The following is a 102,501-nucleotide window of genomic DNA, read 5'->3' as shown; positions in this document are numbered from 1 at the left end:
TTTTTGTTAAATAGAAACCCATAGAAACCAAAGGTCATGAACAGAATAAGATTATAATGTCATAATCTCATTATTTCAATAGTGGTGGTGGAGATGTGAGATTAAAAAGAGGACATAATGGAATCAAGAGCAGACCAAAACCGATATTTGCTACAAAGCAAATGGAAAAGGAGGAAATTAGAGGAGAGACATGCCTGATTTGAACATCAAAACAGTGAAAATAGCATTTCATTTCTATTTTTATTTCAAAACACATCTGAGAAAAAAGAAAAAAATGTAGAGACAAAAAGAGACTTCTGAGTGCTTTTCTTTTCAGAATTTGCCCTAGTGAGAGATGAATGGCAGGGGATTTTATGTCCCAAACAGCGCTTGTAAGTGCTTTTGCTTTTTCAATACCATCTTTAGACTGAGAAAGTGAGGCGAAGGAACAGACAAGGTGCCCTGACACATCACTTCTAAGTGATTTCTGTCCCAAAAGTATTCAAAAGGCTGTTAGAAGTTTTCTTTTTTTCCTTGGGTGTTTATTTTGTTCTGTGACTTGGCAGAAATGAAGTGGGAAGATGAAGGAAAACTCTGGTGAATTTTTTGTTTCCCAAGGTCAGGAGAACAGAAGTCAGATTTTCTCCTCTTTTTTGGGGGGAGGGTAGTGTTCCCCCAGATTTGACAGATATGCAGAAAGGCTTATTTTGAGCAGCTAAGGAAACAGCAGCTTGGAGTTGTTTTCCTTACATTTTGTAACATTAGTAACGGTGAAAAGGAGGCTGGCTCTTCAGCGTAGAACAAAGTGCAGTAGGTTTGTGATTGAAGTAAAAATAATCCAACACTATATGAAGAGAAAAAGCTGACAGCTATTTTGCAGCCTCAGAATGTTAAACGTAGCATCACCCAAAAAGCATGATGCAGAAAGAATATCCTCAGAGAGAGCTGAACTCCCACTGAAAGTAACTGCAAACAAGAACTCTCCACAGCCCTGGAAAACACGTTTCTTTATCTACTTCTTTAAGAAGGGTCATTTGCTTTGTTCTGGCAGGTGGCCTAAACTTCCACTTTATCTAAAGTGCAAAGACTGTAATTATACAATGCAGTAACCCTGTAGAAATGCCTTTTCAAAACAACAAATCATTGCTTCATGTGTCTAGAAAAAAATTACATATACTTACCAGCCTTCTGTTTCAAGTTCAAGCAATGAAATCTTGGCATCCCTATGAAATAACCGCACTGCGTTTATACTCCTGGCTAACTCTCACAAATCTTCAAAAATTAAGTTGCTGTAGGGCTGTTCCAATTTCCAGGTAAAGCTGGAACATTCTTTATCTGCAGCCAGGATTATGAGAAGTTGGTTTTCCCTTTGAGGCAATTGAAGACTTAGTTCTGCGTTTCTGACCATTTTGCAAGAATGCAAAGTCCCCGTGTTTGGACTCTGAATCCTTCTGTATCATAGCTAATGAGTCATCATTGGAGAAACACAGAAAACTTCATGGTGAGAAAAGCAATCAGTCCGTTTTAAGATGGGAATTGTATAAATAAGAAAGTAAAGAAACCTGCACCTGAAGGTGCAGGTGTGCAGAAGTGTTGAGCAGTCCGTGTGGACTGTATTGGAGTCCACTTTAAAAATGCAGCAACCTGAATTTCAGTCTTGACATACTTACAGATATAAACAGACATAAACATGTTTTCCTTTGACACCAAGGTCAAAAGTTGTGTCATTCATTAGATGATGCAGTGAAAAATCTACTTTGAATCATGAACACGTCTGTATAATTTGGAAACGCCCATGAAAATGTGTCATCAAATTTTGTATCAGCAGGTCTGCTCTTTCTGTATATTTCAGCTGTTGCTTTTTGGACAGTTCTGATACTAAACTGTACCCATATCAGAGGCTCAGAACAGCCATAATCTGTTAAAAAAAAACAACTATGAAAACAAACAGATATGCCCATAACCTTCCTAAGAAAACAGTAACAGATGACATCTAAATTAAACTGAAAAATTTAAAATAAAAAAAATCCCTGTGTTCGGAAGATTTTTGTTTAAGAATTCTAAAGATTCTGAGGAAAATAAACTGTCTCAGCATCACAGAGAAGTTTTTCTTGAGTGGACTAGTAATGTGATGGGAAGGGAGAAATGAGAGCTAAAGGTCTGTGACAGAACATCTCTCATGTCATCTGCCAGATTGGGGTGTTTTTTTTCTGTTTTGTTTTCGAATCTTGTTATTGGATGCTGATGGATTAGAGATATGAGATCAGTGCTGTAAGAAAATTGTAGCCTGAGTGGTGTATGGAACTTAAAATACCAAAATTAATGTTTTAATCTGGAATGGAAGGTACCTTGCAAGTCTGTGTGCTAAGTAGTGTGGTTTGTCAGAGTTTGCAATTTTGGATTAGTTATTACCTAAATTTCTTTTCAGATATGGCCTTAGATTTATAAACATTTGTGATGGGGTGAGGCAGTGCTCATGAGATCATGGAGGTATCTCCACAGCTCATCTTGAGATTGAATTGTAAACCCAAAAGTCACTCAACTCTTGCCCTTTGAGATCTATATTCCTTCTGCTTTGAACAAAATGAACAAGGGAATTGACTGCTTACAAAGAGCCAGGAGTTTTCAGCTATTAGTCTCACGTTCGCATCCTGAATGCAAGCAAAGAGCAATTATTTGTGGAATAGTATTAAATACCCAACTGTAGCTCTATTTGCAAGGGTGATAGGAAGGGTAGCTGTCTTTGTTTGGAATGGCATGCTGCAGAAAATTATTGTTATGCTTTTTATGTTTCTTGTTGAGTGGTTCCTGTTCCAAAGCCTGTTGTTAATCCTAGTGGGGTACGAAATTCTAAGTCACATTATCTCATGCATAAAGGCAGACAGTATAAAAGGCAGGAGTCATTAGAGGAAAGGATTTTTCATTGTAGTTTTGAAACTTAATTTCTTTTCACTGTCTTCACTCCTTTCCCTCTGTAAAATATTGATAGGGATTATAATTTCTGACAGTGATGTTGATTGTAGCATGTAAGTAATATCCAGCAGCTGAAACAGATGGTGTAATATTGTGATGGGGCCTATCACATAGTGACAAGGTTGAAAGGTGTAGCTGAAAGAATGTATAATTTGGTAGAAATGAGAATCTTGAGTCTGAAAGCTCCAAAAATTTTTAAAAAGATCAGATCTGAACACAAACTTCACAGCATCGTCCCACTTCTGAATTTCAAGTGGGGGAGGCTAAGCAGCAGTGTGTGATCACAGCAGCATGGATAGAGAGCAGTGTAGCAGCAGTACAAAGCAACAACATGGATTTTAACTGTGCCAGAAGATGGTTGTGTCTCATGTTGTTTCATGGCAGATCCTGTCTTGCCTATTTTGGAGTGCTTTCCATCTCTGTCGTTAGTGATGACTGCCATCAGACACCTGTGGTTTCACCATGACAGCTGATTGATCATACGTGAGAGGCAGAGAAATAGCCTTACTAATCTTTGACCATTGTCCTGAACTAAATGTGTTCTAGACATTACATCTGAGTCTTGCCATGGTTTGTAGAATCATTACTCTTTCTGTAGAAAGCTTTCAGAGCATTTCAAATCTGGGAAAACTTTTAGTGCATATCTATGTTTTGGTTTTATGTTTTCCCACAAATCTTTGTTCCCAAATTGTTTTTCTTCCCCCTAACCACCCAAAGTTCTTCCAGGTAGTGATGGTGCTCAAAATAGCTCTGTGCTGCTTGAGACCAAATCACTTTTAGCAGCAAAACAAAAGACAACACTAACTGCTTTATTTCAACAATAAAATGGGAATTAAATGAATAATTCTGGAAAATAATTGAATTACTGGATGGACAGGAGTCGGGTGTTAATTAGTTAATTTGTGAGGTGTATTGGTTACCTCCATAGTTAATTACATTTTGATTTGAAATGTGACTAAGTGGAAGTAAACAGCAATGTGTTTAATAGTTACTGTATCAGCATAGTCCAAATAGCATTTAATTCACTCCAGAATAAGTGGTTAATGGGTAAAAGAGTGTCCTGGGAACATCAATGCCCAGCAAGACAACAGCCATGCTCCTTACATTTAACTTACATTAACTAATCAACAGGTAAGAAGAAAGCAATGGATTGTATCTGGTCAGCTATCCATGAGCGGCAGCCAGATGCTTTGCCCTTTCCAAATGTACTTTGAATAAGAATGAAACCATGCTACTTGTTTTGTCCATTAGATAGCATTATCTCTGTGGAATGCCAATTCATATCTGCTTGTGCTGTGTGTGGTGCTCACATATGGGATTTTAATAACCTTCATGCTGCGCTATGAATTCATAAACAGGGCTGATGGAGGAAAAGCACAACAGGACTTTATTTTTTCATTATAACTCTTTTGAAAAACAGGGTCTGCAGAATTTTTGCAAGGATTGTGTGACAGAACAGGCTATGTTTTTGCTACTACAGTGAGGTTATTCCAAGGGGAGGGGATAAGTACAGTGTTTACTTGTGATATAATTCTTTCGAATTGATTTTCATCATTCTACATTTCATAGCTGCAATAAGTCTGGTGTATTATAGTTGCAGCTTTGCTGGTCTGATTGTATGGGAGTTTTTCCCATTTTTCTAGAATGCAATGGGCATTTGATTTCTTGCAACATAGTTCTCCTCCTTCCCCTCTGTCAGCCTGTATCTTACAATTACCGTCCTCCAGCTGCAAATCTACAGCTTACTGCTTATTGATCGCTGGCACATGACAGCACTTTTGGCTTCTGTTTTGGAAAAGATTTATCCAATCTGGATTTTTTTTTCTTTTTTTCTTTTTCCTTCTTACCTCTCACCCAATCTCAGAGTTCATTGAGCTACCACTTCTGCATCTCAGCCCTGTTCCATTAGTAGGGGTTGCACCACTGCTAGAAAAGCTGGAAGCAATGACAAAGATATGTAGCTTTTGTCTCCAGGTATGAAGTGATTTGTATCACCTTATATTCATTGCTAACTGGACTTAGAAAGAAGATCCATGAGGAGGACTCAAATAAAATTTAGTCTCTACAAGTATCCATGGAGAAACGAACCTACCTATGCTCTTTGAACAACCCAAGTTAGCAGACCTGAGAGCCAGTTTATTTATGCCAGGAAGGAAACTGCATCATGTTGCCCATCTGTACACTGTGCTCTGCTGGCTGGAGTGTATTTGTTATGATCTTTGATCAATCTGGATTCCAACATTGTTAGCATGACTAATAATGTTTTATTAGGAGCAAGATTTATTACATTTAGGTTCTGTGCAGAATCATGAAATGATATGCAGACCAAGCCTTATCATCCTATTTTCACATTAGGAATATTTCTCTCTCCTGCTACATTTTATATGTAATTGTGTGTGTGAGAGGCAGTAGAAGCAACCAAGTACAGATAACAAAGAAGATAAGTATTTTTGCTAATTATATTTTATTGTTACCCCCTCAATATTGAATAGTTCTCACTATTATAAACATCTTCATTTTCATAGAAATTCACACAGTTTCCACTTGATTCTTTAAGTGGTAGAATTACAGAATTATTGAAAAAGAAAAAGGGGTTGAAAAAGACCTCTGGAGTTCATTATGTCTAACATGGTGACTTACACCAAGTTTAGGTCAGACTTTTGCCTCAGAACGTTTTAGAAAGGGAGATGGAGATTCCACAGTCTTTCTAAGCACCTGCTTCAAAGTTTGTTCTGTATTATGAAGATATATTCCCTAAAAAATGGATCTTGGCTGAAATGCATAGCCCACCTGTATTCCCTCCTCATCTCATCTTCCTTAGTCCTTTTAGCAGTAACACTGTGCACATCTGAGACCACATATATTGGACTAGTTGGACATACAGACTTTTTCCTTTGTATTGCATCTGTAACTCTACACTGATGTGACTCACAGCGAAGAGATGACAAAGCTTTTGCATTTGCTTTGAAAATATTTTCTAATAATGAACTTAATACATCGTTAAACCCTCCACACGTCACTGCTTTTAGTTGTTTGAATATGTGTAAATCTACACATATATAAACACATATTTTTATTTTTTTAAGAAACAAAAGAGACAAGAGAACATAAGACTAACATAACTTAAGAAAAAGGTTGCTGATATATAATGTTCATGGAAATAAAGAGTTGTTATTTCTATGCAAGCAAAGGTTAATTTCCATGCTTTTTGCTCAACACCAGCTGTAATTTGTAAGAGTATTTATTTTGGATGATTATTTTACAATTGCTTGATGATTCCTGCAGGATGGATTTTTTTTTAATTAGCTGTATAATACAGTCCCCAAAACATTCATTGAGGCTGTGAAGTGGACCTTAACATTTCTGGTTCCCAATGTGCCGTTGTGAGCTGCTGGTAGCTTGAGGTATAGCAGAGTCTGTAGCACAGAGCAGCATTGTTCTCTAGAGGCAGAGAAGAGAAGGCACGTCCTGTTTGCTGTAGAAGGTATTTGTCAGTCTTCCCCTTACCATCTAGAATGCAAAGGCCTCAGTTGACTTGTACGCATATATCATCATTCTCATGGTGCCAACAAGCCAAGCTGGTCAGCACATGGATACTATCAGGGGGCACTAACTTTTCCTTGTTATTACTGTCTTCAAGTACCTCCCTAGTCAACACTACTATTTCTTGCTATACTAGTTGGAGCTACAGAGGAGCTGATGAGTGTTGATGTTGACTCTTACATTTGCTTTTCAAGTTGTCAAATAACAAATATTCTGCTGTGGCTACAGTTCTTGCAAGGTTTAGGAATCAGAAGCTTCCTTAAGGTCAACTGATTTTTTAAAAAAGACAACAAACCAAAGCCCAAACTTTGTGCATTCAGAGTTAAGTTGGAATGTAGGATCTGTCTTAACCCATGGGATGCCAGGAAGATAATATGACCTCTGTCTCAGGAATGGACACTGAGACTAAATAAGCCTATCCTGTAGGTAACGTTTGTATGGGTGCCCACATGCAAAGAAGGAAGGCTGTCATCTGGCTTTGTGAGCAATTAGTTTAAATTGGAGGACACTATTTGTCCTTTTCACATGTGGAAGCAGAACCTTATCTCAGAGGCTCCTGCCACTGCCCAGGATAAAGAGTAGTGCTATGTTCTTTGTACTGGCAAGAGTATAATTTTCTAAGTCTTTCATTGTGGTCCTATGCATAAATTTATTCCTCGGGGTAGAGAAATTTTTGTTAATCCATCCACTCTTGTATGGATTCTCACTGCAAGCCAGATTTATCATATAAGAAGTTTCCTTGCTATTTCTCTGTTTAGAAACACAAAGCTTTTACACCTAGAAACTGAGAACCCAAATATATGATTCCAAAATACAGACATTAGGTGATATAATGGCTCCAAGGGTGTCACTGGGAGTTTTTGCTTTTGACTGCAATGGAGGCTATGAACGAGCTGTAGATTTTTCTTGAAGCCAGCACATAGGTGCAAGACAGTGGTATTGAGTAATTTTGTCCTTAAGACGTATGAAGGACTAGAAATTAATTTAAATTTAAATTAGAAAAAACCTTAAAGTTACAGGTAGGAGAGTTATAAAATTTAGGCTATCCATTTTGGTGATAATGTTGTTTAATTCTAGCAGCTATATCATTGGAAGGCCAGACAATATAGTAAAGAAAAGATTGATTGGGTTATTATTTTCATTTGTTAGTTAGCTTTTATCTTGCAATTGCTCATAGCATACTTTATTTCATAACTTGCCACCTCATTTGTGTTCGTGCTGTTCAGCACTTTCAGGCCTTGCTCCTCCAAGCTCCGTGATGAGGCAGAAATCTGCACAAGGCCCTGGTAACTGCAGCATGCTGTTGGATGTCACTGTGTTCAGGGTCCTTTCTTTAGTGAAGTCTTTCAAAGCAAGGGAGCTGGTATGGAATGAGTCATAGCAGAAACTACGCTGCTGAGCTCCATGAGAAGGAGGACCAATAAAGAATGATTTCTGAATTATTTACAAGTCATTTAACCCAGTAGCTCCCAACTGAGAGTGCTTACAAAGTTATTGTGGATAATTTTAGGACATGATACCAACTAGTGCCTGCAATGAAATCTGCACTGATTAAAATCTTGTTAGTGGACATATGCACTGGGTTGTAAAAGCAATCAGAAGAGAATATATGTGCAACAGATTTTCCCATTTGAAACAGATCTTTAGCATCTCAGTTCTTAAATTTGCAGCTATGTTCCTACACTTTCTATTAATGACTTATAAGACTTTAAATAAATAAACTTTAAAATAAGTCATCCTAATTATTTAAGCAGAATCCTCCTGTCCAGTATAAATTTTTGCCCTAATGCAAGATGCTATAGGATTTGAAAGTTCAGATGGCTGAAAAATGGTAATTTAAGTTTACATATTTCTGCAACTAAAATGATTTAAAAATCTTAAAAGCTATTTAAAAGAATTTAATTTTGGGGCAAAAGCTGACAGTCATAGTGCTGTAGAGCAAATACTTCCAATATGCCAATAAGGGGAAAATAAATGAAATCGGCCAGAAGCAAGCATGTATTTTCTTTTAGATAAGGCATCCTGCAATTAAAAACACTGGACTCAGCTTCTTAAGGCTTATTTTGGCAAATGAAAAATGCAACTGCTTTTAATGCTATTGTAATAAACCTTATTGTTATTCCTGGCATGGATTTTTTTTTTTATTTATAAATTTTCTAGGAAAAAATTGGATAATTAGCATTTTAGCTTATCACTTTTCTTCCATTGCATACAAATAACTTGATAGATAGACCACCAGGAGAGACAAAATTAATAATAGGTCTAGACAGCATGGAACTAAAGTAAATTAGAGGTTAGGCTTCTGCTCTGTTAAGAATGGATTTTCATTTACAAAAAAAAAAAGGAATCCAAGCTAGTTTTTCTGACAGTTTTTCTGCTTACTTTGATATAGTTTCCCCAAATAAATTGACCTATTGACCTGAAGTAAGATGTGCACTTCTTATTAGAAGACTCATAATTTATTTGGATATAAATTTTTCAAACGTATTGAGACAGGAGGCCTAGAAGTCAGTCCTGCATCTGTAATTCAGCCAAATAAGTTCCTAGATAATGGCCTATGATTAATGGTGAGTGCTGATAGAAGGAGGTTATTAGAGAAAGCAAATTTGGAACAAATGTGCTATATACATTATATACTTTACTGCCATCTGTGGGTGTTTATAATAAATACAAATTAAAGTTAGTGGTTACAGAGTAATTATGTATCCTTTTCTCACCAATATCTTACATATGTGAACGAGAATTCCTTCGACACAGTCTTATGTTGAGCAAAATCAGCATGAAGAATTCTCAGGTTTTTGCACAGATATTTAGTATTATACACAAAGAAAAAAGCAGCCTATGTGAAGAGAGTCCTTTTGGCCTTCATTGCTTTCAAGGTTGTAATTCTGTAGTCCACTCTAAAGGAAGGATTGCATTTCATATGGATTGTGTGTTCCCTGTGCTCTACTGCCATGCACAGAACTGGATGTACTAGCTGTTGTCCTTTGTACTGCAATTCATTTGCTATTCAGTCCGTTCAGCTAAGAGTATGTTCCCCGCTTTTATGTCTCCTTGTGGTGTAAATGACATTTTATTTCCTTGTTTATTTTGTTTTGTTTGTGGAGCAAATATGTCTGTATAGAGAAGAAACAAATTCATATCTTCCTTATTGCTACGTACAGTTTCCGTGAAAGATATGCAGTATAAATGGAGAATTGCTGAAGGTAAAAGTAAACCTAAAAATTACAGTTCTGATAACTTGCAGGAAGCAAGTATTCTTTGAACATAGTGCTGCAAATACAGCTTTAGAATGGAGTGGCAAAAGTGCCAGAGCTAAACTTGCTGGTTGTATTTGGAGTTGTTTATGAAGTTCACTGGACGGTTCTTGGTTTAAATAATATGTTTCCAGTAATGTTTTCCATGCACAAAATTTGAGAGTCATGAAGTGCTAATGAGAGCAAGTGAGCAACGTGGCAGGTGTTAAGATAAATGACTTATTGGATGCAGCATTCAGCAAACAGCACTCAGCTGGAAGAATTCCCAGCTTCTGAACTATTACAAAGCCACGGCAGTTCAAAGGCTGTGTATTTGCAAATGAGCGATAGATGGAATGTGACAAACAATGTGGTTATTTATGGTCATCAGCTAGACCACTGGAATGAAATTAGGGTTACTCTAGAAGGGTGTAGTTTGTTTTTCCTGGATATTTGAGAAACTGGTCTTTTTTTTTTCTTCTTTTCTTCATAGGATGTTTTTGAGAGTGAATGTTATTTCAGTGCCTGTCTTGTGAAATCACTGCATAGACTGTGCAGGAAGGAGTTTGCTTCCCCTTTACAATTAGGCATTCAATCTTCAGTTGTTTGACAAGAATATTTCCATATGTTCTTGAGTATATTTATAGTTTTGTTGTGATACTTTGTATACCAAAAAAGACTTTGCTGCTCTTTTTCTCGCCTGATTCAGAGATGTTAATTGGGTGGACCTGGGACTGTAGACATGTGTATGTCTACTGATGTCAGGGTTTCTAGTTAACTACAAGCTGTAATACTATGTGCTGGAGTGATTCTCTATGTTTTCATTTGTTTTCTGCCTGGGCAGTTACAGTTTGAGGGAAAAAAGCTATTCTCTCTGCCTAATGCTGAGCTGTTTAGTTGACATGTCTGTTAAAGCTTCCTTTGCAGAAGTTAACAAACATCTTTAGGGGTTTTTGGATCTTCTCTTGTACTAGTTTTCATTCCCAAACGTTGTGGGCTGTCTCAGTGGTAATCAAAACATTATTTTACTTTTTCCCAAATCCTCTATATCCAAACATGTCTCTTTTTCAAAAACTAACTTACATTCTACATTTCCATAGTCTGTTGCAGTTCTCTATATTCTTTTTTTCTCTTCTCTTTTGGTATCGCAGTCCCATTTATTTTCTTCCCTTTTTCAGTGTATTCATTTCTGTTAATAAGAGCACATTTTCACTACCATTGTGCTTGTGGAGAGGAGTTTACCAACCACCTGAGAAGCAAACTAAACTGCGGCTTCTGTTCTCCCAGCCAGCACCTGTGGGACCAGTCCTTACACATCCTTCAGGCAATGCCTTAGGGCAAAACTTTCTTCACCTGCCACTCTCTCAGTGTGCCAAATCCCAGATCTCCTGACCATCAACCTTTGCTGGGTCTGTTCCTTGTACTTGAAACACTGAATTTGGAAGATTCCTTCTGCCGTTAACCCTATGTGCAGAGGCAAAACATATTCTAATGTTCTGGAATTACTCTGCCAAGTCTCTATTTTTCAGCCTTTACTTGACAATTGAGATACTGGGACTCTTTTTTTCTCACATATATTTTATATATTTAAGTGTTTATTTTTTCTATTCTTGGATACAGAAGCTGTACTTGATTCTTGCCTTGTTTCAAAGCTACCTCTATTCTTCCCAATAGCAGCAGCAAAATCAATGACATTCTGATGCTCTGCTATGCATTGAAAAATGTACTAGCTGGCATGGAGTCACCGGGGCTGTCTTCAAAGTGAGAAAGATGACACTGCATCACTTTGCACCATGGTTCATGTTTGAAAGATTTGGGTTTTTTTTTTTTTTTTTCATTCTGTGGGAAAGAAAGCTAAAATGTTTCAAAAATACACTTGCTGAAGGAAAGTTTAGATGGTGCTGGAGACAGCAGATTTCAAGCTCTGCCCCAGGTCTGAGCATCCGTCCCTTTTCTGTCTCTTTACCACTGACATCAGAAATGCACAGAACACCCGTTCAAGAAAAGGACTGATACCAAACCTTTCAGAGAGGTTCAACATGAGCTGCAAGTCAAACAACTGGGTCAATGCATATAGAAAGAATTTCAGTGACATTTAGTTATTCTGTCTCTTACTACCAGATCAGTCTCATTATGTGTTCCCTTCCAATTCATTCAATTTAAATAAAAACTTCCTGCTAGCACTTATGTACATATCAGTGACAGGCATCTAAATAAAATAGACCTGGCACTTCAATCTCAGTCTTGTGAAGAGGCAAATCATATTCTATTTATTTGGAAATGGAATGTGTGTTGACATAGGGCTTATTTCAAAATAATGTCAAAATGTTAAAATCTTTATGAAATCTTTGCATTAAATTTTATGAAGACGGATATTTACTGGGTTGCGATGCCAGGGGCTAAGACCAGAAGTAAGAGCTGAAGATGGGAAAAAATCTCTACCAGGATGGAAAAGGGAACAACCACAAACTTAGGGTAATCAGACCCGTGGATTTTTTTTTAACCATTTTTATTTTTATTGCTTAATTGATAGCTCTTGCTGGGTGGCCGTACAGAAAAAAGATTTTTTTTCTTTAAATGTGTTAAATTTTTACTTAGAGAAACCTGGCGAGTCCTTCCATCAGTCAGAGGTCTGAAGAAAGGGAGTAAGTGTTGCTAAGAGCAGCTTAGTTAATTGTTACTGAAACACAGGAAAATTAAAATACATTTTTGACTGTAAAGTAGAGAAAAGTAATAAAAAACAATGCCAGACGGTTAATGCCTCTCTTGTACCTTTCATTTGAAAAACTTCAGAAGAACATCAAGAAGAATAAAGGCAAAATCTATTCCCCGCTGGCATCATTATAAATGTTGTATCCTCTAAAACTCTAAAGACATCCAAGAAGAGTAGGAGAATAAATGGCATTGAAATAAAGAAAGTCTCTCTGGAGCTTTGTTCAATCGGCTTTGTTAGAATTCACTCAAATAGGATGATTACAAGAAAAGATCTCATTTGTTTCAACATTAAAGGAGCAAATTAATATGTGGCAAGCTGCTAATAATTGCCTCATTATGTAGTGAATGGGCAATGCGTCCAATTTATAAAATTACTATCATATTGTTAAAGTAACAATTGGGAAAGTTTAATCTGAATTTCCCAACTATCTGTATGATTAACTGTGGGATTCGCAGAACGAAGTGGGGTTGGTGTGTTGGAATGAGCTCTGCAGCGCACCACGAGCCTTCAGCTCTAAGAACTCTCAGGAGAAATTGAGCTTTTCATTAGCGTAAATTACATCTGCTTAGGTCCTGAGCTAGACTTGGAAAACTGAATCTGGCAATCTTGGCTAGGAAGGCAGCTTGGCATGGGAATGGCCCATCAAGATGTTGTGTTGTTGGGCTCCAGCGACTTCGGGAAATCAGAAGGGTTGTGCTGAAGTTTTGCAAAGATATTAAGAAGTCCCGGCCTGCGTCATGTTATCTTGGTCTTCAGCAGCCATTCTCTTGGTGGAGACTTATGAAATGATGGTGGAAGGGAGCGTTTCAAATTGGAGAGCAACAGAATTTCCAGATATCGAAATCCTCTGTGGAAAAGCATCATATTTTGTGACTTTCTTCTAGTTACATTTGCTTGTGACCTTTTCTAATTCTGTCTGTTTTTGTTATTTAATGATTTGACCTTTGATTCTGTGAAGCCACTTCAGAGCTAAATGCAAAGATTTAATAACTAGAACTGTTTGATAAGTGACCTTTATTGCACAGCTATTTCTCTCTGCTAGAGAAGCAGCACTGTTTTGCAAGTCCTAACTCACAGTTTTAATTATCTTTTCTATTGTCTGTAAGCTTGCACAGGAAATGGAAAGGTCAGACATTTCATTTTCTTTACTGATTAAAATATAAGTGCTTCTCAACAGTTACAATGTATCACTCAGGGAAAAGATGGAATAATTTGTCAGAATCGTGCCCAGCTGCTCTGCTGAGGAGCTCTGTGTCCTCCTGGTCAGCAACAAAATGAATAATATTCAAGGAGCAAAAAGCAGCTCTTCAAAGATAATAGGTCAGACCCCATGGTGTCTGGAGGTGAAATATCTGTCTAAATGCATAAAAAGAGAAGAAAAGTTCTCTGTTGTTTTTTTTCCCTTTGGCTGATATATCTGCCGTAAAAGTGGATGAAAATCTCGTAAAAGGTAGAAGTAGGCCTTTAATTTGTGGTGGTCTAAAAAGCACAAATAGCAGCAGTACAGGTCTCTGTATTCTTTTGCTGATCTGCTGCTGACCGCTCTCTGCAGATGGGAGGGCCGTCTGCCCTCCCTGCAGCCTATTTTTGCCTTCTCTTATAAGGTTGCAGATGAGTGAGCATTTAATTGCTATCCTGGAGTTGCTGATATGGATACCTATAAACAGTTACTGACAATTGCAGAATAGTTCACCACTAATGCATGTTTTCTCTAATTGTCCAGTTTTTCATGTCTCTGAATTCTGGATTCTTTGTGTAAGAAATGACTCTCTGCGTCTGCTCATCCTTAATGCAAATAAGTCATCAAATTAAATAGAAAAGTGACAGTTTCTCATACAGATTAGGGCTTTAATGAACAACTTCACAACCAAAAATCTATGAAGGGTATAGGGATGTAAGTGTTTGGGGTGATGAGGGACAACAGAAGATTACTCCAGCTCTTCAGGGGTCATCTGGGAGCCATTTAGAGCGTCCCAGTTTGGTAGGAGAAATAGCAGCCACAGCTGCCCTGATAATTCTCTGGTCTGACCCCTCTGGCACCCAAATCCCTGTGTCTGAACAGCTCCTGTAGGAGCCATCTGGCAGAGGAGTTACATTTGAGCATATTCTGAGTCTGTGATGGGACCTCACCACCATAGCCATAGCTGAGGTGTGGTGTCATAGCAAACAGGACGCCGAGCTAAGAGAGGAAAATAAGAAAGCTGTTGTGTATGGATTATAGAAACTGCCCCTCTTATACATGACTGTTATAAACCCCACAAGCAGCAAGGCTGTCTCTATATGGGGGTTCAGCAAATGAATATTGATGTGTGGTTTTGCACATACTGCAGAAAATATGGTCCAAAAAGACACTGAGTTCAGTGGATGGTGCTGAAATCAGTTGAATGTTTGTCATGGGTGTCAGTCAGTCTTTTAACTCTCCACAGGATCTCTGTTAGCAAATGTGCATAATTAGGGCGTCTGAAAATTCTCTACGTTGTAAAAATATCTATTCTGAGATAGGATTGGAAGGGGTTAAGCCTCCACCTCTACTGAAGTAGAGCAGATTATATGTTGACCTAGTGCAGGCATTCAATATTATGAAAGCACTTTACAAATTGGAACAAGATAAATGAATCACAACAAAAGAGCTCGAAAACTGGGGGACACAATTGCAGGAGTGAGTATGCTCAGTTTATTCGAGCAGAACAGTTTCACTCAGTGAATAGAAAATGCTCAATGCATTTCTAACTAGGGTCAAAAAATCAAACAATTCCAAATTTAAGAGAGCAGCTCCTTTTCAATGGAGACAGAAGAATATTCTGAAAAAAAACATCAATGTTGAGACAAACTTAAATGGGACCAGATTCTTGACCAAATTGTTTTTTCCTGTCTGGCAGTTTCATATTCAGTATTTGTTAGCTTGAAAGTTCACCCTGAAAGATATAAATTAATCTACTGGGACTTGAACAATTCACTTCATGTTAGGATGTGAGTTATGCTCATGGATTTGTTTAGGTCACACAGCCATGTCCTCATAATGTATCTTAGAGAGAATTTCTGTAACTAAGCAGTAAACAGAAAGACTGTTGTGTTCAGCTGTATCTCCTGGGATTTCATCCCTGCTGTCAGACAGCCAAGCAGGACAACTCTCTGAAGCTACAACAGCTATAAAAAATACATGGTGTTCTGTAAAGGAAACGCCATCAGTGCTGTTGCATACAGTCATACATCTTTGAGTCTCGAAGACACGATGAAAGAATGTTTTCAGGTACCACTCACATAGAGAGATCAAATCAATCACAGCAGAGAAGTCAAAATGGTGCAGTTGTGATCTATTGCAGAAACTTGATACACAAGTATAATAATTGTCACCCAAACACTTGATATTTTTGCAATTATAATTTGGCTATTATAATTTTGAGATGTTTATCTCTTGTCCTTATATTGTGCACCATTATCAAAGAAATCTGATCTAAGTGACCGGGTCCTAAGATTATTGTGGTCAAATGTAGCCAGGATGTGATCCACATCAGGTAAAATAGCTGTGATTTTGAAGAGAAATAACCACAAGGCTACTCAAAAAAGCATCTAGCTAAACATTCGCAAAACTTAAGAGAAATGAATACTAACAAACATGTAAATGAAGTCAATTGCTCCCAGTCAAAGCTGGGTTAGAAGATCAAGTCTGTGGCCATACAAAAAATTACAAATGGTATGTGACCTGGACTCTATTCTTGAGGTTTTTCTGGATGGATCTAGTTTCCATTTGTTTTAGATTTCTAGTAAAACTTTAATAAAATGCATCTTAAATGTAATGCATCCCTCTGATGCAAAAGAACCAAAGAATATATATACAATTTATATTCAAATGAAATATTGTCTGGGTCCCTATATTTCTTTAAGAGATAACTATTTTTCTTTTCAATTCATATGGGAGAAATAGTACCACAGAATGCACTCAGGAAATACTGTCTTTGACTTCGCTTTGCCCAGAATTAAGTTCCTAAGTCACATGTCACCACTCCATCTGCCTCTCATTTTTCCTGGGTTGTAACAGATCTCTGGAGAGATCACCACATTCCTCTATCTACATCCTCTTTCCAAATGCAGGTTTTTAGTGCTGTCAGATTGGTTGTTAGAAGTACACTTCATGTTTGACTTGTGTCACAAATTTGGGAACTCTTCCTTCAGACACATAACCAGAATCAGTGTATAGTTAAATTTCCAGCATTACTTTTTCTGTTCGTTTTCCCTGTTGCAGACACCTTTCCAAAAAAGGCCTTGATCTAAATTATTTTCTGTTGTTGCTTTCTTTTATCATTTTCTAGGGGAAAGAGTAACAGCCAGAGAGAAAAAGAATGAGTATTTTTCTAGTTGACTTCAGTAGGTGAACAAAGGAAAAGATTACAGGCACTGAAAACGGTTGCTTTTAGAACTGTGTAGCGGTAGGTTTTTCCATCAGCTCTACCTCAAGGGGATTGATTTTCTTGTTTTGTAAAGAGAAGTATTGCTGTCAGTTTTTTGGATTGTTCTTGTCTTTCTGTTAACTGAATTCTCAGTTTTCATGCTCTGTAGAGAAGAACCTGCCATATATTTTTGTTTTCTCTCTTTCAGCCTCTGCAACTGGACTGTGACCTCTGTGCCATCGTTTCCAATTCAGGACAGATGGTAGGCCAGAAGGTGGGAGCTGAGATAGACAAGTCCTCTTGCATATGGAGAATGAACAATGCACCCACAAAGGGCTATGAGGAGGATGTTGGGAAGAGGACAACCATAAGAGTGGTCTCTCACACAAGTGTGCCTCTCCTACTCAAGAATCCTGAGTACTTTTTCAAAGAAACCAACAGCACTCTTTATGTGATCTGGGGACCTTTTCGAAACATGAGGAAGGATGGAAATGGCATTGTATACAACATGCTGAAGAAAGCTGTTGACAGCTACCCAACTGCCAAAATCTATGTGACAACGGAAAAGCGCATGAGTTACTGTGATGCAGTGTTTAAGAAGGAGACAGGAAAAGACCGGTAAGTTATACTTGTGAAGAGCAATTATAATGTTTGACAAAATACATGAGAGAAGACCGTGCTGGATGCCAGCTAGTAAATGAATCCCTAGATATGTTTTTAATGGATTGTTATGTGGTTTTGACTGTTATAAGCACTTGATGAGGCAGCAGCTAGGCCCCATTTACCCCACCTACGCTACCTTCTGTTCTTTCCATTTCTGTTGGCTTGGGTCCCAAAAAATATTGGATGTCGTCCTGAAATGTTTTGAAAGCTGTGTGTTGTTTTCAGCTCAATTTACTATTGATTAAATTGATATTTTATTTGAAGGGGATAATCCTACTCGAACAACATATCCAAGTGCACAACCTCAGGATAACTCTGGATGTTGTATTTTTGTCTCTATTGATATTCTCTCTAGTTTTACTTCAAGCACAAACCACAGGGTTGTGTGTTATTTGTGTTTCTTGGTGAAAATGGATTTGTTTTGGCATTGAAGGGGACCTCTGTGTTTTGGCATTAAGGCAGCCTCTGCTACACACTTAGTAGGAAGGAGTTTCCAGACCACTGTTGTGTCTCGGTATTTATTTTTCAATTTGCACATCATGATTTTGCAGTTGTGAAGGAAAGTAGCTATTCCAACCATGTTATAAAAATACAGATATTAACTAATAGTTTAACCTTATCCAACTTTTGACCTGGCTGTTGCTGTAGAAGTGCTTGTTCTCTCAGTCTCCCTTGATTCTTTTTGTTACTGAAGTGCCAAATCTTGGTTAGACTCAAATGAATTGAAATGTGGGGCTTGTTCAGCATGTGCATATATGGCTGCTGCAATTCTGGAGTTGGAAGGGGCTTCTGTACTCCATAAGTGTCTCAAGGTTGTCATGGCTTTTTGGTTTAAGCTGAAGCTGATGAATTGAAGCTAACAGAAAATGCACAAGATGCATTTCTCAAAAATGTCCTTTAATAATCAAAGCCGTCCAGTTTACCTATTAATCAAGCTAAATATGATCGTGAGATATTATTGCATTTGTAAACTTAAATTTGTTTATATTTATGACTCTTCCATGATAATAGTTGTCAGGTCACAGTGACTTCACAATATCGCATTAAAATCCTTACTGTGAAAGCAGCTCAGTGCAATAGATACCTTAGCATAGGCTATCAAAAAATATCATCATTCAATCTCCAGGTGTCTTAATCTCCAGCCTAATGTGTTCCTCTTCAACAAATTAATACATCACAAAGTTTTATTAGTTCCCTATTAACACAGTACGAATTATCCTTTCCATGTCAAAGACAGATTGAACTTCTGTTCTCTCAGAGCTTACAAACAAAGTTCTTAGGAATCCTGGCATCAGCAGCCCAATGTCTTTCTCCTTTATCTGCCACAACAACTATGATTGCCCTATGAGCAGGGGCAAATTGTAAAGGGACTTCACGATCCACGTGATGTGGTGTATATAACTCACTCCCTTTAGCACTGTGAAGTAAGCCAGTGCTTCTCACAGTGACAATCAGATCACATCCTTGCATCTACTGTATCTTTCTTTTTCAGTTCTGCTTATCCACATCAAATGCAAGTGGTATCATTTAGTGCACTTGTCAGCTAGAAATGAGGGGAATGGTCAACATGTCACCAGCTCTCTACTAGTCAGGGGGCCTCCATTTGGAAATCATTTTCAATTCACAGAACCCTTATGCTCTCTCTAGGGAGGGTGATGAGTCTCTTAGAGGTATATGCCAGTTGTGGAAGCAGTAAAGGCAGAGCACAAGAAATTTGGGAGTGTTGAAAATAGTTTCGCACATTATGCCAGACTGTTACGATGCTGAGACAGAATCAGGTTCCTCAGCCAAATATTCCTTCTATTCCTCAGAGAAACATCAACTCCTGCTTGCAATATTAGTTAGAACAGAGGTCTGCTTCAGCATGTTCCCAGAAAAAAATCTGGAAGGATACCAAGTTCAACTCATATTTTAAAATGTACCAAGTGGATTGTAATCACATCTATTTTTTAGTTTAATCCTAAAATACTGTCCTTATGTACAGTGTATTCTACTAAGCCATAGTAAAATTACAACAGATTGCTAGTCTGTCAAGCCTTTAATGAGCTTTCTATTTCTACTTTTTGGTATATTATCTTTTCAGGTAATCAGAGAGACTTTAGAGTAATTTCATCCTACTGGTGCTCAAGTTTCAAAGGATATTTTGAGAAGAGGCAGACAGATGTGTTCTGCAGTTGTTTCACTACTGCAAAAAAGCTCTGTTCCTACACTCTCACTGGTGTGGGAGCTTCATCACTGAATTCAATGCGTGCAGGTTCAAACCCTACAGCTTTGCTATTGATCCATAGTTTATTATCAGTTCATGGAGGAAATAAGGGTTGTCCCTAAAGAACTTCTAGCAGATAGGTTGGAAGCAATTTTTTTTATTCTTTCTATTACAGTATCCTGAAATATGAGTTATCAATACTGGAGAATTAACCTTGTATGCAGTGTTATGAATCTGGAGGACATACGTTTTTTCTGAGAGTCTTCATTAGCGAAGCATTTGAGTTCAATGCAGTGAATGCTCATCCACTTTGAATAATTGTTGTACATAAATATTATTCATTACCAGACGCTCATGGTTTTTCATTAATGCATTTTACTTGGTGCTTCCCTAGAGGGAGCATAAACCTGGCAGCTTCTTCTTATACTTCACTAATGTTTGGTTATATTACATGTATTGAGTCAAGTGAGACAATTTTAAAAAACATTGGATAATCACTAAATGTGACATCTTTGTATCTCCTTCAATTCAGGTAAGTGGTTCTAAAGACATCTATAACTTTGCTACGTGGTAAGGCAATATGATATAACAACATTTAATTGGTAATAACAGAGAAAACTGTAGTCTTCATTAAAGCAGCAGAGCTAATTCTGGTCTGATAAAGTGCACTGAACAGCCCTAAATAGGTTTTAATTAGCTGGCACCAAAGCTGCACCACCCTTAGGGAGGGTAAAATTAATGAAAACTAGCAGCACATAGATCAGCACTACTGGATGTCATTGCCTTAGGTGAAGGTGATGAGGAAGAAGGGAGAGCCTTTTAAGGATCATTTAGAAAACAGACTGTGTTAAAAGTGACTTTTCAATGCAACGATAAATCTTTGCTAATTTTTCTGAGACACTCAAATGTCATCCAGATTTCAGCCCATATTTGTGTTTATTGTACAGACATCTCAGGTGACCGCTCAGCAGGTGCAGCTCCAGTCCCCCCTTGAGTCTGGCAGTGTGATCAGACACTGCCTGCGGAGGACACTGAGCCCCAGCAGACAGCCACTAATGCACATGCTGATACCACCTGATGCATGGCTTCACTTGATGTCTGAGGTCTTCTTATACATAACTGCCTGAAAGGAACCTGATAGACTTTACTGGGGCGATACATTCTGATCCTCTAAAATTCCTGTAAAGAGACCTTGAGATGATGAAAGCCAGCCCTTTGGGTGTAGGTTTGACTACATGCTGTCTTAACTCTAACAATACCCACTCCATATTGAAACAAACCAGTTCAACATGTGGCTTCCAACTCAAAGGATTTCATGAATTCAACGTCTTGTGATTATTAGCTATACAAGCATGCTCACAGGAGGTAGCTATATTTCAATCAGATTGCTGTTTCTGAAGGATTTCTGTTAATGTCTTGGACAATTCTGAAGAAGTTAAATTGGTTTAGTGCTTCTCCTCCAGTTTTCAGATTCCTCTGTGCCAGATGGTGCGATGTGTCGGGTTGTGACAAAGCTGGTTTATCATCTGAGGCAGAAAGATGGATCATTCTGATCGCTGACTTCTACATAAAGATTCAAAACTTGGAGGTGTGCTCAACCTGCTATTTTACTCAGTTCTGCACATTGTTTTTTTCTAAATTTGGCAATATGTGACATCTATATTAAATCACTGTCATTTAGAGGTACAAATTATATTCATCTGAATTTCAGATTGACACTGTTAGGCAACTTAAGTCATCTCAGCTTCACCTCGGCTAATATGTGGTTTTTGATGTGTCTGACTGATCTACACAAAACTGTAGTCTAGTAAAAATGTCTTGAATAAATGAAATTACATTCTCTGAGATAGGGGAGGTGGGTGCAAATTCTGTTGTTTGGGGAAGTTCTCTCAGAATGGAGGTGGCAAAACTGTCAGTGGCTGGATCACACAAGTTTTGTGCTGTATTTCTTGGCTTGAATAGAATATTGCAGTAATGCTATCATCTCTTTTGCACTAACTTTCATAGTCATACTAGTTTCCTTATCAGAGAAAATAAAAATCCTACCCAGTGTTAGATAATAATTGCAGAATGAAGTTTTTCGTTGGGAAGTTGTGAACACTGACAATTAATTTGGCTCAGAGTTGCTTTTTGGGAGTTGGGCGTACTCTCATCTGCACTTTGTATTAACATGAGCTTTCTAAAAACTGGGAGATGAGTAACTGTTCATTTTGCTTGGAAAGGAAAACAAGCTGAGTTAAAGAACATTTACATGCTTAAATTATAGAACTCTTGGAAGAAAATGATGGAAAAAGGATTCAGACTGACATAGGAAACATAATGTGTAGTAAACATTTAAAGGATAAAAATTCCTGTTTACATTTTGATATAGTCTTTGTCAAGTTGATGTATGCTCTGCTGTTGCGCTGATAAAGCAAAAAATTCTCCATTGCCTGCAAACATTAGAGTGAGCCCCCCAAATTTGTGCTGGACCTCATCACCATTTCTCAAGCACTTGATTACAGATCTTTCTCAAACCACTGCTTGGTACTTCCAGCCTTTCTTTTTGCAAAGGACTTCCTTCAGAAAACATTAATGGATTTGTCTGTCTTAATTCAAAGAGGGCTTAAATAGTTTCATTGTCAACTGAGACTGCTTTATTACCTGAAAAAAAAAGTGAAGATCTAAAGCATGAAACCTTAATGAAATAAATAGATTTTTCATTATAAAACACTTAAAATCTCAACCTCTACTGCTATTTGTGGTCAATTACCAGAGTGCTAACAACCATTTGGGGGCTTACACGTATCTCATTCACTCTACCCTGCTAAAAAAACAGTTGTTCCTGAGTATCCTAGATTTATTCCCTGCAGCCTATTAGTATCCGCATTTATGTTTCTTTATGAAGATTTTCCTAATTAAGATGAACATTTTTCTCTATTAGGCAGATGGAACTCAATCGAAGTCTGTTTTTTATTAACACGGCAGTAAATGTTGTTCAAAGCTCAAGCACTTTTTACAAGAAATGCAGCTCCCACTACACTACAGTAATTGAATAGTAAAATAATGCATTATTAAAAAATTAGCAATATTATCTATTACTTTGTGGAAAACTGTGGCTGCATAAGTATGAATTTAGAGACCAATTGATGCTGTGCTGATTGCTGACTTTAGCCATGGAGGTACTTCTTTTTACATAATGATGTAAGTGAAAACATACATGATTAGGATCTACTTTGTCTTCGTGTGTTTTCACATGTTGTGTGAATTCATCTGAGGTTTATTTGTTTTAATTTATCGAATCTTCTTTGGGTGCCATTGAATGCTTTCTGCTCCTGACCAGCTAGATTTTAAATCTTTATGCAAAGTTTGATATTATCCTAATTACATGCACACATTTTTCATCCCATCCCTTTAATGTTCTGCAGCTTCTACGGCCACGATCACATTGTTTTATCTCTTATGACCTACACTCTGATTGCACATATAGATAAGGTCCCTCCTGGACTTTTCTCACATCCCATGAATCCTTTTGAAGGATGAAGTGACCCAATCAGATGTATGCTGGCAGTCCTAATAGCACTGTGGATCCAACTTTGCTCTTGTTCTGCTGTTTGTGGTGCAAGGAATTTTGTGGTTGTAAAGGGAGAAGAGGAAAAAGTTAAGAGGTGCAGATTTTCAGTGAAGCCTTTGGTGTTCATAAAAGCTTCGCTTGCACTGCAGCATTTTTGATTTTTCAGATCATAGCATTTAGAATAGACCTTGATTTTTATAAAGGAGTTTAAATTTTTAAAGGAACAAAACTAATTAAAATAAAATCAAGAATTTAATCTGTTTTTTAAATTCAACCTTTCTGCTAGTTGAAGTAATTCTCTTTAATAACTGTGATTACCATTGAAGTCTGCTTATTTCTGGTTGTCATTTAACAATGCTTTTCTAAAATGTATTAAATAGATTAGGAAATAAATGCAGTATCACTATGGCTTTAGTGTGTTACCCATTGTTTACTGATTACTGTGGGTTTCCTAATGGAAGTTCCCTAACGCACACTGCTTCGTATTTACAGTGTTCAGCAAAATACCATGTTCTGCAAATGAACTACATGAGAGGTACTGTGAGATTGTGTTAAGGAGTTGCTGCTTGAGTGAGGGTAGCAACTTTCAGAGGCAAGCAATAAAACACTGCAGTAATTTGTTGGTTCATACAGAAAAGACTTTCTGTACGTCTTTCTGCCTGCTAGCTAATAAAGTTTACAAGAACAGACTTTCATAAGAAAAAGCTGTACGAGAATAAAAGTGACTCAAAAGTAATTTCTCAGTGAATCTCAGTGAAAGGGAACATGAGAAGGAGAAAAGATTTTCTTCTCAAAGCTTGGAACAGATAGGCAACACAATAGAAGAAAAACTGGTTAAAAGTGGGAAGTGCTATTGGAATGTTTAACCTTAAATGTATAGAAAGATTAAGAAACAAATATTCCAATGAAAAATTAATGAGTAAGAACTCTGCAAGATCCTATACTTACAGGTGGGAGGAAAATGGGGTGAAAGTGGTAAAATTCAGGGTCTCATTAAGTTCATTTGCTAGTGATCTTTCCTATAGAAAGAAGTGAGGCTGCAGTTTCAGAACAGTGAAGCTGCTGTGTGTGCATTCGGATTTATAATGCACATTTTGGAGGGTAACTTAGGATTCACAGCCACATCAGTGAGCCTGGTGTTGCTATTGGGATATACTACAACCTGCATTTAGGAAACAGTCGCTGGGTACATCCTAATGAAGTTCTGGTAAAACTTGAATTCACTGAGCTTCTAATGATGAGGTAGCTGTGCACAAGAGCTGCGTGTACAATTTTACTAATGTGTTCACATCTTCAGTAGGTGTTGGAAGCTACAGCACAACCTAGGGACCTGTTACAAACCTTGAGGATTGTCCTCAAAGAGTTTATCTGATGTTATGACTGATAATTGGTGTGTAACTTAGTTTGGGTGTTTCCACATCCAAGAAAAGGGTGTGAAAGGAATACTTTTCAATTTTGTTATTCAAAAATTCAGACATTCTGTTTCCAGCACTTCGTTAGCAGCTCTTGCTAGTGGTGGCATTCAGTACAAGTGACATTGAGTGCCAAAGATACCACTCTTCTCAGAACCTGAGCAGCCCATCCCAGGGTTCAATAAACTTGCAAATATAGTAGGATTAAGTGTTTCCAAATGCTCATGTTTATTCTTCACAAGTTTTCTGTTCCAGTACCATCCTGATCCTTGGAGACTTCTTTTTCTTTGTTTTTATTTTAAATAAAAATGTTTTAAAATATTTTATTTTAAAGTATAACCATAAAATCTTTAGGGTTGGAAAAGACCTCTAAGGCTCTATGCCCAGCCTTGGCAGTCTATGCCAGCGCATCACTGCTCTGTAGGAGAAGAAATTGTTCCTGATATCCACGCTGAACCTCTTCTGGCGCAAACTAAGGCCATCATTCCTCTCTGCTATGTTTGTATTGGTTACAGAATGGAAAAATGAACTTCTTAATGCCCGCTTTACATGACTCATTAAAACTTCCAACACACAGGGTTTGCTACAAAAGTTAAAAATTGCTGCAGATGATGTCAGTAGTGTAGAATAAGACGCAGAGAAAGGAAGTGATAGCAGATGAAATCCTAAGGAGCAAACAGCATGCTTTTATCTTAACAAATATTAAGTGTCAGAAATACATGCACTGAGTTCAGTTGCCTCTCCATATGCTGCTTCAGAGTCTTCCTTTAAGTACATTCCTTAGAGACACTGGCACTCTTGTCTCTGAGGAACATCCCAAACCTTTTCCATGACAACATTTCCTAAAATATAGCAGATATCGCTTAAGCTTCAAAATGCCTCTGTGAAGCAAGATCTGCTTTTTACAACCTGATTTACTTGAGAAAGGGACTTTCCTTGGGGAAAGTAGGAGTTATTGTTGTATACAAATTCATGCCATAGGGATTTTTGACTTTTGTATACTTACCTTGAAGGCATTTCAATCTTCTATATTGCTAATTATGAGTTGGAACAGTCTGGAACTGCGCAGGTGGAACTGCATAAGAGAACAACTTTCTGTTGCTCTATAACCTGTTTTCAGCCAAACACAGTAATGTTCCGGCACTTCTTTCCACATGAAATTAGCAGTAATCTCTTGACATTTTGCAATCAGTCAAAATAAGGAGAGAAAATAATCTGAAGAGTATTTGAAAAGCAGTATTTCTATAAGAATCATTTTATTTTCAGTTCTTTCATTTCAAGCATTATGTGTTGTCCTATCAAATATCCATTCCTCTCGGTATCATCTTCACATTTTCGACCACTGCATTTAGAAATGTGACTAGCATTTGTTATGTTAATTGACTTTTTCTTTCATGAAGGGAGAATTGTGTCTTAGTTGGAGCTCTCTTTGTGGGCTGCTATGATTTTGTGTATTTTGATAAAATGTATTTTATATTATTAGTAGAAAAAAGGTAAGGACTACCTCCTCTGGGCTTATCCAATTGTCTTAAATTTCCTTTACCTACTCTCCCAAGAAAGCAGACTATCCAAGGGAGCTGAATCATAGATTCTCCCAGGGAATCTCAGCTGCAGTGGCATCCCAGGGCACTCTTCCTCCTGAAAGTAAAGTGCCCTGCAGAAACAGAAGGCATTTATCTTTGTGTAGGATATCCTCAGTATCCTTGATACTGCTTAGACTAGTTGAAGCATCAGTGGCCTCTTGCCAAGCTATGCTACTTTGCCTGATTAGGAGTAAGGTAATGAACAAATTAATAACTGAGGGCCAGTTCATTGTTTGTCAGTTGGAAAGAGAGTATTTTAGATGATATTTCTAGATGTAGTTTATGGTGTGGTACTTGATATCACCAAGACGATCTTATTCTAGCAACCCTTCAAACTTTTACTTCTGGATCACTTAAAATTTTTCCTCTGTTTTTGAAATAGTAACCACTGCTTTCATAAACATTTGACCAGTTTCAGGGTAGCACTAGCAAGAGCAGCTCTATATATTTCAATTAAACTTTTCCTTATGTACCAGGACTGAGACTGGCATATAATATAAATATTTTCTTCATTATTACTTTACATTTTTCCCTGAGGCTTCATTGATTTCAAAACCAGGATCTTCATTATATTAAAATGGTGGCATTAATACTTCCATCTCTGTGGGTGGATTGTAATAGAAAGTTTCAAAATAATTGCCTGTGAATGTGAAAAGTAAAAATCTATATGGTGTCATATTGCTCATAATGTGACCATTAAAATAACAATTATGTGATAATGAAAAGAGTCACTATGCTTTAGTTTATCTTTACATAATGTTGACAGCTAATGAAAACAGGGAAGATTGTATCTAATTACAGTTAACAATGCCATTGCATTTCCTGTAAATATGACATTTTGCTTGGGTTTGTAGATTTGAATGCTTTTCTGAAGTTTGTGAGTGCATTCTATGTATTTCAAGTATGACTATTTTTAAAACAGCAGCTACATTTACTTTCTCAGAAGGTAGACACAGTTTTCAGAAAGGGTAAAATTTTGAACATTTTTGAAATTTGATTACCTGAGGTAAATGTGTCTTGCAACCCGGCCCTATTGAACAGAAAAAAAAAAAGATTTAGGTCATTCTGATTTGTTGTGTTACAAAAGCGAAGGTACCCTGACCTTCACTAGTCAGTCAGTAGAATAAATTCTCTCTCTAGGTCATGCTTTGACATGGATAGGGAAGCTTCTCATTTTGTATGGTGAGATGCTGAGCCCAGAGTTAAATGTGCTTGGTTCAGGAATGTACACCCATAGCTCGCAGTGATCTTAAGGGCAAGAGCATCGGTTAGAATTAAGCCGTTTTGATTTTTGTACATCTAGAACAGTCTACACTGGTTTTCCAAAATGCAGTGAGGTTGGCCTTTGCATTGTGCAGTACTTGCAATATTTTCTGTATGTAATGACATGGCTGAACGTTACCTTTAAATGCCAAACTCATGAAGGTTGGAATTACATTGGCTCTAACTAATTTCCAAGGTGCTTCAGCTTTTGTTCCTGCTTCTCTTTTTGACCATCTCAGGCACTTCCATTTGGGTTATCTAACTGAAACTGTGGGCTTTCATGCTGCCATTGCATTTCAGTCACAAACTCTTCCTTGTTCATGTTTCTCTTCAGTAGCATACTTGTTTCTATTTGGCACAATTCTTGCTTTCTTTCTCATTCTTTCTTTTTGTCTCTCTCTTTTTCTTTCTTCCTTTCTTTCTCATTACTTTACAGATATTTTCCACATTTTTCCTCTTTGATTTTCTGCCTCATTGTTTGTAACTCTGTCATCTATATAGCTTTCTCCTTTCAGCCTTTTGTCCTTTTATTGTGAAACTTATTGCCTCAAATACACCTCCTGTTTTCTGCACAATCTCTTAAAAGCAACTCACAGCCCTGCAAGGTATCTGATGAGGAACAGCTCTCCCTTATGTGCCCATGCCCTTGCCCTGACTCTTTCATCTGAATACTGGAGTAGAATTCCTGAAAGACTGCTCTGGCATTGCAGATCCCAACTCAATATGTCCAGCACATAAAACAAAAACAAAATATCACAGTGGGATGTAGAAGCTGTGTGATTATTTATTGATGACTGTTGGCTACATGAATTAAAATGGCAGGGAGCTCAGATTTTGATCAGAAACCAAGTGATTTCCTGGACACTTTTTATTTTTAAATACGAACATAACATGAACCCATTGTGCTTCTGCTGTTAAATGCTCTTGTGTGACCTGCTATGTAACAGCGAACATATGTTGTTCACATGAGTACATAACTCAGTATATGCAAGCAGTGGTAGGAGCTTGCTGGTATTTGGCAATTCTTATATGTGTGTATATGTATAAATATATGTACACATTTACTAGATATACACATGTACAGATTTGCAGTGACATGCAGTAGGGATAAATTTTATTTCCTTGAGATTCTAGGCTGTGTGGAGAAACACACAAAGAAGGATTAAAAACACCCAGGAACTACAATAAATGCACTCTCAATCATTTGTTTGACCCAGTGGATATACTGACCCTGACACGTATAAATTGCAGCACTATGCTAATTGCATCCCCCCATCCATGGCACTGTCAGGTGAACTACTGGAGGTGCTTCACATCCGTGTTGAGGCATACCAAACACTCAGCTGTATGATTTCAGTCAGGGATTTGGCATGCGGCTGCCTGACCGTGGCCCTTCTGTGAGCTTCCAGCATGGAAGGTGTTCATCAAAAGGCTTGCTTCACATGTCCCATATTGTTAGCACTGAGCAAGTTTCATTTGGTTTATTTTAGATTTTGTAAGTACTTTTCAACTGTGACAACACAGGGGAGCCCGACTGGCAGTAACTCCTGGGTCTTTATGCACTACAGATATAATTTATTTGCTTTTAGTTTTTGTAACATCACCAACTGCTAAGGGAATTGATGTTTAATATGCTTCTAAATAAGTAAAACGAAAGAATGAATAAATAATGCCTGCTTTATTAGTCCAGGTGTTTTCAGCATTGCTGAATGCGATTTGATGACAGCCGCCAGCACTAGCAGTGCCAAAAAAACAACTGATTCTCTGTGATTATTATCATTATAATAAAATATAATTGAAAGATTACAAAATTGATTCTTTTAAAAATTAATGTTGCGTGAGTGAGCAGGCTCTGTGACATTCGGATTTTTTTTTCAGTGTTATTTAGATGGAAAATGGCTTGTTTTATTTCCTGGCAGTAAATTGCTGATTTTCAAATAGTCATGTTACCGAAAACAATCCCAGAAGGTTACAGGAGACAACAGACCTATGTCATTATGCCTTACCCTCTCCTGATGGGTTCAGAGAAAAGCCAGAAACAAAAGAAAGTGACATTAATTATTGAGAGAGCCTTGGGATAATCTGTTTGGCCAAGTAATTTTGCATGAAACTTACAAGAAAGTATTTGACTGCAAAGAACACAAACTCCTTCCATCAATATGCAATTTTCTGGATCCATTTGTCCAAATGATTATTAACAACAGTTGCTAAATTTGTGATGCTTTAAAATTTCTAAGGGCTGTGAAAGCATTAATTAGTTAAAAGGATGGAAGTTCACAAGAAAAAAAACAACAGAACCAAAAGACCAAAGTCAGTTGTAAGACAGTTTTAAAGTGCAAAGTATTGAAAACAGCAGGAAACCCGAGGACTTGGAATAGCAATCATACAGCATCATCCGCCCCAATCAGGAAAGTGGAAACCACAAATTTATCTTTGATGATTTCCTGTAAATATGCTCTTTGAGGACAGATTGCCCTGCCCACTGTTGTGGAAGAGCTCAGAGTTACATCCCTTCTCACCACAACATATGGATCTCAGCACGCCGTGCTTCTCCTTTTCTGAAGTCATTCTTCAGGTAGAAATGCTTGAGCAAAAATGCAGTAAAATATTGTTGCAAAAATGCTGGTAAGCATCCTTCAAACCTGGCAGGAGCCTTCTAAGACATGCTGGAGCGCTCCCACATCTGAGCAGTTGCATTCCTGTTACTTTCTGGTAGTCAGTACTGCCCTTCAAAGAAAATTGCTAAATGACTCTGCTACATCATTCATTCTTCATTTGCATTAGAAATGGCTTTAAGCAATAATAGGATTATAGCCAAGAAGTGCCAATGCTTTATCATACATTTATTTGACTTAATATATAGAGGTACATATTTGAGACAGCATTTACTCTTCTAGAGCTCATCGTAAAAACCACTTTGAATGGGAGTGTTTAAGGGAATGACGACTCCAATTAATTCCCTTAGAATAGCATGACTGGAATCAGATGCAGTATTTCTCTTTTCATTAGGCATTTCTGCATTGTTATTAGTGTTCTTATAGCATGAGATGAATTAAGTTAGCTAAAGAAATCCTAATGAAAATAGCCTACAATAGGCTGCTATTTCTTTTACTCAGCACAGAGAAGTGTGAGTTTCTATGCTTTGGTTGTGTACCTAGATAGCATTAATAGAAATAGATCCAAACTTTCATTTTGAGAAACGTGGAGAAGCTGTGTGCTGCAGACATCCTTTTACCTGCACAGTGAATTGAATAGTGTTACAGCTTTTTCAGCCAGACATGACCTCCTTCTTCCCCTATCCCCACTGCCACCAAATCCCTGTAAATCCTATCTGGTCTGAAGAGCAGATTTTTATTCTGGTTTTCAACATGTATGTTCCACACTGGAGTCAGGAGGTCGGCCTTCATGTTGTGCTTCTGTTCCCAAATGGGACTGCTGCGTGGGAGGAGTTGGTTTCTCTCTTCAAAGTGGTGAAGACATTTTGATTAATTCTAGAAAATCTGAGTTAGCAGCTAAATTTTGCCATTTATTGGTCATCAGTGTCTACTGGTTATAGTCAGTGAACGTAGCACAGATATAGCACCTCCGAATTGTTTCCTTAGCAATTAAGTATCTTTATATATACATACATACATACATACATATACATATATATTCTACTGAAGCATCTGGAATTTCAGTGGAATGTCAAGCAAATGGAATTGGGAATGCTAATGTGGAACTTTTCATTAATTGAAGAATAAGGGATTTTGTGGTAATATTAGTCTAAATCTCTTGTCCTGTTTTTCCTAAGAATAATGATGGAGTGTGTGAAGAATAATGTGAGTGTGTGTGACTACTGGTGTTAACAGGCATCTTAGTATTGTAAAATGATAGTAGAGGCAGATAAAAGATGGATATACTGGGAACGTACTGAAGGTTGAGAGTTTTCAATGTATTTTACCTGTGTCTAAAAGTGATCTGCTCAAATATCGCCGCAAAGAAATATGCATTTATGTATGAACATATTATATCTTAAGTAGAATGCATTGTTTGTAATGCGTTGGTCTTGGTCTCTCTTCCCACTCATTTCTTTTCAGGCTGTCACAAAGCATGCTTTGAGAGAAATAATTTTGTGACGTGAGCATTCCCTGCCTTCTAAAACTACAGACAGCAATTCATCTTGCACGCAATCAGCCATCCAGTAGTGATGACTTTCTGTCCCTATAAACTGGAGTTAACCTCCTGGTCTGTACCCTTCATTCTGAAAATCTCAGCTTGTGTGTAAATAGCTTGAATAATTTGAGTGCCCTTAAAAGCGTCAGAGTAATGTCATATGCTAGAACCTACTAAAGCTTTTCCAGTTATGTGAGTCTGCATCAGTCCTAGTTCCCCGTAACTGTTCTTTAAGGCTTTGGCTTCTTTTCTGGGCAAAGATCACTGGTCTAAATCAAGTAAACTGAGCATTAACTGCTACGAGGAACCATCAGCATATACCACTTTGTCAAATCTAGATTTGACCTTAAATATGTGGAGTAAAGAATGGATATCAGAAACCACTGTAGATATTTATTACTTAGCAATACTTTTAAACATTTTTGGCAGATCTGTGGTACCACCGCATGCAGTTTACTTGGTGCGTTAACAATGAAACACTCCAAAGTGCAACTCAGTCTCTGATGTGTAAAAGCAATGAGTTGAAAGGAGTGGGAAGAAAGACAATGGAACATGCAGAGTCTCAGCTAAAAAACATCTGAGAAAATTCAGTTTAAAGCCTAAGTTACAACGGGCATACTTTTCTACTGAGAACCAAATCTATTGGTTTCAAATTAGAGGCTCACACAAGAGTTATCTCTGCTGTGTCTAATACGCAGTAATTGATTCTTCTACTTCCTGGGGGAGACATCACTATTTAAAGTACAATTGAATTCCAAAGTACCTTACAATGCTATAGTGTAAAGTCATACCAGCCTAGTGCTGACGAAGACCAAGTGCTTTGCGGATGCACATAGTAGGTGTAGACCCTTTTCATTGTTTCATGCTCTTTGGATGCTGAATAGCCTGGTCTGCAGCATTTCCCACCTTGTAGTTAACAGGTGCTTTTGTTTCTTGCATTTCTGTGCATGGCAGCAGAACAGAATTTGTAACAGTGTGGTTCCAAATAAACTGGCTTCATTGGTTGTTTGGTTTTTTTTTTTAATTTTTTTTGTCCGATTCCTAAAAAAAACACCTTTTAATTGCCCATGTAATATCAAGGGTGAAACAATAACCTGTTTGTCATCACCAGAATACTTTTGGGGGGGGGCAAATAGGATTCTCCTGGATTACTGGCTTATCCATTGAAGGAAAATGTATTTGATCATGAAATCTGCCCTTTCTGGGGCTATAAAAGTACTGGCTTTACAGAATCCATTTTTAGCACTATTAATGGCTATAACTTCATCCTTCAGTTCTACAAAAGAGTCTGGCTATAACTAACAAACTGTGTGTCTGTGTAATGACTGTCTTGATAGTTTCACAGATCAGTTCAATAAAACTTCTTGCGCTCAGGGGAGAGATTTGGGAAAGAGCATCTCAGTGACATTCTTGCCATTCGCATTACCATCACTACACACTCAGAGCAATATATGTTTTAAAAATTGATTATGTATTTACAACGCAGATGAGAAATGTTTTTTTAATAGTGAGAAACTCCCAATGATGCAGCCTGTGATCTACAACATTGAGTTGGTTTCTTTGATTTTAATGCTACAGAATGCAGTCATAAAAGTTTTAGATCCTTAATGTCATAGGGTGCAGCTTTTTGACACAGAATGTTAATGTTAAAGGAGAGAGCTGCTGCAGGCAAGAGCTCCAAAGCCAGTAAAAACCAAAGGCTTAAACTGAACCTAATTAGCTGACTGTATTTCTATACTTATCATTTAATATCTAAAATATAGAGAACTTGCTTGAAACTGACTTAAGGTTGAGACATAAAGTCACTAATTAAGGTAGACTTGCAGTGGGCCATTTTGGCAGTGTGGAGAGTAGGGGTAAGATGTTTGGTCTGGATAGTTCTCTTGCCTCTCCCTTCAGGTAGCTTTTCTTTCAGAAAAAAAAATTCATACTTAGCTCTTCGTTAGCTAAAGATGGGGAGGTAAATTGTAGTTATATGTCTTCCGGCTGTGCATTATATCTTCTGACAGGTGTATAACTGAAAGTTAGTCTGCTATATCATACTATTCTCTCTGGTTGCCTTCCAGTTATGCTGAAGAACTATTTATTTCTGGGTGCAGAAAACTGATCTGAAAATGAGTTTCATCCTGGAATGCTGGGAAAAAAAGGACATGGAAAAATGGGAGGAACAAAAAGAGTCCATTTGTAGAAGTTTGGCCAGGTAGCTGGAGTGCCTTTTCCAAGTGTAGAAATTATATACATGAGATTTGTTGTAGGAAACAGTGTTAAGAAATTTTAGCTGTTATACAGAAGTTCCACAAACACGCTAGGTGTATTAGAGTTTACTTTGATTGAGAAATACCTTGACATATCTCACTGCTGGGAGACTACTGCCCAAAGTTGCCTGAAATCTCTCCATTGTAAAAACTGAGTTCAGAAAAGTTCAGAAAAGTTCAGAAATTGCTTTGTTCCAGTTTTGCAGTGACTGTGCTTAGCTGGGATATTCAAGTTAACAATATTGTGGGCTTAAATACGTGAATGCAGTCGGTGGTTTTAGTTGACTGCCTTTTCTTCTGAAATCCATTTCTCCTTTAATTCAGCAAGGAAAATGATCACAGGTCTGTCCTTTCCCTAGTAGCATACACTCCTGCTCTTGTAATCTCACCCTTTGGGACCCACAGAGCTGGGCCAGGCTTGTCTGAAGGCTGTAGTGGGAATCTGCCCTAAACTTAAGATCACTGCTAGTTCCCTTTGGGATGTGAGGCCATGTGCAGAGTTGAAAACCATAGAGGAAGTGAGATGGAAAAAAATCTTTCATCACAGTGGAGTCAGGTACCTTCAGCTAGTGCAAGACTATATTTGCAGTACCTGCTCAAACCTATGTCTCTGTGACTAACCTTTTGCAGCATCTTCTGTCTAGGAGTGAATTCATTTTACCATCTGTCATGAGCCAATTCAGCACTGGATGTTACTATTCCACCTCTTTCCTGCTGCTCACATGAGCACTAGAGCTGCTAACAAGAGTGTGTCTACTGGGCAGACTGGGCCATAGCAGAGCTGTGCAGTAAATCATGATGATGTTGCTTCCGTGGCTCCTCACCACAGCCCTCACAGCAGAGCCGGTGCTGGCTCGTAGCAGCCCGGTGGATGGCAACTGCTCCAGTACTTGGGGATGCTGAATGCCCATCACATTCTTATACTTTTGGGAGCTCCTGTAGAGGTAGGATGGTTGGATGGAGAGGATCCAGATCTAGAAGGCTGCCTTTCATTGCTTCGTCTGTTCACAACTTCTTTAAAGCTGATTGAAAAGGCACTTACTCCCTTTGTATAAATAACCTCGAGGGGTCAAAGTCTAAACTGTTGAAATGAATAGTGTACAAGACGTGTCCTGGAGTCATGGCGTGGATGCTGACATTGAGAAGATCTCAGTGGTTTCTAGGATCCTGCAGGTAGCGGCAGCAACTCAAGAAAATGTTGAGCTGGTGGGAAGAATGCTGAGGATACCTGGCTACCAGGTGTTGAAAATGTCTGTTCCTATCTCCTTTCCAGAACAGTACTGAGCTACGTCCCTCACAGTTTGTAGTTTGCTCGTTCATCTGTGAATTGAACAAACATTAATTGTAGTTCACCACTTCCATCTGGCATCAGTGTGGGGAGTGGAGACCCTTTCTTAATTTACAAAGAATTATATGCCTTCCTGCCATGCGGCTCTACTGAACAGTAGAACCCGAGGCTAGCTCTAAATGTAAAGATTATTGTTTCTCCGCTGGTCTTCCCCCAGACACATCCTTGGCTCCCTATATCTGGTCGCTACCTACAGAAATAAAGACTAGCAGTGCTTTAGTTAAAGCAGTAGTACACCATATGCAAAGCTGGAGATGCCTCTGTGTGATACCCACAAAACTGGGTATCTGCCTGCTCTTTTACTTTCTCTTTAATCGATAAAAATATGCTTTCCCCCTCATTCAAAGGAGATTGAGTTTCCACATAGCAGGGGAAAACAAATGCCCTTCAGCACTGCTATCTGTGAATTGGGGCACCGGATGTCTTTTGAGCAGGTCCCGCATATTGTCTACCATATTCAAGTCACTCTGTTATGCTTCTATTTACTGTAGGCAATTATGCTTTGACCCAAAGACATAACCCTGGTGGAATTAAAAATCATGTGCCCTCTTTGTATAAAAAAGCTGAGTCTGAGTTTATGGGAAAGAAGTGTGGAGAATGAATCTAATGGGAAATTAGGCGGTAGTATTTGATGACTGTAAATGTATTTATTTATAACAGCTAATCTTGGTGGAAATGAAGAAATAAGACGAAATAATTAACTTTACTATTTATAAAAGAGTCTCTTTTATCCACTGTGAAATGCAGCCACCTCTGGGATGAAATGCAATGGTTGCGGAACAGCATATAGCCATGTAAGAATAAAAGGAAAGAACAAATGTGCGTTTGGCACAGAGTGGAAAAAGCATCATGGAAAGAAAATGTTTTCATGAAAATGTTGCCCCTATTTTTGTTGAAAACATATTTTTAACTGGCTCTTGTAATTATTCAAACTGGAATTTGGCTATAAAAGTAAAATGTCTCTTGCCTTGCAAGATGAACTCTGACATTTTTAATAGCTCCAATGTAGAAAAAAAGCACTTACATTACAGTAAGAAAGAACACTTGCTTTCCCAAAGATAAAGGGCTTTGCATCAGTTTTACTGATGGTTTCACTGGAGTTATTGCAAACACAGAACAGTGCAAGTGTGGGAGGAATCCGGGCCATCACTCCGGCAGCACTGGAACAGAAGTAAGTGTGCTGCCTCCTGAATTAACAGCCCTTTTCATAAACCTGGGAATGAAGGAGTAATAAAGAGGTTGGCTGGCTGTTGATGAATTCTCTAATCGTGTGCAGTGTGTCCTAAAGCTCCAGTTAAACCTTTATATATCTCCAGAGAGAGAGGGAATGATATTGTAAAGAGCACTTTGCCAAATAAAATAGAAAGATCTGTGGGATTGTTGTGCTATTACAAATGTCAGCACAAAATTAGGAGTCAGTTTATATATATAAGATGTTTTCTGAGCTTGTTGATTGAACTTTACAGTGTATAACAGGAGATCTATTGAAAGATAAACTACTACACTGTCTGTGATGCATGCACTCAAAAATTCTTCCATTTAAATTAGATCACCAGATTTAAATACAATATGTGCTATTTCTAGTATAAGTATCACCCCTAAATCAATCCGCATTCAACCAGCTTTATTTAACTCACACGCTGACTGAAAGTTACAAGGAGACTGAGTCTTGATAAATTGAAAAAAGGCAGCAAAGTCATTTTAGTATCTTAGCATCGTTGATTAAATGTGTGAAGCTAACTAAGAAAATAATCTGCAAGGACAGATGTTGTGATAGTGGTCACGTTGTGTCATCAATTTATATTAAATGCTAGGGAAGCGAGAGAGAGACAACTTTGAAGATTTGCTTTTCATTATGGTATGAATTGATGTTCAGCTACTAAAATGAAATAGGTTTGCATAAGAGTTACCACTATCAAAACCATTTGGAATTTCATTCTGTGCAGAGAAATTAAAATTTTGAGCGATTATGTGAAAGACTTTCTCTTCTGAAGCTTGATTATAAAACTGGAGCTGTCCCTTGTTCCTGGATCTTTAGATTAGGTGAAATTCTTACATACTGTTTGTTTTACCTCATCTAAAATGCTTTCTAGGTGACTTGCTGAATTTATATCATATGAAGTTCTAGAAACTGTGGTGATGGAATAGGATCCTTGAGATTTTAACTGCTTGTGTAGACGTTATAGTTATAGGGCATACATGTAAGTTGGCCATCTGGGTGCGTACCTTCAAGAAATGTTTATTTGGGTTTAAAAAAGCTTTCTAATTGAGTACACTGGGCAGATACACAATTAATTACATAATACAATGCTGTCTGATCTGATATCAGCAGCAGAACACTTGAAATTCAGAATCTCTTGACATTTTTTATTCATTTCCATAATAATCATCCACTCAGACCACTCGGTTTTGAAGGATAAAAAGACAGAGGTAAAGGACTGTGCTTAGCAGCATGATTTCAACATCCTGGGTTCAATTAAAATGGAAGGCTATATTCTAAAATATTTGTCCTTTGAACCAGCAACTGCAGATGAACTTCTATGATCTCCATTGGAATAAATTTCCTGGATAAGCTTAACTAAATCTTGGAGAGCAGAGGCAATTGTGAGGGATCTCATGACTGTTAAATTTCACAGCTTCTGTATTTTGCAGCATGTGAATAGGGCTAAATGGTTGCTATAGGAATTATAGGCCTATTATTATAACTACATTATAGAAATAGAGGATTTGGCCATATTGCTTTATCCTCCTAGGAGAAACTGTTGGAACAATCAAACAGCAGAATTCACTGCAAGATCCTAATGGACGTTATAACTGTGAATCGGAGTGACCTGATCAGTGAAGAGCTGTCAGACTGTGAGGCACCACAGAAAATGCATGTGTAAGCTTGTGTACATTTAAAGCTTTTAGCGTGATATTGCAGTAGTTGCAGCTATCAACTGTTTTAAAAGAAACAGTAAAACAACAGAATTACCAAGGTGATGACAGAATCAGTAGTTTTGCATATATATAATCAGATGTTCAGATAAAAGCACAGAATGTGTATGCTCTTTTGAGTGCATGTTCACTGAAATAAAAGCACTTCTATTTTCTCTTCAGAAAGGGTTTCCATACATGTAGTAACAAGCCCTGTATTTTTCCCTGGCATTAAAAGGTCAAACCGTCAGACAGCTGTCTTACCTTCATTTTCCAACGTGTGTTGGTTTCCTTGCTTTTTGAACTTTGACTCATTTGATGCAGAGAAACGGTGCTGTTGGAAGAAAACAGCAGATGCTTCAGGAAGGTGTCTTTTTGGAAGCGGCACCAGTGTTTGTCATCACATCCACACCAACGCGTAATGTGGGGCTTTTCTGAGTCCCTGTGTGGATTTTGGAACAGAAGTAGTAGTTTTCCTAATGCCATCATTTCTAGGTATGAAAAGCTAAAGATGGGATTTTAGAAGGAAATGCATGGAATTCCATACATTTATATTCTGAGTTTGTCTTCTGGTTGTTCTCTGGAGTCACGCTGGCTAGAAACTGTCTTGCTTTAGCGAAAATGGCACCTTCCATCTAGTCATCTGTCCAGTAAGCTCAAACCTGACAGCCCTAGGGGCTTGCCATTGAAGATGGCATATGCGTCAAGTTGTCAGGCAAGAAGAGCTGCAAGGGTTCAGTGAGACAAATATCTCATCCATTTGCTTGGATGGTTTACTGTGCTGTAGATGGTAGGACGTCCTAGAAAATGGCCTTGCCACATATTTAACATTCAGTAGCTTTCCTTTATCACTGTGGGGAGGTGTGAGTTAAGGTTACCGCTGGCTTTTGCCCTGGACTCAGCAGTGGCAACATGTGGGGCAGGCACAGGTCTATTGAGAGAGACCTATGCCAAAGGTCCAGCTTCCCATACTCCTCAGGCACAACTGTGCTAATAAATTTGCATTTCCTCCTCCAAACTCACATCCCTTTCATCTTAACTGCAGCCTCCTGTAGGATTTGCTTTATTGGCTTGCAGCCAGCACCATGTCCTATGAGGCTGAGGAAGGTGCAGCAAAGACAGTACAGCACAGCTGAACACTTCAATCTAAACAGTGCAAACTTCCTTTGAAAAATATATGTTTTTAATAGCTCTGACAACACGGTGTCCTCTTCACTCTGCCACACCAGTTACTAGTGATAATATGTTATAGGATAGACTGATAAATTTGTAACAGGGCTCAGCCATCAATACATTTCACCAGTGGTAGCTTATTTCTTTTTATCAGCTCAGCTCTACTCAATGGCTTTGTACCCAGATGACAATTTAAGTAATGCTAGTCCATTACTTTTGAATTATGATTCGGAGACCTGATGGAAGAGAAGCTAAAGTGTTAAACCTTAGGAAGAGCAAATGCATACATGTCTGTGGTCAAAAATACACTTTAGACTGTACTGAATCCAATGACAAAAGTAACCATAAACAAACATGAAAGCAGACCACATTATTTTTCATAGACTTTGCCAAACAAAATGTAAAGACCCATATAAGAGGCTTGTAAAAAAATCCTGTTATTTTCTGTATATCTTCAGATGCTCACTCTGGGACTGTAGGGCTGAGATACTGCATTGGCAGTGTCACTTTGGCACTATTGGAGAAGCTTAGGGTAATTTTCCTTTCATAGCTACCTTCCGTTGTTTTTCTCGATCTTTCTTATTCTTTCTGATGGTAATAGAGTCCAGTGAAAAGTGAAGACTAACTTCACAGACTCTGAAAGCAGAGCCTTTTCATAGACTGCATCTCAGTGCCTTACAGTGCCCATGTTGTCATTCTTACAACATTTTGAGTTTCTGCTTGCCTGGTGTCAGTTTGGACAGAGTTGATTTTCTTCACACTGTCTGCTATGATGCGATGTTTCAGCTTTAGGAGGAAAAAGCAATGTGTTATCAACACTGTTATTTCATTGTAGCTTGAAAGTACTGCACAAAGCCAGGGACATTTCAGCTTTCCATCTTCTTGAACACTCCTGCTAGGGGGCTGGAGGGGCACAAGGAGACAGGAGGGGACAGAACCAGGACACTGCTGGGACAACACACTGTAATGTTTATGTTTTGTTACAGCAAGGTACATGCCTCTCTGAGGTTAGAATGTAAAGTCTGTGTGTAGAAACCTAAAATAAACCCAGTTTTTTTCCAAGTACGTATGCAGTAGTTGCTGTATTTTAAAAATTATTCCTTCTTTGTAGTACCATTCAAAAATAAGATGATAATTAGAACAATAATTATACAATGGAATGCATTGATTACTACTGTCTGGTTCTGGGTACTGAGCAGAGATACACTTTTAAACATCTAAGCAATTAATTTGGAGATAACATTTATTGATTCTTTAAAAAGTTCCTGCCAGTCGATCTAAAATGTGACATCCAAAGATGCATTGTTATAAATACAATAGAGAGCTTTGTGCTGGATGTGTAGTGGATGTAATGCTTTTTGACTGATGCCAATAGTGTTATTTATGTATCAAGTCACCTTTGACACATTTCCCCTGGAGGACTGAAACCATTGCATATAAAAACCAGCCTTTGATAAGGAGCCCCAATGGGGAGCTCTCTGGAGCTTTCTCTTCTCCCCTGCAGGGCTTTGTCACCTCCAGCTATGCACTCTCGGGACCCCTCTCCCTATGCAGGCTGGCACCGTTCTGCCTCAGCTGCCCCTCTCTGGAGTAATCTTCATTTGTAGAAATGTTGGATACAGTTTGGAGAGGAGTAACTGCACCTGCAGTACAATGTGTTGCTGCGCAAATAGCAATTAAAGTCTTGAAGCATTGAGGGGCAGCACTGGAGAGCTGCCATTCTAAGTGCATGCAGTGCACAAAACCTGAGGTTGTCTTCTCTCCCCTTAAGGTGAGGGCTGTTCTGTGGCCACAGTGGAAGTGGGCTTCATGAGTTCTCCAGAAGAGGTGGGTTAAGATTTCAGCCTTTTCCTTCTCTTTTCTCAAAACCCTGTCTGAAGGGTTTCATTTGGATGCTAATTTCCTGTGTCTCTAATTGATGTAGCTAGCTGTGCTCCTATACCAAAGAAATTATATTTGGGGGTTTATCCACGTTTAGTCCAGCATTACTTGTCAGAATCTATGTGCACAGCCGAGAGCAAAGTAACAGCATCAATCTCCAGAATGAGAATGAATTTTGGGGACATTAGAGCACATATGGTGAGGATTTTTGACCTACGTTACTGTATGTAACTTTGGAGCTTAATTAATCAATTAGGATTAGTGCAGTTTGTAATCAAGTCCAAGAGTGATTGATGCATGCTGCATTAATTGCAACATTCTCATGAAGCATGTCATATACACAGTCATTTTACAGCTGGATTTCACATTGGGTTGCTCGTAAGCACTTAATGGCAGGAATATTTTAGATTTGTAATCAGGGAAATTGTATCACACAATATGCTTTATATGTTGTACACCCTGCTTAGAAAATAACTCTACCAGCACTGATATATCCTCTTGCTCCTCCCTCCTGGTTCGATAGTTGGCAAAGTAGCCCATTTTCAAAGGTTTTCTGTTGCTGTGGAACAAGAGGTATAATTAAATTGTATCCCAGTAGTGAAGGTTTCTAATGATGATGAGCTAAAACTAATTGTATTGATTTGTTTATTACTGGCTTAGGAAGCTCATCAAACAAATGGACTGAAACTATTTCCATATTCTTATCTATTTGGTAAATGAGAAACAAATAACACTTCCATATGTCTGTTTCATGGTGTCATGGCATTAATACTAATTCTGAAGATAAACTCAAGCACAGGAAGGGAGATAATCCCTGGTACAGCGTATTTACAGCTGAGAAATGTCACATTTCTTTCCAGATTTGTTTCTTGAGATGAGAAAAATGAAATTATTTTCTTTCTTTTTTGTTATAAATGTTATTACTAATGAAGGTTTTCTGCACTGAAGAGTCGCAGGCTATGCCATGCCCAGAAAGCATGAAAGATTGGAGCGGAAAAGGAGACTGGAATTAAGCTCTTGCCTCCATGCATGTTTGTTCCTTGGCCTCTGTATTAAACAAAGCTGGATGAGTAATTTGAGCTAAAAACTTCTATGAATATTCACTTTAATTTTAAAATTAATTTACTTTCGATTCTCACATTAACTCTGCAAACATTCAAGCAATCATATCTGGTAGAAATGTTTACAGAAAGTAAATTTTGACATTTCATATATGAGTTTTTGTAGGATCAGGGTTTTCCTTTTGAATGTGCAAATATGCATGCTAATACTCATCCAGTGTTGGGCCAGGAATAAGTCTCCGACCTATGTGAAAAACCACCAACCATTCTTACAGGAATACTTAAAAATTCAGTGCAGCTTACATTCTTATTAGTAAGTATCTGTGATCAATTTTAGAGGAAAGGCTGACCAAATTCATTGAAAGAGGTGCTGAACAAAAGGTATTGAAGCCCAAAGTGGTCATTCATTGGCTTGAGTGTGTTTTAGATCCGTCTCCTCATGGATGTGGCTGAGAAAGTCCATCTCCATGGAAAAAGACCAAGTTAATCGAATAAATTGTTAGTTTAGCTTAATTTCAAATTTGACTGTGTTGATGCTGGGAGAATGTGGATTCCCCACAGTGACATATTGACTCAGACCTTGATTCGCTCTTAGGGTAAACCAAGAACAGTGGCTAGCATAATCAATGTGAAGCCCAAGTCTGCTTCCAGTGGAAGCAAGAGAAAGTCTTTTGTTCTCTATTCTGGCTAGCACTAGTGAAAACTGCTATTTACCCATGTAGAACTGTCTCACTCATTTTCTGAAATATTGCTAGCTTCCTTTTGTGCTCAGCTGTGTGTTTTCAATTACAAACGTTCACCGCATCTCACATCTCTTCTGTGCTGTAGTATATGACACATTGTGGCAACTTTTGTTCAAGTAGCAGGTTTTGGTCCAAAGAGGATTCAATGAAGTTGGAGGCTGAATTACCCTTACATCCCCCGAGAAGCGGATCTTGTCAGCTCGGCAGAGCGCTGCTTGAACTGTGCGCTGCATATTATGTCCAGACTGTAGATAAGTTAATAATACTAGAGGCAGAGCTGAAGGTAGAGGGAATTATACACCATAGTTATTAAACTTCGACCTTTCGAATGCTCTAAAATCATAGAACTTTTTAAAATAGTTATTCTACATCCAGGATAGCATTACAGGAGGGAAAACCGCCTCTCCATACAATACACAGCATTTATGTCAGTGCTTCTCTTCATATTCGAACTTCTGGTCATAGCAGCTAAGGACTGGTAAAGCAGCTTTCCCTCCAGTTTGGTTGTCTGTGGAGATCTGCTCGAGCCAGCGTGCAGTGTGCCTTGATGCCAAGCACCACACCCTATGTGCTCTGCGTGTATTCCCACTGCACAGCTGCAATGCTTCGGACTTCACCACCACCCTTGCAGCCCTGGAGCTGCGGATGGATGGGGGAGCAGCTGTCCCAGTTTGCAGATGAGATGATGAATGCACCTGCCTTTTGTCAGGCACACAGCCTTCTGGAATAAGCAGAAACAACAAAAGATTGAACTCCTAATTAGAGACCTGCATTAGAGGGTTGGCTTTCTTGCTCCTACTGTATTCATTGGAGAGAAAGCCTCTTCATAGCTGTTGAAGACCTTTTGAGAGTCATCAGAGAGAGGTATTTAAAAATAGAGCCCTACTTAGTGGCCCTGAAGTTGCCTTCTGAAGTTCTCACTCTTCAGTGGCTGCAGAAAGCCTGGGGAAAAGTGTCTCAATTAAGCTGTGTGAATATCTCCTCTCCTCATGCTGTGCCTTTTGCTCTAATTATAAGGCGGCCTTTCTTCCCTATTTTGTTGCATTGTTATGCACAGAAAAGAAACAGGTATCGAGGAACAAAAAATTCAAACTCCAGACCTCTGATCTGTGCTTAGCTGGTAGGAAAACATCTCAAAGGCAAGTGTTTTTCAGAGACGACATTTAGATTTGGCTCATTTTAAAGACCCACAACCCTTTGCAAAATTAAATGTTTTTCTGGTTTTGATCTTGAAAGGCGCTATCATCCCTCATCTGCACAAGGCTAAGCGAGAAGAGTGATCTATGTGTGTCAGAATTCACCACCACCCATCACGTGGTGACCTTCACAGAAGAAAAAAAGTGTTTTTTTGTGGCAACAGATATAAAGTGCTTTTTTTCAAACTGTCTGAAAACATTTGTGCACATACCATTATTTTGTTTAATATTTACAAAAGTTCTGGAATCTTATGCATTCAGAATAGTAGGTGAATCTTAAGAGCTGTAATGAGCCAGTCCGGAAGCAGCCATTTCCATATGTCATGTCATCTGACTGAAGTTTGAGTTCAAGGAAAAATGAGCTCTCAGCAGGCATTTGTGTGTGCCCTCCAGTTGCTAAGCTTTGCTCCAGAAGTCAGCTGTGTGGCCATTCCACATACTAACAATACAAACTCTGGGAGTTCAGTTTTTTTCTTCCACTTTGCGATAATAAAAATATAAATGATGAGATTGGTCCCGCAGGTACTAAGCAAATGCACTGAGTGCCAGAGCTCTAAATCATCAGGAGCGGCACTCAGCACCAGGAGGGGAGCAGCCAGCACTTGCAAGATCGGATTTTCTGTGTGCACTTAAAAAGATCTAGTGTTATTTCATTTCAGAAATATTAGAAGAGCATGAAGTAAAAAACTTCAAGCCTTTATATGACACATTTGGATTTTTGCTTTCACGGTTTCTCTGCCTTCACGTTGCCTTCACGTTGCACAGATGTGAATGGCAGAGTACAAAGCACTTCTCAGAAGTGAGGATCTGAGGAGATTCGCTCTGCCCACTGTACCTTAGAACAGAAGAAAGCTGCTGGCACTGTCTTCTTGTAATAATGAGGAGCAGTGAGAAAGAAGTTTGTCACCTGGGTAGCAGGAACAACCCCTGCCTGTGGCTCAGCAGCAGATATTCCAGGGAGAACATACTCCATGTAGCAAACATCCCTTGGGCTGAGATATGAGCTTCTTGTGGTGTTAATTGTGCAAACATTCTCGGGAAGAAAAGCCTGGGAGATAGGATTTGCTACAAGCAAAGCCTTATCAGGAATCCCATTAGGTAAGGGGTGTTTTTACCTTCCGTTATACTCAGTAGCAAAGCAAACAAACACCTGAATACTTTTGAAAATCCTATCTTTGGATGCTGGGATGTTTGTAAATATGCAAACAAAGAGGGATGTGAGTAGGAGCAGTGCTGAGGTTTTTTGTTTATGAAGCTATTGGCAAATACCTTTTGCTCTGTTTACTCAACTTCTTCCCCTAAGGAGAAAGTAGACAGTCCCAAGGATCAATATGTAACCAAGGGGAATTCTACTATAGCTCTAAAGCCCAGAATTTTGTGTCTTAAATTTCACTAGGATTGCTATGCTTATCATGGGATGGTGGGGAAGACGGGAGAAAACAACAGCAACAACAAGAAGAACCCCTGAATGTGAGGGCAGCTTGAGAGTGCAGACTGTTGTAAAGATTAGGTTGGTCCAAAAGAAACCTGTGAAATGCAAGAATCAAAAACAGTATCTTTCAGTTCTTAATATCATGAAAATCCAATCTCTAATGTCAGTGGGAACAATGCTGTACCCACAGACAAAGAATTTGCATCTTCTTAAACATATCCTCATGGATAATACAAAGCCATACAGTACAGCCTCGGCGTTATCCAGGACCAGCCTGATTTGGAGGTGACACCATCCTGAGGCAAACCCAGGAGGTTTTGGTGGCTTTCAAAGCATCCTGTGCAAAGCTGAAATCCTACTTCATGAGTGAATCAGCCACAGATAATTCTTTCCTCATGTATCTTTCACTGACTTTTTCCACAAAAGAGTGAACACTAATGCTTTCTTTACCTTTGTGTCATAGAGGAGAAATCTTGGCCTCAGGACACAGCAGCCTGGTTCTTTTCCTCTATTTTTGTTCCTACCCAGACGATTATCTGGCTTTGCTGTTGTAGGTTGAATAATTCAGGTGGAATGAACTGTGAGTTGAAACAAGTAGACAGTGTTCCACTACTTGTCCACTTAGGTTATTCCCGGATTGTCTTGAAAAAGGACCTTTGCTCTGAATCTTAAATGATTACTGTGTTTCAGGTAGAGTTATGACTACAGAAAGCAGCTGCATTCAGTTTCAAACACTCAGGCATGCAACACATTAGCATTTTTTCTTTCCTAAATAACTGAAGATGTATTCTTTAATTTGAAGTGCTATTTTGGCTTAACACTAATGAGTGCTGTCATTACGCTAGGTTCTCTCCAGCTTTTATATTTTTATGGGTTTTTTTTCAGCACAGTTATTATTATTAGCTGTTCCCATTAGTCCCACCTGCACTTCCAGTACCAAGATCGTGTTCAGCCAAGTTATGTACTTGAGTGTCACAGAGTCAATATCTTATTTTCTAAAAGTCTCAATTTCCCCCAAACTGCCATCAATAACGTCTTTAAAATTCATTTGAAATGTAAATTACTGAAAGTATAATTCATCCTGCTGCGTTCCAGAACACTTCCTTCTTATTTAATTGCCATAGACACTTTAGTTACTAATTAAACTTTATTGTTTATGATGTTGCATTTTATTAACAATCATGATAAAAATTGCATGTTCTAGAAGATATTTTGAATATTAATGCCAGTAGTAGGTTAAACTTAGAAACCAGTAGGTTAATCTCAAAGGTTCATGATTGCAGTTTTATAATCATGTAGGGAAATCGCCTCCCAAGAAAGTTGACCTTCAAGAAAAGAGTGTATGTTTGGAGTGTTGTTCTTTCCTCCTTGTGTGATGGAATGAATTAAAGGTTCTTTAGCTGTAACAAAGAGGCTAGAAATTTCATCACGGTCATTTGCAGAGTAATGTTTCAGATTGCAAGTTTTTATGTATTTGAATGACAAAGTGAATTATTAGGAAAGTGTGGGACGTTTGAATTAAGAACTTTTTAAACTCAGAGGTTATTAATTGCATTCTCCAAGGATATAATTTACAGATATTAAGGCAAACATGACTCTGAAGCTTTAGAACTAAGCACAGAACAGAGCAGGAATTATTTGATGGAAGACCATCAAGAATGGATAATATGTAAAACAGTTCTGTGACAAGAAATTGCCTTCATTTCTAAATAAATAAATTTGGCATCCCCCAGTCCCAGGGATTCAGGGAGAGGTTCATTTAAGTCCAGAAGCTCTGAAACCATCCATTATGGGAATTCCCCATTACCACTTTTTCACTGCCCTGCAGCAGACCAATATAGCACATTACCCTTAGTTCTACTTCTGGTAGTACTGAAATAGTGACTGCTCTATGCTGTTTCTTCCAGAGAAAATGGTGCAATGCAGTAGTCCTGATATTTGACAGTACAAAAAGCCACATTGATCCAAGTTATTTTTTACAGCAGAGCATGTTTATACCAGGATTTTGCCCTCATGAAGCTATTGTTGCTTCTCTGTGAAACAAAAACCCTATCCCTTCTCACACTGCTGTTCAGAAATCCTCAGGGATGAGAGCAAGGAGAATCTCTGACTAGAATCTCTGCTGTTTCCTACTCTGGCAGGAGGAACATGGGCAGATTTTTCCCTGAGAGACCCTCCCTCCACATCATACATAGCTACACATTTTCTAATTTTCAGATTTCTGCTGGTCTGCACTTGAGTAAACAGGCTGACGGATCTCAGAGACAATTTCTTAATGGAATCAGATTCTTTCTTGCAAATACGGCAGGTAGAATCTGCCTCTCGCCTGCCTGAGCCAAGTAAAGGCACCGAATACAGTCAAGTGAGCTAACTAATTTTGTGCCCTCGTCCATAGGTTGTTGCTCCAGATCTCAAAAACTCAGTAGCGGAACACTGAGCACCAGTGGAAGGATGCTAAACAATGGACACTGTCTTAGCAAGAAGTTTCTCCAGATACAGAATAATTCTTTCAGATTGGAGCTGTACTGAACAGAACGCTGGGCACTGTGCCAGCACACAGTGTGCAGGGCACAGGATTTGTCCTGCAGCTAAACAATAGCTCTCCTTCACCTCCGCATCTCTTGTGGTGTAGCTCTTTCAGCACAGAGGGAAATTTTGCTCTCCTAGTGGCTGGCAAGTCTACGTTGGCTGTGTGATTAAGAATTATTTCTTTTGTGCCTTAGCAGAGAAAGAATTCAAATAGATGTGATAATGGTATTGCATTCAGCGCGAAAAGATTTGTTGAATGTAAACGTGGAACAGAATGTACTTCTGTCTCACAGAAAATTGCATTTAGAACTTCTTGCTACTTTGCTGCTTTTGTAATAATGCTTCAACCTCAGACCCTAGATCTCAACAAAAATATGTTGGCGTATCACACAAAGGAGTCAGAGAACATCTATTATCTCCCAAAAGCTGAGATATTCAGGAAGGTGTGTGAAGACGTGATGGGATTCTTCCATATGTGACTCCCCAGAAAGTTGCAAAAGAGAATGTTTTGGAAGAACTGTATTTTAAAGAGCATTTTATGCAGCACCATTATGTCATGCTTTTTTTTGAACATAATGACAGGGCCACGATCTCCTGCAAGAGGAAAAGAAGAAGAGCTGGGAAGCAAATAAATGCTGAATTAGGAGTTTTGACTTCTTCTAAGTTTCACCAGAAATTAAAAATTCCTTTTAAATAGTTTTATTTCATAAAACACAGGGAAAACATAACAAAGGCACTTAGGTACCAAAAGTTAAATGCTCACTCCAGGGCTTTATACTGAGCAGATTTCCTAAGGTATGCCTGGTATTTCTATTCCCATAACTGTATGTTTTTCTTGTGAAAAATCTTCTCCTTAAAAAATGGCTCTAGTTTAAATGAATTCTGTGGTACAGCACTCTCAGTGCTAGCTGCTGGGTATTCATTACTTTAGAAGGTCAGGCCACTTGGACAGGCATTTCTTGCACTATTACAGTGCAGGGAGGAGACCTGGAATTGTGCTTCATTCCTTAGCTAACGTTGGATCTCTCTTTTTTTTCATTACACTCCTTTGTACTGCACAGCTGTATTCTTCATTCAGAAAAGCAAAGGATAATATTGTCTCTTACTGGTAATGAATTGGACATACCCATTTTCTGAATATACCATGAATCGTTCAGGTGTGTTTGCTGTATGCACAAAATAGTGCATAACAGATTACTGCTGTTTTATTGGAAAAGTAATAAATGAAAATTCAAAACTCATTTTCAAATGGAAATTTACAGATAAAAAATGTCTGATGACAAAACTCGTGTGTTCCACGTTACTGTTGGTATCCCACAAAATTAAGGTGCGGGGCAGTTCATCCTGTCCACGCTGGCATGTCAATCCAAAGTAAAGTTACAATCTTCACTTTATGGTTTTCAGCTGATTTATAATGATCATTTAGGGAGAAAAAAATTCTTAATTTAATGGTTTGGGGATATTTTCTATGGTGGCTTATATGGAGACTTATTTTAACGACACTGGGACCACACATATCATACACATTTTTCTAAAACTGTTTTGGATGTAGAAGGATTCAACAAAGAGTGAGTTGAAACAGAGTTTGAGCTGAGATACCAGCATGTGGGTGTCCTTATCCATGCACATAGCAAATGTGATCTTTTGTCCTTGGAGATGCATTCTCAACCAGCTTGAGCTAAGGCAGTTTCCTAATCTGCCAGTCCCTTTCCTGTGCTCAGAGTAGTTCCAGCTTCCCATGGCTCTGCTCGTTGGTAGTCACACTTCCAGCCTATTCTAATAACTTCCAGACAAAGATCCTGTGGGATATACGCTGACCTGACAGCAGCTTTTCTCTTTCTTTAGGGAACAAAGTGCTATATCTTTTTCGTGCCTCAAGCTACCAGTATCTTGATGCCTCCCAAAGGCGGTTCAGATGGGGTTAGCAGCTGAGCCATTAGACTGACAGCAGAAAGACTTTTGTTTAGACAGCAGGAGAAGTGTGCAGTGATACACTGTAACCCCCTGAATGCAAATACGTGTGACATTTTCATTTTTGCAGTTTTGGAAGGAAGTAGCAAGGCAGGTCATTGTAATGAATTGGTAAACATCACGCTGCATTATATATGAAATTCATCTCCTAGAGCTCAGAATCGGGGTGTTAATGCAATGCTCCCCACTATGGTGTTTGCTTCTGTTATATTGGTATGATGCTGTGTTCTAAAATATTCATATCTCAAGCATACTATAGTGCTGGGCTATAATCTTAAATCTATGAAGACAAAAAAGACCAGGAAGAAAGTTAATTTCACTTTTGGCTTTCAATTCTTATGCACTGTAACAGAATGTGAATAACCTCATTACTATACAATTTTTGTGTGTCACATAATGACCTCTATACTGAAGACCAAAGTTTGCATAATTGAGGAGAGACTCACCTACAACAGTGCTGGAATTCATTTGCATAAGGCTGAAATAATGCTAAGAAAATAGCAGTTGATGTCACCTATTTAAAGTGAAACACTGAGTGTTTTCTTTCCTTTGGATGTCTTAAAGCTACAGGCTCACGATGGGGAACATAACTGTGCTATGGAATCTGGCAGATAGTGAAACCATACTGGAATGTCAGTAGTTTACATAACAAATTGAGAAGGGCTATTTTACTGTAGTTTTGCTGTTTCTTGCAGATATCAGTGTAGTACATATTACTTAATGGATTTATTTTTATGGATGAAGTATTCGTATATTTGTCTTGACTTTTCACTATTCATCCTTCATGCTAGGCTCTCTGTGGTAATTAAAATATACCATAAATCATATCCACTGTAATTACCAAAATACACTGTAATTATCTGTTGATCTTTGTGCCAACTAAATAACTACCAGGATGCTTCAAAGCTGGGTTATTTTTGTGTTCCTTGAGGCAAACTTGCTGCAAAATGTTGGTAATTTGCTTAATACTGCAGCACAGCACTTCAGCTCTAGAACGTTTCATATCTTGTCCCTCTTCTCCTTTAAATGATATGACAATTCCACTGATTATCATTTTGTTAAAAATCCTGCTTACAAATGACACCTGAATCCTGAATGCTATCCCAGCTGGTGACAACATCCTGCGGTATGCGCTATCGAGGCTCACTCAGCAGGCAGCTAGTCCTTTCATCCTGCACTTTGTCTTTACCATGATTACAAACAGAAACTTTACATGGATTGGAGGAATCCGAACCTGAGGTGGAAAAAGGAACAACTCTTATCTGAAACCTGCAGATAGTTAAATCTACTTCAGCATATCTGCTCAGAATGGGGGAGAGCTGGGAGCCCAATGGTAATAAACACAAGTATCCAAAAACAATCTGGAAAATGGCAAATAGTTCTGCTTACCTTCACAGAAGTTATAAGTATCCATGTGTGAGTGTGTGTAATGTAGTTTTCATGAGCCTTGGGATATATTCACCTGCTGTTGCTTACTGCAACATTTCCCAGGTTTTGTGTTCAACAGGTATTAATTCCAGCTAAAACACAGGCACTATACCAGACTTTTGAATATTTCCAATGCCACAGTTGTATGATATGCAATTTGTTGTAATCTTATATCAGAAATGGGGGTAGACCAAGTGGAATTGTATAGGTGTCAGGGTTAATTTTTGTAATCTTTGTGGAAAATTTTTACATCAGTTTCCTGCAAACTTGAATTTCCACTGGTAGTAATAACTGCAGCCACAGTTGTGTGTAATGTAGCAGTGGTAGATTCTTGTCTTCAGAGATTTATGTAAGTCGTTATTTAAAAATAGAGATCTAGGAGTCACAGCTGGCTAATTAATCTGTACAAAGGAAAGTTAAGTGCCTGGCCTTTCAGGCATCTCAGTGATGGCTGAGTAAGTTTGCAATCCAATCAAATTGTCACTTCTGTGGTGTTTCTTTCTCTTTCTTCCCCTCACTTTTTTTTTTCTTGTATAAGAAGTAGGAGCTGAAACAATCAGCTAATTTCAGATGCAGATTTCAGATAATTGCATGGATCTATTTCAGAACTAGAAAAGAATTAGAAATAACCAGTGACCCTCTCTCCACTGGAGACTGAACATAATTTGTTATGTATATGCCTGTCAGGAAAGTAACCAGTCAGGTATGTGCTGAAATGCCTCACTTCAAGATTGTATACAATACAAATTTACCACTGTAAAATTCATCTTTATTACCTAATATTACTGTATTGTGCTTTAGGTCTTTTCATTTCAGCTGTGACCTGTATTGTCATATTGCAATTAATTTTGACAACCCTATGGCCAAGTCTGGAAGCTGCCTAATTGTTAAAACAAGGACAAAAAAAAAAAAAAAAAGAAGAGAGAGATTCTACATATACCAATATTATAGTTATTTGTATTATTGAGATAATGGAAAAGGCAAAACCATGTAACCATAATAATTAGATTGGAAAAGGGAAAATGTCCTGTATTTTCAGTGTTTTTCAGCGAGTGTTCATAACGGCTGATACAGTGGGTAGCAATAGTCCCTAATTCCCTGTAAGCAGAAGAAATAATCAAAGGGGACATGCCCAACTAGCAGAAACTTATTCTTAGTTAATAAGCCAATTAATTATTTTTACAGTCATAATAATGGGAATGGGACATGGGAATACTCCAGTCTTCATTTGACTGTAGCCTGAATACCACCTCCTTCCTGCCATGCCAGACTGGTGTTGTGCGGTTCACAGAAGTGTCTGGATGTCATGACAGCCCTTGCAGCTCTTTACTCCAAGTTCTCTGTCACTCAATATTTGTTTAGTTACCGGTAGTTTGAGTGAAGAATTAAGTGCATTATTTCCTTGAGAATGTATGTGTGTATAAATTGAGGTCATCAGTCTGTATGTAGGCAGGAGTTGCAGTCTACAGCTTGTATAAGGTTTGAACATTTATGCTAAGGTTTGAACTTCTGTAACACCTGCAGGGAGGTTTTGATCTCACTGCAATCACATAAAGAAAATAGCCATGAAAAGGAGGTTCATTTCAGATCAAGATACACTTCAGTGAAAAGAAGTGCCAAAATGGTAACCTTGCTGAGTCCCTCGCAGGGCAGCAGAGCTCACTAGCCAGATGATAAGGAGCTGAACCAGAGCATAGGTTTTATGCTTTAGACAAAGAAAATCCCCTCTTTCCCGTAACCTGTCCTTTCTCACAACAAAACTGCCATAACCCCTGCAACAGCTTTACCTGTTTAACATATTTCAGTACATTCACTTTCCAGGTGAAGGCAATTTTCCAGCTTCTGTTACATTCCCACAACTGCTCGGCAATGCAATACTTTGTATCGGTAGGCAAGAATCAACAGAAAACTTAGCAGTCATCTTCCATGATGCAGGGAAGAAAGATGGTGATGCTTATCTCTAGCAAATTCGAACAACAGACCCTCAATAATTGCTAGATTTTGTTTTTTTTATCTGAGCAGCATGTCTTGCTTATCTCACGCATAGCCAATCTTTCTGGTTTAAGACTGAGGTGTTGTTATCTTTGTCAATTCAAACGATACAAATGGCTTGTTCTGACACGAGTGAAGACTGCTCTTGTACTCACACTGTATCTCTGACTATTGTTAAGTACAAAACATAAATAACTGCAAAATTTAAAGATCCTTTCAATTGTGTCATTAGATGCAAATATTCCTATGTTTTTTTCTTAATTTTTGCATCTTAATTTTTTTTTTTAAATTGAAGAGCACTTTCATCATGTCTGAAATTAAAATTCTTGAGATCTTTCTTCAGTTCTGTCAGCAAGAGTTGTCATTTGATCCAGAGCAGGCTTTTTAACTTACTATTCCTTAGTGTCAGATGAAAAGAAGAAAATATTCCGTAAAGGTATTTATGGCTCTATAAAGTAGGAGTGAGAATAATGCTTGCTCTTGCAAAGTCCTCTCAGGGGTATTGATAGACACTGTGCTAATTAGAATGTGACCGTAACTATCTGTAGGAAGGAAAGAACTGATGGTTAATTCTAACAGATAAGAATAATTTCCTTGTCTATCTGCTCATGTCCTGTTTCGAAGTTGACAGAAGGAGACTCCTTAACTCATATAAGAGTTAGATAGGACCATTCTTGCAATTCAAGACAAATTTAAGTCTGTGCCTCTGATGTCCTACATCAGTATTTGGGAGGATTTAATTCCCTCAGCTATCGTGTACCTTAACAACATTTTTGCAGTATTCTTTTTGTCTACCGTGGGAAATTCTTTGTAGATATTGGCTAACACTGATATCTACATTTATTTAATGAATGATGTCTGTAATAATGCTTTTTCTAAAGCTGTGGAGCAAACTGGAATGCTTGTAACATTGATGTGTTGCTGGCTGCCCTACATGGGTTGATATATTGTTGTTGTTTAATAACAAGCCACATTTCTGACTTTTTATGGATCTCAGTCTGCATCTGCTGTGACTGAATCTGTTGGTAGAAATCCAGTACAGCCTGGCCTCAGAGGGAGAAAGGCTTAGCTCAGTAATTATGACTAAGAAGATAGATCTACAATCCATACATTTCTTCCATTCTTCTTGGTATCGCTCTTTGCTCTGTACCATTAGTGACAAGTTTTACAGAGCCCAATGCAAACCATTCTGAGCCCCAAAGAGCAAGAAATACCTGAAAAAACTGGCCAGAAATTCTTTTACTAGAAGTAAGTGTGTACCTAGATATTACTCAGCTTCATAAAACAAATCATGCCATGGCTTAGTCTGCTAGTTTTAAATCATCTTGTGAAGCTCATTAAAACATTTAAATCTGTGTTGATGGAGTGATCTGCTGTGCCTCCCAGAAATTCTCCTGCCCAGAGATAAAGAGAGCTCAGAATGACCTCTAGTTATGTTTGCTTTTTATTTATAAAAATGCAGGGATGACAGATACAAAACTCTCAGGAGTTCACTCCTCGATTAAGCATGATGTAACTGACAGGAAAACAGCAACAATTCATGCAGCTGGTAATTAATCTCTACCATTACGGCCTACATTTGCCAACCGTCTCCATATTTGACAGAGATAGTGACTTGCTGAATATTTAATTTCCTCAGTGACAGCTAAGGTATGAAATCAGATTTGAAGATGAACATCTTTTGTGACTTCTGCTTACAAAAAGAGTAGCCAATTAAGTATGCTTACTTTGTCCTTGCAAATATTTGCTGTGGGATTGACATAGGAGACAGAACTTTTTCTAGTTAGGAACTCCATTTCTTTGGCTTCTCACTCTCTGCACTGAGTGATCAGAAGGCTTCCTTGTTTCACGCACAGGAACCATGCAATATGTTAGTTTAGTTTAATTCTTTTTTTTTCATTGCCTCTGTGTGTTAAGGACCAAATCACATGAGACACTGAGTGTTTCCCATGAGGAAATGCATACCATAGCAGGTCATGTCCCAGGAGAAGATTTGCACATCTTGGGATTGGTAAAGCAAGTAACTTGGAGACTGGAGATCCACAGTGAGCATGTGTAGCAAATTCTTTCCAAAAAAAATCAAACCAAACCAAAACAAAAACAGGCAAACTTGTCTGTCTGACCCACACCACATACTGCAGATCTGCAGAAGAAAGCTTGTCCCCTCTGCTCTGCTTGAAATCTCAAATTCTGCCCACATTCTCCTTCCCCTGGACAGTCAAGCCATTTGCAAACAAATGACAGCTGCAGTCCAGAACTGAAAATTTTACCATAAAAAAGAAAGTAACCTAGTGTTCTCCCTTACATTAGATCTTCAGAGTCAATATAGTTGAGATGTTCCCCATTTAGTACCATTGAAAGTGTGGTTTCTTGACACAGTTTCATATAAAATGATCAGGAATGGGGATTCAGGCAGCTGTATTTATAACAGTACTGTGCTTGTCATGATCTTTATTAAGTTGGAATTGGTAAAGGAAATGGATCTATTTTTTTGTTTAAGCTTTAATGTGCTTTTGTTTTGAACTTGTCATTTTGATTTGCCTGTGAGCTTTGTTTTGATTTTCCTTGAAGATTTCTAGTAACAATAATTGCTTGCAACAGGAAGATTCATGAGAACTGACTCCCATTTTAGACTTCAATTCCTATAAAATGAAAGGGAATTGTAATGTGGCTGTAGCTGAGAAAACTGATGCTTCTGTAGAATGCACTTCTGCTCCAACTGTAAATATATTTTCATGATTAATAAAAAGAAAGTAGAAGCCATTGTACTCTGTTAAGGTTTTATTGATGGCTGTTTCCCAGAATACAGAAAAGATGCTATCAATACCCTTGACGCTCAGTTTAATCAAGATATGACCATCCAGTGCAACCAAACAGCATTCCTGCTTCATAAATAGAATAGGGGAGAGATGGTTACTGTTATTTTTAGTTGCTGGGGTTTCTTTGTTGTTTTGTTTGTTTGTTTGTTTGTTTGTCCATTTCATTAAAGTGTAATCAGAGCCATTAAATAATATTTAATGCCACAAAATGCTTCTGGACACAAATAGGAAATCAATCAGCTTGTTCTCCAGTTCAGTGGCCTTCGGACTACAGCCAACCAAGTGAACTGCAGAGGTACCTCGGGAGAGCAGCCTGCACCTTGCACAGCAGACAAAATCAGATCAATAATAGTATGTTCATTTTAGATTTTTAAATTGCTCTTGCTTGCAGTGTGCCAATGGGTGCATTCAATATCAGATAGCTGGGCTTGGAACAAGTTTTCCAATGCACCCTTAATGTTTGCAGCTTGCTAAGTATTTTTATTTCATAGGTGCTGCAGATCAAAAGCCGAACGAGAAGAGTGGAAGTTCCCCTGGGCAAACTGGAAAGACTGTGCTTACTGTCAGAAATACAGCATGATCTTCGCCCAGTGGTGGAATTAGTTAGGCATGCTCCTTGATGTGCTTTACAGTTTGAGCAGTAGGTAATCCTCATTGCTTCAGTGAATCCAGCCTCATTTGTGTGCAAAGATGCTCTGGAAAATGGTGCCCTAAGACACATTGTGGCAATTGAGACAGGTTAGAAATTAAACCACACTCTGGATTCTGTTACAATCCACCAGTCCCCAGTGGGTTAATCAAATAGGATAGTCACTTCTGAAGGTTTTAAGATGATCCCATTAACTGCAGTGGGTATTTGTTCAGATTCCCTACCTGTGGGGGTAGAAAAAGGGATTACAATCAGTTGCCATGAGGAGGGAGAGCTGCTGACTGCTAGTAATGTCTTCATAGGGCTCAAAAAAACTTTGCAATTTTCTAAAATATCAAAAAATCCCAACTGGAGACTTGTATGCTCCTTCAAAAAGTCCACATGAGGTGAGTTTCCACATGAACCTAAGCTGTTTCAAACATTCCTGATGGCTCTGCTAGAATGCATTTGACAATTCCTTGCAGCTGTTTAATTCCAGTGTAATTGCCTTTGAGATTTCCTTCCTGATTTTTCTGAGTAAGATGCGCTAAGCTATGTAAATAAGAAGTCATCTATACATTCTCTTTATTGGAGTAAATCAAAGAATATAACACAGACGGACAACAGCAAGCAAAATACTTGGTTCTTCATAATTTAAAATATATTGCAGTGTGAGTCCCATTGAGTGGAAATACCTAATTTCCAAGAATTTCCTGGGGCGGGAAGCATGAGGTCACTTTATTCTGTGCCAGACACATCAGTGTACAAATTAAAATCTAATGAAACATATTTGAAACAATTACACCTTTTCTGAGCTCTTCACAAAATAAATTTACATGAGCTATCCTACAACTAGCAATTCTTGCTGACAAACATGAAAACAGTTAAACATGGTGCTGCATAATTATGCTGAAAATGTGTTTTTCCCCTCTGATAGCATAAAGATGGCTTAATCAACTTTCTGTCATCTATAGGTGACAGATGGAATAAATTGCTAAGTCCTTCCCTTTTGGATGTCATTCCCTTGTTATTAGATCCTCTCCTATAGTGTGTGCACTTTAAAACTTCGCCTTACCAGCAGTTGCAATTGCAATTGCCTGTTTCAAATAAGTCCTAAATCCTAAATGACACATTGAAATATTGTTGCCAGGGCATCTGAGCACTCACCCTGTTGGAACACAGCCATGGGCTACGCAAACTGTTGAATTAGACGAGTCGATATAGGAACTGTTTCAATGGGATTAAAAAAAAAAGAAGAAGAAGGAAGGAATGGATAGTGGAAGCTCAGGTCAGAAGAAGAGATATCTCTTTAATGGAAGGAAAGAAATGAATGTCTCACATCTCCAGCTCAGCTTTACCCTATTTCCTTCCTCTGAAGAAAGCACTGTGTGCAGCTGGAAGAGCTATTCAAGGCATGCAGTATGAGCATGTTGCTTTGTTTTGTGATTTTAGTTCCTCACACCATTTCAGTCCCAGCATGAGAAAAGTATGTAAGCTCAGCCCAATCGTATCATAATTTGGATCTCTACAGGAGACTGAACTCGCATCATTGGAATGCATCAAGCTTGTGCATGTGTCGATGCATGGTTACATATACACACAACAGTTCCAGGCCCGTGGTGACATTTTTCAAACTAATATATCGACAGGAATGCCAGGATATTTTTAAGCATATCTAGGAGGAAAAAGAGCATTACAATGAGGTAGAAAACCCGGCAGAACACTGACACCCAAGTACATTACTTAGTGTGCAGTTGCATTAATGAACCATTACTTCAAATCCCAGGTTTGCCAATAGTGTCACTGTTCGTTTATCAAGGCAGAATCATCCTCATCTGAACAGAATGCCTGTGTAATAGATAACTTCACAATCCTCCCATACGATAGATTTCCTTGAGCCCATTACAAAAGATTTATTTTTAAATTGGAAATTTTTTATGGCTGGACAGAATGAGACTGTTTGTTGAACAAATGGTGTTAAAATCCCCAAGGGTCTGACTTACTTCAATAACAGCCAAGACTACTGCTTGAGCCAGCTGATGCTCTTTTAATGAGCGCTGCTTGTCAGAGGATCATATCTGCAAGTTGCTGTATAAAATAACCATTTTCCATGAGTTCATAAAGCAGTCTCTCTTTTGAAATGGATGAGGTGTTGTACCAATCTCTGCTGCACAAAACAGGTATTTGTTTGAACTGAAATGGAGCAGGGGAAACAACCTAAAGCGTATGACAGGAGCTTTTCCTTTTTTTTTTTTTTTTTGAGTTGCTTTCCTTTTCTCTGACAGACAGCTTTGTGTTTGTACACAACACGCTCAATAAATTCAAGAAGATAAATGATGAAATATGAGCTTCAAAATGAATTTCAGCTTTGGCCTGAGTGAACTAATATGAGCATGACAGGTCACTTATTTAGCAAACTGGGCGGACAGTAAGATGTGACAAGACATCCCCTAAAGTTCCCTCTTTTTCCCTCATAAGGTTTTTCAGGGCAAATCAAGAGGAGACTCCCAGCCAAATCAAAATGACAAGTTCAAAAGAAAACACATGAATCGTTTTTTAAGGGAACATCATTCTGATACCAAACCCAGATTTATTAGTATTGCATCCTGACAAGCACGACCACTTTATGGCTTTGCTGAATCTGTGGACCTGATTGCATTTAAATAAAACTGTACCATGTAACTACTGTACTCTACTGCTACTACTACTGGTGGATTGAAAGCTAATATCCCACAGTAAAAGAACAGCATTTAGAGGCATTGCCATCAAGCTGTTCTTTTTAATATGTGTGTTATTTATGGCTGTAGGTTAGATTACACCTTTGAATATCACATTCTTTACCAGAACCAGAAATGAACAATTGGGTACTGCAGGGTTTGGTGTTCAATACCAAGTCATTTTGATTAGACCCATATTTTATCACTTCTGTTGTAATCATCAAGATTTTTTAAACTACAATACAATGTACATTTGGTTTTAATGTGAATGAAGAAAATCAGATTCTAACATCCTCAAGTTTCGTGTTTTCTTTGTTCTGTGCCCAAGTCACTGATGAATTTCCAATTGAACTTGTGTATGAACTAAATCTCTCCTATGAAAATGAACCACTGAAGCTAATTCAGATTTGTACAGAGCCTTGAACTGTGCAAGTAATGAATTTTTCAGATAGCTAATTCAAGCAGAACAAAAAATAGAATCCACCTAAATATTAATACTGGCTGGATTGAATGCTATCAGCCTGGATATGTCCGAAGATCCAAGTCTCAGTGGATGGGAACTGCAAATCCAGAACTGACCATAGCGAAGAGAGAGGTGATGACTTGGTCTTTGTTTATTCAGTGAAATGGTGGCCTTAACTTTGTTTCTGACCAGAATCATAAATGCATAGTTCTATTTTTCTCTAAAAGTCATCTTCACTTTTGGAAATCCCTCATTTTGCAAGATCTTATATCCAGGCTGATAAAATGTTGAAGCAGAAATAATAATGATTTCTTGCACAGAAAAATGTGCATGCTAGAGATGTTCATTGAATGTTTCACCTCTATTAACCTCTCTTCCAAACCAGCAGAGAAGTGGGAATATTTACTTATCATACAAATTCAAACTAAGATGCTTTTCCTGTGAGTGAAAATGCTTTCAAACTTTGTTTGCAAGGATAAAGTCTTCTGTGATTTGCTGCATATATTATCCTTGCTGTAGTTTTTAAAATTATTTAGTGTTCTTAATAATGGGCAGAGAGTAAGAAACATTTCCTCTGGTATTTAACTTCTTATTTCTAAACTGGTTAAACTTTTATCCCTGCCCATCCGTCTCAGGTTGTCACAGATTTTCCTGTAGTGTCTAAGCTGATCTGTTAGATGTGGGCTCTATAGCTGGTATTTAGCATACTGCTGCTCTTCAGTGTTCTGGGCTACACAGAAAAACAGCCTCTAGCACATTAACTGTCTGTTTCACCTGAAATAATGCAGGAAAGCATTTTAAAAAGTAAGTTTTCCCTTGATACCTTCCATGCTTGTACTGTCGATTATCAGAGCCTTTTTTCACTCTCATGTAAGCAGAAGCAAATATGGAGAAAAATGTGTTCTTTAATCCATGGGAACATTTTTCTTTGCTGTTCTATTAATATCTGACTGAAATAAAAAGGAAAAATTCTGAATAAATGACTACGGGCTTCTTAAAACATGTAAAATGATTTTTAAACAGAGATTTGGCTAACAAAAATGGGATTGGAACACGAGTATAATGGAGCCAGACTCAGAGGAAAATGACAATTTCTTATGTCTGGAATCTGTCTGGTTTCTTTAAGAGCCTAAATACACGTGTGATCATTGATAACCAGCCTTTCTCCCAAACAGACCCATCAAAGCCTAATTTTCAGAGGTAAATCTTAGGGTCCTCTCAAAGTCCAATTTTGAAACATGACCCTTTGTTACCCAACAGAGGCCATTATCACCAGATTTATTTCCACCAAACGTAGCTTTGAAGGATACTAGTGGTAAGAAATCAGAGAGAATCTCTCTTCTGACACTGAAGAAAGAGCGATAATAAGGTAAGAAGTAGTGCTAGTCCTAAAACTTGCCTCTCTGCTCCAGTGGTTTTATGCCACAGGTTTAGAGATTACATGAGCAGCCTCATGGTTGTGATTCTGCTGAAACCCATGGCAAGACACCTGGAGCAGTGTTCTGAGCAGTTAGCAGTCACATCACCCTATATATCATGATTAGTTTGGGACAAAAAACAGATGTCATGAGAAAGAGATGGATTCCATGAATATGGAGTGGGTGTCGATTGTAGCTGGTCCAAGCTCCGAGACCTGAGCAGTGTTGGTAAACAGTGATAAATGTGAAGGGGTGGTTTCCTAGGTATTACAAGCTGCAGGAAGACAGAATGGAGTTGTCAGCTATCTGACAACTAATTTTTATACATGAGGGGCTTTTTGTGAATGCTTTTATTCTGTGATGTGCCTTTTCATTTGTTTGTTTGCTGCCAGGCATTCACTACGAGATTTTAGGGTTCCCAATTTATGAAGGGATAGCTTTGCATTTGGTATGGAAACAGCCCATAAGGCCAAAAAGGTTAGCTGTGGTTCTGCAGGGAGAGAAGGTGAATTCACAGCTAATAGTGAATACTTAAGCCCTGTTTTTCAGGCAAATGAATATAGGCAAAAATATTTGACTTTTCTCTGAGCTATGTCTGCAAAGTTAGTTGCTTGATGTTGAATTTCGGTCGGTGATTCCTTTTCCCTTCTGTAGTTACTGCATCAGGAAAAGGAGTGCTCTGAAAGCCAGAGAGAGGAGGATGATACTCCAAAGGAAGTTGAACTATTGGTCTTCTGAGCCACCCAATGTATAGATTTCTTTGGCTTACAAAAGACACATCAGTCACACATCAGTTCAGGATAAAGTCTAGGCTGTTTCTGAGACTTAGTGTCATAGCAGCAAGTAATAACTGCTCCACTGTCTACAGTTGAAGAGATGATGTTTCAGTGGAGATGCCAAGGTGTAAGCACGGATTAGTTCAGCTGACCTCTTCTTGGCAGTTGTCTCAGAAGGTGTAAAATAGCTGAGTAAACCCTATGGGAACATATCTAGAATTTTAAGAATTTTATTATTCTGTCTTTAGAAACTAATTAATTAATCATTGTTTTTCCTCCTTCAAATCACTATGATACTTACTTATTTTTATTCCTGAAAAAAAAAAGTACCGTTATATTATACAGTTTCATTATTAAAAAGTTTTGACTAGAATTGTTCATACTGTTTTGTTTGTGTAGTTTATGTCTGTGCCTAATACTTATTTTGGAATATATTAGTTATAGACTTTCACAAATTTTTTTCTTCTCTTTGTACAAAAAAAAAAAAAAGGTTTCACAGTTTCTCAGTACAATTTTCAGTATTATAGTATTGACGTTGTTTTCCTCCTGAATATTTCATGTCTTCTGTTGGAACTTGGAAATAGGATATGAGTATATTTTTCCTTTCAGAATGATTTACATATTGCAGGTGAGGCTCATTTGTGGATGTCATATACGTAAAAATTAAGATATTGCTTCCAAATGATATATAAATTCTGTAATGAAAAAGGTCATTTTCCTTTTGCTTTGATTGCTTGTCCTTTCCAGAGCAGGTAATTTACATTTTTTAAGATTTATTCAAACTTTATTGAATAGGACATTTTGGAAAAGAAACGTAAAACCACTAAGAAAATTAAGTCAATTCACTGAAGGAACTTCTGCATCATTTTGGAAGACAGGGTTTAAAAATATACTTCTCTTTTCTATTTCTTGGTTGTAAAAACCTGGAATTCTGTGCCATGGTAGTCATTTTGATGTCTGTTCTGTAGTAGACGTGTACTCGTTAGTGAGAGAAATGTGCAGGGTTGGCTGAGAAAATAAACGTGTAAGAATTTCAGCTGATGAAGAATAGCACTCTGAGAAACCAGTTCCTCCATATTTCAAGCATGCATTCAGTGGAAGAACAGTCTGTACAATGAAGCACAATGAAAGAGGATTTACCAGGGTTTAATCTTATTGGAAATTCTTTAATTAAAAAATTTCTGTATTCATCCAAGACCAGGATGAAGGTCTTCTTTGCGTACCAAAACTAAGCATATACCCCCTTCATTATTTATGGTGATCTATGGAATATGCACTCCCTCCTAGGGAGTCATCAGGTCCATCATGTCTGCTTGAAGTTCAAGAGAAGAAGCAGACAGTGATTTTCTCTATCTGAACAGGCATCTCCAATTGCTATTCCATCACAATTGTGTGATTACTGGCACATTTCCCACCTGTAAGAGTGACATTCAAGAAAAGCAAGGCAAAATTGTACACAGGTGGTCATATTGTAAATACCTGCCTACACCCTGTGGAGTGTGCTGTATTTAGCTGTTGTTTTGTGCAACTTGTGTTTACCAAATACATTGCCTTCCTGCTGTCCTATAGTCTACTATGCATATTTAAAACGACTGAGAGTTAGATTTATCTTTAGCTGATTTGCTGCTGGTCCTGTGGGACTGATCATACAAATGTGGAGACAATAAGCACTGCAGTTGATTTCAATGGGAGTAAGAGGAAGCTGTTTGGGTATCTCTGATAACTTGTGTGTGCTTCAGTTAATAAGTCAGAATGCATACTGAATTTACATGTGTTAATTCTCACAGTAAACTGTTTGAAGAGAATCTGAAAGGCTCCTACTCCTTTCATAGTACTACATTTAAGGTAACTTAATAATTCTTTGTGCAAATGCTAACTCTTAGTACATCAGCAGCTGAAGCCAGCGTCATTTATACACGACCACGCTACAGTGTAATGCCAGACCAAAACCAAGGGAAGATCTCAAAGAACATAAATGATCTCACATCTTTGTTTTTATAGCAAACAAACAAACAAACAAACAAATAAATAAATAAATAAATAAATAAAATTGAATCTTTTTCTTTAAACAAATAGATCAAAGAATAAGTGATCTCCCAGAATGTGCATTCATCTAGTTGCTGCCACTGAAAGCACACCCATAGTGATGTTAGCCTTCACCTAACCGCTCTGTCAAATATGTTTTCTGCCTCCCCTCATGATTATTTTTGAACACAGCTAAGCACCTAAGGCACAATATTGCAAAGGTCTCACCATTGTTTGCTTAAGGACGAGTAGTTTCCTAGTGGTCTTCTCTCAAGTTTGTAGTATTCTGTCACATTGTGTAAAACTAGAATTGTGGTTGGTTATAAACACTGTTCAGGTAAATAACAGTGTGGTGCCAGGTAAAAGATACTAAGAGGTGAGCTGAATGATATTTGGTCTGCTATTCAGGCTCCTGGAGTGGATTCTTGGAGTGGCAAAGCAATTACCATTGCAATGATAATCTTTGTATGATGATACTAGGCATACTTCAATGCATACTTGAAAAAGACGTGGTTCTGATAATTGTCTTTATAGTCACAAAGTATTTTTGAAATCGATTACTTGTCCATAATCAAAATATCAAATATTTTGCTCTCCGTCCTCAGGTGCATTTACTTTCCCAATTTCCTATTAAAATACATGGAAGCTGCTCTATCACAGCTCAAGAATGCACATTCCCAAAGGGCTGAGACGTGGACTCCTGGCTGGACTACTGTAAGACACAACCATTTCCTAACTGCTTCTGTCTGCCCATCCACTGGAGGTTCCTGTGGTGGTGTGAATTTAGCTACCCGCTGTTGTGCTTGCAACGCATATGACTTAGCCCAGTTCACTTATTTTGCTTGAAGATGATTAGGACCTGAATTGAGTGTTTGTATTTTTCTGCTAGAACTGTGGGTTCAGTAACCTCCACTTGTTTGATGGTGACAAACAGTTGGAGAGGTAACATCATCTAGCACATAGTGACATGCAGGCAGTGGCTGACATGCTGCTGAGCTTTAGTGAAGATGTTAAGTAAGCTCAGCATAAATTTAGTTGAGCCATATAGACCTAACTTTGTTCACCTGAGTCTCAGCCCTATGGCTTCTTAAATGGTAGTTTTTGCTCTTGAATAGCTTGCATAATGCTGAGGTCTCACTTACATTCATCATTAAACTGCTTAGAAAGAGCATTTCAGCAATGTATGTCTCAGTTCCAGACAACAGTGTAAAATCCATTTTTCCCCATGTTTTATTTTCATGCGCTCATGCAATACAGAATTGCATTTCATGAAATTTATGCACTAGCGATATAAGTTACAGAGAGGAGATAATTTTGCATCTGTTATGCCTTTGGTCAGAGATTCTTCTTAAGGGTAAACACCAGAAGTCTCTAGAAAGCTAAAAGTCCCCTTCCAGAGGAAAATGAGGTTTGCCTTATGTGTTCATTTTCTGTGGTAGTTGAGGACTAGGTGATATCTAGCATCTTTTCAAACACTGTGCTGTGTTTGAAATCTCTTCCACTCCAGGTGCTTCTAACAGCTTCTATAAACCCAGTTTAAAAGTTATAGAGCCTGTCTAGTTTACCTCACAGTTTGTGAAGCAGAAATGGGCAACTTATTCCACTGTGTTTAAAAATAAGCCTTGGTTTCTAATTCTTTGCATGCAGGTAAAACAAGACAAAGTGTCACTCAGGGCCCATAGGAGAAGTGACAGCTCCCCATTTGAAGAGCAGCCCTCTGGTGGTGCTTACAAAAGTCAATGGCAAGCTTGCATCTTCTCAGCTGAAGATGTTTCTTCTTTCTTCATCTGTATTGTTGTTCTCAGGTACAAGAGCTTTTGAACATGAACAATTGTTGAAATTTATTGTCTGAGTCATTTTAAGGAATGGCTTTCATAAAACAGTTTAATTTATATTCTTACTCCTACCAGTAAATTTTTATTTCTTCCATCCTGTTAGGAACAAATTGAAGGAAAACAAAATCATAATGTCACCACTAAAATCATTCAACATTTACAAAGAGTGATCCTCAAGTATATGAAAGATAACTCATTTGCTGCTTCTTGTAAGTATAAGGAATACCTGTGACAGATCTCATTGCAATGTATGTCTATGGTATCAGTAAATCAGTTAGCTTAATCTATGTATTGTATATACATCTGTAGAGGTAGTGCATGACAAAGTGTACTGAACACTGAAGAATGAATGACAATACTACAGCATAAAGATAAAGAATAATGACATCACTCTAAAATAGCAAAGACCTGAGCAATGCTAGTAAACCTATGAGATGTCAGATACCTGCATTATTTAAGATGGTAATAATTTGTGTATCCATGTAGTTTTCATAATGATAGATGGTTATAGATAATTATAGGAGCAGTTCAAGTAGAAATTAGCTGTTTATATTGAATAATTTCCATATGAATAGTTTAGGGTAGTGGATTTTCTATTTTTTGCATTTCTGAGATATGCAGTTTCTTTCTAATCCTGGGCTTCTTATCACAAACCTACAGCCATACAACCTGATCTCATCAGATCTAAAGTTAAACGTAGTCAGATTTGCTCAATACTTAGATGAGTGATTTCCAAGGTAATTCAAGACTGCATTAGGATACTGCTCTATGTCAGTATTCCTCCTTTGCCAGCGTTGCACAAGCATCTCCTATTTTGTTGAGGAGTTTGCTTGGTACATAGTTCTTTATCCCTGTCCTAATTCATCCTTAATCACTGCTTCACCATTATACAATTTCCACACACTATCAGTGGCTGAATGTGTCTGGATGTGTTTGTCTACCAAGAACCTTTGGAGCAAAATGAACTACGTAAGCAATGGTGCCAGCTCAGAGATTCTATTTATATTTATATTAGCGTTCTTTAATCTGATTTTAATGCATACCAACATGTCAGTTTTGAAGCACTGTTTTGAAACCTTTGGATCTACAGAGCTCTGTTTCCTTGTCAAAAGTTCTTCTGCATATAACTGGCATATACCTTTCAAAAGGGCTAGAAAAACAGCATTTCCACTATCACCCTCTGTAAGACAAAAGAAAATCATGGCTTTTTATTATTATTATTATTTTGTAAGCTGTCATGTAGTTAGCATATTGAACTTAACTGAGCTGGACCTGCTGTGGCATCTTGAGACTTCTGTCTGCTTTTATCAGAAGCCAGTTGGGGTAACATTTCTGACCACATAGAGTGGAATTTTCTTACGCTGCAGAGTTTTCTGTGTAAGAGCTGCAGTTCTCCCTTTCTTGGGGAAAATCTGAGAATTGTGGTGGAAAATCCATACATAGGACTGGTATTGTAATAGCTACGAGCTGTGGTAAGGAATTACCAGCTTACTTGTAATCATCAAGCCATAAGATAGCATCATGCAAAATGAAACGAGAGGCCATCAGACTTGTTGTCAAAGGAAAACAGATGAAATACAAGCACAGAATACAAATAAAAAATGTGAAAAGTCTTCTATAATGAGAATGAAGGAGCCTAACAAGATGATTTCTTTACTGTTTAATGCCATACTCCAATGACAAAAATTACATCTAATTTTTCCAAGTAGAAAAAGTCATGCTTTTCTTAAGAATTTTTTGAATAAAGAGCAAAACCATGGAGCAATTTATTTAACTAGATGTGCACAATGAGACATACAGCAAAAAACTACAACTGCTAATGTGATGGTAATTGTGATAAGGTAATCACCATGGATTTTCTTTCACTAAGACAATCATCATCGACCATTTTGGTGGAAAACAGTGTATGGCATAATTACATAGGAATGGTGTATATAGTAAAGAAATCTAGAGATTTAGAAGCCACAAAGCTGGGATGGAAGAAGTTGTTCCAGTGACTTCAGTGAAGTTTTGCAAGACCATACCAGAAGTGAGTTGTACCCTCTGCTGTTAATTTTTGTCTATATACTGTGTCAAAGTGCTGATGTTTGTGCTTGGAGAATTTCTAGTGAACTTATCTATTTAGAGCAAATGGTAAAATGGAGTCAGATGTTAATCACTCATCAATCTCTCTCTTGTAGTTATTTTTAAAGCTGAGTAGGCAATCTGACTGCATGTCAAAAGTACATATGCCTACTGAAGGAACCAAAGAATAAAATCCTTTTTTCCTGTTTTTTCTTTGAGTTTAAAAAGAAATATGTTTTTTTCATGAACATTCTGGACTATTTCCTTAGTCTAAATGAAGATGCTTATTTCCCAAACCCCTCAAGCATAGAGAAGTTTTCTTATGACTTTTAAATTCAGGAGTAGGTAAGGAGGTCCTGTCTGTACGAGCTTAGAGAGGTTTTGTTAATAGCAAGCATGCGCCTGTCTTTGTCCCTCTGCAAGATTTAATATTGCATAATATAACGTTCTTCATGGTTTTAATTTTACTTCAGAATGGATCTCTTTTATGTCTGCTATTTAGCAGCCTTGCTAGAGTCACTGAGCACAAGAAATACAATATCTACAAGATGCAGAAACTGCTTTCTTCCTCACTCTCGTGTAATAAGTAATGGATGGTTTTAAGAAAGGATCTTTACTTTGTGCTTTACCTATTCATGTGTAGGATTTTGATTTCATTTGAAATGAAAGGCGTAAAACTCAGGTCTGAAAACTAATAGAATTTCTGCATTTACTTGCTGATCCATAGCCTTTAGGTTAGATTGTGTGTCAGCCAGCAGTCGGCTTGTTGAATGGAGCAATACTTTAAAACTAAAATGAAAAGATCTCTGTTATATGTAGCCCGATACCAGATATGAAGGCAGATTTCTGGTGGCTTATTATTGGAAATATTTTCCAGCGTGTCTGATAAGCGAGACTGAACAAGCCGTAGGAAGTAGACCTAATCAGATAATGCTGACTCGCAGACCAGAAAAAAAAAGAAAAAGAAGAAATATATTTTGCCTAAGTACCTTACCTTCTCTTGTCAAGACTGAGGACAAAATATCTAGTAGTTGCAATAGACACTGTTTAATTTCTTAAAATCTACCATACACAGATTTTTCCAGGCAGCTATTTTAAGATGAAAGTTTTAAATGGATTGAGTGCCCCTATATACACCTATTCAGGTTCATACATGTGGGAGTAAACATGCCATCTGGGGCTTCTCCTTCCTGTACACTTGGAATTCCTAATAAGGTTTATTTTGTGAGGAAAAATCAATAAATCATTTCAGTTGTCTCACACTTTGTATAACTAATTGTAATTAGTATAATGTCTTTGTTGGCAAGGGCTTATCAGGCAAATAGCATGAAGAGGAAAAGAAAAAGACTCATAAAGAATGATGTTGTTTTGTAAAGCTAATTGTGATGCTATCTCTAGTATTGTGTGTGATTGAACTGTTAATTTTTAAGCTGGTATTCCTGCCAGCAATGTAGCTACTAGTGTTACCTGAGGTTCTCTGTAATATAACTATATAATCAATTTTTGGTAGTTTTGAATTTTGCAATTTGATACCAAATAAATATGGTCTGGATTCATGTGAAAGTGGGCTGTAATCTGTAGTTGTAGTGAATTAGCTTGTTCTAATGTTTGTAATGAAAATCATCCAGATATTCTGTAAACTTTGATGTCCTGAGCTTTGATACCCAGAGAACAGTATCAGCCTCCTGTAATGTATGCTGTCAGGTGTGCAACACTGTGAAGAGCTTTTTGCCAGCACAGTGGCAATGTATCTGAATCTTAACTTTTTATACAAGGAATCACTGAAGATACGATGTCACTTAGAGCAGTATATTATGCTGAACAGTAATCAGAGTATTTATTTATAAAGCAGAGGATGCTATCTGGCTTTGTGACTGTCCTCATTACTTTGTTTAACAGAAAATATCAAGTCACTAGCTAATTAAACTCTTTACCATATTTGATAATTTGGCATTAACTTCTACTGACAGTGAGCTGGCTAGATGATTAGTCCTATATGATCAAAAAGCTGGATTTGGTAAGACTCAGAAAACTAACTAGAAGTTTGCTACTTCAGTTAATCGCAGGGAAACAGTAAAAATCCTTCTATAGAGCATTTGTCCCAGCTTCCATTTGTACAGTTGCTCAGTTACCTTCCTGTAGTCTATTCAGTGAGTTGGGGAACAAATCTTCTGTTTGATACTGAGGGAACAACAAAGTGGACTAGATGGGAATCTACCCTGATCCATAGGTCCTTTTCCTATGGGCTTCTCTGTGGTGTTATTTGACTTCTCTAAATAGTTTGCTGTGTCATACTTTTTGCTGTGTAAATGTCTGAGGAAAAAAATGCATGATTCTTTATCTGTTCTACCCAATGTCTTGTCTGCCATCAAGGTGCTGCTTTCAATACTCATCTCAGTGGCTGCAGGCATCTGGTCTCCAGACAACCCTATTACATAAACGCAGTGGTTCTTGCAGAACAAACAGAATGGAAGAGACGAAAGCTAATCTTGCATGTTGTGAGGGTTTGGGACCTTTTATTTCAAATTATTTCAAATGAACCTTTAATTAGACCTCTACATCTTCTGTTACAATGAGCATTGTGGAGAGGTGCCCATCGGAAAATTAGCTGCTATGCAGACAGAGCTGTGGAGAAGGAAGGGGATGCTTCAGTAGCTCAAAGGCTAGGATTATTTGCTTCTTTCTAGGTAGTTGAACAGAGGTGAATTTGTTAGAAAGCAGAATAAACGAGATCCCAACATTGATAACTAGAGAGTAGTGTGATAGTTCTACATATGGGCGTGTTTTATAAAAGTTTACATTAAAAAGAAAGACAAAAGAAAAATTATTTTCCTTTTCTATGTTAAGGAAAAAGTTAATCTGGAGAAAGTTACAGTAGTAAAGGGGAAGGTAACATCTGTGTTAATTAGCAGTTCATCTTCAAAGCTTGACTGATGAGATACATTATGGCCTCTTGCTTTTGAATTAAAAGTCAGATCCACACAAGTTCTATTTTTAACTCCTTTTTTTTACATCAGAATAATTTGTCTGGATTGAAGATTTCATTTTTTGCTAAAAATATTAATGTTCCATAACCTAGAATGATCTTTTGGCTTCTACAAATAGTCAGTGTGGAGAAAGACCGTTCACTCTTTGTTAGTTCCTGATTTGAGTTTATTAAATGGCTTTGTAATACAATATTGTAGGGAGTCTCTATGGAACCGGAGTAGAAGGTCTTGCATTCTGCCTGCTATACTTGGTGGGGAGACTTTAGCATGAATGTTAAATTAATACTTCGGTACCACTGGATGCAGTGTCTTCCCCACTTGGATGAACAGAGTTAGGGTACGGTCTTGTGCTAGCTCTTCTTTTATTTTCACTATAGCAATAAAACAAAATACTGTTATAATAGCCCCTGTTCCCATTCCAATGTCACAGACTTTGTGACATTTTGCGTGCACCTTTAGAAAGTTGTCTCTTTTTGTTTTCAATATAGAAAACCTAATAGAAGTTGTTTTTATGAAAAATGCACGCTGCTTTCAGCCAAGGTTAGAGGAACTCCCTTCAGTTTCTTGTCTTGACAAGATAAGAGCTATCGAGAAATTTCTTCTGTGTTTACCTACAATAGATTTCACTAAAATATGCAGCTAGGAGTAGTAAGTGTCCCTTATTACCAAAAGAAAAGGGTGGGAAAGCCTGCCTAATTAATTCTCTTCGGGGATTCTGGATTAACTGCAGCTCTGTTTAGTTTACATCCTCCCTGGAGAATAATGTGCAGACTCAAGACAGCAAGTGTTGATTTAAATGTCGATACAGGAAAAAGTCAGTGTTGTGGGTTGGTTGGTTTTTTTCCACTTGACACACTTCTGAGTTTTGATTCATTTTTAGTTACAAAGAATGAAAATTTAAATCCTTCTCCACTCCCTTCAGTGTGATGGGAAAATGCTAAACCAGTCCACACCAAACTGGCTGTGGGTTTCTGATGAAGAGAAAAATGAATAAAGCTGCCCTACAGAAATCATGAAACCAGTGTCAAGGCTGCAGCTATCAATTCCCATGTCACCAGTTATCAGAGATGAGCTCTTTTGAATGAAGGCTTTGACCAAACTAATGGAAAGTGAAGAGTAGTGGGACAGGAGTATACTGCGGTGCCACAACTAACTTGCATGATTGAGTATTGTCAAGGAATTTGGCACTATTTGCTTCAATCCCTGCAAGCATAACTAATTGTACTGTAGAGCAAGCTGTAAACTGGTGTATGACGGAATAGCTACATTTCCTGATGAGTTCAGAGTGGAGTGAATTTTATTCAGGTGATTCCCAAAGAGAAAAATGACCATATAAAGATGCCAACAGCTTGGCTCTCAAATATGCTGATGTGAATTTACCTTCCTGTCAGCTTCCTGTCTTTACAAATATAGTTGTGTAGTTGTGATGGTTATTAGTATAATAATAATAATAATTAAAAAAAAAACTTAAAAAATTAACTGATCAATTTTTCAGTGACATCAAACACATAGATCTCTTCTGATTTAATCATCTGCTTTCTTGTCAAGTAAATTCAAGTGCTAATGGAGATATGCAGAGCCATGCAATTCAAGTTCTCTTTCTGCATCATACACCTCCTCTGGGTTTAGGTTACTGGTAATCATGCATGAGCAGCTTGACTTCTGATCCCAGGTGGCAGCTGCAAGCAGGGCATTTTCAAAAGACATCTTTTACTAATAGCTTCAGCACATGCAGTGGTGTCAGCTGTGCTTCAGACCACAGTTTCTACTTATGAAATGGAAATGAAGACAAGTGTTTAAAAGAAATCAAGGCAATATGTTTTTCTGGAAATGGGGGGATGAGGGATGAGAGTGGAGTAGAAAAGAAAATTGAGGTCTGTTTGTACAAAAAATAGTATCTTGTTGGGTCTAAGAGTATGGCTTACTGTTCTGTAAGTGGTCTGCACCGAGATCATAATTTGTATCTGAAGAGTAAGTATGGGCTGCAAAAGCTCAACAGCTGTAAGAAATTTAGTTAGCAATTCTTGTTCTCTATAGGGAATGCCACTCAACATGAAAAGACTAGCACAGGCTTTGCAGTAAGAGAATCAGCTTGAAAATAGTACATACATATTGGAAGGAAGACATTAATCTAGCTTCTAGACTAGTTCATTAGTCTAGGTCCTTCCCTGTGCACTTTGCAGCAAGTTAGACCTCTATAGTTATTACTGATAAACAGGAATTGTCCTTTACTCCTCTCAGCTCAGCAGCACAGGTGTCTGAAGGAGTCCTCTCTGCTTGGATGAAATAACTTTCTTCTTTTGCTGCTTGAGTTCACAGCTGAGCTGAGATGCATCAAAGTCAGGTCAAGAAATCAGAAATAAGGAAAAAACAGAAGCCTGAGCAGCAGAAGTCAATTCTTTAAGCTGATTTTTTCTTTTCTTCCTTTGTTCCAGGTTTCCATGTGTTTATTGAGTAGAGCAGAGAAAGAGAGGAAAGAAAAAAAATATTACACACAAAACAAAGATGGGAATTATATGCATAAGTCACTTACCAAAGCAGATGCTGTGTGGATTTCAGTTGTTGCAGTCACACATTCCTCCCTAATTCTAATTCTAATTCGGCAGCATCCCTTCTGTCTTTTTTCAAGGCCATTTTGACATTGAAATTAATTTTTACATCTCTTTTTCAATTCTCCTGGGCTGGTTTGTGACCCAGGAGTCACCTTTTCATGTGTACTCGTAGCAAATTCAACTGAGATAAACTCTTGCCCTCTTCCTCTATGTTCTGTCAGTACAATATGAATATAGATAGAAGTTCTATATTTTCTGTAGATCAGTTGGACAGGATGCAATCCGACTGCAGTTTATTTTCAGGATTCACTGTAAGGATGTGAGGATGGTCTGCCAAGACTTTGGGCATGCAGGTGGACATCACGTTTCCACTCCCAGGTACATCATGTTGGGCATAGTCACTGTCTGAATCTGGAATGTGGTCTGTGCTGTTCATAATGCATTATACTTGTTTAAGCTTTGCATGAAACCATACACAATGGATAATAAAACATCTGTCCACATATAAATGTTTCACTTTTCAGAATGACCTGAAGCACCATGTGAGCCTTTGAATGTGTGAGACAGCCTGCTCACTGCTTGAGGGGCACGGCTGTTTATTATTAGATGTCCTGCATCGTTAGGAATGCAAAGCAAACACATGCGTGCATGCACACACATGCAGAAGAATGAATAATTATGATAAACAACTGCCTAACAGGTATCTTTGTAACGCAGAAACAGCAACCATTTTTACCAAGTGAAATCAATTCTCTGTGCTGGTGCCTGGCTCATTGCTCTTCTTGTGCTATTTTTTCTACAGAATGTATATAATGAAATTATTAGCAACAAAGCACCGAGTCATACAGAAAACAGAATTAAATCTAGGCAATTGCTAATGCTTTTCAGCATTTAGAGTCTTAGCCTTCTCCTGTACTAGATTTATTTCCTTTCTAACAGCTTTCTGGCATGAGAAGTATAAATTCTTCTCAAAGAAGAGGTGCATAGAAAATGAACCTTGCTGTTCTCTCTGACGTAGGGGCATTCTGTCTGTTAGCTCATTTTAACTGGGTAGGTACAAATCCATTCTTGCTATGAAGAGAAAGACATAGACCCAATCTGTGAATGGGGAGTGTGAATATTTAATTTGGCAAAGTAGAGTTGTTCAGCAGTTACATTCAGAGCTCCTTCTTCAGAAAACAAACAAACAAAACCAACAAAACAAACAAAAAACAGAAATCTCAATCAAGATAAGTACAATGGCAGCATTAATTTGGTTAGCATAGAATTGAGTAATGGATCACCAGTTTGTGCTAGTAGATAATTATTTTCTGTTGTTTTTAGTTGTAAGGAAATAGACCATTATTCGGAAACCTTAGGAGAAAAAGAGCTGGAAGTCTTCAATAGGGGAGAACAAAGGGGATACGTGCTCTTCCCCTCACCCCTGAGGGTCGCTCACCCTGAGTGGCAGTGCCAGTCAAAGCCAGAGCACACCCACTGCTCCCAGAAATTTAATAGGATTTTGATGCCCTGCAGGAACAAATCCAGAAGTACCGTGGCCATATCTACCTGAACAGCTTTTAAACAAATATCGACTCCGTTATTGAAAATATTTCTATTTGTTTTAAACCATTTTCTACAAATCTTTTATGGTGTTGAAGGACCTCTCAAGATATTAAGCCTCTACTGATTGCATTACACATCTCTCTGCTTAGACTAATACCCTTATTTGTTTACTAATCTGGGGCCTGACAAGCTGCTATAAGTAAAACTGCTCATGATTCAGTAATTTTGGTAGGTGGGTCAACTGAGGATCCAAGTCTATAAACAGCACTTACGAAAATGTGTTTTCGTCAACTAATTGGCCTGGAGAATCTTGTCATTTCAATCTGTCATTGTTGAATTCCATTTTACTGCAATGTTTTGAAACGAGGCAAAAAGCTTGTCTAGTTAATACCTTTGGCTGCTGCTTAATAGCTTCTTGAAGTCCGAAATTTCTTAGATTTTCCCCTTAATTAACACCCTCTACTGACCTTCTGTGCTCTTTGGTTTCTCCGAGGAAAGAATAAAAAATAAGCTCCTAAATAATTTTCTGGAATCAGATTGACATGAAATTACTTGTCTACTGATTATCTCCACTTTAACAAACTTTTTTTTTTTCCAATTTTTAATTTTAACACAAAATTCCTCACTGGAAATTACAATCCACTGAACCATAGAGCTAGAATTGATTGTCCACATAAAAGGCCTGGGACAACCAAATAAAGAAAATAGCCTCTTGGAATCCTATGGTAGAATCAGAACTCAAGTGACAGCAAAAATTTTACCCAATTTGAACTCACATGCACTTGATCATTAAAAAAATATACCTTCATTTTCCTCTGATGAAAGAAGGAACCAGTTTTTCCTTCGTTTATCCAACATCAAAGCATGGTTATAGATGTCAAGATGAATTTCAGTCAGCAGTATTTTTATGAGACATTCTGTACTCCATCTTCTTTATATCCATTTCATATGCTTTTTGTAGAATATCAGAAAGCTGAGGCAAAAGAACTCTGTCTAATTGCCTGTACTTAAAATTATTTTTAATTAAATTTTTTTGTATCACACATGACAAATCTAGTAATTCTAGATATATTTTTACCATTTTCTTCTAAAATACAGAAGAAAAGTCTTAACACGTTGTGAGAAACTACAGATAAAGTGCAAATTATATGTTTTGCCATTTGCAAATAAAAAGTAATCTTGGCACTTTTATATTATGAGATAAGATAATGACATGTTTAACGGTTAAACTTTCACTAAGAGCAAGATAGACAAGCATGTACTTTGTTTTAAGCATCTTAATTAAATTGATCTAATTGGTCTTTTCAATTGTTTAATGTTAAGCATATGCTGGATGATATTTAGCAGAACGAATTACATCCCAATAACACATTTCTTTAAGAATCCTTGTAATGTAGGAAGTACGCAAAGTAAACTTTCCTTTTCAACAAAAACAGACAAAGCAACTTTTTGTGAGCATTGCTTTTTTCTTACTGCACCCAGCTGTAAATCACTTCTTGAAAGCAAAATCATCCTTTTTTAAATGCGTTTTTTGAAAAATAGTGCATTAGTATCTCTTCAGCTGTTGAGACAATTTCTTGCCTAGATCTGGTGCCCCATTAATTTTACCATATAAGAAAAAGTCACTCGGAGCCATAGGGAAGATCTTTGGATTTGCTGCATGCACATATATCATAGTAGATTTGCCTATGCTTTTTTTTTTTTTTTTGTACTTTTACAGATGATGCTTAGCAAACTCTTATTTCCCCTATTTGGAGATGAATGTTCCTTTACCTTCAGATTTGTGCAGTAACATAGATGCTATGTACGCTATTCTTTTACTTCTAATGTAAAAGTAAAATTTGAAATTTCAATGCAATAACGGTAACAAGAATAACTCTCACATAGGACTCAAAAAGCCCTGGCCAAAAAAAACTCTCCTATAGAGAAAGAAATTGCATGCATGGTGTTAGCATAATAGCAAGGGCTGAGACATTGCTTTGCAGTACAGTTTTATGGGATGATATTTTAAAAGGTATTCCATGATTTATGACTTTTTAAGGACAGCTAAAATTGTTTTCACACTTCTAATATTGCTTTCACTGGAATTTTGAAAGTACGTTTATAGTATCAGATTGAATTCTAAGGTGTTACCAAATCATCCAGAGTCCCCACTGCTTAAGAGTATTCCCTCATACTCCTGAGTGTTTTCAGAGGAAAAAAATATATATATAAGTGCTTTGTTTTAAAACACGTAATCTATATTCTGTCATGTATTTCATCTCCCAGGGAAGGTATCTAGAAACTCACTCTCCTGTTTTTATTTATTCTGCCACTGTAGTATATAGATGAGAGGACTAAGGTTCAATGATGTTAAAACAGGACATGAAATATTGATTAATTCTTTTTTAAAATTCTGTTTTTCTCCTGAGTATAGCAAATTTTAGATGTTACTGTCAATATAGTATTCTCCAATAAATATCCATTATTGGAAGGATCCTGATCTTCATAGTGTTTTATAAATGGTTTTTATGATTTTAAATGGCTTTGAAAGTTCAAGGGTAGTGTTCCGGTGCAAGAGCAGGAAGCAAGTTAGAAGCAATGTAGCTTTTTATCATGGCAGGATGCTACTCTTCATAACATGAAATGGGGTGGGAATTCTCTTTGAGAAACTTTCCGTTTGAAGAAATGTTGATCCTAAAGGAACAGACAAACAAATGTACAGTTTTGTGGCTATATGATGTCAAGTTAAAAAATACAATTACAATTGGTCTCCATCTGAGGAAAAATGAATATTTAACACCCTGCCTTCTATTCCCATTGGCCATTTTCAGCTCTAAGTTAACCCTTTATTTCTTGCTTCCAGAATGGTACTTTACTCAATAAAGTCAGTTCTACAGAGGAGCTTCCCCAAGGAAAAAGACTTTTTGGAAAGAGTAAGGATAGAAGTTCTCTCTGTCTAAGCTGTGAGGAATGCTTGACATGGGCTGGGAATGGAAGATGTAGCCTTGAGTCGTTTGAGTGTTCCTGTGTACAGAAGAACTCTCTGGGGTTTAAGATAGTTGTTTTTCACTGAAATAACAATATTTGTTTGAAGAACTAGAGTTTCTTTAGGAAAAAGTTCTTGGAGTCTAATTTCCATAGTAGTAAGAATTCACCAGGGCAGGAATTTGAATCTCAGTCTCATATGCATCAGGTAAGTGTCATTATAAAGGTTGTACATGTAGACTTTTACCCATCTTCTTAGGATCTTGTCAAACTGCAAGGAAGTAACAGAGAATCTGAGCTAAAAGCTAGTGATTGGCAGATTTACCAGGAGGTTACCATGGTATATCCATGCTCTGAATTGGGAAGAAGCCCCCGAAGATGGTTTTCCTGTCTCACAGAAAAGCTAGATTTTATAGGCTGGATGTGTTGCTATATGTTATCTATCTATCTATCTATCTATCTTTTTTTTTTTTTTTCCCAAATGAAAGCTCTATTCCTACACCAGGATGAAAGTGTTTTCAGAAGATACTGTTGCTGGGAAAAGTTGATTTCAACGTAGGCCTACATGGGAGTTCTTTTGTAGCCAAACTTAATTGAGTGCAAACCTTAGGTTACTTTAACTTATGATGGAGAACAGACTGCTCCCTGCTGTACCCAGAGCTAAAAGCTGGAAGATATGGCATAAAGTTAAATTATCTCCTCCTCTCACTCATAGCAAGTTCTCTCAAACTTATTAACTAAAGCTAGGGCAATGACTTCTTGGAAATTGGACAAGTTATTTATAATTTCAAAATAATGATTTTCATTGATTTCAATCATACTGAAAACCATACATGTGCAAAGCAGGATTTCAACCTGCTTGTAAACATTGAGTGCTGAGTTCTTATTATTTACAAAGTAAAGTAGTTATGTATTGCTTGCTCAGATTGTATGTGTAGTTTTGTTGACTCCCTGTCCACCATTAGTAACATTTGTGTGAGTAAAGTGAACAAGATTTGGTCTGTAATTAACAATGTACATATTTGCTTACACAGCCAACATGTGAGTGAAATCCTTGAGTATCATTTGTTCTCACTCATGCAGGTAATACTTTTGGACTGATTTAATGGAACTGGTTATTTCAGCAAAGATTATCAATTTGGGCACTGCTGTCTTGTGCTTTCTCTTTGCTTTGTTTTCTTAATGATAGCACAGGCTTGTGTAGAGCTATATGAGAACTGCTGAATCATGGCCTGAGCCCCTGATTGACCACCTGAGGCGAGCGACCAGTCAGATCTGGGAGCACAGGTGAAAGCAATTCACCTGTGCTATTGGAAAGGGTGGAGCCTTGCTCCTTCTCTCCTAAACCCCATTTAAGAGCTGATTGCCTCTGGGGAAGGTTTTCTTTTTGGAGATCTCTCCTATAGGAGTCTTCTCAGTGAGCCTAGGACAAGGGTAAGCTTCCCACCCAGTCTTCTTTAGCACGATAACCTGTTTAGCCAAACTTTCTTGTATATTTCTTAATTATAACATCCATATATTCATTGATTATACAAAAGCTGTGGACAAAAAGCTTTGTTTTTCAAGGCCTTTTGTTAGATGGCTTTCCACCAAAATGGCCTTAAAGCTTCAATCTCTATGCAAATTTTCAGGAGAGGATGTAAAATTTCTCTTATGGAAGAGAATGGGGAATACCCCCCATATACATGCAACTCAAACTCTGCCAGTAGTTTGCTTTCTGATGAATGTAATCTTATTTAACAAGCTCTAGTAATTGTTATCTTTTGGGTGTACAAATAAATAATTTTCTATCTAATGGGAGATGTGTTGTTTGACTTCAGATTTTAACTTTGAAGGTTTTTTTTTTTCTGTGGACAACAGCTTGAGGCCTCAAGCTGGCAAGAATGAGAGTGTATCTATAAATAATTCAAAATAATTGTGTAGTTTTGACACATTGTCAAGGTGCTTAATGTCTTTTGTCCCAAGTAATAGATTACATTTCTTTGATAAAGTGTTGGTAATTTCTCATTGCAATTTATTTTCTGTATGTTGTATTTTTACAGAGTCCAGTCAGGTTCATATCTCAGTACGGGTTGGTTTACCTTAATTTTGGCTATGGATGCCTGCTATGGAATTCACGTCTATGGGATGATAAATGACACCTACTGCAAGTAAGATCACAGGAAATTATTTTCATGCATATACAATGCTGATGTCTTGTCAAAATTTCACAGGTGATTTTAATATCATAAATCCAAAAAAAAAAAATCAGACAGCCATTTCCCAGTGTTTTGAATTGATGTGAGGCTATATTGTCAGTATACTTAGTACTGATATGGCATTTGCTGTTGATAAAATAAAAACATTTACAAAACCTAATCTCAGATGTCATAAGGAACTATTTTTAATCAAAGATCTTCTGCAGTTTCTGTATTAGCTGGAAATAAAGTATGTTGCTATTTTGATAAAATGTACTTTACTGCTAAAGAAGAAATACTAATATGTTAGTTCTCTGTGTGCCAACTACACCTGAAAATGAAAGATACTGATTACCCTGGATAGTTACCTGAAATTACATTTTACCACCATTGTGCAACCTACTTGAACTTTCTAGTTTATATATGGCTTGTTTGGAGTAGTAGGGGGTTTCTAATTAGATAATAAAACAAGTCCTGCAGGCTTTATCACAGTAAACTGACATAAATTCCAACCAACTACTGTTAGTGACCTTACAGTGACAATGGATTAATTCTATTGTCAGAAGTATAACTATAAACGCTATTTTTAAAAGTCCAAGTTAAATGCTTGAACCTACAGTATAAGGCAGCAAATATAAAATGAAACAATTCCTCATTCACAAAAGCAGCAAACGTCATAAACAATAAATGATGTTAATCTAAGCCTATTTTTCTGTACCCAGGCTGGTTCATGTCCTGCATGTAACCAGTGCAGGAGGTCCCCAGTTCCTAGAGTAAGGTCATGCAGACCCTCACTTCGTATTCTGCATCGCTCTAGTGTGGCAGTCATTCTAGTAGACCAGCCCCCCAAAAAGGCATTTGAGTCACAGCTGTTTAATTAGGATATCATAAGTGTAGAGAGAGACTTTTTAGAATTTGCAGATCTCACTGACTGAGTCATCCAGATGGAATGAACATATGTTGTTCTTTGTTTATGAAAACACACTAGGTGCCCTGAGATGAGGAGTGACAGAACTAAAGTTGTCCTCACAGAGTTCAGCTGAGCTGCCACTGCATAGCCGGGATGTGAAACCAGTTATGCTGTGTATAACACTTAAACCTGTTGGCAGCAGATAAGGGTGGGTTTCCTTAAAGCTGCATTCTGCCTGCATCACCTACTTGGAATGTAGATGATTCTACCTACCTTATCCATCCAGTCCAAGGACCAGTTTCAAGATTTTGATTTACTCAATGAGTACACTTTCTTCAGGAATGGAACTTAATGGATTAATAGTTCCTCATGGCCAAACTAAATGTGCAACACCCAGAAGAGCTGTCCCCTCAGCTTCTTGCTGACTAACACCAGCAATATGCTGAGAGATACACTTAGCTTCCTTCTCTAAAGTACAATTCATACAAACTGTGCCATAATTAAAGCCCTCCCACAATTTAGAGGAGCTGAAGTGCCAATAAATGGAAAGGATTTCAGTTAATTCAGGTGCAGTATATATTAATGATGTTCTTGGAAGTAATTCTTAAGCCTATCTTTTCTCTCCCTAGGTCAGAAGGCTTTCGCAAAGTTCCCTACCATTATTACGAGCCAGGAAGAGATGAGTGTGAAGAATACTTTCTGCATGAAAATGCTCCGTATGGAGGCCATAGGTTTATCACAGAAAAGAAAGTATTTGCTAAATGGGCCAAGAAACACACAATAACATTTACACACCCCAACTGGACGGTGTCTTGATACTGGTTTTCTTAACTCTTCCTGAATAGCGTAATATTACAAAATTGTCAGTTTACAATAATTTTGCTTACATCTGGCAGGCTTTTTTCAGCCTGGATAACAGTAAACTAAAACCAGGAGACAAAGTGGGTGATGGTTCAGCTGTTAAGTGAAGCTAACCAAACTGTGGAAGGCAGACACGTTGCTTGTTATTTCTAAGGGTTTTACTCCATCCAATGCACTTTATGCTTTAACTGGATTTTTCTTCAGTAGCTAAAAAGAGATGAGATTTCCTGTATATACAGATGCACACAGGGAACTTGGTTGTCTTTTAGAACTTGTCCATCACCTTAGTTAATTAAAAGTAGTATCTCTGGCTCAGTTGCAGTACCGAAAGTACTGCAGAAATAGTTTCATTTGTGGTATTAGCAGAAATTTTCCACAAAGGACATATGAAGAAATATATAGGCTTCCAAAGTCTAGTTGTCTTTTCTGTGAGTGAGCAAATGTTAAAAAACATCTAAATGCTTTCATGTGCTAGCACTTGGGTATATGCTAAAATTAGAGATGAGCTAAACATGGTTCTTGAACTGCACACAGCTCTCACATCAGAAAATATTACTTGCTCAAGGTTCTTGATTAATTCATACCTTCTAAAATGCAGCTTCATTCCATCCCAGTCAGTCTGTACCATCTTGGATGATGTGTTTTATGTTTTTTGAAACTGCTATTCAACAGTTTTGCTCCAGCAGTGTGGAACTGGGCTCTCTTTTATAGCCCACACTGAACCTTTGGGTGGTGCATCAAGCCTGCTGTCAGTATCCAAGCTGGTTAGAGTAAAGCTGTCACATGAGCATCTCCATTTTCTCCACTTATACCTCTGAGTTGCTCCAACATCCAAAGGCAGTATCGACAGTATTTCCCTTCTAGCCACCATAATTTATCTTTCCAGCTTCTCCATCTTTAAAAATGGGGCTGATACCTATCTACCTCACAAGGGAGTTGTGAGGATTAATATGAATCCATATAGCACTTTGCTGATAAAGAATGCTACAGTGCATTCATTCTGACCACAAAAACAACGGTATCTGTCATTTATTCTTGTCTGCTGGGTATTTGAAGGATGTGATGGCGTGTCTGGATCTGATGGCAGATTGCTCTGTGTGTCTTTATTCCTACTGAGGATAATTTGTAATATTAGCTCCCCTAACTCCATTGCTTCAGATGGAGTTGAAAGAACACACCACATTGTATTATCTACACATCAAGAAGCAGTTCAAGAATTTTAAAATATACTCATCTCTAGTTGAAATATGCATTTCCAAGCTTACTCTCACAGAAAGTTTTCAACTGCAGCAGATTCATTTGTAATATGACCATGAATTTTATTTAAACTGTATTTAAATGAATGCTTTAAGTTTAGAATGCGTCCTAAGGATATTTTAACATCTGGAATGTCAGATTCAACACTGTAATAGCCAATACTGTGAACACTTGAAAGAATTACGTGTGGAACACAACACACGGGGTTTACTCACTACTTTAACATTAACCAATAGGAAACTTTGTATGCTTTTGTAAATCATGAAAAGTGGAAAGTAAAAAAGATATTTTTACATGTAAGTATTTGTATACTATTTCCCATTGTATATTTGTATATATAAATCTATATTTTATATGTTCATGACATATGTAAATTCTCATCATCAGCTGCAACTCTCTGAGGGTGGGAACAAAATCTCATTACCAGTATTCCTCCTTCTGACCATTGGTTTCTTCTTGCTATTGATAGGTGATGCTAAGCTATAAAGCCTCTTGCCCTCTGTATTTTCTCCTGTAAACGTAGCTTGCTGATTTTATTTTTAATATAGCTTATCTTTCACTGTTTACTTTAGTGACCTAAGTGTTCGTGCTGGATGCCAAAGGCTGGGACCATTGTTACAATTGCAGATAAATATCTATATCGAAATACAGACTCTGTCCCAGACCTATGTGACTTGGTGTCTCATCTTCCTGCTTGGAAGAGGAGAACAATGACACTTTCCTACTCCCTGACTGACTGACTTTCTTGTAAGCTCTTGATACTCAGATTTGCAATGTATTACATTTGTATACTGGCTTGTAGAAGAGATGCCTAACATATCTGAAGGTTACAGGCAATGCTCTAATATAAAAATAGTACTTTTAAAGTGGATGCTTCGGGTCCCTGGAGTTTAAAACCAATCATAGTCTAATATAGCACAGGATAAAATCCAGTGGTGAAAGGGTCATGGATGCATGAAGGGTTGTAGTAGTAAAAGACAGCGAGCTAGATTTATTGTTATATACATATTCATTTTTCCAGTTCAGATGGATGGCTGGATAGACAGAAAGCTAATAAAGATTGTAATGCAGGATTTGAAGTAAGGCACACAGAATTAGGAACAATGTCCCACATTTTGTACAAGGAAACATGGAACAATCTAAAGCCCCTGTGGGAAGAGAGGCTAGAAAGTCAATCTGGACTTGGGTTTAGAAGGTGTTTGGGCAAAGTGAACGTTACAAAGAAAGTGCTGCACAGGGAGTGCAGTTGGGCTGAACAGACTTACATGAGAAGTGTTCTCACAAAGTGTAGACTTTCTCTTCAAGAAACATAGTGTAAGAATTCTGCCTGAGTTACATTCACATGCAAGGCAGTTTTTAAGCCTGAGAAAATTTTTAAGGCATTACAGCTTGTCAACACATTGTAAACTGAGTTTCATGCTGCAGCTCTTTGTAGAGTGCTTGCATGCAGTATGAAGTAATAGCTTGTGCTACGAGTATCTAAGAAAAGTATTGCTCTAGGAACAGTGAAATGTACAGCAAAATTGAGAAGATCATTAGAGTGTGGTTGTCACAGACCAAAAGTAAAAGTGTTGCTCTCTGTTTGTAGAGGGGCTTGGATTTGTGGTAAGAGATCTGCTTTTAGAAACACTGCATCAGACTTCATTAACGGTACAGTAAGTGAACATCGGTTCCATTATTTAAATGAGCCTGTCTTTAGCATAAACTAAACATGTATTTGCATGATTTTTATTATATGATTAAGGAACTGTGACCACTGTGTTGAAGATGATTCTACAAAGAAATGACTTTGTAGAAATTTGTTACAAATCAGCACTGTAGTACTGAAGAAAAAAATTCACTGCTTGGCTGTATGCTAAGAGATCTTGATTCACCTTCTGAGAGCAGTTAAGACTTCAGCTGAGAATCATTTATTAATTCTTTAAAGTAAAGCCTACTACAATTTACCTGAATGTAATCAGATCCTAATTGCTTATTCATTCAAGCAGTCCTGTTTTAATGAACTAGTTATGAGTATGGAACAAGCAGGGAGTTTACCTTAGGTTTTCAAAATAGATCTTTGCATTGCTGCTAATAGAGGAATACTTACAAATAATTTGGTGCTTTTTTTTTTTTTTTTGCCATTATTCAGCTAAGTCATTACCAGATGTTTCTTCCATAATTTAGTTGACTGTTTAAAATGCATTTAAAAAAAAAAAATATTTTTTTTTCTCAGTTTGCCATAGCCTTCATCTTACTAAAAGTTTACATTTTAATATATTTCATGTTGCATTACCTTCTGATTTTATTTATCAGAGAAAGGAGGTTTGAATAGGACAGAAAATTTCTTATATCTTTTTGATCAGCTGATTACTAATTCACAGTTAATTAACTGAATAATGAAAAAAAAAAAAAATCACCTGGATTTTGTTTTCCAAAACAATGTAGCAAAAATAATGTCAACCTTTTCATCCCCAGAAGATGTCCAGAACACTTTCCTCTGCTTTTACCAAGGCCTCTTAGCAGAAAGAAAGTAGCAGTTTCTGTATCCAGCCAAATTCCCTTCCCATCTGGGCTGGGAGACTCCGTCTGCAGAGTGCTTGTATCAGGTACATCAGTAAGCAGGAAGGATTAAGGAAGAGTTCTACTGAGGAGCAGATGGTGTTCCAACTTCTAAAAAATGCCCGTAAAATTCCAGAGAGGAGTACCCCTTGATCTCTCCTGCAAGTATTTTTCCAGATGTTCTCTTTCTCTGAATGCCTTTAGCTCTAGAATTGCTCCACTCTCTCTGATGGTAATTACCACCAAGGAGAAAATGCCCTCGCAGGAAAAGGCAGAGGAACGTTCTGTGTTGTCAAAATTTCTGTATGAGCAACACCACAGATGAAGAAGTCAGCCTGGTATGATTTGAATTGTGAGTTAAAGACTCACTGATTTAAGCATTTCTGAGGACTCCTTTCAAAACTAATGGAAATCATTTTGGCAAGTTCAGATTGTGAATAGTGCACCAATCCCAGTACAATTTTTGCACTTCTGAGTACTCTGGTAAGCAGTGTTTTGTCTGTGAAGATAGAGATGTTAAGGAGGAGACCATCCAACACTTGGAGGGCTAGACAGAAGCATGGTCGTACACAAAGCCAGCAGCAGATCACAAGTGCTCAAACAGAGGAAATATCCAGGTAGGTAAAATTAATGAAGTAATCCCTCACGAATTATAACTGGATGGTGGCCTTACCACTTTGCATATTGATGCTTAAATGTTGCTGACAAATTTTATTCTGTATATACCTCAGAAAGAGCATATGTCTTTAGTGGGGCTCTAGCAAGCCTGAGATTTGTTTATGATGAACCTGAGAGTATCCTACAATCAGTGCCAAAGGATTACAGAGAAGTCTCTGTGGTCATTGCCATGTACAGCGTACATCAGAAAATCATGAATTTACTAAAAAGGAACTGTTTTTCCTGACTAGGCACAGTTAGCTCTTTTGAGCAGAAAGTGTTTCATTTTCAGCAGATGTGTCTCATTCTGTTCCTTCATTCCTGAGAGGATACGGAGGAATGTGACTTAACCATGGGGGAGTGAATAATGATATGGTGAATAGCCAGACAGCAGGTTCATGTACATTTCTCTGGATATTTTTCGATGTATAGCTAATGACACAGAGAAAAACAAGCTTTTTGTAAGTTTTGTATTGCATAATCCACAGAAGTCTCTTGTGTCTGTTCTGCACTGGAGCCTCTAGGCAAACCCTCCAGAAACAAGATGAAGGAGAAAGACACTGTTTTTCCCCAGTGAAAGATAAGGTTTCTGTGGAAAACATCATAATCTGTGTGGCATTCCTGGCCTCTCTCCCCCAGCTTTTGTAGGCTCATCCAGTCCCACTGCATGACATGCATTCTCCAGCTGATTTGCACAGCATGAAGTTTGCTCTGTCCTCACCTTCTGTGGGAATGGCAGAGTGCTGGTGCTGACCCAGGACTGAGGAGCAGCAGGCTCTGTCAAGGTGGCAGCATCACCTTGCTTCGGGCACAGTCTCAACTCAGGTGCTGAACTCAGTTTCTTTAAACTAGGTGGGAAAGAGATCACTGGGTTTTGTTAGTTTTTGCAAGGTTAACTCAAAAGGAGTCACCATTTCATGAGTGTTTTAAACAGCTGATTTTACTTTTTTTTCTTTCTTGCTGCTGTTTCTGGGAATTCAGGCAGATATGCAGCTGTCAGCACCTGCCACTTCTGTCCTGATTTACTGGCCCTATACTGTAGAGTTGAACTAATGCATGTTCTTACCATGTATTATGCATGACAGCATGTTATGTATTTTATTCCAGCACTATAATAAATAATGTAAGTTGTGTGTAGACTTAGTTTAAGCAGCAGAAGTAGGTTGGTTTTGTTTTTTTTTCTTTTATGTGTGTGGGTATTTTTTTTTTCATATCGTGTCATCCAGAGCACTTTGCTGGAGCTCTGTGAGTGCCATTAGCAGCTGGCAGCATACAAATTGTTGAAGCCAGTCAGGAAATATTTACTATTAAAATATCAGAAATAGTTAAACTTGCTTTTGTGACCGTACTACACTGCTCACAGCCACAGTTTTGTGTTCTGCTATAAGAAAAACCTCATGTCGAAGTGTAACCACATGACTTTATTTACATGGCTAGCACTGAGGTGTTGGCAGGGCAGCAATTACAAGTTTGGGGCATCTATGGCATCTCTCTAACTGTAACTGTACATGCACAAGAGTAACTAAGAAGCCTGTAGTTCTTTCATACAGATGCTGAAAATAGTAGTTCTGGAGACGCACAGAGAGAAAAGAATTGTGCTCACAGTTCTTTTGACTGTTCATCTATTCCCTCTTCACACAGACACTCATAGATCTGCAAACATGAAGAGTGTGTACAGGGAAAGCCTTTTTTCCAGACAGTGGTGAGACAGAACAAAGAAGACTAATCTCTTACATGGCAAATATAAGCTATAGTACTTGTTGTTTCATGTTAGTTTGTATATTTTCAAAGCCTGTGTCTACATTAGTGAGAAATGAGCTCAGCTGGATCAGTTCTGTAGCCTGAAACTGCTAGTGCTAAGTACTTGTTGCCCACACCATACAGTTTGTTCCTACGGGCTGAATGCAACTTGACTGGAGCACATCTTTTAGTTTAATGGAAATCAAATCCACATTCTGATGACCACTCCACGATGTAAAGCAAACATTACAAAGTGGTGCCACTACAGTGAACTGCCTCACAGGAAAGTGAAGGTCTTACAATTCCATCTTCCCGCTAAATAAAAGCCCTTCCCACTTCCCCCAGCCCACCAACCCCCTTAGGCTTTCCATGGATTCCCTCTACTCATATGCATTTTCCTTTGATATATGAGATCATGTGAGATGAGAGCTCCTGACACCTCCGAAGGTAGCATCCAAGCCAGGAAGTGATATAGGACCATGTATCCCAGTCTGGATGCAGCAGGGAAAGTTTGATGAAGAGTCAGTCCTGATTCTACTTGTTGATGTGGTTTTGCCATGCATTAGTAAGTATCCTCTTTATTTTTTAGTATACTGCACTCCCCTCAATTCCCTTCGTAAATTTTCCCAGATTTTTTTTCTTGTGGCCTTGCAGTTACGTAAGTATATGTGTGTATATGTGCATGTACATACAGGATACAAGCATTCTTCTGTTGTTACACAGTTGCTACTATATGTTCCTAACAAACTGAGTAGGAGCTTCTTTTTATGCTACTTATCACACGTGGTTTTTGGTTGTCTTTTTGTAGTGCTAAAGAGAGCATTCATAGTAGGCAGCACTGTAAACTTAGAAAGATTTCATACTGTTTATACTTATTTTAAATATTTTGCTAATTGTTTTCTTGCTACGTGACACTTAGTTTTTTGCTCCCATTTGGAGAATGTACTTCTATGTACTTGAAAATTGTGCCTGGGATATTCCAAAATACAAATAAATGTACACGATTTTCCAATCCCTCCTGGTGCATATTTTGATCTTTTATCTGACATAATATATGTACAGTTTCGTGCTAAGCACTTCTATTCTCGCTGACTGTATGCCATTGTAATCATACCTGAAAGTTCACTGAACTCAGAGAAACAAAGATCTTTGTTCTAGAAAGTATTATGCAGGTTGCTCCAAAAGTAATGCATCCTATTTATTTCCTTGGAAACTGCAACAGCTACAAAAGACAATAATAATTATTTGATAGAGCAAATTCTCAGCTACAAAACACTACTCTTCAACTTAGTCACCACCATTAGCTGTTCATTTTTGCCCAAGATGGGCAAGAGCCTGCATGCCGTGCTTGTAAAAATCTTTATGGAAGTGGCCTTCTGTCACTGCTGAAACACAATACTCACTGCCTCACCATGCTGACATCCACAATACTTTTAGAGAAGTTCCCAAATAATCTGCTCCATGCGAACCTGAATTATGCCTTTGACATCTGTCCCGAAAAAATCGAGTAGTAATTCTGGGAAACACAACCTACAAATGTAAGAACTCTGTTTTCACTTCTGTGTGTAGAAGTGCATTAGATCCCATCCCTCCAAGCACTTCCTCAGACTGAAGCACTATGAGAAGTCAGGTCATTCAAACCCTTGATGGACAATCACTACGTGCTCAACATACTTCTACTAGCACCTGGCATATGTAGTGCAGCAATCAAGACCATCTAATCTGAGGCTTGATTCTGGTACTCAATTTCAATCCTAACATAGAAGATATGGCATAAAAATGTGTTTCTTTTAGAAATTGTGCTATTTCATAAGCCACCAGAATGAGGGGAAGGAAAGAGAATTTTTGTGGTAAGATTAAAATTAAATAAAGGGAAGAAATGCCATTCACATGCTCAGCTTTGAGGGTCCTTCAAATTTGATATGCTGCCACGGGGCTTATTAAGAACTTGTGTGTTATTTTCCAGATATACTCTCTGAATATACTGTAATGGTCCCTTCAGAACCATTTTGGTGTGAGCTGTGGATGTGTACTAATAGCATGATGTATGAGGGATCCATTTCAAACTTTTACAATGCAGACCAGTTGGTTTTGTACGTTGCTTTTGAAGTACATTCATAACTACCAGAAGTGGCATGGAATGAGAATAATAATTTATTGAATTGTTTGTCATTGAACCAGATACTCAGGTAAAGAGTTGTGTCATAATTGAATTATTCCTATTAGATATTTTCAAACCCTTATGGAATAGTCAGCCTATACGACTGAAGTTTTTGTTCCTGTCGCTTTTTGTGTTCTTTTTATTTCTGACCAATCCCCTTGATGACTGAGTCTTCTGTAAATATTTCATTTTTCTTCCTAATTGTTGATAAAAATATTAACTAGAGTATTCCCAGGAAGCTATTCCTACATGATACCTATTCGGTGACCATTCCCCTTCTAAATTTACATTTTGAAATGTCAGTTAACCAATTTTTAGCTCACTTAATCTGTGGCATGTCAGTTTTGTGTTATCATGGTTTCTTAACTCAAATGTCATGAATACTACATCAAACATAATATAGAATCAAAATATCTCAATAGTGTTGTGTTTTGCTTGTAGTCACAATTGAAAAAAAAAAAAAGAAAGACAACAAATGTGTCTGACAGTATCTGTTTTCCATATTGTACCTAGAGTGGCATTTAACGTATTTCTCTTCTTTAATTAGTTAGTTATTCGGTCCCCTGTCAGCCATTCTATTACTTTGCTCCAGATCAATTTCAGCGTGACAGGACTGTAATTATCTAGGTCAGTAAGTTTATCCTCCTTAAACTTTAACACAACATAAGTTTTCTCCACCTTTCTGGAACTTTCCCAATTGCTCCAAGACTTAGGAAAAAAAGAAACGAAACCGACAAAACAGTAATAACAGCACAGATTCTTCAGTCAGCTCTTTAAAATCACTTGGATAAAAGTAATCTGAAGTTTCCTATGCAAATCTCATTTTAGTAGCTTCCATCCTTGCTTTTCCATGTATTTTTTTGCATGGTAATTCATCATCATCCTCATAGAGCATTACTAATTGTCTGTCTTTTCCTTAAATACCAAACACAAATACTTATTGAACTCTGTTTTCTTGCCTTCATTATTCTTAACAAATCTGCCAAGTTAATCTGATAAAGATCTGGTACCATTGTCAGGATTCCTAAGGTATTTGAAAAATATTGTCCTTAATCCTCTGACCATAAATTTCTTCTAACAACTTGTCTATCCTTATCAGAGGAATTATTTATGCAGTTCCCTACTTCTACTCTATGTTCAGTGTTAACAACTTTCTTTCTTCATTGCATTGATTTACAATTACATAGAGACTTTCATTAACCTTTTGTGATAGACTTTTTTTTTTAATGCATACAGCTTTCTTTCCTAATTTTTTTCAGATACTTAATAAAATATTCGTATTTTCCAATTATTGATCAGTTCTCTCTCCCAGCTGGTTCTCCTTTATAATCATTTTCAGTTCAGTAAAATGATTGCACCATCCATATTACTGTTGGGTTTCATTCTCTTTATGCCTCTGTGTAAAGAGCAATGAAGCTATCATCAAGACAGCTAATAGTTCTTTTATCAAGCTCTCTGGTCTCACAATAAGTCCACCTTTTTGGAGATTTTCACTTTTGGTTTAAGAAACATTCATATATAATGTTCAAAAATTCTACAGAGAAGTACCAACATCATGAAACTTTAAGCATATGTCAGGCAGACTGAAATCTTAGATGATAGCACAGCTTTTTGCTCCTACACATTAGAGAAGGTGCTAAGGCACCCAGTCATCCTACTCTCTTCTATGATTTGGTGATTTGCAGACAGCAGCTACTATTCCATTTTGGTTTTTATGTGTTAAGAATACTGATCCGTTGCATGCAAAATCGTTTGCTTCTGAGCCGTCGGTGTCCTGAAAACAGACTATATCATTTTCACTGTAGATTTCAGCACTTCTTTCCCTTTTCTCTTCTTGATCTTTCCAAAACAAGTTATAACCATTGATTCTTAAGTTCCACTTATGCGGTTCTTCCCATCTGTTTTCAATAATACCAGCCACACTTAATTAAAAATTAGGTAATTCTGATTCCTTTTCCTTTTTTACCCAGACTCTTCAGTATTGCTTTATAGAAGATCTACTCATCCTTGAATAATTTTACTTTTACTTTTATCTTGGTTTCATGCTGAATGAGGATTTTTTGTTTTGCTTCAATTCTCCTGAGAGCACTCATTTTCAGCCTCTTCCCTCACAGGCTGTTTGCCTTTTCACCGAACAGGAGACAATCCAAACTACGCCATCCTTTCTCCTGCCACAAAAGACAGATGTGCCATGTTCAGAACTATTTCATTGTATCCTGTCTTCCTTTATTTGCCAGGCAAGGATAATATCCTAGAGGATTTTGCAGACATTCTTCTTTAGCAACATGCAGGGTTCCCTTGAATCCAGTCTGCAAGAATGCTGTACTTTCATCTATTTTTCCTTCACAAAGCAATCTTTCCCCAAATTGGTTTGGCTACATGTTATCATTAACTACCCTTTTATGAAAAGCAGCTTCCATCTCTGGATGATTCCAAAATTTGGAATGGGGAATGGGAAATAGGGGACAGCTATCCTGTATTTGGATGAAAATGTAGGCTGTTTTAACACGCCTGCCTGGGTACTTCTTTTTACTGCTGCATGGAAAAGTCAGAGTTCCATGGACATCCCCGTGTCAGGGCTAGCAGCTTCCATCTCTCCTCTGGCAGAATTTGAGAACTATAGAGCCTAAGCTCTCAGCTAGTGTATAAAGTGAGAAGAGGAACTGTCAAAAAATGAAACATTAAGAACGGACTTGCTTTGTCAGAAGATTGATCAAGTTCTGTGCCTTTCTATGGGAGATTTAAATGACAACCAACTAGCATTCTTCACTGGAAAAAGCAAACATTCTAAGAGAATTGCTGATTAACTCTTCTCCTGTCCAGGGAAGAGCTATCTAAATTAATTGGCTTTGACAGGTGAGGTCTGTCCTCATCTTGGCAGAGCAGATAAGGTACTGGTTACAACACATCTGGGTAGACTTACACAGCTTTTTAATTACAACAAAAGCATTCATCACAAATGTCTTGTAAACTCAGTATCAACAGTGTTTGGGCTGCAGATGCTTGGCTGTGGGGTTTGATGACTTATCTGTTTAATAGATGTGGTAAAACATTACTATGCATTCTGTGACCAACTTTGCCTTCAACTCATTCTTTCAGTGTCTATAGTTCAAGAAGGCTACTCAGGCTATGAAATCGAGCTATTAAATCCATTTGATCCCACAACACATTTATTTATTTATTTATTTATTTGCCAGCACTTCAAAACAACATGCTCAGGTCTGATGCTGTGCAAGCTGCATTTCTTCATCATCCCAGTGACACAACTGAAGAAAGGCATGAAGGCACTTGATGTATGGTGATGTCACCTAGCACAAAGTCCAACTGCTTCCTTGTCCCGTGTACAAGGAAAACAGCTATAAAAACTTGTCCCCTGAAGATACTGTAGCAGTAGAACTGAAAGCGCTCTAATATCTAACTTCACAGGCTATGCCTTCATATTACAGCATAATCCCTTGCTATATACTCTTGCTGGCTCTGAATTAACAAAACAGGTTGGTACGCAAATGATACAGCATTTGTTACATTTTTGCAAGGGAAAACATGAAGCAAGTTGACAGATCATAGCCTCATACCTCTTCTTAACTATCTAATTTCTATAGGCTGTACAGATGGCAGGTTGAGTTACATGGAATTATGAATCACTTTTGGTATTGTGTTGATTAATTCTCTCTCCCTCTCTCTCTCTCTGACGTTCTAAGAATTTCATGCACTAAAAGGTCATAGATCACGTTGCTGCCATGTACATTTTTTTTCTGAAAATGTTGTAGAAAGAATGGGAGACTGCAGATTTAACTTGCCTAGCTAGCTGAAAGCTGTATATAGTAAGCACTGAGATAAAGTAATTGTGGTGGTAATTGCTATGATGATTTTATTTTTTGGTATTTCTTAATGCTATCTTTAAAAGATCAGTTCTTTTCATCAGTACCTCAAAGATTCTTTCCAAAAAGTATGAAGAAGACTGACAAAGAGAAGAGTTTCTGAAAGCTCAACTTCAATTGCATGATAAAAAGCAGCAGGAATTTAAGAAAGGCAGAGGAATGAGTGAATATTTAAGTTAAGGACATTGAACCACAGCATCCCAGCTCTTTTTTGCTGTATTTCTCATTGGCATCAATAACAGAATGTACTCAAAGCTTAATATTAGACTCAAGACTTGTTCTTCCTATCTGCAACCAGGAGTGCAGCAGACAGAGCAGGCCAACAGGGTGTGGAGCATCAGTCAGGATAAGGCACATCAATTTGTGGGAGAATTTACAGGTAATTATTTCCTTTCTTTTTTCAGTAGCAGAGAGGCATACTCAGGAGGTTGATATGAGGCTGGTGTAACCAGTAAAATTTTGGGTTTCTTGATCATAGGAAGATCTACACATCAGGTCTATTGGTGCTTGAAGAGATACCCCTTTCTCAGAGGGAGAAAAAAAAAGGATTTCTGTGCTGATTGATAGGACTTTAAATTAGATTTGAAGGGGGAAAGAAATGAAATCAGACCCACCGGTGATGAACTATGGGATGGCATGCCACAATCCTTCTGGACAGAAAATCCAGCATACAGCTAGACAAAGATACAATGTGATAGGTGAGCAATTGCTGATGGTTTGGGCCCGAAGGGTTTTTGTAAATGGGGTTACATTAGACTGGTGGCCAATCATTAGGGTGGTTCCCCAGGGCTTCATTTTAGAGCCAGTTCTCTTCAACGTTTTCGTATGACTTGGATATAGGACTAAATGTTATTTTTGAGCAAGTTTGCTGATGATACGAAATTAGGAGGAGCTGTTGACTCTGTCAAGGGTGGAAAGGCCTTGCATAGAGATCTAGCCAACCACCAACAGCACGAAGCTTAACAATAGCAAGAGTTTAACATGAAGTTGCAACAGGAGATGTTTTGTTTGGAAATCAGGAAAAGGTTCTTTACTGAGAGGGTGGACAGGCAGTGGAACAGGCTCCCCAGGGCAGTGGTCATGGTACCAAGCTTGCTGGAGTTCAAGAAGTGTCTGAACAAATCTTTCAATCATATGGTCTGATTTTTGAGTGATACTGTGTGTAGCCAGAAGTTGGACTTGATTACCTTTATGAGCCCCTTTCAACTCAGGACATTCTATTACCTGCAAGTGGCCATAAAGAACAGATAATAGAGCCCAGCCTTTTTCTGGTGCTGAAACCTTTGTTTTTATCTTTCATGACATTTGAAATGGCAACCACACTTAGAGATGTTTCAAGTGTCAGAACGCAGTTTTTCAGAAAAAAGGGGAGCCAGGAAGTCAAACTGCATCACTTTTTAAGAGCAGCTTTGCAATTCTTGAAAATTTTAAAGCAGAGTATTAATTTCAGTGCGTTGGTAGTGAATGGGATAATTTAATAGCACCTTCCACTCTCAAGTATTTCTTTCCTTGCATATATTATTAGACAGCAAGGGTTGAGGATACAAGCCCTGAATCATGAAAGTGCGTATACATACAGAAGAGGTACTACACTGAATTATAAGCACTGGTAATAGTTTAGGATCCAAAGGGCTGATGACCTCTGCTTTTAAAAACATGTTTTAAAAGTTATCATTCTACAGCAGTGTTTTCTCAACTCTTTATCTCCTAAATGCTTTTGGACACACAGAACATGGGATTAATTATATACTGCAAGCAACAATTCATGAATATTTAACATACTCATTTATACTTAATGAATAAATTTGCATTTTGACAGTGTTATTTAATGTGGTTTAAGGAAATACTGCTCATTACCTTTCAATTTTGTAGATTAGGAGAATGTAATTGGAATGATAAGGTAGGATTGCACAGTGTCCATATGATTGTTCTTAGGGCTTGTTTCCACAGATTTTTATTGCAATGTCTCTGCTTGCTGTGTGTTGGGGGAGGTTTGTGCCTGCAAGTCAGGACCTCCAAGCAGGAGAAGCACACCCAGCATAGCTGAGGTGTGAAGCAGCACTAAGATGGCCGCCACAGCCTGCAGCCCCCTTTGGGCGGGGCATGGAGTGAAAGCTAGGATTTCATTGGAGAAGTGGAATGTCACTCCCCAGGTAAGGCAAAGGATTGGCTGTCCCCCATGTGCCTCTTGCTAGGGCAGCAGGAGGAGACGAGATGGAGCTTGTGGTGGTGTGGGGTTGCACTGGTTTTATCCCTGCTCTAGCAGATTCCTGGGATCTGACCTGGGCTCTGTGATGTTTGAGGTCTGCTAGAGGTGCATTTATGGCTTGCAGGGCAGCAAGAGTTGTTCTGAAGATGACTTTCCAGCAATTTCTACCATGGAGCTGTGCATAGGGCTGCAGGCTGAGGCTCCCTGTTGCCCTGGGCAGCTTTCTGCCCTTCCCTGCATGCAGGACGTGGCACCCTTGCAAGACTTGTTCCTCAGGCATGCTGCCAGCCCTGCACCTGATATTTTTCCTAATGACCTGGCTATGTTGGAACTCTCTTTAAGAGGAAAAAAATGCTGTACATCTTTCAGAAGAACCTCAGAAGTGATCTTTGCACATGTCAGTGGTTTGAAAGCAAGCAAAAGGTTAAAAAAAAAACAAAAAATCATTTTCTTGTATTTTTTATTTTTAAGGCCACCTCGTGATGTGGGGAGAGGGGAAATGGAGGAACGATTTTTTTTTGGTTTTACAGTCAGCAGTCCAGACATGACATTTCTGCCCCATTAAATTCTGTAGGGTTTTTCATTTTCTTTAGATTTTAGTAGGGCTAAGTACTTAACCTTTGAATTGGAGTGTCTATGTTTTGCCTTTTAATCATATATTTATGCAAATCAAGTCCTTAGGGCTAGAGATATCTTACATATTTTTCATTAGAAATGAAAATGGCTGAAACAATTAGAAGGTTTAAAATAAAAAAAATTAAAAATTCCAGGATTTGGATCTTTCTGCACCTGAACACCAGTGTGCACAGCAAAATATCATACAGGTTTCCTGTATTTAATACCAAAGTCTGGTTTTGTAAAACAGTCTTTTAAATTGCTTACAATTTGCTTCTTTAACAAAGTATATGTATTGTTTCTATTTGTCATTTTGAAGTGCCATATGGTGGCAGATACTAATCCACAATATGTTACCATGGTTCTCTCTGATCGCTCTTGAAAACAAGATAATTACCCAAATGGAGACTTGACCTTTCATTCAGTTTTAATGGACTGTTTTCTGAGCACATTTTTAATCAAAAAGAAGTGCATGAAATGTTGTTGTCAAAGCTGGCTATCTATATCTTGTCTGGGAAAGCAGAAATCTTCAGGCCAGAATCAGATGATATACCAACTGTTTACTCGGCACTCAGAGTAATGGTGTCTCAATTCTCACTGGGGTTTCTGGAAGTAACTTTGATGTTAAACAAACAAAGTTTTAAAATATGAAAGCTGTGTTGATATCCTTCTTCTCTGGACAACAATGCATAAGCAAAGCTGGCCTGTTTTTGGCATGTGCCTCATCCTCCTCTTTCCCACACAGTACTAATAGAAGTGAGTGTACAAGACAGAGCATGGATCTGCATTTTGATGTTTCTGACCTTTAGTTTTTGTAAGGCTTAATATCTTGATGTCATCTAGCAAGTTAAGAGGCTATGGTTTGTGTCCACTTTTGTGATGTTATGTTATTGTACATCTCCATGTCAAGAACTATGACTCAGTCTGTCAGTGACTTAATGCATTTCTATTTTTAACATATGAAAATAATCAAAGCTCCTGGTGGAATGGGGCAAATCTGAGTGGATTGTCTGCATGTGGTCTCCTTTTTACTTCATGTGATGTGTGAAAGACTTGTCACAGGCAAAGGAAGGCCTGGCAGGCACCAAGGTCAGTAGTGTTTTAGAAGGACATACAATAATTCTGTGTGCCTGCAGTTACTGCTGATGGGCTGTGTTGCAGGCAGATGCTATAAGGAACAGCTGCAAAACTGGCAGCTTCTTCTGTTTTGAAAGAAAGTGGGTTCTTTACTGCTTAGGTTATGGAGTTCTCTTGCTGGTTTGGTTTTTGGTTTGTTTGTTTGGTTGGTTTCACAAAAAATGGTTGATAACATGTAAGCCAAAGAAATGAATGTTCATTCTTTTGAGGAAGTTTTCTGACGTGCATTACTGTTCTATTCTGGAATTTGATAGCCCTCCTGTGTTGTTTTCCACTCCTCCAAATGATTTGCTGTCTGGAACACAGAACAGACCAGGGCTTAGCATACTGCCTTAAACCATTATTATAACGATAGCAGCAAATACTAAAATTTCTGAGCACTACAGGATTAAACTCAGTGTATTTCCCAAGGTATTTGTTGCTGAACACATGTGCTGCTTGCCTCCATTTTGATAAGGCATGAAAGCAATAGAAGTCCTATCTTTAAGACTTTTCCCACTGGGAAATCTTGAATTTGTGAATGTGGTGACAGGTTATATGCATCACAAAACAAAAATGCATAATTGAACAGCAGCAACTGTCTGAAAATAATTCACTGCTCCAAACAGTTAAGGCCCCAGCGTGACAAGTCACCAACTATTAAAGTGTTCCTTCTGTGATCAGTCTACATATTAAGTATTAGCTGTGAAGACATGAAAGAAGCAGTGTAATTCCTCATGTGCCACACATTTTACTGTGCCTAAAATCATGTTTCATAGGAGTGTTACCAGTGTGTGCACATCAGATGCTAGAAGTGGCATCAGCCCCCAATATACTGGTTGCCATGTATGGTTTCCATGTGGGAACAAAAAGAAAGTATGGTTTCCTTATTGGAATAAAAAGATGTTTCAGCTTAGATTGAGCTTATCGTCTTACTTTAGTGATCCAGATTTATTTACATAATTAAACTCCATATTATTCTGCTTCAAAATGTCTTAACACAAAGATGAGCAAGTGAGTAGTTTATAACATTTCCAGTATTTTAATCTAAATTTTTCGGTTGCTGCTTAACAAATTTTCAAGTTGTATTCAGATACTTAAGACACCCATACAACGTGTTTGCTTTGGATTTTTCCAACCCAAATCCAAGTTATACAAAAACAGTACATTCCTCTATTCCTAATGGATGAGGAATAATTAACATCATACTCATTGCTTATGCAGATTGAACTTATGGCTGACTCTGAGTTCAATTAAATACAGTCCTTGTTTCTTCTGTGGGCAAAGAGAGGCAACTTTTGAGGCACAAAAGTCTCTCTCATTGGAATCCTGACCCAAGGACCTCTAGGCCCCATGGAAATATTCCTCTCTGGAGCATTCTTTCTTCTGATACTGTATTTCTTCTTAACAAGATACTGCTCTCATGCTATTAACGATAGTGAGAGTACTAAATCTCTTAATAAGAAACCATTTGAATTAATAAGGACATTGCTGTAGAGGACCAGCTTGATTCTATATGCAGAGATTTCTATGGATTTTTCCACAAATACTTTTATTAGGCCTGGACAAATACTCTAGTTACCTGTATGAAAGGTAATGCAGTAAAAATTTTACTAGTAAATTCTGTATATGAATTCAACCTAAAAATGTTGACTCCTGAACAGAGCAAGTGCTGATACTCTCATTTATTATGAATTACGTAGATTTGGCTGAGCTTTTGAAGGTGATGTGATTGCATTTATTGGTCTCGTTTCACTGATATCAAGAAAAGCTAAACAATGTGTTGCCCCAAAAGGCTATTCATGCAATCGTCTCCCAGATTCACTTGAAGCTGTTGATTTTGATACTGCAAGCTAAATAATGAGAGTGAATCCATATAAGAAGCTCTTTCTGATATGATTTCTGTATTTGTTACCAATGAAAGGACGTAAGCAACGCCCTATTGCTAATTCTGTGTGAAGGCTGCTTAGCAATGGATTTGTCATTAATATCTACATTTTTTTTCCATTCCTTCAGCTCCAGGTTCTGCCATGTCCCTTAACAGTCTTCCTGCTCTGTGATATCTATCTCTCACTGTCTTTTTCTACACTATCCACATCCATTTCTCATATCCCTGGATGCACTTTTTATAGTAACTTCTGAAGTTAAGCTGGATTCAGAGCTCCTTCCCATATTTTCTACCAGCCTCTGCCCTGCCAGTTGGTTGAAAGATAATGTACTTTGTCTGGTTTAAAGTTATGTGCAGATCTCTGGTCCAATTATTACATCTGTCTTGGCTCACATGTTTGCTGCTACTTCCTCCCAGGTTCTGGGCAAACTGAACAACAAGGAGATAATTTGATCCATCCCTGCCTTCCCTACACTCCAATTGCCAGCAGGGGATCTTTCCTATTAGCTACCTGCTGAGCTCTGTGAAATGTATGCCTCTATCTGAGACTTTGGCTTTTCAATGAAATTAGTTTTAAATTACACAGTGAAATCCAAAGTTACTAGGCAGAGGCAGACACACAAGCGAGCAGAGTGCTGGTGGTCACACAAGCTTTGATTAATTGAGGTTATCAGGCTTAAACAACAGTAAGTAGGAAGATGGAGGCAGTTCCTGTGAAGCTCTTTGTTAACTTTCAGGACTGGCTGCTTGTTTCCTCTCTTCTGTCTCAGTGTAACAAGAGATAGAGGGACTGAGAAGTGGCAGCAGATGGATTTGGGTGAAACCGTAGTGAGCTTGTATCATGTTTTGCTTTGGATGTCTTATTACATGGGAATTGTTAGTTGATATTAAGAGTAATCTCAGTGCCTGGAGGTTTGGAGATGCCTTATTTTGGATGTGTTAGTAGGAGAAAAATAAATTGAAGGTAAGAACACAAGTGTCCAGGGAAGTATTCACTAATAGAAAACTATGAGAAGAGATTTGGAGAGGACTGTTTGCTGCTCTGTCTGAACCTCATAGGATCTGGAGGAGAGGAAAGAAAAGAGCAGCTTGACCTTTCTGTGCTGCCCTTATAAGAGGTGAAAGGAATGAAACAATAATGGCAGCCTTCAGTCTTGAAAAGGGCAGCAAGAAGAGAAGGGCAGCGGCAGAACTCAGCTACTGCTGTATTTTCAATTAACATTTGCTGCCACAATCCCATAATTTTTCACTGAGTAGGAGCCAGGATAAAAGCCATCCCACTTAGTGTCCATTTCACAAAGTGAAATCTAATTAGTAAAATGTTTAAAAGTTAATGAAGAATACACGATGTCAGAAAATATGTTCTAATGAAGAGCAGTCCTCTCATACTAGCACTGTGCTGTAAACTCTTACTACATAAGTCATATTTTGGTGTCGATGCTAATAAAATACTGTAAGTAATGGGCCAGGAGGTGTGCTGTGCAAAATGTCTCACCATCTCTTTAGAAGTTCAACTGTAATGTTAATGGAGACTCCCTGTAGACACTTGCATGAGAGCATCTTGCTAAATGTTGGGGTTTGCCTTCCAGTTCATATCTGTTTCTCCTGAACTTTGGACAATAATCCAGTGAGGGTGTTTCACTCAGGTCTCTGGGATGCAAGCGCTGTCTTACTTTTGGGCTGTTGCTTTCATATAGATGCAGTCTAGCTTATCAGAATTTTCTGAAGAGCACCAGGTAGCACCTGACTTCCTCATTTTGTGATGAAATAACCAAAGTTGAAAGATAACATTTTGAATGCTGCAGTATTTCCAGAAGAAAATCTCTGAGTCTTAAATTCAATTCACGTAATGAGATTTTATTCCTACACTGTGAAATTCCAGCGCCTTCATCTCTGGGAGAGTTTCTAAGGAGTGCTTTGCATCTGTGGGAGATGCACCAGAAATGGAAGGTCTTTGATTTTGCACATGGAGACTGAATAGGAGATTGTTAAGCCAATAGTCTGACGTAGCCTTGGTTGCATTTTTTAAAAGCTTTGAAACACAGGGTTGGTTTTTCTTAACTTAAGAAAGAAGGGCTGTTTGAACATTAAAAAAAA

General features: G+C 37.9%; 1 protein-coding gene across 1 annotated transcript; it reads left to right on the top strand.

Moving 5' to 3' along the window:
• The first annotated feature begins 17,031 nt into the window (after positions 1-17,031).
• ST6GALNAC3 (ST6 N-acetylgalactosaminide alpha-2,6-sialyltransferase 3) lies at positions 17,032-89,548 on the top strand. The gene is made up of 3 exons (XM_010716231.3): positions 17,032-17,453; positions 80,434-80,541; positions 82,108-89,548. The coding sequence occupies exons 1-3, from the start codon at positions 17,095-17,097 to the stop codon at positions 82,292-82,294; spliced, it is 654 nt and encodes a 217-aa protein (XP_010714533.1). The 5' UTR covers positions 17,032-17,094; the 3' UTR covers positions 82,295-89,548.
• Positions 89,549-102,501: the final 12,953 nt, after the last annotated feature.

The sequence above is a fragment of the Meleagris gallopavo genome, chromosome 10, assembly GCF_000146605.3.
Source record: "Meleagris gallopavo isolate NT-WF06-2002-E0010 breed Aviagen turkey brand Nicholas breeding stock chromosome 10, Turkey_5.1, whole genome shotgun sequence".
NCBI lineage: Eukaryota > Metazoa > Chordata > Aves > Galliformes > Phasianidae > Meleagris > Meleagris gallopavo.
The sequence above is the reverse complement of the archived record's forward strand: the minus strand, read 5'-3'. Positions and strand labels throughout refer to the sequence as shown.

Coding starts and splice junctions, on each gene's coding strand:
- ST6GALNAC3 (XM_010716231.3), top strand. CDS start 17,095: ATGGTAGGCCAGAAGGTGGGAGCTGAGATAGACAAGTCCTCTTGCATA. Junction 17,454..80,433: donor AAGGAGACAGGAAAAGACCG/GTAAGTTATACT, acceptor GTATTTTTACAG/AGTCCAGTCAGGTTCATATC. Junction 80,542..82,107: donor ATAAATGACACCTACTGCAA/GTAAGATCACAG, acceptor TTCTCTCCCTAG/GTCAGAAGGCTTTCGCAAAG.